Source organism: Ranitomeya imitator, chromosome 2 (assembly GCF_032444005.1).
Source record: "Ranitomeya imitator isolate aRanImi1 chromosome 2, aRanImi1.pri, whole genome shotgun sequence".
Lineage (NCBI taxonomy): Eukaryota > Metazoa > Chordata > Amphibia > Anura > Dendrobatidae > Ranitomeya > Ranitomeya imitator.
In genome coordinates this window covers 243,460,840-243,605,018 of record NC_091283.1, presented here as the reverse complement: position 1 = coordinate 243,605,018, position 144,179 = coordinate 243,460,840, and the positions used below count along the sequence as shown (strand labels likewise).

The window sequence follows — 144,179 nt, the reverse complement described above, 5'->3', positions numbered from 1 at the left end:
TACTAAGCACAGGGCCGCACTTAGTAACCCGATGTTTACCCTGGTTACCAGCGTAAATGTAAAAAAAAAAAAACAGTACATACTTACATTCCAGTGTCCGTCAGGTCCCTTGCCGTCTGCTTCCCGCACTCACTGACTGCCGGCCGTAAAGTGAAAGCAGAGCACAGCGGTGACGTCACCGCTGTGCTGTGCTTTCACTTTACGGCCGGCAGTCAGTGAGTGCGGGAAGCAGACGGCAAGGGACAGACACCGGAATGTAAGTATGTACTGTTTGGTTTTTTTTTACGCTGGTAACCAGGGTAAACATCGGGTTACTAAGCGCGGTCCTGCGCTTAGTAACCCGATGTTTACCCTGGTTACCCGGGGACCTCGGCATCGTTGGTCGCTGGAGAGCTGTCTGTGTGACAGCTCTCCAGCGACCACACTACGACTTACCAACGATCACGGCCAGGTCGTATCGCTGGTCGTGATCGTTGGTAAATCGTATAGTGTGACGGTACCCTTACTCCGAGACAGCGGATTTTGGGGACAGGGGAAAGTGTGATTTAATTTATTTTGATAGATTGATCAGGTAGGGAAGATATGCGTGATGGAGGAAAGATAATGAGTTCAGATTTGTCCACATTGAGCTTGAGGAAGTGAGAGGAGAAGGAGGATATGGCCGATAGACACTCTGGGATTCTGGAGAGCAGAGAGGTGACATCTGGGCCAGAGAGGTAGATCTGAGTGTCATCGGCATATAGATGGTACTGAAATCCATATGATCTTATAAGTTATCCCAGGCCGAGTGTATAGATTGAGAAGAGTAAGGGTCCTAGGACAGAGCCTTGGAGGACTCCAACAGAGAGGGGGCGAGATGAAGAGGTAGTATGGGAGTAGGAAACACTAAATGTGCGGTTGGCAAGGTATGAGGAGATCCAAGATAGAGCAACATCTTTGATACCAAAGGAAGAGAGGATCTGTAGTAGGAGGCAGTGGTCAACTGTGTTGAAGGCAGAGGACAGGTTTAGGAGGAGTATAGAGAATTGTCTGTTAGCTTTGGCTGTAAGTAAGTCATTAGTAATTTCATTAACTTCAGATAAAGCATTATCTGAATTAACTTCAGATAAAGTATTAAACAAATGGACTCCTTGGATAGTGTTTAGAGAGACCGAAGAGCTAATTACTTGGCTTGGCTAATGGACTGAATATACTAATGGTACCCTCATGCATATGTATTCTAGGTGGTGGAAGTGGAACAAATGTGTTTTATAATCAACTAACAGCTGAGTTGGACGAGAAACCAGACACCATACCCTCCTTCCCCATCCTCTTTGTCTACTTTCTATTTCTCCTCTATTAATCATAAAGTTGGTTTAAACTATATTAAGGTACTGTATAATGAAACAATTTGGATACTCTTACTTCAGCATTATATTCAACTCTAGTTAACAGAACGGGACTCGGAGAATCGGACTTTTAATAACCACAAATCCTATTGCGAATAGTAATAGATTCTTTCATAGTTAATGCGTAGAACATTCATAAGTTCGAACTCTAGAACTTAGTTAATGATCCCCGATTCTCTTTTGAAAAGTTAAATAGAATAGCATTCTCTATCCTAAAGGAGACAAAGAAACTACTATACAGGTTTATATTATTATTATTTATTTATATACCACCATTGATTCCATGGTGCTTTACATGAGAAGGAGTTACATACAAGTTACAGATATTACTTACAGTAAACAAACTAACAATGACAGACTGATACAGAGGGGTGAGGACCCTGCCCTTGCGGGCTTACATTCTACAGGATTATGGGGAAGGAGACAGTAGGTTGAGGGTTGCAGGAGCTCCGGTGTTGGTGAGGCGGTAGCTTCGGTAGTGATGAGGCGGCAGCGGGGTCAGTGCAGGCTGTAGGCTTTCCTGAAGAGATGGGTTTTCAGGTTCCGTCTGAAGGATCCGAATGTGGTTGATAGTCGGACGTGTTGGGGCAAAGAATTCCAGAGGATGGGGGATATTCGGGAGAAGTTTTGGAGGCGATTGGATGAGGAACGAATAAGTGTGGAGGAGAAAAGGAGGTCTTGGGAGGACCGGAGATCACGTATTGAAAACATTATATTTTTCCCTGATTTACAGTCCTTGGAAGTGCCAATCGTTATTTTGATTTGTACCTGTTTGTTATTATTCTAATTTGCAATGTATCTTTATATGCAACTTCATTTAATAAACCTGATTTACACGAAAACTATTCCAACATTATGAACATAAAAAAGGCTTCTCTCCTATGTGACGGCTCTGATGTTTATTAACAGTTGATTTCCAAGTAAAATATTTCCCACATTAAGAAAATGAAAAAGGCTTCTCCCCTGTGTGACTGCTCTGATGTTTAACAAGAAGTGCTTTCCATTTAAAACATTTCCCACATTCTAAACAGGAAAAAGGCTTCTCCCCTGTGTGAGTTCTCTGGTGAGTAACCAAATATGATTTCTGGTTAAAACATTTGCCACATTCTGAACAGGAAAAAGGCTTCTCCCCTGTGTGAGTTCTCTGGTGACTATCAAGATGCCATTTCCAGTTAAAACATTTCCCACATTCTGAACAGGAAAAAGGCTTCTCCCCTGTGTGAGTTCTCTGGTGCTTAAAAAGATGCCATTTCTGTTTAAAACATTTCCCACATTCTGAGCAGGAAAAAGGCTTCTCCCCCGAGTGGGTTCTTTGATGACGATCAAGATCTAATTTCCTTTTAAAACATTTCCCACATTCTGAACATGAATATGGCTTCTCTGCTGTGTGCATTATTTGGTGCCTAACAAGATGCCCTTTCAGGATAAAACATTTCCCACATTCCGAACATGAAAAAGGCTTCGCTCCTGTGTGAGTTCTTTGGTGTTCATCAAGATTCCATTTGCGGATAAAACATTTCCCACATTCTGAACAGGAAAAAGGCTTCTCTCCTGCGTGAGCTCTCTGGTGGTTAACAAATTTTGATTTATGTGCAAAACATTTCCCACATTCTGAACAGGAAAAAGGCTTCTCCCCTGTGTGAGTTCTATGGTGATTAACCAAATCTGATTTCCGGTTATAACATTTCCCACATTCTGAACAGGAAAAAGGCTTCTCTCCCGTGTGAGTTCTATGGTGAATAACCAAAGCTGCTTTCGAGTTACAAGATTTCCCACATTCTGAACATGAAAACGACTTATTTGCTTTAGCAGTTTGTTTTTTAATGCCTCTTTTGTGACTTTGATTTTCCTTAGTAGTCAGTAGTGAATCAGAAGATGGGACCTGTTTCATAGGATCAGATGACAGATCTTTGCTGTTAATGGATGATGATATATCTGGAGTAACAGCAATTACTTCAGTTGTATCTTGTAGGATCTCAAGATCATCAGATTTAAAAATTGAAGATGTCAGCTGTCCCTCTGATATCCTGGTACAGTCATCTGCGAAGATAAATATTTTTTTAAATAAAATATCCTTGAGTTTTACATTTTTGAACACTTGTACTTAAACTGTCTATAAAAATGGCAAGCTATCTAATAAACTTTAATTATTTACCAAGACAATGACAGTTGACAGTCTAATAGAAAACCTTGTTGGATGAACCAGTAGTGTGTGGTGTTCAACTGTTTGTTCATTCTGCCTCCCAAATATCGAATAAAAAGAAACCAATTTAATGTTATGTAGGCGAAAATAATACCAATTCTCATTTCACAAAAACAAGTCCCCACTCAGGTCCATCATCTGTCAGTGGAAAAACAGAGGCTCCCGCACTATAACTTCTATAAACCAATCCAGCAAAGTCTGCTCTCACTTCTGAGTCTTGCAGTGTGTTCAAACAACATTAAGGATTCCTGTATTTAGCAATATTATAGTGAGAAGAATCCACTTAATTTGCGGTGTGTGTCTCCTGGAGCACAATCTGAGCACTATGTGTTGGGTAATAAAATGGCAAATGTGTAATTTTCACTCTCCAATATCCACTGCGTGTTAATTTCTGGAAAGTGGCTGTGGAGTCAAAATATTCATTCCTCCTGCACACGTGGTCTAAATTGTTGGTACCCCTCGTTTAATGACTGAAAAACCCACAATAGTCATAAATAACTTGAATCTGACAAAAGTAATAAGAAATAAAAAATCTATAAAAATGAACAAATGAAAGACAGACATTGCTTTTCAACCATGCTTCCACAGAATTAGAAATTTAAAAAAAAACAAAAACCTCATGAAATAGGCCTGGACAGAAATTATGGTACCCTTAACTTAATACTTTGCTGCACATCCTTATGAGGCAATCACTGCAATCAAACGATTCCTGTAACTGTCAATGAGACTTCTGCACCTCTCGACAGGTATTTTGGCCACTCCTCAAGAGCAAACTGCTCCAGTTGTCTCGTGTTTGAAGGTTTCTTATCCAGACGGCATGTGTCAGCTCTTTCAAAAAATACTCAATAGGATTTAGGTCAGGGCTCATAGAAGGCCACTTCAAAAAAGTCCAATGTTTCCATCTTAGCCATTCTTGGGTGTTTTTAGCGGTGTGTTTTGGGTCATTATCCTTTTGCAAGACCTATGACCTGCGACTGAGACCAAGCTTTCTGACACTGGGCAGCACATTTCTCTCTAGAATCCCTTGATAGTCTTGAGATATCATTGTACCCTGCACAGATTCTAGACACCGTGTGCCACATGCAGCAAAGCAGCCCCAGAACAGAGCCTCCTCCATGTTTCACAGTAGGGACAGTGTTCTTTTCTTGATATGCTTCATTTTTCTGTCTGTGAACATAGAGCTGATGTGCCTTGCCAAAAAGTTACATTTTTGTCTCATATGTTCATAGGACACTCTCCCAGAAGCTTTGGGGCTTGTCAACATGTAGTTTGGCAAATTCCAGTTTGGCTTTTCTATGATTTTTTTTCAACAATGGTGTCCTTCTTGGTTGTCTCCCATGAAGTTGACTATGGCTCATACGACAGATTGTGTGATCTGACACTGATGTTCCTTGAGCTTGAAGTTCACATTTAATCTGTTTAGTTTTTCTGGGCTCTTTTGTTACCATTCGTATTATCCGTCTCTTTGATTTGTCATCAATTTTCCTCCTGCGGCCATGTCCACGGAGGTTGGCTACAGTCCCACGGATATTAAATTTCTGAATAATATGTGCAATTGTAGTCACAGGAACATCAAGCTGCTTGGAGATGGTCTTATAACTTTTACCTTTAACATGTTTGTCTATGATTTTCTTTCTAATCTCCTGAGACAACTCTTTCCTTCGCTTCCTCTGGTCTATGTCGAGTGTTATACACATCATGTCACAGCACAATGAGTATCTGAGAACAAAAACCACTGCTACATAATTAAACAGGTCCAAATACATACCTTTTATACCTATTTTAGACCTATATTATACCTTTTCAAGGGATTAGATCAACATGATCAAGGACACTCCAAACTAGATAATTCCTGCACAAACACACGGAGTAAATGTCCAAAAATAATTTCATTAAAAAAAGAAAGTTTATTGAAAACATGATATTACAAGAAAATCACAAAAAAAACGTGATAAAAACGTCTTATCAATGACAAGGCACATAGAGAGCTTCTGTGTGAAGGACACAAAAACAGTGGCACTGAGAAAAAGCAGGCTGGGCAAACAGAGGTCATAAATCTCCACCTTAGTAAACTTTAATGCAATAGCAAAAAAGTGCATAGTGCAAATAAGGTGCAAACATTATACCCATTACCGAAAAAGTAGAAGGCTTAATATGGCTTAATGTGGGAGAGTATACACCACTCTATAAACCCATTAGCCAAATATCACTACCCTAGGGGAAAAAGCAACACTCAAACAAAGCCCTGCTTACCCATGTTGCCTGTCAGAATTTGTCCAAGGCAGCCCCAATGCACTTTCAGGAGGCAGCCATCTGAAGACGACCACGCGAAACGCGCGTCAGGGCTACCCTGGACACACACTGACAGGCGACATGGGTAAGCAGGACTTTGTTTGAGTGTCGCTTTTATCCCGAGGGTAGTGATATTTGGCTAATGGGTTTATTTAGAGAGATGTATACTCTCCCACATTAAGCCACATTAAGCCCTCTACTTTTTCGGATAATTGGTATAATGTTTGCACCTTATTTGCACTATGCACTTTTTTGCTATTGAAGTTTATTGAGGTGGAGATTTATGACCTCTGCTTGCCCAGCCTGCTTTTTCTCAGTGCCACTGTTTTTGTGTCCTTCACACGGAAGCTCTCTATGTGCCTTGTCATTGATAAGACGTTTTTATCATGATTATTTTGTGATTTTTGTGTAACATCATGTTTTCAATAAACTGTTATTTTTATGAAATAACTCTTTTTGGACAGTAACTGTAGCCTTATATACAGGCCACTCACTGATTCCAAGATTGTGATGCTAGTTAGTGGTCACACCGCGATTTAACATGTCCCTTTTGTCACATTATTTTCAGGGGTCCCATCATTTCTGTCCAGGCCTATTTCATGAGTTTTATTTATTTATTTTAATTCTGTGGAAGCATGGTTGAAAAGCAATGTCTGACTTTAATTTGTTCATTTTCATAGATCTTTTCTCTCTTATTACTTTTGTCAGATTCAAGTTATTTCTGCATATGGTGTGTCCAATCTCATCTGGGATCTGTTCCTGCTGTCCAGCTGGAGTAATCTGCTCCCTACTTCAGCCAATTGGAAAGTACCACACCCTACTAAAGATCAAAGCACATGGCCGGAATCTGCCAGAAACAGCTTTGTCCTCCTCTGGTTCAATCCTCTGTGCGGAGCTTGTGGCTTGTGTATTTGTTTCCAGTTGTGACCATGGCCCATTTACTCACTACTCCTGTGTCTTCTGATTCTGTCCTTCCGGTTCTGACCCAGCTACCTGACTATTCTTCTTGCCATCTAACACCACAGAATAGCAGGTAACACCATGGTCCAAGCCCAGGGGTCCCAGTGTAAGTCCAGATCCATGTAATGGTGTTATAGGGCGATGAACAAGGCAATCCTTGGGATATGGAAAGCAGAGAAGATAGTGCCAAGCATGTTCATGGTGGAGATCTCTTGAGCTGCCAGCTGACCACGAACAGTGCTCCCAATACATTGTGTCTGCAAACTATTCCAGCTAGATCTGCATTCAAACAGCTAAATGGCGCTCCTTCCCTTCTGAACACGGCCATGTGCCCAGAGAGTAGTGTACAATCGTATGTAGGGTATTGTGAGAAGCTGGAAAATAATTTGTGAGATCCATTTGTTTTCTATTATCCTTTGTGAATAATTCCAAAGTTATCACCACATAAAGTGACACACGTCAGATTGTAAAAATGGGGCCTGATTAAGAACACAAAATTGGCTGCGGGAAGAGGTTAAATCAGAGGATTCTGGACACTACTGTAATCAAAAACTGACTATAGACAATAACATCTACTGAAATGCTCAAACTGAACAGTCTCCATCAGTAATAAATGAGCAGCTAGTGGTGAAACCTCTCTGGGGTAATTAGAGCACGGGGCTCGGTGACTTCACAATCTAAACTATCGGAAGATCCAATATTTTCTGTCAGATGAGTTTCAAGAAGAAATATTACACATTTAGGGTATGTGCACACGTCCGGATTTTTTCCTGACAAAATCCGGAGAATTCTGCCAGAAATCCGCGTGCTTTTTTCACGCGGATTTCTCGCGGAATTTGCGCGTTTGACGCGTTTTTTGCGCGGATTTTTTGCGGATTTTTCCGGAATGGCCATTTTGATAGGAAATCCGCAGAAAATCCGCAAAAAGATAGAACATGTCCGGATTTTTTGCGGTATGCGTTTTTTTTGCGGAAAAAAATGCTAACATATGCACAAAAAATGCGGAATGCATTATAAATGATAGGATGCATAATGTTAGCTTTTTTTAGCGGATTTATAGCGTTTTTATGGCGAAATTTCCGCAAAAAAAATGCTAAAAATCCGGACGTGTGCACATACCCTTAAAGAGAACTGTGTATAATAGTGCAGAGCGGAGATGTCCAAGGAAGGTGACGGGCACAAGGGGGCATTCTTTGCGTCTGGAGGAGAGAAGGTTTTTCCACCAACATAGAAGAGGATTCTTTACTGTTAGGGCAGTGAGAATCTGGAATTGCTTGCCTGAGGAGGTGGTGATGGCGAACTCAGTCGAGGGGTTCAAGAGAGGCCTGGATGTCTTCCTGGAGCAGAACAATATTGTATCATACAATTATTAGGTTCTGTAGAAGGACGTAGATCTGGGTATTTATTATGATGGAATATAGGCTGAACTGGATGGACAAATGTCTTTTTTCGGCCTTACTAACTATGTTACTATGTTACTATGTTACTATGTCTTAAAGGGAACCTGTCAGCAGGATTGTGCTCTGTGACTACAGACACTGTCAGGTCGGTGTCGTTATACGGATTACACCGATACCTGGTGATGAAATCCGTCTTGTGGTTGTTGTTTAATCTGTATTTGTAGTTTTCTGCTAATGAGATTCTTGTTCTTTGGGGCGGGGCTTTGTGGTGCTCTGGGGCGGGGATGTGGGCGGGGCTTTATGTGGTGCTCTGATTACATATGCATCTCTATTGGCTTATGACAGGTCACTGACCCTCACTACAGGGGCTGACAACCCCTCTGCTTTTGCATCCTAGACCCCGTGGAATGACGTGTGGTCCCGATCGCTGTCATGGAGACATCCGGGTCTCCAGACCTGAGAGGCTTCCTGTTATGCGCAGTGATGATCAGGAAGTCTCTCAGGTCAGTGTATAGAAGGAGAGTGTTGTGGTCTAGAGGCAAAATGGTGATCATGGTAATACGGCCGGACTACACCACCGATAAAGCAGCCACAGCCGGTGACTGAGAAGAATCTGTGACCTCTCTGCATTTAGTGGTTAGTACTCACCTGGGTAGCCATATGTGGGAATCTCCTCTTTACACCACTCATCCCCCCTCACATATGTCTCTGTAGTATTAATATGGGTCAGATCTTCACCCTGAAACAAATATTATAAAAGTCACCGACAGATGGAGAAGTCACATCTATGATCAGCTCTAATCCTGCCATCTCCACCGTTCTCATTACACAAGTATAAAACATATAATACTGGTGGATAAAACAAGACTGAGCACAAGACCTTCACCGGCGTCTACACATCATAGGGGAGATCTCCTGACACCTTCTCTCCATCTACCTGATGATCCTGAGGAGCATTGGGATCTTCTTGGTTACAGTCCTGTGGAAGAAGAGGACGGGGACATCTCTCTGGTGTTGTCCTCTTACTGGATAGATCTGGAGGAAACACATACAGGGACTGAATTCATTCTTTACATACAGATAATTATAGGCCGTGTGTATTTAGTCCTGTCTATTACCTGGAGATGTGAGGGGCTGGGGAACCTCCATTATGACGTTCTTGTACAGATCTCTGTGTCCTTCTAAATACTCCCACTCCTCCATGGAGAAATAGACAGCGACATCCTGACACCTTATAGGAACCTGACACATACAATGATACAGTCATCCCCCGATCCCTTCATAGTATTACTGTATAATGTCCCAGCAGTGTCACCTCTCCAGTCAGCAGCTCAATCATCTTGTAGGTGAGTTCTAGGATCTTCTGGTCATTGATGTCCTCATGGATCAGGGGGTGAGGTGGAGGCCCCGTGATTGGGCTCAGGGGTCTTCCCCATCCCTCAGACACAGGGTCCTGACAGCGATCGCTAGAGGTCTTCTTCACCACTGTGTAACCCTGGTAATGGAGAGACAATAATAAATCTCTCTACAGACATTTCCAGGGTCCTCACTTCTCCAGTTCTGTCCATCTGTTATTCCCATAGATAACAATGATGTAATGTGATGTCATCAGAATCTCTCACCTCTCCAGTAAGCCGGAAGAGGATCTCTAGGGTGAGGTGTAACATCCTCTCCGCCATCTTGTCTCTGTCCACATCCATCTTTGATGGGTAAATCAGGAAAATTCTCTTTTGTAGAAGATCTTCACTGAGAGGATCCCATATTGTAGAGACCTGAATGAGAAGATGAGCCGATGTAACATCATAAGAATCCTGTGTAATAATACAATTACTGGAGATAATAAGGGAAACATATGAGGAGATTTATTATTTTACAGTATTTAGTCTCCTTCTTTACATCTACTAATAAATCCTATATATTTAGGCCACAGACAACAAGCAGTTTCCTCCTCGGAGTCGGCAGCTGAATACGTTTCTCATAGACTCATCTTACATAATGCTAATTCTTGTCTCATTTACCGACCCTGGAATTGGCATTAGCAATAATGCACGAGATATTTATTACACGCGACATGAGAAATAACTACTTCATGATGAGGACGACATCTTCATCTTCTACTACGGCTCTAGAGACATATTTGGCCAGAGTCGGTCACTGACTCCATCACCACCGGCCGTCTATATCCCGTCTTTCCCACACTGTAATCTTCTATCACATTAGATCTCAGGTCTGATTCACACACATAAGTTTGTTTATAGCCTAGGAAGGGGGTAATACCCATGAAGCTTCCCAGGCTAGTAATATCAGCTCACAACTGTATACTTAACCTTTAGTGGCTATTAAAATGGGGGACCCACGAAGGGGGTCGTGGCCAGCAGTTGAGGGAGCAGGACGTGTTTCCTCTGAGCTCCTCTGCTGGCTGAAATAATCTTATTTAATCTATAGTTCTACTCACTCATCCAATAAGATAGGGGATTCCTATTATCTCCCTGAAGATCAAAGGGTCTTTTCTCATCATATCTGAACCTTATACAGTCGCCTATTTAAGCTTTCTTCACCGAGGCCTACAAGGAAATCTGAGGCCTGCGGGGAGACCCGGCCCCTCACGCCGGTCCTGAGTTGTGCCCGGCGGAAAGGCTACTTTGAACAAGCCTGCGGCGGATCTCCCCATCACAAACAGCCGTATCAGAAGATGGATCGTATACCGGGAGCGCTCTATAGGGTGTGAAAGAGGTAGGAAGATCTGAGGGGGAGGCGCACCCTGCGGCTCCGACGGAGGCACCTACCGCCAATCTCCTCTGACACCCGAACACATTGCGACCTTGGTGCAGACATCTCGGGGGACGCACGCCGCCCCTGCCCCGCTGGACAGGAAGCTCACCTGCTTGGGGAGCGATTGGGAGCTGTTGCGCCTTGTACCCGGCTGGAACCTGGCCATTCACCTGTTGCCACCGCTGCGGGCCGCGTGGTGAGTTCATCGCGAGACACCGCCATCTTGGGGAGTTCGCGGCCCTGAAGCGCGCCGCACCTGGGCGGCTTTGGAGAAGAGCGGGCTTCCTGCTTGCCTGAAGCGATACCTGCCCTGGCTCGTCACCTCCTCGGGCTGACGTCCCTTTGCTTGGACCCCTCCGCGGTCCGGTGTGCGCTACACAGTGTGACGCTGCAGCGCCGAATCCGAGACGCCCTCTCTGAATACCTGAGGGTTGGAACTTTCACTTCTGCCGGCTTCTGGGCTAGTGGGCTCATCGTCCATAGTGGCGCTCTAGGTTCCCCCCCTTCGGCCCAGCGGCTGTCTTGTACACGAGGGAGAGTCCGGGGTCCGGAGAGCGGTGAGTCAGACCGGGGGATCCCCCCTTCCCCCCCTCCTGAGGCGCCATCTTAGATTCCTTCTTGAGTACGGAGAGAGGCCCCTAGCGGCCAAGCAGGGTCTTATCAAGATCTAGATTACCTTTTTTGGCCACTCTGACCTGTTGTTGTGTGGGGATGCGGGGTGGTGGTCGCTGCTGTGCATATTAAATAAAGAATACCCACAAGTGAAGGTTTGGCACTGCTTCCCCTCGCCACATCTCTGTGTTCAGTGGGACTCAGGACGCCTACACAGCAAATTTACAATAGGAGGTCCTATGATATGCAGCTCCTGGTCTGAGGCACCTGCACCTAGATCTTCTACGAACATATTATTTTATTTTATTTAGTTTTTTCTTATTATTTTTCTCCTTTTATTCATTTTTTTACTGAAAAGCTGTGAGACACTTCACCTTGCACATCTGTGGTGTGGAGGGCCTCCTCTGGAGAGGAACCTTGGATAACCTACAACAACTTATGGACTCCATGATACTACTACGCCACCTACAGGTGAGATAAAAAGCTTCAATATACCTCTTTTCCTAACTGAATATCACAGACAGTCTGGTGACAACCATTTCCTTTATTAAACCCACGACAATGTTCATCTTACTTCAACCACACTCACAAATATGCTGATTTAAAAGTAATTCTGGCGCACAGGTGATGATTTTCCAAACAAGCGCTATATTTAGCTAGAATGGTGAAAAATCATAAAGAGCGCTGCAAATCTGCTCTACCAATTACAAAACAAGATAAACAAAGTGACATGGAGAAATTCCTAAAACACAAGACCTCGCTGGCCCGGTCGGCTCATAGGCCCCCTCGATCCAATACCAAATCAGATGACCCTGATCTAGATTCCAGTGATGAAGCTTCAGGCAGTGATACCACCCAGATAGACTCTGGAGGAATTTCAAAATCTTTCCTCAAAAAGGCATTAATTCAAGCAATGAAACCGCTAATTGCAGAGGTCTCTGGCCTAAGAGAAGATATACAACAAATCGGTAATAGGGTTGAATCCCTAGAAACCACCCAATCTTCTATTATAAAGCACTCCAACAAAATAAAAGACCATTTGGACTTCCACAAATCCCAATTAAACATGGCCTCCCTAGCTATAGAGGATCAGGAAAACAGGAGTCGCCGTAAAAACATCAGAATTAAAGGGATTCCTGAAAGCGTCTCCAACGAAATACTTGAGAAATCGACCAGAGAAATATTTGCCTCCCTACTGCCTCAGGAACGATGCGACCAAATGGTCATTGAAAGGATCCATCGCTCGCTCAGACCCAAACCCAAACCAACGGATCCCCCAAGGGATGTGATATGTGGTCTTCTAAATTATCTGGATACCGCTGCTATTTTAATCGCCTCTAGAGATAACAAACACTTATCCTACGAAGGTTCACCAATCCAGCTTTACCAGGATCTAGCACCGTCGACTCTCGCCAAACGTAGGGTCTTGAAACCTCTTCTTGACACATTACGAGCAAATAAGATACTTTATAAATGGCTATTTCCCTTCGGCCTAGCTGCTCATGGGGGTGGAAAGCAAGTCGTAATCCGTCATCCAGATGATCTCGCCAAAGTGTGGTCTACATTTGACATTGATGCAGTAGATGTCCCTTCGTGGTTGCCTTTGGATATGACGCTTAATGCCCCCTCCAGTCTTCACCCTTTGCCAGATCATGGTGAATGGTCCCCAGCCAAGAGGTCTGCATCTCCGAGACAGAGCAAGTCTGGAACTAAAAAGAAACCGCCTCCTGGAGTCGCTTTTGCGACGTTATTTCTTCTTGTTTTTTGATGGTCAGATAAACCTGAGCCCTTCAATGAGCTGTGTTCGGGTATTGTTTAAAACTTGTAAGCTTAACGGAATTATTTTCCTAACAGCGCTTTAATACAGACTTCTTTGGTAGTAAATGTTCATACCTTGCTTACCACTTGTGCGCCTACAATGGACTGTCCTGTCTGTTCGGGAGGATGTTTGTGGCCCCAGCCTCTGCTACAGATGGGATTTTTCTTTGTTTTATGTTACATTTTTCTCTCAAAAATGTTCTTATTGCATTTATAGTTATTATGTTTGTTCAGTACATGTACAAAGATGTTAATCTACTTCCTTTTGAAACCCATGGCCGGTAGCGTCTCAGATTCAGCCATGGTGATTGTGGCTTCCTATAATGTGAAGGGCATGCGCTCACCAAGGAAAAGAGGGCAATTGATGAGATTCCTGAAATCCAAAAATTCTAACATCGCTTTTTTCCAGGAAACCCACTTTAAAAAAGATAGGACCCCAGATATGTCAAGGACACAATTCCCTACCTGGTACCATAGCACAGGATCCACAGCTTCGAGAGGGGTCAGTATTGCTTTCAAAAGAAACACCCCTTTTACTTTGAAAGATACTCTATCAGATGCCGATGGGAGATACATAATGATAAAGGGATTGTTAGCTAACACGATGGTTACCTTTTGCAACATATATTCCCCAAACCAAAACCAAATTGGGTGGTTATGTCAAGTATTAAATACACTTAGACTATTTAAAGAAGGAATTTTAATATTGGGAGGGGACTTCAATGTCACTTTTAACCCAGCAATAGACTCTTCTTCAGGGAAATCTTCTATATCACAAAAAGCAATAAGAAAACTACATATCAATCTACAATCTTTAAATTTAATTGACCCATGGAGAACTCTATACCCAACAACTAAAGACTTTACTTTTTACTCCACACCCCATAATAACTATCATAGACTAGATTACCTTTTAATCCAATCTTGTCATCTTCAGCTAGTAAAATCTGCAAAAATAGACGTTATATCCCTCTCAGATCATGCCCCGATTTTCCTGGAGATGAACATTAAATCACTCCCTCCCACTTCCTTTACTTGGACACTAAATGAGACCCTTCTTGGTACTAGCTCTTATGTGACTAGATTCTCTACTTCCATTAATCTTTTCTTCAAGGAGAACTGCCTCCCGGGCTCCCCCGTGCCTCTGGTGTGGGAAACACACAAGGCGGTCATGAGAGGAGAATTTATATCCTTGGGCTCATATCTGAAAAAAGAACGGTCTAAAGAGGTGGGGGCTATTCTGCACCAGATCAATTATGTGGAAAAGATGCATAAACGCTCTCAGACAAATAAAGCTCAGACTGAACTCATTTCGCTCAGAAGATCCTTAAAGGATCTCTTGAACATACACTCCGCTAAGATATACATGAGAAGCCAACAGAAGTTTTACCTTCATGGAAATAGAGGGAGCAAACTCATGACTTCTCTTCTGAGAAAACGCAGTGAACGTACTTTTATCACACGGTTGAGGGGTGCGGATGGCCTTACTGTTTCTGAGACCAGAGACATTGCCAAGGAATTTAAGCAATTCTATGAGAACCTTTATAATCTGGAGGATCCGGAAGGCATGGGGGAGTCCGGGATAGCCTTAGATAAAATAGATACATTCCTCTCCTCTTTGAAACTCCCCTCATTATCGTTAGAAGACATCTCTAGCTTAACAGCCCCAATCACCCCGGAAGAGGTATTGGAGACTCTATCTAATATTCCCAATGGAAAGGCCCCATGTCCTGACGGCCTCCCCATTATCTACTATAAGAAATTAGCGAAACCCCTACTACCCCATATAGTTACACTATTTAATTCTTTTTTGACGGGACAATCCCCCCCGAAACAAGCTCTAGAAGCTTACATCACAGTTTTACCAAAAGAAGGCAAGGATCCCAACCTTTGCTCTAGCTATACGCCTATTTCCCTGCTCAATACTGATATGAAACTATGGGCTAAACTTTTGGCGACTAGACTAAGTAATATACTCCCTAGAATAATTCACTCGGACCAGGCGGGTTTTGTACGTGGGAGGGAGGGCAGAGATAATTCGACCAAGGCTCTTCAATCTATAATGTACGCTAGACGGCGAAATCTGCCATTGGCTCTCTTGTCTACGGATGCCGAGAAGGCATTTGATAGAGTAAGCTGGACATATATGGAGAGGGTATTACATAGATTTGGTTTTCCATCCCAGTTTATTACAGCGATCTTCTCCTTGTACTCCTTTCCCACTGCCAGAGTCCGGGTGAATGGAGTTTTATCCGACGGGTTTAATATTAACAATGGTACCAGGCAGGGATGTCCTATCCCCTTCCTTGTTCATATTGGTAATTGAAACTCTCATACAAAGAATTAGACAGGAGGCTCAGATTCAGGGACTACAGATAGGTAAAATAGAGATAAAAACATTAGCATTTGCGGATGATCTGCTCTTCCTGGTCTCTAATCCTCTCAATGCATTCCCAATTATCCTCAATATACTCAACCATTTTGGCAAACTCTCAAATTTCAAAATTAACAATACAAAATCGGAAGCTCTTAATATAACTTTATCAGCCACTCAACTTTTTACTCTACAAAAACTAGTCCCCTTCTCCTGGTCCACATCCTTTATTAAGTATTTGGATAACTAGGGACCCCACAGACCTATTCAGATCTAACTTCTCCCCCCTAATAAAAAACTAGAAACATTGATGAAATCATACAATCTTCCCACTTTGTCCTGGATGGGACGTATTAACGTGTTTAAAGCTTACATTATGCCTATCCTACTGTATTTCATGAGTATGGTGCCTATTCGTCTTCCCCTTACATTCTTTAAAACCATAAGGTCCTCAATAATCAAATTTGTATGGAAAAATAAACCATCCAGGCTACCTTTCAAATTGTTAACATGTCCCACTTCCTGTGGAGGTCTGGGATTACCAGACCCCTATATATTTTATAAAGCTACACATCTTAGTAGATGGCTGAGAATAGTAATCAACCTAGAGAGGGGCACGTCGGACATACTTGACGCGGCATTGCTGGACAATGGAGGGATACCTCTTCTGTGGTCACACTTGAAACCAACGACCTCACTGGGTCTAGATGAAATAACTCTAGCTACCCTACACATTAGACGGACAGTTTTGAAGGAACTTCCATCAGACTCATTCCCTTCATCCTTAACACCCATCGCAGTTATCCCCTATCTAGTTAATCCTGATTTTAAGGATTCATACAACTTATGGTCAAAACTCCCTAAGGACTCCCTCACTAGCTTCTATGAAGGTAGAATCCTTAACAACAACATTTGGCCTGGCAATGCCACGCAGTCTCCAAAAAATTTCCTGCAGGAACTCCACACTAAACGTATCCTCACAGAATTCAGAAAAAGGTTCCCTCAAAAATCGAATTGGTCGTGGCTAGACCTCATGCTCAAAACGGGTTCGGCTAGATATAAAATTATATCTCGCTCGTATTATCAACTTGTAGCCCCCTCTCAGCCCTTTAAACCATCTGTTATTTATTCCTGGGAATCCGAACTTAATTTCGGCTTCTCAGAGGACCAGATCTCCAAAATGTTGAGGTTTGCCAGGGGGTTCTCTCGATGCATCTTATTGCAGGAAAGTGCTTATAAGATACTAACTAGATGGCATTTGACACCGGTCAAACTCCATCATTTGGGTTTGGCGGACTCTGACTTGTGCTGGCGATGCCGGGCTGCCCAGGGAAACCATGCTCATATATTTTGGGGATGTGTGGGGATTAGGGACTTCTGGGAGGAAGTTAACCTAACGCTTAAGAAACTAAAGCTGATTAAAACGGACCTACTGGTGGTTGAAGCCGTTCTCTCGTGCCCCACAAATAATTTTAAACCCACTAAGCATGGTCTCTTACCCTTAATGCTTAGTGCGGCAAAACATTTAATAACCATCCACTGGAAAAGTACAGTCCCTCCAACACAGGGGGAGTGGTTCAACAAAATTGACCATATTCATAGGATGGAGGAATTATCGAGCTGGGAGACGCATGCCCATGATCGTTTTGTTAGGAACTGGCTTCCATGGAGAACATTTCGTTCAATCGCTCCTTAATATTGCTATATATGCTATTTTATACTGAGAATATATGCTACCGTAACGTTTGTTTTCAAGTACTACAACCACATGTACTGGTTTTGTTTTGTTTATGGTTCTTCTCCCCTCCCCCTCCCTCACTTCTCCTAATCTTTCCTCCTTTCCCCCATTCTTCCCCCTTCCCCCTATTCCCAACCCCCAAAGTTGGAGGATGGATTCGCTTGCTGCTATTGTTACGATTTGTTTGAATATCTTGACTCTTCATGCATGTAACGTTTCCGACCTTTATTCTAAATAAAGAATTTACAAAAAAAAAATGGGGGACCCACCCAAAAAGTGATGTAGGGTCCCCCTATATTTAATAACCAGCAAAGGCTATGCAGACAGTTGCGGGTTGATATTAATAGCCTAGGAAGGGGCCATGGACACTGTAACCCCAGGCTAAAAATATCAGCTCTCAGTCACCCGGAAAAGGCACATATCTAAAAATAACCAATTCAGGCACTTAGCATCTCTCTTCCCACTTGCCCTTTAGTGGATATCGCTGAAATTGTGATGATGGGAAGGAGAGGGTAACAGTACCACACCCCACCAAGCCCTGTCAATTCATAGGCATCATAGCAAACGAGTGGGCTATCGTCTTGGATGCAATGCTGCCTATCCAACTATCAAATGGTAAATATCTCATAGATTCTGGGTTTATTAGTAACTACACCAACAATGAGGCTAAGTGATTATTTATTAATTGTCAGTGGTCGGAGGTAGTCAGTGAGGTGGATGGTACCGTATTGTGCATGTAGGGGAAAGTACTGTGAGAACATTAAAAAGTGGGGGGATGGCAGTACTGTGGGGACATTATACTGTGAGTGGTGGGATGATGGTACTGGGGGAAATTTATACTGTGTGTAGGGGTATAGCGGTACTGGGGGAAATTTATACTGTGTGTGGGGGTATAGAGGTACTGTAGGAACATTACACTGTGTGTGGGGGTATAGCGGTACTATGAGAACATTATACTGTGTGTGGGGGTATAGCGGTACTATGAGAACATTATACTGTGTGTGGGGGTATGGCGGTACTATGAGAACATTATACTGTGTGTGGGGATATGGCGGTACTATGAGAACATTATACGGTGTGTGGGGGTATGGCGGTACTGTAGGAACATTATACTGTGTGTGGGGGTATGGCGGTACTATGAGAACATTAGACTGTGTGGTGGGATAGAGGTACTGTAGGAACATTATACTGTGTGTGGGGGTATGGCGGTACTATGAGAACATTATACTGTGTGTGGGGGTATGGTGGTACTATGAGATTATACTGTGTGTGGAGGGATGGAGGTACTGTAGGAACATTATACTGTGTGTGGGGGTATGGCGGTACTATGAGAACATTATACTGTGTGTGTGGGTATGGCGGTACTATGAGAACATTATACTGTGTGTGGGTATGGAGGTACTGTAGGAACATTATACTGTGTGTGGGGGTATGGCGGTACTATGAGAACATTATACTGTGTGTGGGGGTATGGCGGTACTATGAAAACATTATACTGTGTGTGGGGGTATGGCGGTACTATGAGAACATTTTACTGTGTGTTTGGGTATGGAGGTACTGTAGGAACATTATACTGTGTGTGTGGGGCAAATCACGAGAAAAGGTGACCGAAACACAGAGTACCAAATGAAATACAATAGTGGTAATATCAGTTAACTTACAAAGTAGCATGATCTGTTCCCGGTCTCCAGGATGGGCGCCCTCCCCAACGCGCGTTTTAGCACGCTGCCTTCGTATGATATTTCATTTACTGATCCCTGATGTTCAATCCTGGTCACTCAATACTCGATGTGGATACACTGACAGCTGCTGGTGGAACTTTCGCATTTGCACTTTATTATTATTTTATTCAGAGTATTGTGTTTACAGTGGACACGTTAACACACAATTGTGAATCTTTGCACTCTCTTGCACTTTACTATTTTATATGCAAAAAAATTTCTGGTGTAGTGCGCCCCCTTTTCCTTGTAGCATACAGATATGTATTGTATTTATCATTTTATGTATTTTTTTTTATTCTACATTATTTTTAACCTGGTATACCAATAAAAAAATACATTTATACTTCTGTACTTTGGACTTTTAGACAGCTTTTGTTCTTGTGTTTCTATGTGTGTATGTGTGGGGGTATAGCGGTACTGTAGGAACATTATAATGTGTGTGGGGGTATGGCGCTACTATGAGAACATTGTACTGTGTGTTGGGGTATGGCGGTACTGTAGGAACATTATACTGTGTGTGGGGGTATGGCGGTACTATGAGAACATTATACTGTGTGGGTGGGTATGACGGTAGTATGAGAACATTATACTGTGTGTGGGGATATGGCGGCACTATGAGAACATTATACTGTGTGTGGGGGTATGGCGGTACTGTAGGAACATTATACTGTGTGTGAGGGTATTACGGTACTATCAGAACATTATACTGTGTGTGGGTGTATGGCGGTACTATGAGAACATTATACTGTGGGTGTGGGGGTATGGCGGTACTGTGAGAAAATTATACTGTGTGTGGGGGTATGGCGGTACTGTAGGAACATTATACTGTGTGTGGGTGTATGGCGGTACTATGAGAACATTATACTGTGTGTGGGGGTATGGCGGTACTTTGAGAACATTATACTGTGTGTGGGGGTATGACGATTCTATGAGAAGATTTTACTGTGTGTGGGGGTATGATGGTACTGTAGGAACATTATACTGTGTGGGGGTATGGCGGTACTATGAGAACATTATACTGTGTGGGGTGGGATGGAGGTACTATGAGAACATTATACTGTGTGTGATGGTATGGCGGTACTATGAGATTATACTGTGTGTGGTGGGATGGAGGTACTGTGAGAACATTATACTGTGTGTGGGGATATGACGGTTTTGTGAGAACATTATACTGTGTGTGGGGGGGGTATGGCAGTACTATGAGAACATTATACTATGTGTGGGGGTATGGCGGTACTATGAGATTATACTGTGTGTGGTGGGATGGAGGTACTATGAGAACATTGTACTGTGTGTGGGGAGATGGCGGTACTATGAGAAAATTATACTGTGTGTGGGGGTATGGCAGTACCGTGAGAACATTATACTGTGTGTGGGTGTATGGCAGTACTATGAGAACATTATACTGTGTGTGGTGGTATGACGGTACTATGAAAACATTATACTGTGTGTAAGGGTATGGCGGTACTGTAGGAAAATTATACTGTGTGTGAGGGTATGGAGGTACTGTAGGAACATTATACTGTGTGGGTCCGGATGGCATACACCCACGAGTACTAAGAGAACTAAGTAATGTAATAGATAAACCATTATTTCTGATATTTAGTGACTCTATAGCGACGGGGTCTGTTCCGCAGGACTGGCGCAAAGCAAATGTGGTGCCAATATTCAAAAAGGGCTCTAAAAGTGAACCTGGAAATTATAGGCCAGTAAGTCTAACCTCTATTGTTGGTAAAATATTTAAAGGGTTTCTGAGGGATGTTATTCTGGATTATCTCAATGAGAATAACTTTTTAACTCCATATCAGCATGGGTTTATGAGAAATCGCTCCTGTCAAACCAATCTAATCAGTTTTTATGAAGAGGTAAGCTATAGGCTGGACCACGGTGAGTCATTGGACGTGGTATATCTCGATTTTTCCAAAGCGTTTGATACCGTGCCGCACAAGAGGTTGGTACACAAAATGAGAATGCTTGGTCTGGGGGAAAATGTTTGTAAATGGGTTAGTAACTGGCTTAGTGATAGAAAGCAGAGGGTGTTTATAAATGGTATAGTCTCTAACTTGGTCGCTGTGACCAGTGGGGTACCGCAGGGTCGGTATTGGGACCTGTTCTCTTCAACATATTCATTAATGATCTGGTAGAAGGTTTACACAGTAAAATATCGATATTTGCAGATGATACAAAACTATGTAAAGCAGTTAATACAAGAGAAGATAGTATTCTGCTACAGATGGATCTGGATAAGTTGGAAACTTGGGCTGAAAGGTGGCAGATGAGGATTAACAATGATAAATGTAAGGTTATACACATGGGAAGAAGGAATCAATATCACCATTACACACTGAACGGGAAACCACTGGGTAAATCTGACAGGGAGAAGGACGTGGGGATCCTAGTTAATGATAAACTTACCTGGAGCAGCCAGTGCCAGGCAGCAGATACCAAGGCAAACAGGATCATGGGGTGCATTAAAAGAGGTCTGGATACACATGATGAGAGCATTATACTGCCTCTGTACAAATCCCTAGTTAGACCGCACGTGGAGTACTGTGTCCAGTTTTGGGCACCAGTGCTCAGGAAGGATATAATGGAACTAGAGAGAGTACAAAGGAGGGCAAGAAAATTAATAAAGGGGATGGGAGAACTACAATACCCAGATAGATTAGCGAAATTAGGATTACTTAGTCTAGAAAAAAGACGACTGAGGGCCGATCTAATAACCATGTATAAGTATATAAGGGGACAATACAAATATCTCTCTGAGGATCTGTTTATACCAAGGAAGGTGACGGGCACAAGGGGACATTCTTTGCGTCTGGAGGAGAGAAGGTTTTTCCACCAACATAGAAGAGGATTCTTTACTGTTAGGGCAGTGAGAATCTGGAATTGCTTGCCTGAGGAGGTGGTGATGGCGAACTCAGTCGAGGGGGTCAAGTGAGGCCTGGATGTCTTCCTGGAGCAGAACAATATTGTAACATACAATTATTAGGTTCTGTAGAAGGACGTAGATCTGGGGATTTATTATGATGGAATATAGGCTGAACTGGATGGACAAATGTCTTTTCGGCCTTACTAATTATGTTACTATGGCTGTATGGCGGTACTATGAGAAGATTATACTGTGTGTGGTGGTATGGCAGTACTATGAGAACATTATACTGTGTGTGGTGGTATAGTGGTACTATGAGAACATTATACTGTGTGTGGGGGTATGGCGGTACTGTAGGAAAATTATACTATCTGTGGGGGTATGGAGGTACTGTAGGAACATTATACTGTGTGTGGGGGTATGGCGGTACTATGAGAACATTATACTGTGTGGGTGCGTATGACGGTAGTATGAGAATATTATACTGTGTGTGGGGATATGGCGGCACTATGAGAACATTATACTGTGTGTGGGGGTATGGTGGCACTATGAGAACATTATACTGTGTGTGGGGGTATGGCGGTACTATGAGAACATTATACTGTGTGTGGGGATATGTCGGTACTATGAGAAGATTATACTGTGTGTGGTGGGATGATGGTACTGTAGGAACATTATACTGTGTGGGGGTATGGCGGTACTATGAGAACATTATACTGTGTGTGGGGGTATGGCGGTACTGTAGGAACATCATACTGTGTGTGTGGTGTGATGGCGGTACTATGAGATTATACTGTGTGTGGTGGGATGGAGGTACTATGAGAACATTATACTGTGTGGGGGGGTATGGTGGTACTGTAGGAACATTATACTTATGGGAGTATGGCGGTACTATGAATACTCTATACTGTGTGGGGGTGTGGCGGTACTATGAGAACATTACACTGTGTGGGGGTATGGCAGTACTATGATAACATTATACTGTGTGTGGGGGTATGGCAGTACTATGAGAACATTGTACTGTGTGTGGGGAGAAGGCGGTACTATGAGAAAATTATACTGTGTGTGGGGGTATGGCAGTACTGTGAGAACATTATACTGTGTGTGGGTGTATGGCAGTACTATGAGAACATTATACTGTGTGTGGTGGTATGACGGTACTATGAGAACATTATACTGTGTGTAAGGGTATTGCGGTACTGTAGGAACATTATACTGTGTGTGAGGGTATGGAGGTACTGTAGGAACATTATACTGTGTGGGGGTATGGCGGTACTATGAGAACATTATACTGTGTGTGGGGGTATGGCGGTACTATGAGAACATTATACTGTGTATGGGGGTATGGCGGCACTATTAGAACATTATACTGTGTGTGGGGGTATGACGGTACTATGAGAACATTATACTGTGAGTGGGGATATGGCGGTACTATGAGAACATTATACTGTGTCTGGAGGTATGGCGGTACAATGAGAAAAATATACTGTGTGGAGGTATGGCGGTACTTTGAGAATATTACACTGTGTGTGGGGGTATGGCGGTACTGTGAGAACATTATACTGTGTGTGGGGGTATGGCAGCACTATGAGAACATTATACTGTATGTGGGGGTATGGCGGTACTGTAGGAACATAATACTGTGTGTGGGGGTATGGCGGTGCTATGATAACATTATACTGTGTGTGGTGGGATGGAGGTACTGTAGACACATTATACTATGTGTGGGGGTATGGCGGTACTATGAGAACATTATACTGTGTGTGGTGGGATGGCGGTACTATAAGAACATTATACTGTAAGGGGGGTATGGCGGTACTATGAGAACATTATACTGTGTGTGGTGGGATGGCGGTACTATAAGAACATTATACTGTGTGTGGGGGTATGGCGGTACTATGAGAACATTATACTGTGTGTGGGGGTATGGCGGTACTATGAGAACATTATACTGTGTGGGGGGTATGGCGGTACTATGAGAACATTATACTGTGTGTGGGGGTATAGCGGTACTATGAGAACATTATACTGTGTGTGGGGGTATGGTGGTACTGTAGGAACATCATACTGTGTGTGGGAGGTATGGCGGTCCTAGGAGAACATTATACTGTAAGGGGGATATGGCGGTACTATGAGAACATTATACTGTGTGTGGGGGTATGGTGGTACTATGAGAACATTATACTGTGTGGGGGTATAGCGGTACTATGAGAATATTATACTGTGTGTGGGGGTATGGTGGTACTATGAGAACATTATACTGTGTGGGGGTATAGCGGTACTATGAGAATATTATACTGTGTGTGGGGTATGGCAGTACTATGAGAACATTATACTGTGGGGGTGTGGCGGTACTATGAGAACATTATACTGTGTGGGGATATGGCGGTACTGTAGGAACATTATACTGTGTGTGGGGGTATGGCGGTACTATGAGAACATTATACTGTTTGTGGTGGTATGGCGGTACTATGAGAACATTATACTGTGTGAGGGGGGTATGGCGGTACTATGAGAACATTATACTGTGTGGGGGGGTATGACGGTACTATGAGAACATGGGTGGGATGGAGGTACTGTAGACACATTATACTATGTGTGGGGGTATGGCGGTACTATGAGAACATTATACTGTGTGTGGTGGGATGGCGGTACTATGAGAACATTATACTGTAAGGGGGGTATGGCGGTACTATGAGAACATTATACTTTGTGTGGGGGTATGGTGGTACTATGAGAACATTATACTGTGTGTGGTGGGATGGCGGTACTATAAGAACATTATACTGTGTGTGGGGGTATGGCGGTACTATGAGAACATTATACTGTGTGTGGGGGTATGGCGGTACTATGAGAACATTATACTGTGTGGGGGGTATGGCGGTACTATGAGAACATTATACTGTGTGTGGGGGTATAGCGGTACTATGAGAACATTATACTGTGTGTGGGGGTATGGTGGTACTGTAGGAACATCATACTGTGTGTGGGAGGTATGGCGGTCCTAGGAGAACATTATACTGTAAGGGGGGTATGGCGGTACTATGAGAACATTATACTGTGTGTGGTGGGATGGCGGTACTATGAGAACATTATACTGTAAGGGGGGTATGGCGGTACTATAAGAACATTATACTGTAAGGGGGGTATGGCGGTACTATGAGAACATTATACTGTGTGTGGTGGGATGGCGGTACTATAAGAACATTATACTGTGTGTGGGGGTATGGCGGTACTATGAGAACATTATACTGTGTGTGGGGGTATGGCGGTACTATGAGAACATTATACTGTGTGGGGGGTATGGCGGTACTATGAGAACATTATACTGTGTGTGGGGGTATAGCGGTACTATGAGAACATTATACTGTGTGTGGGGGTATGGTGGTACTGTAGGAACATCATACTGTGTGTGGGAGGTATGGCGGTCCTAGGAGAACATTATACTGTAAGGGGGGTATGGCGGTACTATGAGAACATTATACTGTGTGTGGGGGTATGGTGGTACTATGAGAACATTATACTGTGTGGGGGTATAGCGGTACTATGAGAATATTATACTGTGTGTGGGGGTATGGTGGTACTATGAGAACATTATACTGTGTGGGGGTATAGCGGTACTATGAGAATATTATACTGTGTGTGGGGTATGGCAGTACTATGAGAACATTATACTGTGGGGGTGTGGCGGTACTATGAGAACATTATACTGTGTGGGGATATGGCGGTACTGTAGGAACATTATACTGTGTGTGGGGGTATGGCGGTACTATGAGAACATTATACTGTGTGTGGTGGTATGGCGGTACTATGAGAACATTATACTGTGTGTGGGGGGTATGGCGGTACTATGAGAACATTATACTGTGTGGGGGGGTATGACGGTACTATGAGAACATGGGTGGGATGGAGGTACTGTAGACACATTATACTATGTGTGGGGGTATGGCGGTACTATGAGAACATTATACTGTGTGTGGTGGGATGGCGGTACTATGAGAACATTATACTGTAAGGGGGGTATGGCGGTACTATGAGAACATTATACTTTGTGTGGGGTTATGGTGGTACTATGAGAACATTATACTGTGTGTGGTGGGATGGCGGTACTATAAGAACATTATACTGTGTGTGGGGGTATGGCGGTACTATGAGAACATTATACTGTGTGTGGGGGTATGGCGGTACTATGAGAACATTATACTGTGTGGGGGGTATGGCGGTACTATGAGAACATTATACTGTGTGTGGGGGTATAGCGGTACTATGAGAACATTATACTGTGTGTGGGGGTATGGTGGTACTGTAGGAACATCATACTGTGTGTGGGAGGTATGGCGGTCCTAGGAGAACATTATACTGTAAGGGGGGTATGGTGGTACTATGAGAACATTATACTGTGTGTGGTGGGATGGCGGTACTATGAGAACATTATACTGTAAGGGGGGTATGGCGGTACTATAAGAACATTATACTGTAAGGGGGGTATGGCGGTACTATGAGAACATTATACTGTGTGTGGTGGGATGGCGGTACTATAAGAACATTATACTGTGTGTGGGGGTATGGCGGTACTATGAGAACATTATACTGTGTGTGGGGGTATGGCGGTACTATGAGAACATTATACTGTGTGGGGGGTATGGCGGTACTATGAGAACATTATACTGTGTGTGGGGGTATAGCGGTACTATGAGAACATTATACTGTGTGTGGGGGTATGGTGGTACTGTAGGAACATCATACTGTGTGTGGGAGGTATGGCGGTCCTAGGAGAACATTATACTGTAAGGGGGGTATGGCGGTACTATGAGAACATTATACTGTGTGTGGGGGTATGGTGGTACTATGAGAACATTATACTGTGTGGGGGTATAGCGGTACTATGAGAATATTATACTGTGTGTGGGGGTATGGTGGTACTATGAGAACATTATACTGTGTGGGGGTATAGCGGTACTATGAGAATATTATACTGTGTGTGGGTTATGGCAGTACTATGAGAACATTATACTGTGGGGGTGTGGCGGTACTATGAGAACATTATACTGTGTGGGGATATGGCGGTACTGTAGGAACATTATACTGTGTGTGGGGGTATGGCGGTACTATGAGAACATTATACTGTGTGTGGTGGTATGGCGGTACTATGAGAACATTATACTGTGTGTGGGGGGTATGGCGGTACTATGAGAACATTATACTGTGTGGGGGGGTATGACGGTACTATGAGAACATGGGTGGGATGGAGGTACTGTAGACACATTATACTATGTGTGGGGGTATGGCGGTACTATGAGAACATTATACTGTGTGTGGTGGGATGGCGGTACTATGAGAACATTATACTGTAAGGGGGGTATGGCGGTACTATGAGAACATTATACTTTGTGTGGGGGTATGGTGGTACTATGAGAACATTATACTGTGTGTGGGGGTATGGTGGTACTGTAGGAACATTATACTGTGTGTGGGAGGTATGGCGGTCCTATGAGAACATTATACTGTAAGGGGGGTATGGCGGTACTATGAGAACATTATACTGTGTGTGGGGGTATAGCGGTACTATGAGAATATTATACTGTGTGGGGGGGTATGGCGGTACTGTAGGAACATTATACTGTGTGTGGGGGTATGGCGGTACTATGAGAACATTATGCTGTGTGCAGGGGTATGGCGGTACTATGAGAACATTATACTGTGTGTGGGGGTATGGCGGTAGTGTGAAAATCCCTTTTTTACGAGAGATGCCAGTACTGTGGAAACATTATACTGTGTGAGCGCCATCATATATATTACATAAGGGGTGTAAAAAGGAGAGTCATAAAAAAGACTCCTCAGGGCTGTGCTGCATTTGTACAGACTGCTATCTGCCGTCCAGACGGGACCATGTGACATCAATGGGAAGAGGGAGAGTTTCCGGAGGGAAGAGTCTAGAGGGTGCACCTGGTCAGGAGACCTTGATGACGCAGTTACTGATATTATAAAGGCCGGAGCCCCAAAGGCAGAACAGATTTGGCGCCAACAAAGGAAAGGGGTGCGGGGAAGAATCTGAGGTACCAGCTCATGGTAAAGTGCCCGAGGCAGCTGGGTGTGGGGCAGAACCTGCTTACAGGGCATAATGGGGGCATTACACTGTGTGGGGCCAAGAAAGGGGCCCTGTACTAGGAGAACAATCCGCTCCCTCACTTCCTGTCCTCCATAGTTGGCTCGTATGTATCTATTACAGGAAACAGAACAACAACGTTATGATTCTTATAAAGAGTCTCGGTGCAGAAGGGGTTAATGTCCCCGCGCTCAGTAATGGGGAATCTCCACATACCTCCACCTGCAGAGCCGCACTCCACATATATGGCTGCTCTGTGCGCACAGGACCTGTGATGAGGTCACAGGAGGGAGGAGTCAGGGGTCACGTGATCCGCAGTGAAGACGCTACATGGAGACTTCTCCTCAGTCAGTGACATTTCCGCCATTATTCGCCCTCACTACTGGCACAATTACCTCGCGCCGCCTTTTCTACACAATGTTCTGTGTGGAATGTAACGTGTGATTTCTCTGGAGACAAATAGACCCCACACATGAGGGGATTATTACCGGTTACCGGACGTCTAGTATATGGCGGCATATGATTGTGCTATCGCCTCCACCAGGAGCTAAAATGCCGAAATCTCGCTTATTTACCCCCTTCCAGTGTCCGGCTGAGGGTAATATAACAATGGCTCTTCTTGTTCCTTCATGCTGGCATTAATATGGCACTTCAGGGGGCACGATGAGCGGTGTACAAACGTGCAGATACGAGGATTTCATCAGCTCACCCACCCAGACGTATTAGGCTATGTTCACACTTTGCGGATTTGACCGCTGCGGATCCGCAGCAGTTTCCCCTGAGTTTACAGTACAATGTAAACCTATGAAAAACAAAAAACGCTGTGCACATGCTGCGGAAAAAAACGCGCAGAAACGCCGCAGATTACATTCCGCAGCATGTCACTTCTTTTCTGCAGATTTTCACCTGCTCCAATAGGAAACTGCAGATGAAAATCCGCAGAAGAAACCACAGTAAAAACCGCAATAAATCCGCAGTAAAAACCGCGACGGGTTTTCACTGCGGATTTTGGAATTCTGCTGCGGAAAAATCCGCAGTGGAATCCGCAAAGTGTGAACATAGCCTAAGAGTCCAGTCCTCAGTAGACATGTGCAGAGTTCGGGTCACCACCAAGTTCCTGCCGGCCGACTCTCAGGTGTAAATGGAAATCACTCACTTGTCCGGCTCATGCAGATACTGAATGGAGATGAAGATAGAATAAAATCTTGTCCTTTATTGGTGCATCATAATACAAGCTGACGCGTTTCAGGCGATACTGCCCTCAGTCATAGTATAATAAAAACACATTATAACACAATATATAAAGACACATAACGAGGCTGCAGCCAATCACAACCATATATCACACACCCGAGTACCCACTGGACACAGTCACACAGCTGCCCAACCGGAGCGTTATACAAATGTTATAGCCACTAAGTCTATATACAAATTGTAAGAATCCGACAATACCCTTCGCCTATTCACTACAATCTGCGACATAAACACATTTATAAGAGGAATATTACTGTGAAAAGACATTTCGCACGATATCGATTGCTCATATGGACCGAATCTGCATAATAATTGTGATTTACTTTCAGTTTACATAAATGTGGAGTTCAGCAAAGAACATTCTCTGGATGAAATAGTTTCCATGGTTGCACTGGAGGAATTGCTTTCTGAATCATCACGGTTCAGTTTTGATATTGGTAATCTACAACAAAACAATGTTCCGAATGCATTGTTCTATCCTGTGCGATCCCGGTGTAAAGGTCTGGATATATTCCAACAATAGGTGATGGAAGAAATTACAGAGCTGTTAGATGTAAAAAAATAACGGGGAAAATAAAAATATAATGTGAGATATGATGAATCCCTTACCGACGTCCGCCGTACTAGTACTGCAGAGGCGGATCCCGTGGTTTGATGCCGGCTCCAGCGGTGACATGTCAGCCCGAATAGCCACAGATGGAATCACGATTCACCCACCGCTATTAACTAGTTAAATGCCGCTGTCAAACGCTGACAGCGGTATTTATCTACCGCTTCCGGCCATTAGGCCGGAAATGAGCGCATCGCCGACCCCGTCAGATGATCAGGGGTCAGCGATGCGTTGGCATGAAAACCAGAGGTCTCCTTGAGACCTCTATGGTTGCTGTTGCCGGACTGCTGTGAGCGCCACCTGTGGTCAGTGCTCACAGCAATGTAGTAAATCTACTACATAGGGGCGGTCTGACGATCGCTCCTATGAAGCAGAGCCGATCGACTTGTACCAGCTTCTAGTCTCCCATGGAGGCTATTGAAGCATGGCAAAAGTACAAAAAAAATGTTTTAAAAAATATGAAAAAAAATAAAAAATGGAAGTTTAACCCCTTAGCGACCGCCGATACGCCTTTTAACGGCGGCTGCTAAGGGTACTTAAACCACAGTGCCGTTAATTAACGGCGCTGTGGAAAAAGTAAATAGCGCCCCCCAGAGTTGGATTTTCTCCGGGGTCTCGGCTGCCGGGGGGTAGCCGAGACCCCAGAGAACATGATTCGGGGGGTTTTTAACCCACCCCGCATTTGCGATTGCCGGTAATTAACCGTTTACCGACGATCGCAAAAAAACGCGATCTCTTTTTAATTTCTCTATCCTCCGATGTAATCGCACATCGGAGGATAGAGAAAAGGGGTCCCAGGTAGCCCCCCAATACTTACCTATCTCCCCCGATGCTCCTCGTGGCTCCCGGTGGGCGCCGCCATCTTGAAAATGGCGGGCGCATGCGCAGTGCGCCCGCCGGCCGGCCCCGCGAGAATCTTTGGGGTCTCGGCTGCCGGGGGTAGCCGAGACCCCAAAGAGCATGATCGGGGGTCGGTTTTAGCGACCCCTGTTTTGCGATCGCCGGTAATTAACTGTTTACCGGCGACCGCTAAAAAAAAAAAAAGCTAAGTGTAATTCTCTGTCCTCTGATGTGATCGCACATCAGAGGACAGAGAAATAGGGGGATTCGGGGACCCTATCATACTCACCTGTGTCCCTGGATCCTCCTGCTGCTCCTCCTGGCCGCCGGCATCTTCTGGGCAAAAGAAAATGGCGGGCGCATGTGCAGTGCGCCCGCCATTTGTCTCCATCTGCCGGCCGGCAGGAGAAGAGCAGTTGGGGCTAAAATTAGGGTTAGGGGTAGGGGTAGGGTTAGGGGTAGGGTTGGGGTTAGGGCTAGGGTTAGGGCTAGGGTTAGGGCTAAATTTAGGGTTAGGGTTGGGGCTAAATTTAGAGTTAGGGTTGGCGCTAAATTTAGGGTTAGGCTTCTTTCACACTTACGTCGGTACGGGGCCGTCGCAATGCATCGGCCCGACATACCGACACACGTTGTGAAAATTGTGCACAACGTGGGCAGCGGATGTAGTTTTTCAACGCATCCGCTGCCCAATCTATGTCCTGGGGAGGAGGGGGCGGAGTTACGGCCACGCATGCGCGGTCAGAAATGGCGGATGCGACGTACAAAAAACCGTTACATTGAACTTTTTTTGTGCTGACGGTCCGCCAAAACACTGATCCAGTGCACTACGGACGCGACGTGTGGCCATCCGTCACGATCCGTCGGCAATACAAGTCTATGGGCAAAAAACGCATCCTGCGGGCACATTTGCAGGATCCGTTTCTTGTCCAAAATGACGGATTGCGACGGATGCCAAACGACGCAAGTGTGAAAGTAGCCTTAGGGTTAGGGTTGGGGCTAAAGTTAGGGTTAGAGTTGGGATTAGGGTTAGGGTTTGGATTAGGGTTGGTATTAGGGTTAGGGTTGGCATTAGGGTTACGCTTGGGATTAGGGTTAGGTTTGGGATTAGGGTTAAGGTTAGGGTTGTGATTAGGGGTGTATTGGGATTAGGGTTAGGTTTGAGGTTAGTGTTGAGATTAGGATTAGGGGTGTGTTGGATTTAGGGTTTTGATTAGGGTTATGGTTAGGGTTGACATTAGGGTTGTTTTTGGGTAAGGGTTGGGATTATCGTTAGGGTTAGTGATTAGGATTATGGATCGGGTTGGGATTAGGGTTAGGGGTGTGTTGGAGTTGGGTTGGAGCTAGAATTGGGGGGTTTCCACTGTTTAGGTACATCAGGGGGTCTCCAAACACGACAGCCAATTTTGCGCTCAAAAAGTCAAATGGTGCTCCCTCCCTTCTGAGCTCTGCCGTGCGCCCAAACAGTGGGTTACCCCCACATATTTGGCATCAGCATACTCGGGATAAATTGGACAACAACTTCTGGGGTCCAATTTCTCTTGTTACCCTTGTGAAAATAAAAACTTGGGGGCTACAAAATCCTTTTTGTGGAAAAATATATATATTTTTTTATGACTCTGCATTATAAACTTCTGTGAAGCACTTGGGCATTCAAAGTTCTCACCACACATCTATATAAGTTCCTTGGGGGGTCTAGTTTCCAAAACGGGGTCACTTGTGGGGGGTTACTACTGTTTAGGTACATCAGGGGCTCTGCAAACGCAACATAACGCCCACAGACCATTCTATCTAAGTCTGCATTCCAAAACGGCGCTCCTTCCTTTCTGAGCTCTGCCGTGCGCCCAAACAGTGGTTTACACACCCACATATGGGGCATCAGCATACTCAGGATAAATTGGACAACAACTTTAGTGGTCCAATTTCTCCTGTTACCCTTGTGAAAATAAAAACTTGGGGGCTAAAAAATCTTTTTTGTGGAAAAAAAAATATTTTTTATTTTCACGACTCTGCATTACAAACTTCTCTGAAGCACTTGGGCATTCAAAGTTCTCACCACATATCTAGATACGTTCCATGGGGGGTCTAGTTTCCAAAATAGGGTCACTTGTGGGGGATTTCTACTGTTTAGGCACATCAGGGGCTCTCCAAACGCGACATGTCGTCCAATTTCAATTCCAGCCAATTCTACATTGAAAAAGTAAAACGGCACTCCTTCTCTTCCAAGCTCTGCGGTGCGCCCAAACAGTGGTTTACCCCCACATATTGGGTATCAGCGTACTCAGGAGAAATTGCACAACAACTTTTGTGGTCTAATTTCTCCTGTTACCCTTGTGAAAATAAAAATTTGTGGGCAAAAAGATCATTTTTGTAGAAAAAATGCAATTTTTTTTTCACGCCTCTACATTATAAACTTCTGTGAAGCACATGGGGGTTCAAAGTGCTCACCACACATCTAGATAAGTTCCTTAAGGGGTCTAGTTTCCAAAATGGGGTCACTTGTGGGGGGTTTCTACTGTTTAGGCACATCAGGGGCTCTCCAAACACGACATGGCGTCCAATCTCAATTCCAGCCAATTCTACATTGAAAAAGTAAAACGGCACTCCTTCTCTTCCAAGCTCTGCGGTGCGCCCAAACAGTGGTTTACCCCCACATATTGGGTATCAGCGTACTCAGGAGAAATTGCACAACAACTTTTGTGGTCTAATTTCTCCTGTTACCCTTGTGAAAATAAAAATTTGTGGGCAAAAAGATCATTTTTGTAGAAAAAATGCAATTTTTTTTTTCACGCCTCTACATTATAAACTTCTGTGAAGCACATGGGGGTTCAAAGTGCTCACCACACATCTAGATAAGTTCCTTAAGGGGTCTAGTTTCCAAAATGGGGTCACTTGTGGGGGGTTTCTACTGTTTAGGCACATCAGGGGCTCTCCAAACACGACATGGCGTCCAATCTCAATTCCAGCCAATTCTACATTGAAAAAGTAAAACGGCGCTCCTTCACTTCCAAGCTCTGCGGTGCGCCCAAACAGTGGTTTACCCTCACATATGGGGTATCGACGTATTCAGGAGAAATCGCACAACTTTTGTGCTCTAATTTCTCCTGTTACCCTTGTGAAAATAAGAATTTGTGGGCGAAAAGATCATTTTTGTGTAAACAAAAGCGATTTTTTATTTTCACGGCTCTACGTTATAAACTTCTGTGAAGCACTTGGGGGTTCAAAGTGCTCACCACACATCTAGATAAGTTCCTTAAGGGGTCTAGTTTCCAAAATGGTGTCACTTGTGGGGGGGGTTCCACTGTTTAGGCACATCAGGGGCTCTCTAAACGTGACATGGTGTCCGATCTCAATTCCAGCCAATTCTGCATTGAAAAAGTCAAACGGTGCTCCTTCACTTCTAAGTTCTGCGGTGCGCCCAAAAAGTGGTTTACCCCCACATATGGGGTGTTGGCGTATTCAGGAGAAATTGCATAACAAAATTTATGGTTACATTTCTGTTTTTACACTTGTGAAAATAAAAAAAAATGGTTCTGAATTAAGATGTTTGCAAAAAAAAGTTAAATGTTCATTTTTTCCTTCCACATTGTTTCAGTTCCTGTGAAGCACGTAAAGGGTTAATAAACTTCTTGAATGTGGTTTTGAGAACCTTGAGGGGTGTAGTTTTTAGAATGGTGTCACACTTCATTATTTTCTATCATATAGACCCCTCAAAATAATTTCAAATGTGATGTGGTCCCTAAAAAAAAATGGTGTTGTAAAAATGAGAAATTGCTGGTCAACTTTTAACCCTTATAACTCCCTAACAAAAAAAAATTTTGTTTCCAAAATTGTGCTGATGTAAAGTAGACATGTGGGAAATGTTATTTATGAACTATTTTTCGTGACATATCTCTCTGATTTAAGGGCATAAAAATACAAAGTTTGAAAATTGCAAAACTTTAAAAATTTTCGCCATATTTCCATTTTTTCATAAATAATCGCAAGTAATATCGAAGAAATGTTACCACTAACATGAAGTACAATATGTCACGAAAAAACAATCTCAGAATCAGCGGGATCCATTGAAGCGTTCCAGAGTCATAACCTCATAAAGTGACAGTGGTCAGAATTGCAAAAATTGGCCCGGTCATTAAGTACCAAATTGGCTCTGTCACTAAGGGGTTAACCCCCTTACTCCCAAGGGTGGTTTGCACGCTTATGACGGGCCAATTTTTACAATTCTGACCACTGTCCCTTTATGAGGTTATAACTTTGGAACGCTTCAACGGATCCCGGTGATTCTGACATTGTTTTCTCGTGACATATTATATTTCATGATAATGGTAACATTTCTCTGATATTACCTGCGTTTATTTGTGAAAAAAAACCAAAATTGGCGAAAATTTTGAAAATTTCACAATTTTCCAAGTTTGAATTTTTATGCCCTTAAATCACAAAGGTATGTCACACAAAGTACTTAATAAGTAACATTTCCCACATGTCTACTTTACATCAGCACAATTTTGGAACCAAATTTTTTTTTTGTTAGGGAGTTATAAGGGTTAAAATTTGACCAACAATTTCTCATTTTTACAACACCATTTTTTTTAGGGATTACATCACATTTGAAGTCACTTTAAGGGGTCTATATGATAGAAAATACCCAAGTGTGACACCATTCTAAAAACTGCACCCCTCAAGGTGCTCAAAACCACATTCAAGAAGTTTATTAACCCTTCAGGTGTTTCACAGGAATTTTTTGAATGTTTAAAAAAAAATGAACATTTAACTTTTTTCACAAAAATTGATTCAGCTCCAATTTGCTTTATTTTACCAAGGGTAACAGGAGAAATTGGACCCAAAAAGTTGTAGTACAATTTGTCCTGAGTACGTCGATACCCCATATGTGGGGGTAAACCACTGTTTGGGCGCATGGCAGAGCTTGGAAGGGAAGGAGCGCCATTTGACTTTTCAATGCAAAGTTGACAGGAATTGGGATGGGACGCCATGTCGCGTTTGGAGAGCCCCTGATGTGCCTAAACATTGAAACCCCCACAAGTGACACCATTTTGGAAAGTAGACCACTAAGGAACTTATCTAGATGTGTGGTGAGCACTTTGACCCACCAAGTGCTTCACAGAAGTTTATAACGTAGAGCCGTAAAAATAAAAAATCATATTTTTTCACAAAAATGATCTTTTCACCCCAAATCTTTTATTTTATCAAAGGTAACAAAAGAAACTGGACCCCAAAGGTTGTTTTTCAATTTGTCCTGAGTACGCTGATACCCCATATGTGGGGGTAAACCACTGTTTGGGCGCATGGCATAGCTCGGAAGGGAAGGAGCACCATTTGACTTTTCAATGCAAAATTGACTGGAATTGAGATGGGACGCCATGTCGTATTTGGAGAGCCCTTGATGTGTGTAAACATTGAAACCTCCCAAAAGTGACACCATTTTGGAACTTATCTAGATGTGTTGTGAGAACTTTGAACCCCTAAGTGTTTCAGTACATTTTGTAACGCAGAGCCATGAAAATAAAAATTCTTTTTTTTCCACAAAAATGATTTTTTAGCCCCCAGTTTTGTATTTTCCCAAGGGTAACAGAAGAATTTTGACCCCAAAAGTTGTCCAATTTCTCCCGAGTATGCTGATACCCCATATGTTGGGGGGAACCACTGTTTGGGCGCATGGCAGCTCGGAAGGGAAGGAGTGCCGTTTGGAATGCAGACAAGGAACTTATTTAGATGTGTTGTGAGAACTTTGAACCCCCAAGTGTTTCACTACAGTTTATAACACAGAGCCATGAAAATAAGAAATCTTTTTTTTCCCACTAAAATTATTTTTTATCCCCTGATTTTGTATTTTCCCAAGGGTAACAGGAGAAATTGGACCCCAAAACTTGTTGTCCAATGTGTCCTGAGTACGCTGATACCCCGTATGTTGGGGTAAATGTTGTGAATTCTGTGGTCAAGCTCCCTCCTGTGGTCATGAGTGGTACTTCGGCTGGTTCTGTCCATGAGCTTCATCTGGTGGATGTGAGTGGGGCTGCGGCTTCTGAGTTTCCTTCCTCAGGTGACGAGGTTAGGTCGTTAGGTGCTGCTCTATTTAACTCCACCTAGTTCTTTGTTCCTGGCCTCCAGTCAATGTTCCAGTATTGGTCTTGCTCTCTCCTGGATCGTCTTGTGGCCTGTCTGCCCTGCATAAGCTAAGTTCTGCTTGTGTTACTTTTGTTTGCTATTTTTTCTGTCCAGCTTGCTATATTGGTTTTTCTTGCTTGCTGGAAGCTCTGGGACGCAGAGGAAGCACCTCCGTGCCGTTAGTCGGTACGGAGGGTCTTTTTGCACCCTCTGCGTGGTTGTTTGTAGGTTTTTGTGCTGACCGCAAAGCTATCTTTACTATCCTCGGTCTATTCAGTAAGTCGGGCCTCACTTTGCTAATACCTATTTCATCTCTGTGTTTGTATTTTCATCTTTGCTCACAGTCATTATATGTGGGGGGCTGCCTTTTCCTTTGGGGAATTTCTCTGAGGCAAGGTAGGCTTATTTTTCTATCTTCAGGGCTAGCTAGTTTCTCAGGCTGTGCCCGAGGCGCCTAGGTCTGGTCAGGAGCGCTCCACGGCTACCTCTAGTGTGGTGTGATAGGATTAGGGATTGCGGTCAGCAGAGTTCCCACGTCTCAGAGCTCGTCCTATGTTGCTAGTAACTATCAGGTCACTTTGTGTGCTCTTAACCACCAGGTCCATTGTGTTTCTGAATCACCAGTTCATAACAGGTAAACCCCTGTGTGGGCACACGGGAGAGCTCGGAAGGGAAGGAGCACTGTTTTACTTTTTCAACACAGAATTGGCTGGAATTGAGATCGGATGCCATGTCGCATTTGGAGAGTCCCTGATGTGCCTAAACAGTGGAAACCCCCCAATTATAACTGAATCCTTAATCCAAAACACACCCCTAACCCTAATCCCAACCACACCTCTAACCCAGACACACCCCTAACCCTAATCCCAACCATAACCCTAACCAGATTCCTAACCGTAATCCCAACCTTAAATGTAATCCAAACCCTAACCCTAACTTTAGCCCCAACCCTAACCCTAATGGGAAAATGGAAATAAATACATTTGTTTTAATTTATTCTTTTCCCAAACTAAGGGGGTGATGAAGGGGGGTTTGATTTACTTTTATAGCGGTTTTTTTTTAGCGGATTTTTATGATTGGCAGCCGTCACACACTGAAAGACGCTTTTTATTGCAAAAAATATTTTTCGCATTACCACATTTTGAGAGCTATAATTTTTCCATATTTTGGTCCACAGAGTCATGTGAGGTTTTGTTTTTTGCGGGACAAGATGACGTTTTTATTTGTATGGGCAGGTGACTTTTTTGATCGCTTTTTATTCCGATTTTTGGGAGGTAGAATGAACAAAAACCAGCTATTCATGAATTTCTTTTGGGGGAGGCGTTTATACCGTTCCGCATTTGGTAAAATTGATAAAGCAGTTTTATTCTTCAGGTCAGTACGATTACAGCGATACCTCATTTATATCTTTTTTTATGTTTTGGCGCTTTTACACGATAAAAACTATTTTATATAAAAAAAATAATCATTTTTGCGTCGCTTTATTCTGAGGGCTATAACTTTTTTATTTTTTCGCTGATGATGCTGTATGGCAGCTTGTTTCTTGCGGGACAAGATGACGTTTTCAGCGGTACCATGGATATTTATATCCTTCTTTTTGATCGCGTGTTATTCCACTTTTTGTTTGGCGGTATGATAATAAAGCGTTTTTTGCCTCGTTTTCTTTTTTTAGTGTTCACTGAAGGGGTTAACTAGTGGGACAGTTTTATAGATGGGGTCGTTACGGATGTGGCGATACTAAATATGTGTGCTTTTATTGTTTTTTTATTTACATAAAGAAATGTATTTATTGGAACAATATACTGTATATATATATATATATATATTTTTTTTCTTTATTTAGGATTTTTTTTTTTACACATGTAAATATTATTTTTTCTCCTTTTTTACATTGCCCCAGGGGGGACATCACATTATTGTGACAGGACGCTGATCTGACACTTTTCAGTGCACTGTGTCAGACCAGCGATCTGACAGGCACTGCAGGGAGGCTTCCCGGCGCCTGTTCTGAGCAGGCGCTGGTAAGCCACCTCCCTGCAGGACCCGGAAGGCCCCCCGTGGCCATTTTGGATTCGTGGCTGCAGGGAGGAGGTAAGAGACCCTCGGAGCAACGTAATCACATCACGATGCTCTGAGGGTCTCAGAGAAGCACGCAGGGAGCCCCCTCCCTGCGTGATGCTTCCCTATGCTGCCGGAACGTTGCTTGCGATCATGTTTGATCGCAGTGTTACGGGGCTTAATGTGCCAGGAGCGGTCCGTGGCCGCTCCTAGCACATAGTGCCGGATGTCAGCTGCAATAGTCAGCTGGCGATCGGCCGCGCTCCCCTTGTGAGCGTGGCTGTTCGCGCTGAACGTACTATCCCATCCCTGGGAATTAAGCCCCAGGTCACCTAGACGGGATAGTGCGTCCAATGGGATTAAGGGGTTAAATCACCCCCCTTTCACCCCATTCAAAATAAAGCAATAAAAAAATCTAACCTACACATATTTGGTATCGCCGCGTTCAGGGTCGCCCGATCTATCAATAAAAAAAAAGGATTAACCTGATAGCTAAACGGTGTAGGGAGAAAAAAATTAAAAATGCCAGAATTATGTTCTTTTTGTTGCCGCGACATTGCATTAACATACCAAAATGATACCATTAAAAACGTCAGCTCAGCTCGCAAAAAATAAGCCCTCACCTGACCCCAGATCACGAAAAAGGGAGACACTATTGGTATCGGAAAATTGCGCACATTTTGCTTTTTTTTTTAAGCAAAGTTTGGAATTTTTCCTTGCCACTCGTAATGACCTGGAGAATCATAATGGCAGGTCAGGTTTAGCATTTAGTGAACCTAACAAAACATGTGGGATTGCACTTTTTTTGCAATTTCATCGCACTTGCAATTTTGTTCCCGGTTTCTAGTACACGACATGGTAAAACCAATGATGTTGTTCAAAAGTACAACTCGTCCCGCAAAAAACAAGCCTTAGCATGGCGATATTGATGGAAAAATAAAAAAAGTTATGGCTCTGGGAGTGAGGGGAGCAAAAAATGAAAACACAAAACCTAAAAAGGGCAAGGTCTTGAAGGAATTAAAATCTCTTGAAGCTAGTGAGCACAATATAATTGGTCAGTCAGATAAAGATAAAGTGGTGGGGCTGGACAGGGCCTTATACGGTCGGGAGGTCACTGTAATGGTGAATTCGGATGACACATATCAAGTATTGAGCGGTGATCCAACTGCAAGATATCAGGCTGAACTGAAAAGTCTGCTGGTGGAATGCAAACATCATGTCGGCTAAAGAAAGATAACACGTGTGGGTACATGATCCTAAATACCAATGTTTCATTGTATTCCCAAAACACATAAAGAAACATTTCCCCCCAAATTCTGCCCTATAACTTCTGGCTTTGGATCTTTCTCTGCCTGGTAGATCGCTTCATTCAACCTTTGGTATCAGATGCCCCCACATATATCAGAGATACAGAAGCGTTTCTGAATATTATTAAAGAACTAAAATGGAAACCAGAATATGGATGGGTCACCGGCGATGTGGTTTATTCATCTATGCCGCATCATTATGGGCTGTATTCAGGGTGATGACAATGTTCACTATGGTGCCGGAGGGGATCGTAGTCAGGATTGTGAATGTGGCGGCCTCCATAAGAAGCATTTGCAAAGACAAGCAGAAAGTGCAATCATGCAAAAAGATGATGTTTTTAGGCCAGGGCCAACCACAAATAGTATTTAAATACATACACCACATATCATGGATTCAAGATCAAACAGTCGGCAAATTACTATACAAAAAAGGTATAGTAAATTGTCTATAGGGGGACTAGCTGCCGCAATGTATCATAATAGTACTGGTATGCGCCTCATCTATACATTCTGGTATCCCATTCTACAATCTAGCTATCTGGGAGGGGCATTGCCCAATATTGAGGGCGCTTACATCAATAATCTGATCATATGATCATTGTATTCATATCCCCATATGTAAAACATTCATATAATGCCACTATCAGAGATGTATCATGGGTTTTTACCCCACACAATCTATATAGTGAATATTCCATAGAGATAAAGGATAAGTATTACCTAGCTGCCGACAGGATGTGCGAGTCCAGGGTCTACACATCTGCCCGGCGCGCGTTTCAGAGACGCTCCTTCTAACACCATATTTGAAGATAACCTCATATGTCCACATTGAATGCACAGTAAATATGGCCACCATATGTGTCTTGCCATTAATCCTAATATATATAAATCACATGTTTATCCTGATGTCCATTGTCCTATTACCACCCATGTGGGAAAAACCTACCATCAATCAAAACTAAGATATGACAACCTCATATAGTTTAACACAATGGATAATATATATATGGTAATTATGCAATATAGATGACACATAATATTATATAGCATAGAATTATATGGCTGATGTATTTCAATCTTCATGGTGGAACAAAAAAGGGGGCGAAGAGGCAAGTTCCAATCCCAACACCAATACAAATATAGATGTGAATCTAAAATGATAAAAAAATAGTTAAAAACAAGCACAAGCATATAACTGCACATCACGTCAATGAGCTAGCGATCACAGGAACGGCACATAACTTATAGTCTCAGAGTCCATGAGGATGAACTGTATTTGGGGTCCAGATCCAGCGAGTCTCCTATTGCGCTAGGCGTTGTGAGATCTTGCCACCCCAAATCCCCATATCTATCACGTCAATGTCTTTGACATGTAGGGAACTGCTATCACGGTTGTGATGGAGTTTAAAATGCCTCGGTAATGTTCTGAGGGAAGAAGTGTCAACTTCTGTAGCAGCTGCCTGTATTCCCTGATCTTTAACTGTCTAGTGGTTAATCCTATGTATATCATTGAACAGGGACAGGATGCATAATGAATGACATTTTTGGACGTACAGGTGATGTGTTTCAGTATTTTAAATTCCTTTGTACCCGAAGAGTCCACAAATGTCTCATCTCTAACTATATTTGCGCGTGCCACGCAGTGACCACAGGCCTTACACCCTCCTCTCTTCTTATCCCTAAAATTGTCTAAAAATGTTTTAGGGGAATCACTCACATAGTGACTACACACCAAGTGGTCGCACAAATTTTTAGACCTTCAGTAAGTAATCAATGGTTTATCTGGTATTAGTTTGGCCAACACAGAGTCCGTTTTTAGAATGGACCAAGATTTCGCCAATATTTTCCATACCTGTTCTGCACGGGAATTAAAGTTCATCACGAACCTAACCACATCCGTTTTTTGCGTCACACTACCTGTCCAATATAATAAGGAATTTCTGTTGCTATGTTTAGCCTGCAGATAGGCTTTTTTAACACTGCGATGACTATATCCCCGGTCTTTAAAGTGATTCTTAAGATCCCAGCCTGAATCTCAAACTCCTCATCTGTTGAACAAATACGTCGTAGGCGTAAGAACTGGCCCACCCGGATCGACCGGACCATGTGGGTTGGATGGGAGGAGGACATATGTAGCAACATGTTTGTTGATGTTGGTTTCCTAAAAATTGTCTGGATAATACCCTCCATGTGTCTGGTAAGTGTCACGTCCAAAAATTCAATTTGGCCCTATCACATAAGGCCGTCAGATGTCTGTTTCGACTATTGTCATTAAGGCCCACCACAAATTCCTCAAATGACTTCGGGCTGCCCTGCCAAATCAGAAAAATGTCGTCTATGTAGCGCATCCATAAGAGGACGCGCTCCATAGACAATAGTTGATCAGACAATACGAGGTCCTTTTCCCACAGCCCCAGGAACGGGTTAGCATAGGAGGGCGCAAAGGCCGCTCCCATGGTTGTCCCCTGGAGCTGCAGGAAAAAGGACCCCCTAAAGATAAAGAAATTATGTGTTAATGTACTCCACTATAAGAGCTCTAAGACCAGGGGAGCAATTGGACATTGACAGAAAAAATTCCGTCGCTTGAAAGTCATCACTGTGTCTTATACTAGTGTATAATGACTCAACATCCATTGTTCCCATAATGGTGTCATCGTCAAGTATGAGGCTATCTTTGTTGCAAAGCATTTTATTGGTGTCTTTGAGGTGTAGGAGGGTGGTGTTGTTATGAACAGTAAGGAACACGCTGTTACTTTAAGAGACTGCACCCCTTGTCTGGCATGATGGAATGTTCTTCTCCTCCCCTGCAATAGACTGCATAATGGACTGGACTGTGCAGATGGCAGGGGTGGAGCCTGAACTGTGTGTGTAAGCTGAGGCTGCTGCAGAGAAAACTTTGTGCTAATAGTGGCAAGAGAGAAGTGTGTTCTGATATAGCTGCAAGAGAGGACCCCCTGTCTGTAACGGAGAGGACTTGTGAGATTTGACAGACTTTTCCGGGTGCAGAGAGGGTGGTTATTATTATTATTTATTATTATAGCGCTATTTATTCCATGGCGCTTTACATGTGAGGAGGGGTATACATAATAAAAACAGGTACAATAATCTTAATCGATACAAGTCATAACTGGTACAGGAGGAGAGAGGACCCTGCCCGCGAAGGCTCACAGTCTACAAGGGATGGGTGAGGATACAGTAGGTGATGGAGCTGGTCGTGCAGTGGTTTGGTCGATGGTTACTGCAGGTTATAGGCTTGTCGGAAGAGGTGGGTCTTCAGGTTCTTTTTGAAGGTTTCGATGGTAGGCGAGAGTCTGATAGGTTGGGGTAGAGAGTTCCAGAGTAGGGGTGATGCGCGACAGAAATCTTGTATATGATTGTGGTAAGAGGAGATAAGAGGGGAGTAGAGAAAGGGGATCTTGTGAGGATCGGAGGTTGCGTGCAGGAAAGTACCGGGAGAGGAGGTCACAGATGTATGGAGGACACAGGTTGTGGATGGCTTTGTATGTCATGGTTAGGGTTTTGTACTGGAGTCTCTGGGCAATGGGGAGCTAGTGAAGGCATTGACAGAAGGGACAAGCTGGGTAATAGTGGGGGGGACAGGTGGATTAGTCGGGCAGCTGAGTTTAGAATAGATTGGAGGGGTGCGAGAGTGTTAGAGGGGAGGCCACAGAGCAGGAGGTTACAGTAGTCGAGGTGGAAGATGATGAGGGCATGGACCAGGGTTTTTGCAGATTCTTGGTTTAGGAATGTACGGATCTGTGAAATATTTTTGAGTTGAAGGCGGCAGGAAGTAGAAAGGGCTTGGATATGCGGTTTGAAGGAGAGATCAGTGTCAAGGATTACCCCGAGGCAGCGAGCTTGTGGGACTGGGAAGAGTGGACAGCAGTTTACTGTAATGGATAGGTAAGTTTTAGAAATCTAGCGGAGAAGAAGGATGAAATAGCGGATAGACATTGAGGGATTCTGGTTAGTAGGGTGGTGATATCTGGTCCAGAGATGTAGATCTGTGTCATCAGCATAGAGGTGATACTGAAAACCGTGAGATTCTATGAGCTGTCCCAGGCCAAAAGTGTAAATGGAGAAGGTCAGGGGCCCTAGAACTGAACCTTGCGGGACTCCGACAGATAGGGGGTGAGGTGAGGAGGTGGTGTGTCAATGGGAGATGCTGAATGTCCGGTCAGTTAGGTATGACGAGATCCAGGATAGGGCCAAGTCTGTGATGCTAAGGGATGAGCAGGTCTTTAGTAATAGGGAATGGTCCACTGTGTCAAAGGCAGAGGACAGGTCCAGGAGGAGGATAGAGTAGTGTCACTTGCTCTTGGCGGTTAATAGGTCATTGGTGACCTTAGTTAGGGCAGTTTCAGTGGAGTGGTGTGATAGGAAGCCTGATTGTAAGCGGTCGAAGAAGCCGGATGAGAGATGGGAAGACAGTTCAAGATAGACGTGTTGTTCCAGTAGTTTGGAGGCATAGGGGAGAAGTGATATAGGGTGATAGCTAGATACAGAGGATGGGTCAAGAGGGGGCTTTTTGAGGATAGGTGTGATTGAGGCATGTTTAAAGCTTGAGGAGAAAACACCAGTTGTTAGTGATAGGTTGAAGAGATTGGTTAGAGTTGGGATGAAGACTGTGGTGAGGTTTGGGATGAAGTGGGAAGGGATTTTGGTCAAGTGCACAGGTGGTGAGATGCGATCTTGAGAGTAGAGTGGAGAGTCGATCTTCTGTAATGGTGGAGAAATTGGTTTTGGAGGTGGAGAGCTGGGCAGTTGGGAGGAAGGGCTCTTGGGGTTGTTGACCAAAACTGTCTCTGATGTTCTCAATCTGTTGTCCTGTGTTAGTTTGAGGAGCCACAAAGATACCGAGAAAGGGATTTACAGTTTCCAGGAGCACCTCCAGCACCCAGAAGCAAGGAGAAGACCGCATTTCACGGAGCTGGCAGAGAGCCGTGCGCACCACCATACTAGACTGCTGGGGGCCCCCCGGGACTGGATCTGAATCCCCAACATCATCGTGAGTTTGTTCCTGTTTTGTGCACGTCAGGGCCTAGTGTAGGCTACAATAGTCAGAACACGGCAGCCGTGTGGCCTGCTTATTAAAGGCCAGGGAGGTTATACGTAGACTAGCATGATTCTTTGTTTATTGTTTGCATTTACTTGTGTAACATATGTTGAGTCTGTAATAGTTGGAGCACCGTGCTATTTTACGGACAAGCTAAAGAATATAACTCTTGTAAATTATCTTCCTCATCCACTTCATTCCTTGCCTTCGTATAAATCTACCCTTTGTTGTTTGCACCTCATCTTGTGTACAGTAGTCTTCCTGCACCGTGGTGGTCGCCCGGCCATCGCTTCAGAGGAATAATGGTAATTCCTCTACAAGGGGTTGTAATATGGAATCAATCCATTTGTTTACGCATTCCAAATAGTTCCCCCGCCCAGAAATAATTGGGCGCCCCGGTGGAACCTGTAGATTTTTATGTGTTTTGGGGAGCAGATAGAATGTAGGTATGATTGGTTCCGTCACAATAATTGCTGTGAAAAGCTCCCTAGTAATGATATCGATTTCAGTGGCTCTAGTCAAAATCTCCTTGAGTTGTGCACAAAAGGCGGACAAGGGATTGTATGTAAGCTTGCTTCTTGTAACACGTTACATTTAGCAATTGGCGCATAGCTTCTTTTTCGTACATACTTTTAGGCCATATTACAATGTTCCCTCCCTTGTCTGCCGGTTTGATCACAACGTCAGGGAGACTGCACAAATGGCCGAGCCGTAACCTCTCTTCCCTAGTTAGATTATCAGAATATATGGATCGAGGGATTTGGGCAAGTTCATTACTTACTACTTTGACAAATAGATCAATGGCACTACAATTGGACAGAGGGGGGAACTTTTTGGAATGCACACGAATAGACTGAGTTATTCTACCTCCTTCTGTTGTTGAATGTTCGCTAGACAGTTCCTCTAGAATCCTCAAATCTGACTGTTCGGTTTCTGTAGGGAACAATTTGTGTAAGTCATCATAATGTTTAAATAGTAATGAACGAGCAAAAATATGGAGGTCCTTGACCTTGTTTTTAACTACTTTTTGATCATTTTAGATTCACATCTATATTTGGATTGGTGTTGGGATTGGACCTTGCCTCTTCGCCCCCTTTTTTGTTCCACCATGAAGATTGAAATACATCAGCCATATAATTCTATGCTATTTAATATTATGTGTCATCTATATTGCATAATTACCATATATATATATTATCCATTGTGTTAAACTGTATGAGGTTGTCATATCTTAGTTTTGAATGATGGTAGGTTTTTCCCACATGGGTGGTAATAGGACAATGGACATCAGGATAAACATGTGATTTATTTATATTAGGATTAATGGTAAGACACATATGGTGGCCATATTTACTGTGCATTCAATGTGGACATATGAGGTTATCTTCAAATATGGTGTTAGAAGGAGCACGTCTCTGAAACGCGCGTCGGGCAGAGGTTAGAGGTGGGTGGGTTGTTTTGTTTTATCTATCTATTTATATATGAGTTGATTTTCTATTTCTCTCACTGATTTTCTATGTCGTTTTATAACGTTCCCTTCCGGTAGTATCCTCACGGCAGAACTAGCGTGGGCACGACCATGTATACGCGCGCACCTGGTCCCGACACGCTGGGCGGCCTTTGGCTTCTACATGCTGAGGTGGTTGCCATGACTGTGGCGATGTCTCCGCATGACGCCGACGCTGCCTAGCATTGTGGGTTACCATGGTGAGGGGTGCATCACTTCCGCTACGCGTCACCGCTACTTCCGGTCTAGTGGTAATTTAAACCCGGCACTACATTTACTCACACATCCCCTGACGAAGCAGCATGTTTCCGAAACGCGCGTCGGGCAGATGTGTAGACCCTGGACTCCCACATCCCTTCGGCAGCTAGGTAATACTTATCCTTTGGAATATTCACTATATATATTGTGTGGGGTATAACACTTAAAACCCATGATACATCTCTGATAGTGGCATTATATGGATGCTTTGCATATGGGGATATGAATACAATGATCATGTGATCAGATTATTGATGTAAGCGCCCTCAATATTGGGCAATGCCCTTCCCAGATAGCTAGATTGTAGAATGGGATACCAGAATGTATAGATGAGGCGCATACCAGTACTATTATGATACACTAGATCGTGGCCCGATTCTAATGCATCGGGTATTCTAGAATATGCATGTCCCTGTAATATATGGACAATGATGATTCCAGAATTCGCGGCAGACTGTTCCCGTCGCTGATTGGTCGAGGCAACCTTTATGACATCATCGTCGCCAAGGCAACCATTATGACATCATCGTCGCTGTGCCCGTTGTCCATTGAGTATCCACAAATCATCAATATAATAAAACAGCATCTTCCAGATTTGAAGCAGGATGAAAAACGAACACCATCTTAGATAATGGAGTGCAATTTGTAGCCAAAAATCCAAGACTTTAGCCAACATGTTGTCACCCAGTTTATATGTGGGATCAAATAATTCAGGAAAAAGAGCTTATTCCTGGTTAGAAAGTGCGGGGAACTACAAATGTGGCAGAGTAGATGTGGATTGTGCCAATATATGCAAAAAACACCAACTTTCGAGCACAAGATGCACAGCACGAGTATACTATCACATTGTAACTCCAGATCTGTCATATATCTGGTTCTTGTCAGGCCTGTAATGGGCAATATGTGGGATCGACCACATGTAAATTACAGCAGAGGATATAAGAGCATGTATCAGGAGCCGCTACAGGTAATAGCCATGATAAGCGCTCCTTGTCAGGAGGGTCCAGACACCAAGGAGGTTCATGCTGGTGAGACGACGTCCATGAGAGTAACTGCCATCGTACAAGTACAGAGGTCGTCAGAGGAGGGTCCGGACACCAAGGAGGTTCATGCTGGTGACACGGCGTCCATGAGAGTAACTGCCATCGTACAAGTACAGAGGGGGTCAGAGAAGGGTCCAGACATCAAGGAGGTTCATGCTGGTGACACAGCGTCCATGAGAGTAACCTGTTATGAAAGGCAATTCAGCAACACAATGTACATAGCGATCAGAGCACATACAGTGATCTGACAATAACCCAAAATAATAGAACGAGCTCTGAGACGTGGGAACTCTGTAGACCGCAATTCCTGATCCTATCCAAACACAACTAGAGGCAGCCGTGGATTGCGCATAACGCTACCTATGCAACTCGGCACAGCCTGAGAAACTGACTAGCCTGAAGATAGAAAAATAAGCCTACCTTGCCTCAGAGAAATACCCCAAATGAAAAGGCAGCCCCCCACATATAATGACTGTGAGTAAGATGAAAAAACAAACGTAGGGATGAAATAGATTCAGCAAAGTGAGGCCCGATATTCTAGACAGAACGAGGATAGAAAGATAACTTTGCGGTCTACACAAAACCCTAAAGAAAACCACACAAAGGGGGCAAAAAGACCCTCCGTACCGAACTAACGGCACGGAGGTACACCCTTTGCGTCCCAGAGCTTCCAGCAAAACAAATAGACAAGCTGGACAGAAAAAATAGCAACAAATAGCAAAGAGGCACTTAGCTATGCAGAGCAGCAGGCCACAGGAAAGATCCAGAGATACACAAGTCCAACACTGGAACATTGAAAGGAAGCATGGATCAAAGCATCAGGTGGAGTTAAGTAGAGAAGCAGCTAACGAGCTCCCCAGATCACCTGAGGGAGGAAACTCAGAAGCTGCAGTACCACTTTCCTCCACAAACGGAAGCTCCCAGAGAGAATCAGCCGAAGTACCACTTGTGACCACAGGAGTGAACTCTGCCACAGAATTCACAACAGTACTCCCCCCTTGAGGAGGGGTCACCGAACCCTCACCAGAGCCCCCAGGCCGACCAGGATGAGCCACATGAAAGGCACAAACAAGATCGGGAGCATGGACATCAGAGGCAAAAACCCAGGAATTATCTTCCTGAGCATAACCCTTCCATTTAACCAGATACTGGAGTTTCCGTCTTGAAACACGAGAATCCAAAATCTTCTCCACAATATACTCCAATTCCCCCTCCACCAAAACCGGGGCAGGAGGCTCAACAGATGGAACCATAGGTGCCACGTATCTCCGCAACAATGACCTATGGAATATGTTATGTATGGAAAAAGAATCTGGGAGGGTCAGACGAAAAGACACAGGATTAAGAACCTCAGAAATCCTATACGGACCAATAAAACGAGGTTTAAACTTAGGAGAGGAAACCTTCATAGGAATATGATGAGAAGATAACCAAACCAGATCCCCAACACGAAGTCGGGGACCCACACGGCGTCTGCGATTAGCGAAACGTTGAGCCTTCTCCTGGGACAAGGTCAAATTGTCCACTACCTGAGTCCAAATCTGCTGCAACCTGTCCACCACAGTATCCACACCAGGACAGTCCGAAGACTCAACCTGTCCTGAAGAGAAACGAGGATGGAACCCAGAATTGCAGAAAAACGGCGAAACCAAGGTAGCCGAGCTGGCCCGATTATTAAGGGCGAACTCAGCCAAGGGCAAAAAGGACACCCAGTCATCCTGATCAGCAGAAACAAAGCATCTCAGATATGTTTCCAAGGTCTGATTGGTTCGTTCGGTCTGGCCATTAGTCTGAGGATGGAAAGCCGAGGAAAAAGACAAGTCAATGCCCATCCTACCACAAAAGGCTCGCCAAAACCTCAAAACAAACTGGGAACCTCTGTCAGAAACAATATTCTCTGGAATGCCATGCAAACGAACCACATGCTGGAAGAACAAAGGCACCAAATCAGAGGAGGAAGGCAACTTAGACAAGGGCACCAGATGGACCATCTTAGAAAAGCGATCACAGACCACCCAAATGACTGACATCTTTTGAGAAACGGGAAGGTCAGAAATAAAATCCATAGAGATATGTGTCCAAGGCCTCTTCGGGACCGGCAAGGGCAAAAGCAACCCACTGGCACGAGAACAGCAGGGCTTAGCCCGAGCACAAATCCCACAGGACTGCACAAAAGTACGCACATCCCGCGACAGAGACGGCCACCAAAAGGATCTAGCCACTAACTCTCTGGTACCAAAGATTCCAGGATGACCAGCCAACACCGAACAATGAAGTTCAGAAATAACTCTATTCGTCCACCTATCAGGGACAAACAGTTTCTCCGCTGGGCAACGATCAGGTTTATTAGCCTGAAATTTTTGCAGCACCCGCCGCAAATCAGGGGAGATGGCAGACACAATTACTCCTTCCTTGAGGATACCCGCCGGCTCAGATAAACCCGGAGAGTCGGGCACAAAACTCCTAGACAGAGCATCCGCCTTCACATTTTTAGAGCCCGGAAGGTACGAAATCACAAAGTCAAAACGGGCAAAAAACAACGACCAACGAGCTTGTCTAGGATTCAAGCTATTGGCAGACTCGAGATAAGTCAAGTTCTTATGATCAGTCAATACCACCACGCGATGCTTAGCTCCTTCAAGCCAATGACGCCACTCCTCGAATGCCCACTTCATGGCCAGCAACTCTCGGTTGCCCACATCGTAATTTCTCTCTGCAGGCGAAAACTTCCTGGAAAAGAAAGCGCATGGTTTCATCACTGAGCAACCAGAACCTCTCTGTGACAAAACAGCCCCTGCTCCAATCTCAGAAGCATCAACCTCGACCTGGAACGGAAGAGAAACATCTGGTTGACACAACACAGGGGCAGAAGAAAAACGACGCTTCAACTCTTGAAAAGCTTCCACAGCAGCAGAAGACCAATTGACCAAATCAGCACCCTTCTTGGTCAAATCGGTCAATGGTTTAGCAACACTAGAAAAATTGCAGATGAAGCGACGATAAAAATTAGCAAAGCCCAGGAACTGTTGCAGACTTTTCAGAGATGTCGGCTGAGTCCAATCATGGATGGCTTGGACCTTAACCGGATCCATCTCGATAGTAGAAGGGGAAAAGATGAACCCCAAAAATGAAACCTTCTGCACACCAAAGAGACACTTTGATCCCTTCACAAACAAAGAATTAGCATGCAGGACCTGAAAAAACGTTCTGACCTGCTTCACATGAGACTCCCAATCATCCGAGAAGATCAAAATGTCATCCAAGTACACAATCAGGAATTTATCCAGGTACTCACGGAAGATGTCATGCATAAAGGATTGAAACACTGATGGAGCATTGGCAAGCCCGAACGGCATCACTAGATACTCAAAATGACCCTCGGGCGTATTAAATGCAGTTTTCCATTCATCGCCTTGCCTGATTCTCACCAGATTATACGCACCACGAGGATCTATCTTAGTGAACCAACTAGCCCCCTTAATCCGAGCAAACAAATCAGATAACAAAGGCAAGGGGTACTGAAATTTAACAGTGATCTTATTAAGAAGGCGGTAATCTATACACGGTCTCAGCGAACCATCCTTCTTGGCTACAAAAAAAAAACCCTGCTCCCAATGGCGGCGATGACGGGCGAATATGCCCCTTCTCCAGGGATTCCTTCACATAACTGCGCATAGCGGTGTGCTCAGGCACGGATAAATTAAACAGTCGACCTTTTGGGAATTTACTACCAGGAATCAAATTGATAGCACAATCACAATCCCTATGCGGAGGTAGGGCATCGGACTTGGGCTCATCAAATACATCCCGGTAATCAGACAAGAACTCTGGAACCTCAGAAGGTGTGGATGACGAAATTGACAGAAATGGAACATCACCATGTACCCCCTGACAGCCCCAGCTGGACACCAACATGGAATTCCAATCCAATACTGGATTATGGGCTTGTAGCCATGGCAACCCCAACACGACCACATCATGCAGATTATGCAACACCAGAAAGCGAATAACTTCCTGATGTGCAGGAGCCATGCACATGGTCAGCTGGGTCCAGTATTGAGGCTTATTCTTGGCCAAAGGTGTAGCATCAATTCCTCTCAATGGAATAGGACATTGCAAGGGCTCCAAGAAAAACCCACAACGTTTAGCATAATCCAAGTCCATCAAATTCAGGGCAGCGCCTGAATCCACAAACGCCATGACAGAATACGATGACAAGGAGCATATCAAGGTAACGGACAGAAGAAATTTTGACTGTACAGTTCCAATGGCGGCAGACCTAGCGAACCGCTTAGTGCGCTTAGGACAATCAGAGATAGCATGAGTGGAATCACCACAGTAGAAACACAGCCCATTCAGACGTCTGTGTTCTTGCCGTTCAACTCTGGTCATAGTCCTATCGCACTGCATAGGCTCAGGTTTAATCTCCGGTAATACCGCCAAATGGTGCACAGATTTACGCTCACGCAAGCGTCGACCGATCTGAATGGCCAAAGACATAGACTCATTCAAGCCAGCGGGCATAGGAAATCCCACCATGACATCCTTAATGGCTTCAGAGAGACCCTTTCTGAAAATGGCTGCAAGCGCAGATTCATTCCATTGAGTGAGCACGGACCATTTTCTAAATTTCTGGCAATATAGCTCTATCTCATCCTGAGCCTGACAAAGAGCCAGCAAATTTTTTTCTGCCTGATCTACTGAATTAGGCTCATTGTACAGCAATCCAAGCGCCAGGAAAAACGCATCGATATCACCCAATGCAGGATCTCCTGACGCAAGAGAAAATGCCCAGTCCTGAGGGTCGCCACGCAAAAAAGAAATGACGATCCTAACCTGTTGCGCTGGGTCACCAGAAGAGCGAGGTTTCAAAGCCAGAAACAGTTTACAATTATTCTTGAAACTCAGAAACTTAGTTCTATCTCCAAAAAACAAATCTGGAATATGAATTCTCGGTTCTAACAAAGAATTCTGAACCACAAAATCCTGAATATCTTGAACTCTTGCCGTGAGCTGATCTACACATGAAGACAGACCTTTAATGTCCATTGTAACACCTGTGTCCAGAACCACCCAAATGTCTAGGGGAAAAAAAAGACAAATCACAGAGCAAAGGAAAAAAAATGGTCTCAGAACTTCTTTTTTCCCTCTATTGAGAATCATTAGTACTTTGGGCTTCCTGTACTGTTATGAAAGGCAATTCAGCAACACAATGTACATAGCGATCAGAGCACATACAGTGATCTGACAATAACCCAAAATAATAGAACGAGCTCTGAGACGTGGGAACTCTGTAGACCGCAATTCCTGATCCTATCCAAACACAACTAGAGGCAGCCGTGGATTGCGCATAACGCTACCTATGCAACTCTGCACAGCCTGAGAAACTGACTAGCCTGAAGATAGAAAAATAAGCCTACCTTGCCTCAGAGAAATACCCCAAAGGAAAAGGCAGCCCCCCACATATAATGACTGTGAGTAAGATGAAAAGACAAACGTAGGGATGAAATAGATTCAGCAAAGTGAGGCCCGATATTCTAGACAGAACGAGGATAGAAAGATAACTTTGCGGTCTACACAAAACCCTAAAGAAAACCACACAAAGGGGGCAAAAAGACCCTCCGTACCGAACTAACGGCACGGAGGTACACCCTTTGCGTCCCAGAGCTTCCAGCAAAACAAATAGACAAGCTGGACAGAAAAAATAGCAACAAATAGCAAAGAGGCACTTAGCTATGCAGAGCAGCAGGCCACAGGAAAGATCCAGAGATACACAAGTCCAACACTGGAACATTGAAAGGAAGCATGGATCAAAGCATCAGGTGGAGTTAAGTAGAGAAGCAGCTAACGAGCTCCCCAGATCACCTGAGGGAGGAAACTCAGAAGCTGCAGTACCACTTTCCTCCACAAACGGAAGTTCCCAGAGAGAATCAGCCGAAGTACCACTTGTGACCACAGGAGTGAACTCTGCCACAGAATTCACAACAGTAACCGCCATCGTACAAGTACAGAGGGCGTCAGAGAAGGGTCCAGACACCAAGGAGGTTCATGCTGGTGACACGACGTCATGAGAGTAACTGCCATCGTACAAGTACAGAGGGTGTCAGAGAAGGGTCCAGACACCAAGGAGGTTCATGCTGGTGACACAGCGTCCATGACAGTAACTGCCATCGAACAAGTACAGAGGACGTCAGAGAAGGGTCCAGACACCAAGGAGGTTCATGCTGTTGACACGGCGTCCATGAGAGTAACTGCCATCGTACAAGTACAGAGGACGTCAGAGGAGGGTCCAGACACCAAGGAGGTTCATGCTGGTGACACGACGTCCATGAGAGTAACCGCCATTGTACAAGTACAGAGGGCGTCAGAGGAAGGTCTGGACACCAAGGAGGTTCCTGCTGGTGACACGGCGTCTATGAGAGTAACTGCCATCATACAAGTACAGAGGGCATCAGAGAAGGGTCCAGACACCAAGGAGGTTCATGCTGGTGACACGGCGTCCATGAGAGGAACTGCCATCGAACAAGTACAGAGGACGTCAGAGGAGGGTCCGGACACCAAGGAGGTTCCTGCTGGTGACACGGCATCCATGAGAGTAACTGCCATCGTACAAGTACAGAGGGTGTCAGAGAAGGGTCCGGACACCAAGGAGGTTCATGCTGGTGACACGGCGTCCATGAGAGTAACTGCCATCGTACAAGTACAGAGGGCGTCAGAGAAGGGTCCGGACACCAAGGAGGTTCATGCTGGTGACACGGCGTCCATGAGAGTAACCGCCATCGTACAAGTACAGAGGGCGTCAGAGAAGGGTCCGGACACTAAGGAGGTTCATGCTGGTGACACAGCGTCCATGAGTGGAACTGCCATCGAACAAGTACAGAGGACATCAGAGGAGGGTCCGGACACCAAGGAGGTTTTATGTATTTACATATATCAGTGAAGGGTAGTGTTTACTGATGAGTGAATATACTATGTGGGGGTTGCCTGGTTGCTAGGGAACCCCCACATGTACTTATGCTGGCTAACAGATGTAAATCATCCAGCTGAGGTGATGAAAACTAAATCCCTGAGCGTGCTCAGGAAATCTCGAGTAACTAGTATATTCGCTCATCACTAGTAGTGTTGTATTCTTACAATGTTGTATATAGACTTAGTGGCTATAACATTTGTATAACACTCCGGTTGGGCATGTGGGTGTCTTCGTCTAATGGGTACTCAGGTGTGTGATATATGGTTGTGATTGGCTGCAGCCTCGTTAGGTGCCTTTATATATCGTGCTGTAATGTGTTTTTATTATACTATGACTGAGGGCAGTATCGCCTGAAACGCGTCAGCTTGTTTTTATGATGCACTAATAAAGGACAAGATTTTTATTCCATTTTCATCTCCATTCAATATTTGCATGAGCCGGACAAGTGAGGGATTTCCATTTTCTCCTAGGAGTCGGCCGGCAGGAACTTGGTGGTGATCAGAGCTCTGCACATGTCTGCTGAGGACTGGACCCTAATACGTCTGGATGGGTGAGCTGATGAAATCCTTGATTTGTACGTTTGTACACCACTCATGGTGCCTCCTGAAGGGCCATATTAATGCCAGCATGAAGGAACAAGAAGTGTCAGCGTTATATGGCCCTAAAGGTACCGTCACACTAGACGATATCGCTAGCGATCCGTGACGTTGCAGCGTCCTGGCTAGCGATATCGTCCAGTGTGACAGGCAGCAGCGACGCCCTGACGAAGCCGTTCCTGCAACGGCGATATGCGTTGGGCTTCCTCCCCACGCTCGCCCTGCCTTAGCGCCTTTTACCCTAATGTGGGTTTCTTTACGGCGCCTCTCTGTATTCTGTCTGGCCGGACCTGGGACCTGGATACACTCTCCTTATAGGTGGTAGCTATATTTTGGCACATGGGCATTACTGCGGATGCACATTTATTACTCTCATATTGTCTTATTTTTCTACCACCACATTATCTGGACCCAGTTGTCTAGGCGCCTCTTTGTTCTTATATGCCACATGGTCCTATATGGGCTCTCTCTCTATCTCTCAGTTGGCAGTATTTGTGCCTATTTGGTAGAGGTGCTTATTATACCCTTTATGTCATCAGGGCTTAGTTATACACATGCTGTGCCTCACGGGACACTGATGAGGTTGTTGTGTCATTTATTGCTATTTAGCAGTGTGATTATTGGCGCCTTTACCTGCTTGTATTGTATTGCTTTGGCGGGTGTACGTGGGGATGTCGGTATAATACCGTTTTAATTGTTTTTATCTGATGTGTCAATAAAAGTTTACCTTGTTATTTATCCTTATTGTGTGGTGTGCAATCATATGAAGTGGTTCTCTTTTTTTTATTTTCAAGGCAGCAGCGATCAGGCCCCTGCTGTGCTGTCGCTGGTCGGGGAAGAAAGTCCAGAACTTTATTTTGTTGCTGGACTCCCCGCAGACATCGCTGAATCGGCGTGTGTGACACCGATTCAGCGATGTCTTCGCTGGTAACCAGGGTAAACATCGGGTAACTAAGCGCAGGGCCGTGCTTAGTAACCCGATGTTTACCCTGGTTACCATCGTTAAAGTAAAAAAACAAACACTACATACAGTTAGGGCCAGAAATATTTGGACAGTGACACAATTTTCGCGAGTTGGGCTCTGCATGCCACCACATTGGATTTGAAATGAAACCTCTACAACAGAATTCAAGTGCAGATTGTAACGTTTAATTTGAAGGGTTGAACAAAAATATCTGATAGAAAATGTAGGAATTGTACACATTTCTTTACAAACACTCCACATTTTAGGAGGTCAAAAGTAATTGGACAAATAAACATAACCCAAACAAAATATTTTTATTTTCAATATTTTGTTGCAAATCCTTTGGAGGCAATCACTGCCTTAAGTCTGGAACCCATGGACATCACCAAACGCTGGGTTTCCTCCTTCTTAATGCTTTGCCAGGCCTTTACAGCCGCAGCCTTCAGGTCTTGCTTGTTTGTGGGTCTTTCCGTCTTAAGTCTGGATTTGAGCAAGTGAAATGCATGCTCAATTGGGTTTAGATCTGGAGATTGACTTGGCCATTGCAGAATGTTCCACTTTTTGGCACTCATGAACTCCTGGGTAGCTTTGGCTGTATGCTTGGGGTCATTGTCCATCTGTACTATGAAGCGCCGTCCAATCAACTTTGCAGCATTTGGCTGAATCTGGGCTGAAAGTATATCCCGGTACACTTCAGAATTCATCCGGCTACTCTTGTCTGCTCTTATGTCATCAATAAACACAAGTGACCCAGTGCCATTGAAAGCCATGCATGCCCATGCCATCACGTTGCCTCCACCATGTTTTACAGAGGATGTGGTGTGCCTTGGATCATGTGCCGTTCCCTTTCTTCTCCAAACTTTTTTCTTCCCATCATTCTGGTACAGGTTGATCTTTGTCTCATCTTTCTGCTTTCCGGCCGCTGTGCTCACAGCCAGACCAGAGAAGCAGAGCGCCGAGGGACAGACAGCGGTAGGTAAGTATGTAGTGTTTGTTTTTTTACTTTAACGATGGTAACCAGGGTAAACATCGGGTTACTAAGCGCGGCCCTGCGCTTAGTAACCTGATGTTTACCCTGGTTACCGGCATCGTTGGTCGCTGGAGAGCTGTCTGTGTGACAGCTCTCCAGCGACCAAACAGCGACGCTGCAGCGATCCGGATCGTTGTCGGTATCGCTGCAGCGTCGCTTAGTGTGACGGTACCTTTAGCCGGACACTGGAAGGGGGTAAATAAGCGAGATTTCGGCATTTTAGCTCCTGGTGTGGAGGCGACAGCACAATCATATGCCGCCATATACTAGACGTCCGGTAACTGGTAATAATTCCCTCATGTGTGGGGTCTATTTGTCTCCAGAGAAATCAAACGTTACATTCCACACATAACATTGTGTAGAAAAGGCGGCACGAGGCAATTGTGCCAGTAGTGAGGGCGAATAATGGCGGAAATGTCACTGACTGAGGAGAAGTCTCCATGTAGCGTCTTCACTGCGGATCACGTGACCCCTGACTCCTCCCCCTGTGACCTCATCACAGGTCCTGTGCGCACAGAGCAGCCATATATGTGGAGTGCGGCTCTGCAGGTGGAGGTATGTGGAGATTCCCCATTACTGAGCGCGGGGACATTAACCCCTTCTGCACTGAGACTCTTTTGGGGTTGTTGTTGCCTCTTTATAAGAATCATAACGTTGTTGTTCTGTTTCCTGTAATAGATACATACGAGCCAACTATGGAGGACAGGAAGTGAGGGGGCGGATTGTTCTCCTAGTACAGGGCCCCTTTCTTGGCCCCACACAGTGTAATGCCCCCATTATGCCCTGTAAGCAGGGTTCTGCCCACACCCAGCTGCCTCGTGCACTTTACCATCAGCTGGCAACTCAGATTCTTCCCCGCACCCCTTTCCTTTGCTTGGCCCCAAATCTGTTCTGCCTTTGGGGCTCCGGCCTTTATAATATCAGTAACTGCGTCATCAAGGTCTCCTGACCAGGTGCACCCTCTAGACTCTTCCCTCCGGAAACCCTCCCTCTTCCCATTGATGTCACATGGTCCCGTCTGGACGGCAAATAGCAGTCTTTCTCCTTCGCCTCATTGGGGGACACAGACCGTGGGTGTATGCTGCTGCCAATAGGAGGCTGACACTAAGTGATACAAAAAAAGTTAGCTCCTCCCCTGCAGTATACACCCTCCTGCTGGCTCTCAGCTAACCAGTTCTTGCTTAGTGTCTGTAGGAGGCACATGGGTCTGTTTCAGACCCCAACGTTTTTATTTTATTGTTTACTTTTCTGTAAATTTTTAATTTTTAATTAACGGAGTGAAGGGGGGCGACGGTTCCTTTCAAGGTTCCGATCTCCCCCGAACCATCAACAGGTGAGCATGGCGAGTATACCTCTCCGTACCCTCTCCTGCGACGTGGGAAGCCATGCCTGAGCTCACTTCAGGGGCGACGGTTCCTTCAGGTCCCGATCTCCCCACACCAGCAGCAGGCGACAACATGGAGTGTCGCCTCCATGTATCCTCTCCTGGAGCGAGGCCTAATGCCGGACAACTGGCCCTGTCCACCCGGACTGAACTCCGTGGATGTACAGAGGCCCCTCTCTATGGCGTCCGAGCAGCCCCCACTGTCCCACCACAGTGAAAGCAGATGGCACAAGGAGGCGGACGGTTCCTCTCCACCTCCCTAACAAACAGATGATGGATTGAGGCTTATCCCTGCACCGTCCACGCTGCACAGAACAGCGCTGAAACCCACATCCGCGGCGGCTCCATGCCGGGACGCGCATCAATGGTGAGTGGATCCATCTTCAGAGGGATATCCACATGCTGACAGGCAGCCTCAGCCACTTCCCTGTGGCCCACCTCTCTGAGGTAACGCTCTGGATGGCTGCAAAAATTTAGCCCCTGGCTTCGACCGATTTGTAGGCCGCATCCTGGAAGTCTTGCCTGGAACGACCCACTGATGACGTCCGCCGGCTACAGAAATTTAGGCCCCGACTTGGGCCTATTCAACATCGTGTCTGTGGCTCCGCCCCCCCAAATTGGCGCTTCTCGCTCTCTGCGAGATTTTATCAACTCTGCAACTCCCGGTGGCCATCTTGGCCAGCTCACACTGGGGTGACAGTATTTTTGCATTAAAGGGGCACATCGACTCTACATCAGTACCCGGGTAAGGAAGTACCTGGTCTTAAAGGCACATGACCAGTATTCCCTAGTCTTAAAGGCGCATGACCAGGATTCCCTGGTTTTAAAGGCACATGACCAGTATTCTCTGGTCTTAAAGGCGCATGACCAGTATTCTCTGGTCTTAAAGGCGCATGACCAGTATTCCCTGGTCTTAAAGGCGCATGACCAGTATTCCTTGGTCTTAAAGGCGCATGACCAGTATTCTCTGGTCTTAAAGGCGCATACTCTGGCGCCATGGGGGTGACTCAGTATATGCTCCAGGTACAGCATGTTTTTAATGTGGTCTTGCATTTAGTTCATTTAGGAGGCCTTTATGGCACAGCGAATACAAAAAACGTAGTGTAGGACTGCCCCAATATGAGATTGCCGTGAAGAGGCGGGGTGGCTCAAAGAATTGATCAATTGTTTGTTAAATGTCTAATTTTGAAAATACAGTTAGAAATTAATATGTGCATTTGCACTTTATGTGTTGCGTCTTAACCTTAGGCTGCGCTGGCTTCTCCCCTTTTTTTGCTCTTAAAGGCGCATGACCAGTATTCTCTGGTCTTAAAGGTGCATGACCAGTATTCTCTGGTCTTAAAGGCGCATGGCCAGTATTCCCCGGTCTTAAAGGCGCATGACCAGTATTCCCCGGTCTTAAAGGCGCATGACCAGTATTCTCTGTTCTTAAAGGTGCATGACCAGTATTCCCTGGTCTTAAAGGCGCTTGATCAGTCCGAGGAGCCCTCCGCCGCCGACCCCAGCTTTATCCTCTAGTTCCCCTCAGTGGACTTCTTCACTGACCAATCCATGGTTCTCTGACCAAGAGATTGAATCCCTCTGTGTACCCTCTGTGTTTGGAGTGCTCGCAGGACCAATATACATGGTCCCTATCCTACATGGGAGCCGTCGGCTAGCAGGGGCCGCAAGTATTCTAGAAACGTGCAGGCGTCTAGAAAACGGAAGTTTTTCGTTTCCTGCTCCCTCACCAATGATTTGATGACAACAAGGCTCTGAATATGGATTGGATATTGCCTGAGCTTGCCAGAGCTTCAGAGACTAAACTCCCTCGAGAGCATTTGCCATTCAATTCGGATAAGCGATTCACTGGACAGAAGCCTCTACGTGGGATGCCATGCCTGGCCTGTTTTTTAAGGGCAACGGGTCCTTTAAAGGGCACCGATCTCCCCACACCATCAACAGATGGACACACGGAGTGTCGTCTCCATGTTTCCTCTTCTGCATCCACGCCTAACGCCAGACAACCTGTCCTGTCCACCTGGAGACCTGAACTCTGTAGACATATAGAGGCACCCTTTTTGGCGTACGAGCTCCCCCCTCTGCATCACCACTATTTAGTGGATGATGCAAGAAGGCGGACAATTCCTCTCCACTTCCTGTTAAGAGGTTGATGGATCGAGGGTTCCTAATTTTTATCTCTGCACCGTGAAAAGAGGAGATGGCAAGAGACTATGACCTGCTGGATGCAGCCGCACATTCTGCCATGGGGCAGATTAACCGGGTAGAATCTCCTGTGGTATACCTACCAGTATCCCTACCTGATGGGTCATTGTTGTGAATTCTGTGGCAGAGTTCACTCCTGTGGTCACAAGTGGTACTTCGGCTGATTCTCTCTGGGAGCTTCCGTTTGTGGAGGAAAGTGGTACTGCAGCTTCTGAGTTTCCTCCCTCAGGTGATCTGGTGAGGTCGTTAGGTGCTTCTCTACTTAACTCCACCTAATGCTTTGATCCATGCTTCCTGTCAATGTTCCAGTGTTGGACTTGTTTTACCCTGGATCATTCCTGTGGCCTGCTGCTCTGCATAGCTAAGTTCTCCTTTGCTTTTTGTTTGCTATTTTTTCTGTCCAGCTTGTCTATTTGTTTTGCTGGAAGCTCTGGGACGCAAAGGGTGTACCTCCGTGCCGTTAGTTCGGTACGGAGGGTCTTTTTGCCCCTTTGCGTGGTTTTCTTTAGGGTTTTGTGTGGACCGCAAAGTTATCTTTCCTATCTTCGCTCTGTTAAGAAAGTCGGGCCTCACTTTGCTGAATCTATTTCATCTCTACGTTTGTCTTTTCATCTTAACTCACAGTCATATGTGGGGGGCTGCCTTTTCCTTTGGGGTATTTCTCTGAGGCAAGGTAGGCTTATTTTTCTATCTTCAGGCTAGTTAGTTTCTCAGGCTGTGTCGAGTTGCATAGGTAGCGTTAGGCGCAATCCACGGCTGCCTCTAGTGTGGTTTGTTAGGATCAGGGATTGCGGTCTACAGAGTTCCCACGTCTCAGAGCTCGTTCTATTATTTTGGGTTATTGTCAGATCACTGTATGTGCTCTGATCGCTATGTCCATTGTGATACTGAATTGCCTATCATAACAGTACAGGAAGCCAAAAGTACTAATGATTCTCAATAGAGGGAAAAAAGAAGTTCTGAGACCATTTTTTTTCCTTTGCACTGTGATTTGTCTTTTTTTTTCCCTAGACATTTGGGTGGTTCAGGACACAGGTGTTACAATGGACATTAAAGGTCTGTCTTCATGTGTAGATCAGCTCACGGCAAGAGTTCAAGATATTCAAAATTTTGTGGTTCAGTATTCTTTGTTCGAACCGAGAATTCCTATTCCAGATTTGTTTTTTGGAGATAGAACTAAATTTCTGAGTTTCAAGAATAATTGTAAACTGTTTCTGGCTTTGAAATCTCGCTCCTCTGGTGACCCAGCGCAACAGGTTAGGATCGTCATTTCTTTTTTGCGTGGCGACCCTCAGGACTGGGCATTTTCTCTTGCGTCAGGAGATCCTGCATTAAGTAATATCGATGGGTTTTTCCTGGCGCTTGGATTGCTATACGATGAGCCTAATTCAGTAGATCAGGCAGAAAAAAAAATTTGCTGGCTCTTTGTCAGGCTCAGGATGAGATAGAGCTATATTGCCAGAAATTTAGAAAATGGTCCGTGCTCACTCAATGGAATGAATCTGCGCTTGCAGCCATTTTCAGAAAGGGTCTCTCTGAAGCCATTAAGGATGTCATGGTGGGATTTCCTATGCCCGCTGGCTTGAATGAGTCTATGTCTTTGGCCATTCAGATCGGTCGACGCTTGCATGAGCGTAAATCTGTGCACCATTTGGCGGTATTACCTGAGATTAAACCTGAGTCTATGCAGTGCGATAGGACTTTGACCAGAGTTGAACGGCAAGAACACAGACGTCTGAATGGGCTGTGTTTCTACTGTGGTGATTCCACTCATGCTATCTCTGATTGTCCTAAGCGCACTAAGCGGTTCGCTAAGTCTGCCGCCATTGGTACTGTACAGTCTAAATTTCTTCTGTCCGTTACCTTGATATGCTCCTTGTCGTCGTATTCTGTCATGGCGTTTGTGGATTCAGGCGCTGCCCTGAATTTGATGGACTTGGATTATGCTAAGCGTTGTGGGTTTTTCTTGGAGCCCTTGCAGTGTCCTATTCCATTGAGAGGAATTGATGCTACGCCTTTGGCCAAGAATAAGCCTCAATACTGGACCCAGCTGACCATGTGCATGGCTCCTGCACATCAGAAGGTTATTCGCTTTCTGGTGTTGCATAATCTGCATGATGTGGTCGTGTTGGGGTTGCCATGGCTACAAGCCCATAATCCAGTATTGGATTGGAATTCCATGTTGGTGTCCAGCTGGGGTTGTCAGGGGGTACATGGTGATGTTCCATTTCTGTCAATTTCGTCATCCACCCCTTCTGAGGTTCCAGAGTTCTTGTCTGATTACCGGGATGTATTTGATGAGCCCAAGTCCGATGCCCTACATCCGCATAGGGATTGTGATTGTGCTATCAATTTGATTCCTGGTAGTAAATTCCCAAAAGGTCGACTGTTTAATTTATCCGTGCCTGAGCACACCGCTATGGCAGTTATGTGAAGGAATCCCTGGAGAAGGGGCATATTCGCCCGTCATCGTCGCCATTAGGAGCAGGGTTCTTTTTTGTAGCCAAGAAGGATGGTTCGCTGAGACCGTGTATAGATTACCGCCTTCTTAATAAGATCACTGTTAAATTTCAGTACCCCTTGCCATTGTTATCTGATTTGTTTGCTCGGATTAAGGGGGCTAGTTGGTTCACTAAGATAGATCTTCGTGGTGCGTATAATCTGGTGAGAATCAGGCAAGGCGATGAATGGAAAACTGCAGTTAATACGCCCGAGGGTCATTTTGAGTATCTAGTGATGCCGTTCGGACTTGCCAATGCTCCATCAGTGTTTCATTCCTTTATGCATGACATCTTCCGTGAGTACCTGGATAAATTCCTGATTGTGTACTTGGATGACATTTTGATCTTCTCGGATGATTGGGAGTCTCATGTGAAGCAGGTCAGAACGGTTTTTCAGGTCCTGCGTGCTAATTCTTTGTTTGTGAAGGGATCAAAGTGTCTCTTTGGTGTGCAGAAGGTTTCATTTTTGGGGTTCATCTTTTCCCCTTCTACTATCGAGATGGATCCGGTTAAGGTCCAAGCCATCCATGATTGGACTCAGCCGACATCTCTGAAAATTCTGCAAAAGTTCCTGGGCTTTGCTAATTTCTATCGTCGCTTCATCTGCAATTTTTCTAGTGTTGCCAAACCATTGACCGATTTGACCAAGAAGGGTGCTGATTTGGTCAATTGGTCTTCTGCTGCTGTGGAAGCTTTTCAAGAGTTGAAGCGTCGTTTTTCTTCTGCCCCTGTGTTGTGTCAACCAGATGTTTCTCTTCTGTTCCAGGTCGAGGTTGATGCTTCTGAGATTGGAGCAGGGGCTGTTTTGTCACAGAGAGGTTCTGGTTGCTCAGTGATGAAACCATGCGCTTTCTTTTCCAGGAAGTTTTCGCCTGCTGAGCAAAATTATGATGTGGGCAACCGAGAGTTGCTGGCCATGAAGTGGGCATTCGAGGAGTGGCGTCATTGGCTTGAAGGAGCTAAGCATCGCGTGGTGGTATTGACTGATCATAAGAACTTGACTTATCTCGAGTCTGCCAAGCGCTTGAATCCTAGACAAGCTCGTTGGTCGTTGTTTTTTGCCCATTTTGACTTTGTGATTTCATACCTTTCGGGCTCTAAAAATGTGAAGGCGGATGCTCTGTCTAGGAGTTTTGTGCCCGACTCTCCGGGTTTATCTGAGCCGGCGGGTATCCTCAAGGAAGGAGTAATTGTGTCTGCCATCTCCCCTGATTTGCGGCGGGTGCTGCAAAAATTTCAGGCTAATAAACCTGATCGTTGCCCAGCGGAGAAACTGTTTGTCCCTGATAGGTGGACTAATAGTTATCTCTGAACTTCATTGTTCGGTGTTGGCTGGTCATCCTGGAATCTTTGGTACCAGAGAGTTAGTGGCTAGATCCTTTTGGTGGCCGTCTCTGTCGCGGGATGTGCGTACTTTTGTGCAGTCCTGTGGGATTTGTGCTCGGGCTAAGCCCTGCTGTTCTCGTGCCAGTGGGTTGCTTTTGCCCTTGCCGGTCCCGAAGAGGCCTTGGACACATATCTCTATGGATTTTATTTCTGACCTTCCTGTTTCTCAAAAGATGTCAGTCATTTGGGTGGTCTGTGATCGCTTTTCTAAGATGGTCCATCTGGTACCCTTGTCTAAATTGCTTTCCTCCTCTGATTTGGTACCTTTGTTCTTCCAGCATGTGGTTCGTTTGCATGGCATTCCAGAGAATATTGTTTCTGACAGAGGTTCCCAGTTTGTTTCAAGGTTTTGGCGAGCCTTTTGTGGTAGGATGGGCATTGACTTGTCTTTTTCCTCGGCTTTCCATCCTCAGACTAATGGCCAGACCGAACGAACCAATCAGACCTTGGAAACATATCTGAGATGCTTTGTTTCTGCTGATCAGGATGACTGGGTGTCCTTTTTGCCTTTGGCTGAGTTCGCCCTTAATAATCGGGCCAGCTCGGCTACCTTGGTTTCGCCGTTTTTCTGCAATTCTGGGTTCCATCCTCGTTTCTCTTCAGGACAGGTTGAGTCTTCGGACTGTCCTGGTGTGGATACTGTGGTGGACAGGTTGCAGCAGATTTGGACTCAGGTAGTGGACAATTTGACCTTGTCCCAGGAGAAGGCTCAACGTTTCGCTAATCGCAGACGCCGTGTGGGTCCCCGACTTCGTGTTGGGGGATCTGGTTTGGTTGTATTCTCGTCATATTCCTATGAAGGTTTCCTCTCCTAAGTTTAAACCTCGTTTTATTGGTCCGTACAGGATTTCTGAGGTTCTTAATCCTGTGTCTTTTCGTCTGACCCTCCCAGATTCTTTTTCCATACATAACGTATTCCATAGGTCATTGTTGCGGAGATACGTGGCACCTATGGTTCCATCTGTTGAGCCTCCTGCCCCGGTTTTGGTGGAGGGGGAATTGGAGTATATTGTGGAGAAGATTTTGGATTCTTGTGTTTCAAGACGGAAACTCCAGTATCTGGTTAAATGGAAGGGTTATGCTCAGGAAGATAATTCCTGGGTTTTTGCCTCTGATGTCCATGCTCCCGATCTTTCCTATCTTCGCTCTGTTAAGAAAGTCGGGCCTCACTTTGCTGAATCTATTTCATCTCTACGTTTGTCTTTTCATCTTAACTCACAGTCATTATATGTGGGGGGCTGCCTTTTCCTTTGGGGTATTTCTCTGAGGCAAGGTAGGCTTATTTTTCTATCTTCAGGCTAGTTAGTTTCTCAGGCTGTGTCGAGTTGCATAGGTAGCGTTAGGCGCAATCCACGGCTGCCTCTAGTGTGGTTTGTTAGGATCAGGGATTGCGGTCTACAGAGTTCCCACGTCTCAGAGCTCATTCTATTATTTTGGGTTATTGTCAGATCACTGTATGTGCTCTGATCGCTATGTCCATTGTGATACTGAATTGCCTATCATAACAGGTCATCAATTAAAAATACCACGGACTGTCAGATAGCAAATCTGGTTTGTTCAGCGGGTCCAGCGCGCTCTCCTCCCTAGCAGCCGCATGGATTGCTAGAGCAATGGTCTCCTGGCTGGAGACCTTAACTACCTTGATTCACACCAGCAACAACTGGCCAATCAAATCCCTTGAGCGGGAGTCTGACAAAGGATTGTATAAGGATTGTCCAGCACAGTCTAGATCTAAGGGATCTTGGTTCCAAACAGGGGAACGAAAAGTAAGATCGACCCTGGACCTCAAACTTCTAACAAACTTTGACATGGTCCTCCTTCTTTGGATGGAGTTCCTCCGCTCAGCCATTACTTCAACAGAAAAAGGTGCAGTTTCCGGCATCCATCGACATTTGGGTTGCTTGCCCTCTGCAAAAATTCCTTCGCCTTTCCATTCGTCAACAGCATCTTCAAGTCACAACCTTGTCCTTTGGCCTTGCTTCCGCACCCAAAGTGTTCGCTCGGGTCATGGCGGATGTCATGTTTCTCTTGCACTCTAGAGGTGTGCTCGTCCTGCCCTGTTTGGTCTGTCTAGCCGCCCTTCCAGGACTACGCTGAGTCGTCTATATCTCTTGCGATACCTTCTCTCCTGGGCTGGCAGCTACACTTAGACAAGTTCTCCTCATTTCCAGCCCAGCAGATATCCTTTTTGAGGATGATCCTGCACACTTCTAGAAGGATGGTAATTCTTCCTCGAGACAAGGTCATGGCCCTTCAACAGGGAGCTCGCGCAAGGAGAGTTCTGAGGACTTGATTACTCACCCCCTCATTTCATTCGATTGCCTAAGAGAGTTCTGAGGAAAAATGGTGACGACAATGGAAGCGGTTTCCTTCGCTCCGCTCATTTTCAGCAAGTCAAACAGACTTTCAGACAATAGTCTCTGAGCTCCTTCTTCATCCAGGGCCTTTCTCCCGGTTCAATGGTTATTAGTAACTACCAATGCCAGTCTTCTTCTCCCCATCATTGTTCTGGAGATCCGAACGGTAGTCTTACAGCAGGTCCACTGCCTTCTGGCGGGTCTCCCTATCCGAATTCAATTGGATAATGCCACGGCGGTGCCTTACGTCAGTCATCTAGCAGGTACCCACGGTCAGGCGCCTTGACCGAGGTACCTCACTTTCTCTGACGGGCCAAAGTCTATTATTCGGTGATCTCGGCAGTATATATCCCAGAAGTAGAACTCTGAACGGCAAACAAATTCAGCCGTCAGGGTTTCGCCTCAAGTCAGTGGGAACTTCACTCCGAAGTCTTCCATCAGATCTGTCCTTACTGGAGCTCTCCAGTTGTAGGTGGGATGACATCCAGACTGAAGGCCAATGTACTCGAGTTCGTGGTTCGGCCTCGAGATCCAAGAGCCATCGCTCTCCATGCTCTGGTTCTGCCGCGGTACCAGTTTCCATAACTCCCCTTCCACTGCTTCCGAAAGCCTTTCGGAAGCAGAAAGGGGCCCCAGTGATCCTCAGAGATCCGCACTGACCACGTCCGTTTTTTGTTTGCGGAGCTAGTATCTTCTCGCCTTATCGCAGCACAACTGCAAGTAGGGACTTTCTCACAGGGAGTTTTCACACGTAGTTCTTCCCTATCGCATACCGTTAGATAATTGGGACCTTATTATTCCTAGGAGCCTTACAGTAGGCTCCTTTTTCATCCGGGCAGACTTTACTATCAGGGAAAGTCGTCCCGTTCTCCTCTGCGATATTCTCACTCTGACGAGTCTTCGGAGCTAGCTTCTCTGTTCTTTCAGACTTTTTTCCCTTATTACCTTCGAGGCAAGGTTGTCCTCAGGCCATCTCCATCCCTTGTTACCAAGGTGGTACTGTATTACCACTGTTATGAGGGCATAGTTCTTCCCTCATGTCTTTTGGCTCCAGTCCACAAAATGGAATAAGATCCCCCATATTCTGGACGAAGTGAGTGCTCTGAGTAGGTACGTCTTGAGGACGGCGTCCTTCTGAAGGCTGGACGTTTTATTTGGGCTTCCTGACGGTAGAGGAAGGCTTCCTGACATTTTCAGGAAGGGTTTAGCCGTTTCATCGACCATGATAACATGGTGAATTCTTTTCACCATCCAGGAGTCCTTCCGTGCTAGATGTCAGCCTATCTCCCTGTCTATCAAGGGTTCTAGGCACCAGGCGTCAGCAAGGCACGCCTGCAAGCTTGCGGATTCGTCCAGTCCGCATGCATTCTTGAAGCGCTATAATTCCCACACTTCCACAGATGTGAATCTGGGCAGGCCGACTCTGCAGGCCGCGGTGGCGCACTTGTAAGTAGCGGTTACACAGGGCCTGATCTATTGTTGTCCCCACCCAGGGACTGCTTTGGGACGTCCCACGATCTGTGTCCCCCAATGAGAAAGAGAAATAGGGATTTTTGTGTACTCACCGTAAAATCCTTTTCTCCGAGCCATTCATTGCGGGGACACAGCTCCCACCCTGTTATTAGCTTATGCTTGTTTTTTTAGAATATAACATGCTATACGCTCATATATTGTTATGGATCTCCTACTGCTTTTGCACCGAACTGGTTAGCTGAGAGCCAGCAGGAGGGTGTATACTGCAGGGGAGGAGCTAACTTTTTTTGTATCACTTAATGTCAGCCTCCTATTGGCAGCAGCATACACCCACGGTGTGTCCCCCAATGAATGGCTCGGAGAAAAGGATTTTACGGTGAGTACACAAAAATCCCTATTTTTGTACAAATGCAGCACAGCCCTGAGGAGTCTTTTTTATGACTCTCCTTATTACACCCCTTATGTAATATATATGATGCCGCTCACACAGTGTAATGTTTCCACAGTACTGGCATCTCTCGTAAAAAAGGTATTTTCACAATACCGCCATACCCCCACACAGTATAATGTTCTCATAGTACCTCCATACCCCCACACACAGTATAATGTTCTCATAGTACTGCCATACCCCCACACACAGTATAATGTTCTCATAGTACCGCCATACCCCCACACAGTATAATGTTCTCATAGTACCGCCATACCCCCACACACAGTATAATGTTCCTACAGTACCGCCATATCACCACACACAGTATAATGTTCTCATAGTACCGCCATACCCCCCACACACAGTATAATCTTCTCATAGTACCGCCATACCCCCCACACACAGTATAATGTTCTCATAGTACCGCCATACCCCCACACACAGTATAATGTTCTCATAGTACCGCCATACCCCCACACACAGTATAATGTTCCCACAGTACCGCCATACCCCCACACACAGTATAATGTTCTCACAGTACCTCCATTCCACCACACAGTATAATGTTCTCATAGTATCCCCATACCCCCACACACAGTATAATGTTCTCATAGTACCGCCATACCTCCACACAGTATAATGTTCTCACAGTACCGCCATACCCCCACACAGTATAATGTTCTCACAGTACCGCCATACCCCCACACACAGTATAATGTTCTCATAGTACCGCCATACCCCCCACACAGTATAATGTTCATAGTACCGCCATCCCCCCACACAGTATAATGTTCATAGTACCGCCATACCCCCACACACAGTATAATGTTCTCATAGTACTGCCATCCCACCACACACAGTATAATGTTCTCATAGTACTGCCATCCCACCACACACAGTATAATGTTCCTACAGTACCGCCATACCCCCACACACAGTATAATATCCTCATAGTACCGCCATACCCCCACAGTATAATGTTCTCATAGTACCGCCATACCCCCACACAGTATAATGTTCTCATAGTACCGCCATACCCCCACACACAGTATAATGTTCCTACAGTACCGCCATATCACCACACAGTATAATGTTCTCATAGTACCGCCATACCCCCCACACACAGTATAATCTTCTCATAGTACCGCCATACCCCCACACACAGTATAATGTTCTCATAGTACAGCTATACCCCCACACACAGTATAATATCCCCACAGTACAGTACAATGTTTCCACAGGACTGACATCCCCCTCACACACAGTATAATGTCCCCACAGTACAGTACAATGTTTCCACAGGACTGACATCCCCCTCACACACAGTATAATGTCCTCACAGTACTGCCATCCCCCCACTTTCTAATGCTCCCACATACACAATATGGTGCCATCCACGTCACTGACTACCTCCGACCACCGACAATTAATTAATAAATACTCACTTAGCCTCATTCTTGGTGCAAATACTAATGAACCCAGGATCTATGAGATATTTACCATACGATAGTTGGATAGGCAGGAGTGTATCCTCCATAAAGGTAGCCCACTCGGTTGCTATGATTCCTATGAATTGACAGGGCTCGGTGGGGTGTGGTATTGGTCACCCTCTCCTTCCCATCATCACAATGTCAGTGATATCCACATTCCCATGACGGTGATACCGCTGAATAGATTAGTGAATCAGGGAGTTGAAAGCTCCTGATCCACCATTCAGCCTTCACTTCTGAGTCTGAGACTCCGTGCACTGCAGGCACAATGACGTCACTACATCACACCTGTAGTACGGAGCCTCAGTACTCACACCGCACAGACCAGAGCAGCGCTCCTCAGGAACCGGGTTGGCTGAGTAGTGTGTGTTTTTATATCAGGAATTGTGGCGGCATCATATTAAGAGAAGAGCTGTTGGGACTCTCATACTGAATGTGTGGCTGGTAGGGGCCATTATACTGGGGTTGTGGTGGACTGTAAATGCCTCCATACTGAGTGGGGTTTTATTTTGTGTAGCAGGTTGTGGTGGACATAATTAGAGATGAGCGAATATGTTCAGAAAACGATCGATAAACGTAAATTCTGCACGAATATGGTACATTCGGATTCATGATCGATAACACGAGCATATTTCTTACAATCAGTAACATTCGGTAAAAGATATAATAGAAGCCGACAATACATGTGCCGCGTTTAGTAAAATCACAGCCACCAATGTGGGAGACTGGGGTTCAAATCCTGGCTCTGCCCTGTTGGACATTGTTAGAAAAAATAACCGTTCCTTATTTTTCAAGTAATACGGTGAGAATAGGAAAGAAAAGCAAAATTGAATTGTGTGGATAAAACAAGTCTTATTTAATGTCCATTCAAAAAGTGATTACAAAAATTTAGAAAAAGTAAGTTTTTAAGTTCATAGCACACAAATTATAAGAGAAAAATTAAGCATAGGTCTTACGTATGTCTTTGAGGCATGATGTGGTCCATGTGAAGAGTTCTCAAGGAATGAGAAAGTCTGCCCCCTACTGGTGCTGGGTCTGCCCTTATATACGCTTTTGACCCATAGACTTCCATTGGTTACTATCGTTTCCTACCTCCTAACCACATAAGGTGATCTACCTGGTGCTATATCCATAGCTCATACCATATTAGCAGAACCTAGTAATTTCCAAACATACATTGACTCTTTACATTACCTCATGGTACATTCTAAATATAATTTGTTTCAGTTACGAGTATCCTAAGCAATCCACATATAGACCAGCTTGACAACTCCTCTCTTTAGCTTTGACATACAAACAACAGATGCAGAAGCCAAGGTCTCCAGGATAGCTGATACACACACTTTTTACTCAGAGATTCTGGTTCAATAATTGATCTCTGTAAATATGTTGCATCATTATTTTTTATTATTTTACATTCCCCCGATTATGATTTGAGAAATATCATAATCAATCCTAAACTCTTTCTCTCACCATTCGTATCACATTCATTCGTTATTCTGAAAACCTTGTATCAACGTCTGTTTTGAATGTCATCTAAATTTGAGACTAAAATAAAATTAAATCAAAGATTCAAAGATTATATTTTTCTTTTTAGCATTTCTCTTAGAATATCATCTTCCTTTTTCATTTCTATCTTTATCTTTTTGTAAATATTCTTAATTTTACACATAACTATTTGATATATTATACACAGCAAAACTGTAATAAATATAATAACAATTGGATTAGATAATACATTTCCTGCTGCCATTTTCGCTGAAGACTGTGACCAACTAGTTACTGATTTTCCTAAATTTCTCCACCAAGATGCGCCTGACATACTTGTCCACTCATGTTCAATATCATTTAAATTCTCTTGCTCATGCCTGAATACAATTTCAGCTTCTTTTAGCTGTTTTGTTAACAAATCCTTGTCTTTCTTTATCTCATTTGTCCACATAGTCCAAGGAAAATTATTAATTTGGGACAAATTGAACTGTATTGGAAGGATTTTTAGATTTCTTGAACCTATTGACATAATATTAACACTTCCTTCCTTCTTTGAGAGAGTTTTCACATTTCCCTCGATACAATATAAACCTATTGTCAGATTTTCAGCATGTACACAGGATGAAAAGAATGCAGAAACGACTTCTTTTTCTGACATAACTTGGAAACCAATCTTATTAGCGCTTATTGGTGTCACCAAGTCATGGATCGTGTGCACATTCTCCACTCTGGCATGACATGAGGTATGATTATGGAAACATGAATGGTAAATGACTTTATCCTGTCCAGGTAAACACAATACCTTAGAAACAAAATTTAAGCATGAAGAAATGTCTAATTGTTCAGTGTTTATACCGTCAAATGCGAAATCTGTGTACTGTAGTTATTAATATACCAATTGTGTACGACTAACAGGGATTCCCAGAACAGTAATAGGAACCAGGGTTTCTTGGCTTTCCGACAATGGAATCAGTGATGTTCCTACACAAATGTTCTGTTCACATCCTAACCACTTATTTACCCACAAATCTGTATGATTTAATGCAAAATTATATTATGTAGGCAAATTCCTCATTAGTCCTAAAGGTGTAATTCCACTTTGTAAGACTTGTGCAATCATTTTCAGATTGGTGGAATATTCAATCTGAATTTCTAGACACGTTTTGGCCACTTGGGATTCCTGTTCACTTTCTATTAAAGCTAAAGTAGCATCTTGTAGATGTGACACGGAAGATCCCAATACAACAGCAGTGTTCAAAACCATCTTTTCAAGGACTTGATTCAAACTTTTCTGAATCTTTACCCCTTTACCTCCAATATACCCCACATTTTCCAAATCTGATTTAAGTGTATGTATGTCCATAGTGTTAGACTTCCTACTGTTCCTAATCCCCCCCAAAATACCTTCTAACACTCCCCTCTTACTTCTAACGTGTGCTGGGGTTCTTTTCCCATTGTTCTATTCCCATTTCCATGTTAATGAGATGTGATTGACACTGGGGATATCTAGAAGAGATTTTCCAATTAGACATGTTAAAAGTCCATATCATAGTCATAAACACTCCTTCTCGTAATAGGGGTCTAGATTGGAATTGGTTTATTTGGAAAGAAGTAGATGGTTGAAATCTTGTCTGTGTGCATACATTATCTACTGCTGACCATATATTCACATTTACATCTTTACATTGTTTGTAATTATTTTCTGTTAAAACGCAACATTGGTAAAGTCCGGAATCCTTAGGAGATGGATTATCTACAGAAAAAATAAAATTCTTATTTAACCATCTCACATTACCGGATTGACCTCTGTGTATAACATTTGTTGGACCATTTGAAAAACTTCCCCAAAATAATCTATCCTTGGTCCATGTTAACAGAGATTCTGAAGGTAACTCTAACCTTGTGTTGCATTTTAATGATAAGGGAGACATATTTTCTTGACTATGTACTGCTTGTGGGGTGACCCTTACTTCTGGAGCTATAGTATTTGTTACTGTAAAAATTACAGATACCTGTACTTGTACTGGTTCTCTAGTTATCTGGAAGTTCCATGTTTTTACCCAATCTTCATCTCCCTCTGTAATAGAAAGTAATGATCTAAAATTTTCCCCAGAAGTTGTGTCTTTAACCAAATATCTGTTTTGATGTTCCAACTTTCCCTTTTGCGATCACATCATTTGTAATATCACCTGAGCACACAGCTTTTTCTTCACCTCTTATCTCTATATTCCAGTATAACACATCTGTAGGATTACATTCCCATGTGCCTGTCTTATTATTGTGTACATAATCTCCTTGTAACTGTATAAACCCAGTCTTAGGTCCTGTGGTAGCATGTAATGTTATGTTAGTGTCATGTATGAAGTGTAACTCAATACAGTATTTACACCGTAACCCATGCAAATGTTTCCGGTAATATCTACTGAATTGTCCGGTATGTCTTCATCTATTACGTTTTGTAGACTTGATCCTCTTGGTTTCCTCGAATGTAGAGTTCTTTCGAAAGGTTCATTCACTTCACTAGTGTTGGTTCCACGATGCAAAATATCTTCTGCGTAGATCCCAGTTGACATAGTACATAGTAGCAGGAATGTAATACCCATCAGATAGTAGCTTTTCCTGGGAAATGTCGTCTTCTCCTGAAGGATTGGTGTTGATTCCCTTCCACCAAGGCCATGGTGTTTCGTATTCCAGCTCTTATTGGAATCCATTTCTTCCTAAAAGAAATGCAGTATCATTATTTTGCAATATACAATTTGCACTGATCGACATGTACCCACACTCTTTGTTGTCTGCAGGTATTTTTGACCGCATTAGATGCTCGTTGCACAAGAATCATCACTTGTCCCATGGTTTCAATAATCTCAAAGGGACCTTCTCAGTTACTTTCCCAAGGTCCATTCTTCCTGAAAGTTTTGATCATCACCTGAGCCCCTTTTTTGAATTTGGATTCATATGGTGGCTCCATTCTCTGCATTCTTGATGCAGCATCTGGAAGAATCGTTTTTAAATTTTCCTGCAACAATTGCAACCATTTGGACTTTGCAACAGCATCTTTTTGAGGTGTGGACAAAAATGGTTCATGTGGAAAAATCAATGGCATTTTTCTTCCTTTCATTAGTTCTAAAGGAGTAAACTGAGTTGTGGAAGAAGTTGTTCCTCTCACACTCAACAATGCAAAAGGTACGGCATCAACCCAAGTATTGCCTTTGTCCAATAGCATCTTGGCAATTCTGGATTTTATTGTTCTATTCATCCTTTCTACAATACCAGCAGACTGTGGATGGTAAGGTACATGGAACTGTTGTTGTACCCCTAGAATAGTACAAACGGCTTGCATGATTTTTCCTGTAAAGTGACTTCCTCGATCAGAGGAGATCATTCTTGGGATCCCCAAGTACAAAAGACATGATAAACTAATTCTCTAACTGTAGACAAAGCATCATCTTTCCTAACAGGTAATATTTCAACCCATTTAGAAAAAAACATTTACTACAACCAATGCATACCTGAGACCATTTTTACGTGATGGTAACGGTCCAATGTAGTCGATTTGTAATGTGGACCATGGACCATCTGCAGGTGCGGTTCGGAGTAGTGGCGGTTTCTGTCCTTTTGGTCTTGGATAAATTTGGGCACAAATGAGACATAATTGCACAATACTTTATACAGTCTCTTCCATCTTTTCCCAGTAAAATATCTCTCTGAGAATGCCTAACAATTTCTGTTGACCCATGATTATATTTTGTGAACTCAACCTGTAGAACTTTTGGTACAACAGGACGCAACTCCCTGTTTAAGTCATGGCACAAAACCCCGTTTTCACAAAGGGAGGTTTTGGATCAACCTGGGAAGCAACAAGAGATGTGTCTTTTTCTTGTTTTTCCACAAAAGAAGGGATATGCGTGTCTGTTCTTTAAACTGCTAAAATCTCTAAAGTTTCAGGGTGAAACAGTTCTTCTCCTGTCAGGGCTGCCTCTTTGGCTAACCTATCTGCAGTGGCATTTCCAACAGATAATTCATAAAATTTTTTATTGGCAGGGACTTTGACAATAGCAAAACCATTAGGGTTTTTGATGCCATCACAAAAATTGTTTTCAGTGTGTCACTATGTACAAGGGTCTTATTAGAAGAATCTACAGAGCCTCTTTTCCCCAAACTGGCAAATAATATGTCAGTGATCTCACAACATAGGAGCTATCACTGTAGATTACAATGGGACATTGATCATCAGCTTCGTTCAGCTGTAGTACCATTTTTATCACTTCTAGCTCTGCCCTTTGAGCTGAAAACTTACACAGTAATTTGTGTTTTACAACCTGTGATCTTTTGGGATAAATAATGGCATATCATGAATAGTAGTGTCCATCTCAATAAAATCTGGAACCATCTACAAAAATTGGTTCATCTGTTGCCTCTGGGTTCCGTCTGAAAAGCGATGGACTAGGATCATGAAAAGACTAAACAATCATGAGTTTGCCCTTCATATTGCATCAACTAAGTAAGAACATATTTGGCCTTATAATCTACCTCAATTTGTTTTGGAGACAATGACAATAACCACTGAGCAAAGCTCTGTGACACACCTGGGATATTGTTCTCAAAGAGAAGTTTTAGTGTAGAATGAGGAGTTTGCAAAGTGATTTTGTTGAACCCAACAATGTGTTCAGTTGCTTTGACTGCTAAGTACACCTCTACCAAGTGTCTTGCACAGGTCTCAAAACCTCTTTCAACAGGTGAGAGAAGCTTAGAAAAATAGCCCCAAATTCTCCACTCTTCTCACTACAACTGTAGCAGCACAGCAGACACAGATGTCTCTGATGTGTGTACTTGCAAAGCAAATGGAGCCGAAGGATCTACTGTGGACAAAGCAGGTGACTTTTGTAAATTCATTTTCAATTGTTCAAATGAAGTTTGTTGTTCATCACCCCAAGGCGTCAAAGTAAAAGAGATAAACAGTATGGAAATTCAAAAACCGTGTAACATATTGTCCCCTTAAAAATATATTTTTAATCAAATAATCTTTAAAAATACCACTTCCCAGTGAAAACAGAAAAAAATAAATATATATATGAATCTGCTAGTGCACCTATCCTCATACCGTAACCCTGCACTTACCTGCTGTCCCTTCCTAACAGTGGAGGTTGGCACCCTGATAGATTATTTGGCGCCCCCCACTCCGCGGCGGCTAACACCTGCTCACCCTGTTAAGTAACTAACAAACTATAGGAGGGAAAACAATGAGCCAATAAAAGAAATGAAAGAAAGCGTAGGGTAAGAAAAAACTAACGTGCATAAAAAATTATATCCACCTCCTCCATTAGGATCCCGTGTAGGACGTTTAAAACGCTAGAAAAACATTATAGCAAGGGGGCGTGGCTAGCAGCCGAAGGAGAAAGACGTGTGTCCCTGGGGCTCCTCAAATGGTGGCCTCTATCCGCTAAATTCCTGGCCCCACAAAGCCCATCCACGTCTCTACAGAGGGATATTCATCTCCCTAAAGATCAGAGACCTCGCTTTTGACTGGATTAGCCATCTATACAGTCGGTACCAGTGGCGAGGACCTGTGGCCTGCGGGCAGGCCTGAAGCCTGCGTGAGGTACTCCCTCCCGACCCCTGGTGGACGCACTGGGCTCGGTGCATCATCCCCCTGGAGCGAGGCGGCTATAAGCCGGGGGACGGGTTATCTGCCCCCCCCGTGAAGCGTCCAGCGACCCCAACGCTCCTTGGCGGAGGGACCGCAGACTGGTAACTGGTGGCCGCGGCCACATTGAGGTGCCTCTCGCCCGCCATATTCGGAGGGGTTTCCCGCCGCTGGCCTACCTATCTGGCGGTGGGTGCGCGGCAGACGAGGAGCCACCGCTGCTCGCCCATCCGGTCCTGCTCCAGAGTGGCCCCCTGAGGCAGTGCCCGTTCCTGCCTTCTGCTGTGCGGTCCATCGCTGCGGCGGCTGGCGGTGAGCGGTGAAGGGGGTTCCCTCTGGCTGACAGGGACGGCGGGAAGAGGACGCTCGCGGTGACCGCCGCTCCCCTGGACTGAGGCGGTGAGTGACGCTGACTGGTCTCCCGAAGTGTGCCCTGCCTGCCGACCGCTCCACGGGGCTGGTGTGCGGCTGCGGTCGTCCCCTGCCTCCCACCCCCTCTCCCCCTGAGGAGAAATAAAGAAACGCGGGCTGAAGGTCTGTGGGCCATTACACCTGCTATCTGGGGCTGAGAGGTGGTCCTTAGCTGTGCCAGAGGAAAACAGGAGAGAACAGAGGGGAAAAGAGGCTACTCCGCAAATAGATCAGGAGAGAACTGTATGAAGAGGAGGCACAATTATAACAATCTATTATCAGAGGTGCTGTCTGGGGACGGGTTTGGGCGTTAAGGAGGCAAACTGTCCCATTTGATACCCTTCTTTATGCCTCTCATATAAGACTCTGAGTTCTGCCATCCCCCTGGCGCTGTAAATGTTCCCTCTGGAACTGTGACTGCAGAAGCATACTTGTGGCCAATACTGAGCGCCTGTACAAGCCTGTTCACCAATTTGGTTCTTGGACTGGGGCCCCTACACCTAAGCCCTCTGGGAACACATTATTATTTTATTTTATTTAGTTTTTCTTTTTCTTTTTTCCTTTTATTCCTTTTTTATTAAGTACCGAGGGTGACACTTGATGCTCAATCTGTCACACATTCATAGTGAGGAAAACTTCCTCTAAGTGGGCTGCCTATGACAATCTGCAATAATATAGAGATTCAGTGGTTCTGATACGCCACCTGGTGGTGACATAAAAAACTTTGAATATATTTCTCTTCCTAATTGAACAACATAGTCAGACTGATGACAATCTTTTTCTTTACTAAAACTACGACAATGCTCTTCTTATCTCAACTATATTCACAGATATGCTGATCTAAAAGTAATACTGGCGCACAAGTGGTGATCTTCTAAGTAAGCGCTATAATTAGCTAGAATGGTCAAAACTCATAAAGAGCGCTGCAAAACTTCTCTACCTGCCGCAACACAAGACAAACAAGGTGATATGGAAAAATTCCTAAAACACAAGACTTCGCTGGCCCGACCTGCTCACAAGTCCTCTCGCTCCAACACCAAGTCTGACGATCATGCCGATGAATTGGATTCTAGCGAAGAGGCCTCAGGAAGTGACACCACTCAAATAGAATCGGGTGGAATCTCAAAATCCTTCCTCAAAAAGGCATTAATCCAAGCAATGAAACCATTAATTGCTGAGGTCTCTGGCCTACGAGAAGATATACAATACATAGGCAATAGGGTTGAATCCCTAGAAACCACTCAGTCTTCTCTTATAAGCCACTCTAACAAAATAAAAGACCACCTGGACTTTCACAAATCCCAACTAAACATGGCATCACTAGCTATAGAGGATCAAGAAAATCGGAGTCGCCGGAAAAACATAAGAATCAAGGGGATTCCCGAAAGCGTCTCCAATGAAATACTCGAAAAATCAACTAGAGAAATATTTGCTTTACTACTGCCTCAGGACCGATGTGTTCAGATGTCATCGAGAGGATACACCGCTCGCTCAGGCCCAAACCTAAACCCACGGATCCCCCAAGGGATGTGATATGTGGTCTCCTGAGTTACTTGGATACCTCTGCAATTCTAAATGCCTCCAGAGATAATAAAAACTTGACCTACGAGGGTTCATCAATCCAGATATACCAGGATCTAGCTCCGTCGACTCTCGCCAAACGCAGGGTCTTGAAACCTCTCCTTGATACGCTACGGGCAAATAAAATCCTATATAAATGGTTATTTCCTTTTGGTCTTGCCGTACATGGTGGAGGAAAACAAGCCATAATTCGTCATCCAGATGACCTCGCTAAAGTTTGGTCCACGTTTGACATTGATGCAGTAGATGTCCCTTCTTGGCTGCCTTTGGACATGACACCCAATGTCCCCTCGGATCTTTTCCCTTTGCCGGATCATGGCGAATGGTCCCCAGCCAAGAGGTCTGCTTCTCCGAGACAAGGCAAGTCTGGAACTAAAAAGAAACCACCCCCTTGAGTCACTTAGGTGACGCTACTCCTTGCCTTTGATAGTCAGATAAACCGGATCTTGTCGGTTTGACTGGTTCGGGTATTGCCTAAAACTCGTTAGGTCAACGGAATTTTTCTTTCTTTCACGTTGCCTTTATTACAAATGTTATTGGTAGCAAATGATTATATCTTGTTTACCATTTGTGCGCCTGCAATGGACTGTCCTGTCTGTTTGGGAGGATGTTTGTGGCCCCAGCCTCTGCCACGGACGGGATTTCTTTTTGTTTTGTGTTAAACTTTTTTCTCAAAAATGTTCTTATTGCATTTTTACTTATGATGTTTATTCAGTACATGTGCACAGATGTTATTTTAATTTCATTCATAACCTATGTCTGGTAGCGCCTCGGAATCAGCCACTGTGGTAGTGGTGTCTTATAATGTGAAGGGCATGCGCTCACCAAGGAAAAGAGGGCAATTGTTGAGATTCCTGAAATCTAAAAACTCTAGTATTGCATTCTTGCAGGAAACCCATTTCAAAAAAGATAGAACCCCGGATATGTCAAGAACACAATTCCCTACATGGTATCATAGCACTGGCACCACAGCCTCGAGAGGAGTCAGTATAGCCTTTAAAAGAAATGTCCCTTTTGTTTTAAAAGATGCCCTCTCAGATGCCGATGGGAGATACATAATGTTAAAAGGGCTATTAGCCAACACGAAGGTCACATTCTGTAATATTTATTCCCCAAACCAAAACCAAATTAGTTGGCTATGCCAGGTATTAAATACCCTTAGACTATTTAAAGAAGGGATTATAATATTAGGAGGGGATTTCAATGTCACTTTTAACCCAGCAATAGATTCTTCATCAGGGAAATCTTCTATACCTCAAAAAGCACTAAGAAAATTACATATCAATCTACAATCTTTAAATCTAGTTGACCCATGGAGAACATTATACCCAACAACCAAAGACTTCACCTTCTTCTCCTCACCTCATAATAATTATCACAGACTAGACTATCTCTTAACCCAATCTTGCCACCTTCAACTAGTGAAATCTGCAAAAATAGATGTTATTTCCCTCTCAGATCATGCCCCGATTTTCCTAGAGATGAACATTAAGTCACTCCCTCTTACTTCTTTTACATGGACACTAAATGAGACCCTTCTGGGCACTAGCTCTTATGTGACTAGATTCTCTACTTCCATCAACCTCTTTTTTAAGGAAAACTGTCTTCCGGGCTCTCCCATGCCTTTAGTCTGGGAGACACACAAAGCGGTCCTAAGAGGGGAGTTCATAGCCCTAGGCTCATATCTAAAAAAAGAACGGTCCAAAGAGGTATTGGCCATTCTGCACAAGATCAGTTCGGTGGAAAAGATGCATAAACGTTCACAAACAAATAAAGCTCAGACTGAACTCATCTCACTCAGAAGATCCTTAAAAGATCTCCTAAACATACATTCCGCTAAGATATACATGAGAAGCCAACAGAAGTTTTACCTTCATGGAAATAGAGGGAGCAAACTCATGACTTCTCTTCTGAGAAAACGTAACGGACGTACCTTTGTCACACAGTTGAGGGGTGCGAATGGTCCAACTATTTCTGAGACTAAGGACATTGCTAAAGAATTTAAACACTTTTACGAGAAACTTTATAATCTGGAGGTCACAGAGGACATGGGTGAGCCCGGGGCAGCCTTGGAAAAAATAGATACATTCCTTTCCTCTCTGAGACTCCCCTCACTTTCAGTAAATGACATCTCTTGCTTAACAGCCCCAATTACCCCTGAAGAGGTATTAGAGATTCTATCCAGTATCCCCAATGGAAAAGCTCCAGGTCCTGATGGCCTTCCCATCATCTACTACAAGAAATTAATAAAACCCCTGCTACCCCATATAGTTACCCTATTCAATTCTTTTTTGATGGGACAATCCCCCCCGAAACAAGCTCTAGAAGCTTTTATCACAGTTTTACCAAAAGAGGGTAAAGATCCCAATCTTTGCTCTAGCTATAGACCTATTTCTCTTCTCAATGCTGATATGAAATTATGGGCTAAACTTTTGGCGACTAGACTAGGCAACATACTCCCTAGAATAATTCACTCGGACCAGGCGGGTTTTGTACGTGGAAGGGAAGGCAGGGACAATTCGGCTAAAGCTCTTCAATCTATTATGTACGCTAGAAGGCGGAATTTGCCGCTTACTCTATTGTCTACCGATGCCGAGAAGGCATTTGGTAGGGTGAGCTGGAGATATATGGAGAGGACCCTACATAAGTTTGGCTTCCCCCTTAGTTTATCGCAGCAGTCTTCTCCCTGTACTCCTTTCCCACTGCCAGAGTCCGGGTGAATGGGGTTTTATCCGATATCTTTAATATTAACAACGGCACCAGGCAGGGATGCCCCCTATCCCCTTCTCTATTTGTATTAGTTATCGAAACTCTCATACAGAGAATTAGACAGGAAACTCAGATTCAGGGATTGAGGATAGGTAGATTGGAGATAAAAACATTGGCATTTGCGGATGACCTACTCTTCCTGGTTTCTAACCCTCTCGAAGCATTCCCTATTATACTTAATACACTAAATCACTTCGGCAAACTTTCTAACTTCAAAATTAATAATACCAAATCGGAAGCTCTTAATATCACCCTACCGGCCCCCCAACTTGCCACACTACGAAAACTAACCCCCTTCTCCTGGTCCACATCCTCTATAAAGTACTTGGGTATCTGGATCACTAGGGATCCTATGGACTTATTTAGATCTAATTTTTCCCCTCTAATAAAAAAACTAGAAGCACTAATGAAATCATATAATCTTCCCACTTTATCATGGATAGGTCGTATCAACATATTTAAAGCTTACATTATGCCTATCCTATTGTACTCTATGAGTATGGTGCCCATACTTCTTCCCCTTACATTCTTTAAAAATATAAGGTCCTTAACAATTAAATTTGTATGGAGAAATAAGCCAGCTAGGCTACCCTTTAAATTGTTAACATGTCCCACTTCTTATGGAGGTTTAGGTTTACCTGACCCCTATACATATTATAAAGCGATACATCTAAGTAGATGGCTGAGAATAGTAATTGGTATTGAGAGGGGTATGATGGACATGCTGGATGTGGCTTTGTTGGACAATGGGGGAATACCACTCTTATGGTCTCGCTCGAAACCAACGACTTCACTGGGTTTAGATGACATAACTCTAGCTACCCTCCATGTTAAACGGACAGTTTTAAATGATCTTCCACCGGATTCACTCCCATCATCCTTGACCCCTATTGCAGTCATTCCATATCTAGTTGATCCTGATTTCATAGACTCATATAATTTATGGTCAAAGCTCCCTAAGGATCCCCTCTCTAGCCTTTATGAAGGGAAAATTTTTAAGAACAATATTTGGCCTGGCAACGCCACGAAGTCTCCAAAAAATTTCTTGCAGGAACTCCACACTAAGCGTATTCTTACGGAATTCAGAGTGAGGTTCCCACAGAAGTCCAATTGGTCATGGTTGGACCTTATGCTCAAAACGGGTACAACTAGATATAAAACTATATCTCGCTCTTACCACCAACTTGTTACCCCCTCTCAACCCTTTAAACCATCATTTGTTTATTCCTGGGAATCTGAACTTAACTTTAACTTCTCAGATGACCAGATTTCAAAGATATTGAAGTCTGCCAGGGGGTTTTCTCGATGCATCCTGCTGCAGGAAAATGCATATAAAATATTAACCAGATGGCATTTGACGCCGGTCAAACTCCAACATTTAGGCCTGGCGGACTCCGACTTGTGCTGGCGTTGTCAGGCCGCCCAGGGGAACCATGCACACATATTCTGGGAGTGCGGAGGGATCAGAGATTTCTGGGGGGAGGTTAATTCGACACTTAAAAAGTTAAAATTAATTAAAACTGACCTACTGGCAGTTGAGGCCGTCCTATCGTGCCCGACAACCAACTTTAAACCCACTAGGCACGGCCTTCTATCCTTGATGCTCAGTGCCGCAAAACACTTAATAACCATCCACTGGAAGAGTGTATCCCCCCCAACACTAGGTGAATGGTTCAGCAAAATTGACCACATTTATAGAATGGAGGAACTATCGAGCTGGGAGACGCATGCCCATGATCGCTTTGCCCTGAACTGGCTTCCCTGGAGAAATTTCCGTTCCGTTGCTCCTTAACATTGCAACTTATGTTTTCTTAATACCGAGAATTCATGCTACCATACTGTTTGCTTTTTTAGTGCTATAACCATGTGTACTGAAACTGTTATGTTCACTGTTTCCCCTCCCCCTTTTTTCCTATTTCCCCTCTTCTAACCTCTTCTACGCAGGTCAACCCTCCTCCTCCTAACCCCTCCTTCCCTCCCCTTCCCTTCCCTCTCCTACCATTCCCCAAAGTTTGTGGTCCGGAGTCGTTTATAGCCATTGATATAGCTGTTACGAGTTATTTACTCGCCTTAACATTACTTGCATGTAACGTCTCTGTCCTTTATGTTAAATAAAGAATTTACAAAAAAAAAAGAAAAACATTATAGGAGCAGAAAAAGTCATGTGCTCATAGTGTTTTGATATAACGGTCCTACTGCACAGCTGTGTGCATAAATAATGGGATGATAGTAGGAGGGGACATATATAGTTAACAGATGACCTGGTTCAATCTTAAATAGACAATGTACATGGCAGCACCTCCCTGGTAAAAATTAACAGTAGTCAGTTAGTGCATTAGAAATATTCAATGATATTATATATCTTAGTACAGCTGCTAGTATCTATAAGCACACAGTGGTTTTCAAAATGCCACACCAGAATAGAAAAAATAATAATAAAAAAATACACTCGATTGCACACTAGATGGAATAGTATGCAGACAATAACCAGTGAGCACTGATAGCCAACGGTAGGTGCCGGTACACATGCACAATCGGGTAACCAGAAATAGATGGTTCAAAAGACAGCCAATAAAGAGGGTGTTAGCCCCCAAAAAAACAACACTTAGCTGTCAGCAAACGCCCTGACGCGTTTCCCCGTCATACGGTTCCTCAGGGGGCAAAAATGATGATGAACCGGAGGTCAAAGATACAGGTGCCCTGATGCCTAGGCAGACCTGATTAGATCCCAGGAGAGGGCGCTTATATAATGAAGTATAACACCTGCTGATCAATCAGAAAGGAGCCACCCCCCCCTCCCCAATTTCCGGAAAAACCGGGTATAGTAAACAAAAAACCATGGTCTATAGATACGGACCAGTGAATAGACGCATGTCCACACTATCATGGGGTTCCCACCCCCCAGACAGATAAAGGGATCATTAATCAAATAAAGGATAGAACACATACCGCACCGGACACCAATCCCGAAGTCCGTTCCCCGCCGTATGGTATGCGCTGGGCGCCGCCATCATGGATAGCGTGCGCCCAACTCACAGGCAGATCCAGGAAGCGGCGCGCGCGCACTAAGTACCATGTTTGCATGTTTTAGCGCTACAGTGTGCTGCCTTATTTATTTGATAGAATCAATTGATTCTGGAGGCAATTTATACTGACGTTGTGGTGGAAGATCTTGCCCTTCCACATTTACAACAACATCCTTCATTGTACCAACCTCATTCCTGAACAGAGCCCAAAGAAAAGGAAAAAGCTGTACAATTTCTGTCAATACCTCATCACCACCAGTTTCAGGCCACAAACGATCTGTTGACACAACATAATTTAAGCAAATACTTCCAACATGGCTATAATCACTAGGATGAATGACTTCAGGTTTACAACCATTAGAATCTTTCCAGATCACTTGATTTCCTAGATCGACTACCCAACCGAATTTCTGCATAAAATCTGTGCCAAGTATATTTTCAGAATCACGACCATAGCAAATGTCAATTCCTGTTTTGGAAGAACTAGGTATTTCCAACGCCACATTGGTAACCAAGGTTGCTGTAGTTCCACCTTTCCACTAAAACCAACAATAGTACAAACTGGTGAATCTGGTTGTAGCTTCAAATCAAGATTTGTAACACGTAATTGAGCTCCTGTATCAATAAGAAATACAACATTCTGTCCTGCTAAATTTCCATTGATAAATGGTCTTCCACAGTCATCCAATGCAACGAGTCACAAATTCCAATGAATGGGGTATAGGTGTAGTCTGTGATTGTCAGAAGATGGAGGAGTGTTGTGAGTTCTGTTTTTGGGCTCCCTCTGGTGGTTACTGATGGTACTGGGTGATTTGTGTTCTGCTGTCTCTGGTGTCCACCTGTTCTATCAGGATATGGGAGTTTCCTATTTAACCGGGCTTTCTTGTCATTTCCTGGCCGGCTATCAAGGTTATCAGAGTGTTTTGTTACCTCAGCTTCTGGCTTCAGTAATCTTCAGGACAAGCTAAGTTTTGATTTTTCTTGTTTCTCGTTTTGCTTTATTTTTGTCTTGTCCAGCTTGCAGATACGTGTTTCTTTGCTGCTGGTTGCTCTAGTGGGCTGTAATTGCTCCTCATGTTCCATGAGTTGGAACATGAGTTCAAGTAATTTCAGGATGGTTTTTTGAAGGGTTTTTTGCTGACCGCGCAGTTTACTTTTGTATCCTCTGCTATCTAGTTTTAGCGGGCCTCATTTTGCTGAATCTGTTTTCATACTGCGTATGTGCCTTCCTCTCATTTCACCGTCATTATATGTGGGGGGCTGCTATTTCTGTGGGGTATTTCTCTGGAGGCAAGAGAGGTCTGTGTTTCTTCTAATAGGGGAAGTTAGATCTTCGGCTGGTGCGAGACGTCTAGGATCAACGTAGGCACGTTCCCCGGCTATTATTATTTGTGTGTTTAGGTTTAGGGTCGCGGTCAGCTCAGGTTCCATCACCCTAGAGCTCGTTTGTGCTTGTCCTTTTGTGATTCCCTGCCATTGGGATCATGACAGTATAGCCGGCCCGAAAGTTTTGGCTGAAGTAGGAGGAAAAGTAGTCTGAGGAAGTGTTTTTTTTTTTTTTTTACTACTCCTCTGAGGTTGCTGCCTAGCCTTAATTGCAGCCTGGCTGATTTTTTCCTCCTCTTAATCCTTGAATGGCTCTGACCTTAGCTGTTTATCATGGACGTCCAGAGTTTAGCTTCGAGCCTGAATAATCTTGCTGCTAAGGTTCAAAATATACAAGATTTTGTTGTACATGCTCCTATGTCTGAACCTAGAATTCCTATCCCAGAGTTCTTTGCTGGAGATAGATCTAGTTTTCTGAATTTTAGGAACAATTGCAAGTTGTTCCTTTCCTTGAAATCTCGCTCTTCTGGAGACCCTGTTCAGCAGGTTAAGATTATTATATCTTTCCTGCGGGGTGACCCTCAAAATTGGGCATTTGATTTGGCACCAGGGGATCCTGCGTTGCTTAATGTGGATGCGTTTTTTCTGGCATTGGGTTTGCTCTATGAGGAACCTAACCAAGAGATTCAGGCTGAAAAAGCTTTATTAGCTCTCTCTCAGGGGCAAGATGAAGCAGAAATATATTGTCAGAAATTTCGGAAGTGGTCAGTGCTTACTCAGTGGAATGAGTGCGCCCTGGCTGCAAAGTTCAGAGATGGCCTTTCTGAGGCCATTAAAGATGTTATGGTGGGGTTCCCTGCGCCTATGGGTCTGAATGAGTCTATGACTATGGCTATTCAGATTGATCGGCGTTTACGGGAGCGCAAACCTGTGCACCATTTGGCGGTGTCTTCTGAACAGGCACTTGAGACAATGCAATGTGATAGAGTTCAGTCCAGAAGTGAACGGCAAAACTATAGGCGGAAAAATGGGTTGTGCTTTTATTGTGGTGATTCAGCTCATGTTATATCAGCATGCTCTAAACGCACAAAAAAGGTTGATAAGTCTGTTGCCATTAGTACGTTACAGTCTAAGTTCATTCTGTCTGTGACTCTGATTTGTTCATTATCATCCATTTCCGTCAATGCCTATGTAGATTCAGGCGCTGCCCTGAGTCTTATGGATTGGTCATTTGCCAAGCGCTGTGGGTTTAGTCTTGAGCCTCTGGAAGTCCCTATTCCTTTGAAGGGAATTGACTCTACACCTTTAGCTATGAATAAACCTCAGTACTGGACACAAGTGACCATGCGTATGACTCCCGTTCATCAGGAGGTGATTCGCTTCCTGGTATTGTATAATTTACATGATGTTCTAGTGCTTGGTCTGCCATGGTTACAAACTCATAATCCAGTCCTTGACTGGAAAACAATGTCTGTGTTAAGCTGGGGATGTCAGGGGGTTCATGATGATGCACCTCCGATTTCTATCGCTTCATCTACTCCTTCTGAGATTCCTGTATTTTTGTCTGATTATCGGGATGTTTTTGAGGAGTCTAAGCTCAGTTCGCTTCCTCCTCACAGGGATTGCGATTGTGCTATAGATTTAATTCCTGGTAGTAAATTTCCTAAAGGTCGTTTGTTCAATCTGTCAGTGCCAGAGCATACTGCTATGCGGGATTATGTTAGGGAGTCCTTGGAAAAGGGACATATCCGTCCATCTTCGTCCCCTTTGGGAGCAGGTTTTTTTTTCGTGGCCAAAAAAGATGGTTCCTTGAGGCCTTGTATAGATTATCGTCTTTTGAATAAGATTACCGTAAAATATCAGTATCCTTTGCCTTTGTTGACTGATTTGTTTGCTCGCATTAAGGGGGCTAAATGGTTCACTAAGATTGATCTTCGGGGTGCGTATAATCTTATACGAATAAAGCAAGGTGATGAGTGGAAAACCGCATTTAATACGCCTGAGGGCCATTTTGAGTATTTGGTAATGCCTTTCGGACTTTCTAATGCTCCTTCAGTCTTCCAGTCCTTTATGCACAATATTTTCCGTGAATATCTGGATAAATTTATGATTGTGTATTTGGATGATATTTTGGTTTTTTCTGATGACTGGGAGTCTCATGTTCAGCAGGTCAGGAAGGTGTTTCAGGTCCTGCGGGTCAATTCCTTGTTTGTAAAGGGCTCAAAGTGTCTCTTTGGAGTCCAGAAGATTTCTTTCTTGGGGTATATTTTTTCCCCTTCTACTATTGAGATGGATCCCGTCAAGGTTCAGGCTATTTGTGACTGGACGCAGCCTACATCTCTTAAGAGTCTACAGAAGTTCTTGGGCTTTGCTAATTTCTATCGTCGTTTCATAACTAATTTTTCTAGTGTTGTTAAGCCTTTGACGGATTTGACTAAGAAGGGTGCTGATGTTGCTGATTGGTCTCCTGCGGCTGTGGAGGCCTTTCAGGAACTTAAACGCCGGCTTTCTTCTGCTCCTGTGTTGCGTCAGCCAGATGTTTCGCTTCCTTTCCAGGTTGAGGTTGATGCTTCCGAGATTGGAGCGGGGGCGGTTTTGTCACAGAGAAGCTCCGATTGCTCGGTGATGAAGCCATGTGCGTTCTTTTCTAGAAAATTTTCGCCCGCTGAGCGGAATTATGATGTTGGTAATCGGGAACTTTTGGCCATGAAGTGGGCATTTGAGGAGTGGCGTCATTGGCTGGAGGGTGCTAGACATCGTGTGGTGGTCTTGACTGATCACAAAAATCTGATTTACCTTGAGTCTGCCAGGCGTCTGAATCCTAGACAGGCTCGTTGGTCACTGTTTTTCTCTCGTTTCAATTTTGTGGTTTCATACCTGCCAGGTTCAAAGAATGTGAAGGCGGATGCTCTTTCTAGGAGTTTTGTGCCTGACTCCCCTGGAAATTCTGAGCCCACTGGTATCCTTAGGGATGGGGTGATTTTGTCGGCTGTCTTCCCAGACTTGCGACGTGCTTTGCAGGAGTTTCAGGCGGGTAAACCTGATCGTTGTCCGCCTGAGAGACTGTTTGTTCCGGATAGTTGGACCAGTAGAGTCATCTCCGAGGTCCATTCTTCTGCGTTGGCAGGTCATCCTGGAATATTTGGTACTAGAGACTTGGTGGCCAGGTCTTTTTGGTGGCCTTCCTTGTCGAGGGATGTGCGTTCTTTTGTGCAGTCTTGTGAGGTTTGTGCTCGGGCTAAGCCTTGCTGTTCTCGAGCCAGTGGATTGTTGTCACCTTTGCCTATCCCGAAGAGGCCTTGGACGCACATTTCCATGGACTTTATTTCGGATCTCCCTGTCTCTCAAAAAATGTCCGTCATCTGGGTTGTGTGTGACCGCTTTTCTAAAATGGTTCATCTGGTACCCTTGCCTAAGTTACCTTCCTCCTCTGAGTTGGTCCCTCTGTTTTTCCAGAACGTGGTTCGTTTGCATGGGATTCCGGAGAACATCGTTTCTGACAGGGGATCCCAGTTTGTGTCTAGATTTTGGCGGACGTTCTGTGCTAAGATGGGCATTGATTTGTCCTTTTCGTCTGCATTCCACCCTCAGACGAATGGCCAGACGGAGCGAACTAATCAGACCTTGGAAACTTATTTGAGGTGTTTTGTTTCTGCTGATCAGGATGACTGGGTTACCTTTTTGCCGCTGGCCGAGTTTGCCCTTAATAATCGGGCTAGTTCTGCTACCTTGATTTCTCCTTTCTTTTGTAATTCGGGGTTTCATCCTCGTTTTTCCTCTGGTCAGGTGGAGCCTTCTGATTGTCCTGGAGTGGACATGGTGGTGGATAGGTTGCATCAGATTTGGAGTCATGTGGTGGACAATTTGAAGTTGTCCCAGGAGAAGGCTCAGCAGTTTGCTAATCGCCGTCGCCGCGTGGGTCCTCGACTTCGTGTTGGGGACTTGGTGTGGTTGTCTTCTCGTTTTGTTCCTATGAAGGTCTCTTCTCCTAAGTTCAAGCCTCGGTTCATCGGTCCCTATAGGATCTTGGAAATTCTTAACCCTGTGTCGTTTCATTTGGATCTCCCGGCATCGTTTGCTATTCATAATGTGTTCCATCGGTCGTTGTTGCGGAGGTATGAGGTACCTGTTGTTCCTTCGCTTGAGCCTCCTGCTCCGGTGCTGGTGGAGGGAGAATTGGAGTATGTTGTGGAGAAGATCTTGGATTCTCGTGTTTCCAGACGGAAACTCCAATATTTGGTCAAGTGGAAGGGTTATGGTCAGGAGGATAATTCTTGGGTGGTTGCCTCTGATGTTCATGCTGATGATTTGGTCCGCGCTTTTCATAGGGCTCATCCTGGTCGCCCTGGTGGTTCTCGTGAGGGTTCGGTGACCCCTCCTCAAGGGGGGGGTACTGTTGTGAGTTCTGTTTTTGGGCTCCCTCTGGTGGTTACTGATGGTACTGGGTGATTTGTGTTCTGCTGTCTCTGGTGTCCACCTGTTCTATCAGGATATGGGCGTTTCCTATTTAACCGGGCTTTCTTGTCATTTCCTGGCCGGCTATCAAGGTTATCAGAGTGTTTTGTTACCTCAGCTTCTGGCTTCAGTAATCTTCAGGACAAGCTAAGTTTTGATTTTTCTTGTTTCTCGTTTTGCTTTATTTTTGTCTTGTCCAGCTTGCAGATACGTGTTTCTTTGCTGCTGGTTGCTCTAGTGGGCTGTAATTGCTCCTCATGTTCCATGAGTTGGAACATGAGTTCAAGTAATTTCAGGATGGTTTTTTGAAGGGTTTTTTTGCTGACCGCGCAGTTTACTTTTGTATCCTCTGCTATCTAGTTTTAGCGGGCCTCATTTTGCTGAATCTGTTTTCATACTGCGTATGTGCCTTCCTCTCATTTCACCGTCATTATATGTGGGGGGCTGCTATTTCTGTGGGGTATTTCTCTGGAGGCAAGAGAGGTCTGTGTTTCTTCTAATAGGGGAAGTTAGATCTTCGGCTGGTGCGAGACGTCTAGGATCAACGTAGGCACGTTCCCCGGCTATTATTATTTGTGTGTTTAGGTTTAGGGTCGCGGTCAGCTCAGGTTCCATCACCCTAGAGCTCGTTTGTGCTTGTCCTTTTGTGATTCCCTGCCATTGGGATCATGACAGAGGAGATGGGAGAAGACCAATGTCCTTATTAAAAGCACTTGAAATTCTGTCCCTGGACTCAGTCTCTTTCACAGTCATCTCTCGGATCTGTCTGATTAATGGTGCATATGGTGACTGTGTTTGTCTGTTGTCAGTCTGAGTGAGTGCAGAAGAATGTAATGGAGGTGTTGAAGGTTTGGTGGATGATTTTGGCATGAGTCCATTTTCCCTTCCAAGCTTACCTGTTCCTTGTTTACCTGTCTCTGAGTCTGCTCTCAATAATTTTCTGCACTGCCATTTTAAGTGTCCAGGTATACCACAAAAATAACAATGGATATTGTTCCTTTGTGTAGTATTTTTACCTCTATGATCAATGTAATCTCTGTTCTTGGATGTTCCTGTGGGTCTAGGTTTCAGCTGACTTCTTTCTCATGAACTACAGCTATTTTAGTCAATAAAAACTGTTGCTTCTTGTAATTATGGCTGAGCACTAGCCAACTGCTCTGAGGCAGGATCTAAATATTTGAACTTTTTTACAAAAAAATCTGATCATGGACGTTGGCTCCGCATGAGGCCTAAGATCCATCACCATCCTAAAGGCCTGTTCAAATTTTACCAAAAATGCAAATGGGTCATCATTATTAGTTCGTACATTTTCCAGAACATCAATTGTAGGAGTGGCTTCGCCAGTTGTAAACAATATTGATTGTTCTTCAAAAAGAACCTGAAAACCCACCTCTTCCAACAAGCCTACAACCTGCAGCAACCACCAATCGACCAAACTGCTGCATGACCAGCTCTATCCTCATCTACTGTATTCTCACCCATCCCTTGTAGATTGTGAGCCTTCGCGGGCAGGGTCCTCACTCCTCCTGTACCAGTTATGACTTGTATTGTTTAAGATTATTGTACTTGTTTTTATTATGTATACCCCCCCTCACATGTAAAGCGCCATGGAATAAATGGCGCTATAACAATAAATAATAATAATAATCGTCTAAGTCTGTCTTCTTTTGTGCTATGCGTCAATTTATCATCATTTAATCTGGGTGTGGTCTATAACCTTTTTCCCATATGTGAGGGTAACCATACTTTGAATATCTTATATTTTTGTTCATCATCAAGATTGAACTTATCTGTGTTTGATTAAAAAATGTCCGCACTATAAAAGGCAGCCATCTTGTCATTGAAGTTTGGAATGTCTTTTACAATTTTCATTAACTGATCATGTATTTTCAGATTAATGCGTGCAGCTCTGTCATGGAATTTTTTCTGTTGGAGTTCATCTGCTTGTAAATCTACTAAAACAGCTGGATTTTGTGTGTCTGGTACAAATGATGCGGCGGCATTGTCTTCCTGTTTGTTTGATCGTGTAACAACAGAAGCCTTTTTTATCTTGGTGCAATTTGGACAATAATTCTGCTCGAGTATCAATTTGATCTTCCAATTGTTCAATATGTTCTGACAATATCAATTTGGACAATCGAAGTAAACCCCGTCAGACTCTTGTGTGTTACCTTGTGTGTCAGTATGACCAATGTCTTGTGTGATAGTACATGCTTTATGGATTTGTGTTTCAGTTTTCTCAAAAACTAAATTATTGTACACTCGGACCATGTGCATTCCATTTTGAAGCTTTCTCTGTAACTTGTTTTACTGAGAAAAACCTCTTATCAATTTTAAGATTCTCTGCTTCACATTGGCTATACAAACTAGACCATAATTGTGCATCTGTATGGCTATGAACAAACTTAAACTCTATATTACGTTTCTTAGAATAATCATGAATAAAATCCATTTTCTCACCTATGGAATGTCTTTTCCTCTATTGGATTGATCCAACCGTCAATGGATGGTCCTCTGTCTCTTTACTGAAATCCTCAGACCTCCGTCTGGATGGGACACATGTAGCTCTTTATGGTTGGGGACACAAATCTTCACTCCTCTGTAGGCTCTGTCTGATCCTTGTGACGTGAAATAGTGGAATTCCTGCACCTTGAACAACAGGTGTTTAGCAGAGCTCTCCGCCACCTGTGTGCAATCAAAAGGAATCCACCCAAAATAGCACAAAAATCAGATTTGGCTGGGCTCCCCAAAATTTTAGAAAAAATAACTTTCTTACTTTTTTTTTTAAACTAAGAGCACAGTGAGGATAGAAAGGAACACAATATTGAATTGTGTGGATAAAACAAATCTTGTGTAATGTTTATTCAAAAAGTAATTACAAAAATGAAGAAAAGTAAGTTCATAGCATCCAAAAATAAGTATTAGATTATAAAAGAGAAAACAAGCATTCAGTGGTTCTTACATATGGTCTTGAAGTTGATGTGGTCCGGGTTGGAGGTTCTTAAAGTATGAGAGATCTCCTGAACAAGAGTTAGGTCAGCTTATATACTATTTTGACCCATAGACTTACATTGGTTTCTATTTTTCCTGTCTCATAACAACATAAGATGATCTGCCGCTATGTTCATAGCCTCTACCATTTTAGAAGAACACTAGTAACTTGCGGAATATGCATATTAGTTATTTGTACATTACCTCATTTTGAAATGCTTAAGCATATAGCCTGTGACCTTTATGAACCATTTACTATCTCCAAATAGCCACATATTGACAGTTCTGACAAAAGCCCTATAGTTCTGACAAACAGAACTGACGTATCGGCCAAAATCCTCAGAATAACTCAGTCCCTCAATATACAGAGTATCTATTTGCTAGTTAGAACCTGCATATGTTAAGTAATCTATATTTTTTATTATTGAATTACTAATATTTTACAGTGTCTTATCCTCCTTCTGGAGTGTGTCAATGACTGCCTTCTAGACATCTGTCCAGTGAGCAGTCTTCCTCATGATTGTGGAGCCTACTGAAACAGACTAAGGGACCTTTTTTGAATGTTTAGGAAGCCACTGCAGGTGTTTTTATTCTAATTTACGGACATAATGACTTTTGGGTTTTCATTGGCTATAGGATATAGTCATCAACAGAAATAAACGCTTGAGATATATTAGTCATTACAGAGTGATCTAAGAGTTTAATTTTTTGCATTGAAGAACTGAAATAAATTAACTTTTTGATAATATTCTAATTTATTTAGAAGCACTTGTATGTGACTATGTAAAAACAATTAAGAACTTAAATAAAGCTTCTGCCCTGTGTGAATTCTTTGGTGGATAGAAAGAGATGGTTTCTTCACAAAACATTTCTCACATTCTGAACAGGAAAAAGGCTTCTCCCCTGTGTGGGTTTTCTGGTGGCTAACAAGATTCGATTTCTGGTTAAAACATTTCCCACATTCTGAACAGGAAAAAGGCTTCTCCCCTGTGTGGGTTTTCTGGTGGCTAACAAGATTAGTTTTGTGGTTAAAACATTTCCCACATTCGGGACAGGAAAAAGGCTTCTCCCCAGTGTGGGTTTTCTGGTGGCTAACAAGATTCGCTTTCTGGTTAAAACATTTCCCACATTCTGAACATGAAAAAGGCTTCTCCCCTGTGTGGGTTTTCTGGTGGATAACAAGATTTGCTTTCCTGGTAAAACATTTCCCACATTCTGAACAGGAAAAAGGCTTCTCCCCTGTGTGGGTTTTCTGGTGCCTAACAAGAATCGCTTGCTGGTTAAAACATTTTCCACATTCTGAACATGAAAAAGGCTTCTTCCCTGTGTGCCTTTTCTGGTGGATAACAAGATTTTCTTTCCTGGTAAAACATTTCCCACATTCTGAACAGGAAAAAGGCTTCTCCCCTGTGTGGGTTTTCTGGTGCCTAACAAGAATCGTTTTCTGGTTAAAACATTTCCCACATTCTGAACATGAAAAAGGCGCTTCCCCTGTGTGAGATCTATGATGTTTGATAAGACCTGATTTATCTAGAAAACATTTCCCACATTCTGAACAGGAAAAAGGCTTCTCTCCTGTGTGAGATCTATGATGTTTGATAAGACCTGATTTATCTAGAAAACATTTCCCACATTCTGAACAGGAAAAAGGCTTCTCCCCTGTGTGGGTTTTCTGGTGCATAACAAGATGCTCTTTCTGGTTAAAACATTTCCCACATTCTGAACATGAAAAAGGCTTCTCCCCTGTGTGAGATCTATGATGTTTGATAAGACCTGATTTATCTAGAAAACATTTCCCACATTCTGAACAGGAAAAAGGCTTCTCTCCTGTGTGAGATCTATGATGCCTGACAAGAAATGATTTATCTAGAAAACATTTCCCACATTCTGAACAGGAAAAAGGCTTCTCTCCTGTGTGCGTTCTTTGGTGGGTAACAAGCTGCGCTTTCCGAATAAAACATTTCCCACATTCTGAACAGGAAAAAGGCTTCTCCCCTGTGTGGGTTTTCTGGTGGCTAATTTTGTGACTTTGATTTTCCTTAGTAGTCGGTAATGAATCAGAAGACAGGACTTGTTCCAAATGATCAGATGACAGATCTTTGCTGTGAAGGGATGATGGTATATTTGGAGTAATGGCATTCAATTCAATTGTATCCTGTGGGTTCTCAAGATTATCTGATTTAAACATTGAAGATGTCAGCTGTCCTGCTGATTTCCTGCTATGGTCATCTGCCAAGAATAAAACCAATTATTTTAGAATAAAATATCCTTGAATTCTATATTCTTGAACATTTCTACTTAAACGGTCTGTAAAAATGGCAAGTTATGCAAAATTATTGAATTATTCACAAAGACAATGACAGTTTACTAGACTGTGCTCAAAACCACATTAAGCATCCATGCTTTTAGCATTACTATAGTGAGAAGAAACCACTTATTTTACGGCATGTGTATCTCCTGAAGCACAATCTGGGTACTCTGTGTTGGGTAATAACTTGGGATATTTGCAATTTTCACTTCCCAACATCTGGAAACTGCAGTGCAGTAAAAATAGTCACTATTTCTATAGATTAATTTATTGAGGGTTATCATTTACAAAATGGAGTCACTTTATAGGGATTTCATCAGATCTGGTTTTCTGCAATTTTGTCATATTAGAGATTCTGCAAATGGTGTTCCCCATCTCCTCTGCGATCTGCTCCTGCAATGTCTGCTTCGGACACCAGACGCGGCTTACTAATTCTGCAGGCGATGCTAGTAACAGAGGTGGGGTTGGAACCAGAAGCTCTTAGCGGTGCAGGCTCTTACCAGCCACTAAGATTAGGGTGCCTGGTATCTGTAGTACCATCCAGTCTGGCAGTATAGGTGTGTGTGTATTCAGCTGCAGTAATCTCTTCCCTGTTTTAGCCAATTGGAAAGCACCAAACATTTTTTTATCAGATAAATTTGTATTAACGATAACAAGATTTGTAACAGATAACATGTTCATTCATACTCATTTTATGTTTTACAGTAAATTAACCCCCCCGATGGAGACGATATCAGGAGCAAACAATTTGTCCATAGTTGACAATATCAAACAGAGTTCCAGTTTACCATAAGTTGTATTCTATAATACTATATACTGGTATAACATTAATCCTATCCAACCACGGCTGCCATAATTTATGGAAGAAATCTAGCTCGTCCCTCCTGGTGTAAATGCTTTTCTCAAGCTCAGTTATGTGGATCGTTTGAGCAATGAATTCGCGTCTGGACAGAGGCTCCTCTCTAACCCAATATTTTGCAATCAGTTTACTTGCAGCAAACGATAATCTTGCAATTACAATTTTAGTCGTATTGTCAGTTAATATTTCCTCCACATACCCTAATATACATATCAACGGATCCCTAGGCATAACGCACCCATACACCACTCCAATGCAGTTCAACACTACAATCCAATAGGAGGACAATCTGGGACAATGCCAAAGCATATGCAATATGTCTGTCTGAGATTGCCAACACCTTGGACAATCAGAGTTGGACTTCAAAAGCACCACACCTTACTACAGCTTGAAGCATATTGCCGGAATCTGCCAGATACAGCCTTGATCTCCTCTAGTTCAGTCCTCTGTGCTCAGCTCCTGGCTTGTGTATTTGTTTCCTGTTGTGACCCCAGCCTGTTTACTGACTACTCTTATGTCTCCTGAGTTTGGATTTTCACTGGCCTCTTGGTTCTGACACGGTTATCTGTCTATTCTTCTTCCCATCTTACTCCACAGAGCAGCAGGTAACACTGGGCTTCAAGCCTAGGGGTCTCTGTGTAAGTCCAAATCTGTCATGAACCCCACAGAGATTCCTGACCGCTGCCACCAATATGTCACGGATTCACACCGTGACCGTCACCCCTACGTCACGGATCGGGGTGACTTTAGGCCAACAGATGGCTATCACATGTGCAGGGGGCTTATCTTAGCTATCCCTCCACTGCTACAATGCAATGAACAAAAAAAAACACACACAAGGCTATTGACCTCTTAGTTTACAGCAGGGGCTTATTTTAGGTATCCCACTGCTCTTCAATATACCACGATCTGCAGGGATTTATGTGTATGCCGCTTACAGTTCCACTTAAACCTTGCAGCTCTCTGGCGCCCCCCTCTCTGTCAGGTCAGATTAGGTACTGCACCTAGGGTGATTAGTCGCCAGAAAGGCTGCCTGCTATGTACTAGCTATTGGGCACGCTGCAGCGACGTGATAAACTACTCCCGCTCAGGCAGGAACAATAATTATCAACGCCGCAGTCGCTACATTGACACCCAAACTTCAAATAGTAGACACGTCACTCCTCTTACGCTTCGGTGCCCGAAACAAGGGTTACCAAACCCATATAATATAATGAGAAAATATGTAACGGCACTCAAAATGTATATGCTTGAAAAAAAATTCTTTTATTGAAGATGCAAAATCCAGAATATCACTAACGTTTCGGTCATAACATTGACCTTCGTCAGACTGGAGTACATAAAACAAAAAATAAAGCAAACAATGACCATACAATAATATAAACAGAGTCCATAGAACAAAGTATAAACAAAAAAATGGAGTTTTTTAACACTTCGGACAAAAGAGCAAAGAAAAAAAGAAAAAATTATTTTATATAATATTTATCAAATGTGACGTATAGTAGGTGACAGACTGCAAAATTGTCATATGTAACATAATAAAGAAAAACCACAACTCATACAGGCTTAAACTACGGGTTTGAATCCAACTATCTATAATATAACGCTGGGAGCGTCACTCTGTCCGAAGCCTTTATAGACTGCGCTTCCAGCGCTGCGTGCGGCTCCGTCTCCCGGCTCCTCTGCTGTGACAGTTCAGAGGGCGCGATGACGCGCTTAATGCGCGCCGGCGCCGCCCTCTGACTTACCAGTCACAGGCAGAGGAGCCGGAGTGTGTCTTCAAGAAAATGCTGGAAGCCTGCCAGAAACTTATAACCTGCAGCCTGTGACATCACAGAAAGGGCTGAGTTAAGATCGCCCTCCTCTTTCTTCAGTCTTGGTAACTCTAACACAAGTTACTCTAATGGCTGTATCTCCGCTACAGAACATGTCATAATCATAACAAACACAGCATTCATATCGTATTAACGTGGGCATTCTAATGAGATTATATATGTCCTATTTGTGATGCATAATTACAGAGAAATCCAAACTTTTTTACCTGATGGAGTTAGAAGCTCATGTTTACAGCGGTTGACAGATCCACCGAGGGAGTTTCCAAATATGTATTTATTATTCTCCTATCTTAAACCGTTTGCCTAATATTTTACAATAACAGAACAAAGGACCCTCATGGATTCTAGAGTCTTCTAATCCAGTTCTAGCTGGCAAAGCTTTCCAATGCAGCTATGCCGGTCGTAAATTCCTCTCTTCAATAAAACTCCCCCACATACATTGGCAAGGCAAGGTGTTGCCTGAGTGAAAGGGAAGGGGTTTTTTTTAGCCCACATCCTGGGCTGACAAGAGAAACTAAACTTATATGATATTTCATACAATATCGTGACACCTCCCCCTTTTGGTGTGCGCTACGGAGGCAGAACCCCACGGTATGCCTCCAAGCGCACCTCAGTAGGTTCACCCTGGGGGGACAGTCCATCTGCATTTCCATGTTCCCTGCCCATTTTGTGTTCAATGGTGAAGTCAAGCTGCTGCAGGGCAAGGCTCCAGCGTAGCAACCTGCCGTTGGTTCCACACATGGCGTTTAGCCAGCGCAGAGGGTTGTGGTCGGTCACCACGGTGAAGGTGCGACCGTACAAGTAGGGCTGCAAGCGCTGCAGGGCCCAGACTATGGCCAGGCACTCCTTCTCAATGGTGGAGTTGGCTACTTCCCTCGGCAAAAGTTTCCGGCTCAGGTATAACACGGGGTGCTCTTGGTCCTCCGAGTCAACCTGGCTGAGCATAGCACCAAGGCCAAAGGCTGGCGTCAGTCTGTACCAAGAAAGGTCGACTGCTTTCAACACAGGGGCGTTGCACAGTGCGGTTTTCAACGCCTGGAAGGCCCCCTCACAGCCATCTGTCCAGTTGACGATGTGGGGTAGCTTCTTCCTGGTGAAGTCCGTCAAAGGTTTTGCTAGGCTACTATAGTGCTGTACGAAGTGCCTATAGTACCCTGCAGTGCCCAGGAAAAACATCACCTGTTTCTTGGTCGCAGGAGTGGGCCAGTTCACGATCGCGCCCACTTTCTCAGGCTCTGGGTTTAGGGTGCCTCCGCCTACCCGGTGACCCAGGTAGTGGACCTCCCTCATGCCCATCTGGCGCTTTCCGGGCTTGATAGTCAGTCCTGCTTGGTGAATTCGCCTGAGCACCTCCTCGAGATGCTGCAGGTGTTCCTCCCAGGAGGGACTGAAAATGGCAATGTCATCCAAGTACGCCACTGCGTACTTCTCCAGTCCCTGAAGCAGGAGGTTGACCATCCGCTGGAAAGTGGCAGGGGCATTCTTCATGCCGAATGGCATGACCGTGGACTCGTACAGTCCAAAGGGTGTGATAAAGGCGGACTTCTCCTGCGCCTTGGGGCTCAGGGGAATCTGCCAGTATCCTTGACTCAGATCCATTATTGTCAGGTATTTTGCATCAGCTAACTTCTCAAGCAGCTCCTCGATGCGCGGCATTGGGTGCGCGTCAGAGGTTGTAATGGCGTTGAGCCCCCTGTAGTCCACGCAGAACCGGGTGGTCCAGTCCTTCTTTGGCACGAGAACTACAGGTGAGGCCCACGCGCTCTTTGACCGTCGAATCACTCCCAGCTGTAACATCTCATCGATCTCCTGGCGCATAATCTGCTGCACCTGGTCAGAGATTCGATAGGGTGTTCGCCGTAGTGGGGCGTGATTCCCGGTGTCCACCTCGTGGACTGCTAACTCAGTCATCCCAGGTCGGTTGGAGAACACGACCCAGAAGGGTTCCAGTGTGGTTTGCAACTGCAACCGATGTGGTTCAGCTAGCAAGGCGCTTACCTCCACGTCCTCAATGGACCCACGGGCCTTGGCTTGGGCCAGCATGTCCAGGAGGGTGTCTTCCTCCCCGTCTTCGGGTAAGCTGCAGACCGGTTGGACGAAAGGTTCACATTCGTGATGAGCCTTCATGATGTTGACGTGAAAGGCCTTTCGCCTACCCTGAGCATGGTCAAGCGTGACCACGTAGGTGACCGGGGTGAGCTGTTGGTGTACGACGTACGGGCCCTCCCAGGCTGCCTGAAGCTTATCCGTTGGTACGGGGATCAGCACCCACACCTTTTGACCCACGTGATAAGTCCGCTCCTGGGTGATCTGGTCGTGCCAGTGCTACTGATCAGCCTGAGCCTGCGTCATGTTGTCATGCACCAACAGCGTCGAGGTCTGCATCTTGTCACGGAAGCGCATGACATACTCCACTATGGACACTTCAGAAGGGTTCGGCTCCTCTTCCCAGGATTCTCTTACCAACCCAAAGGGGTCCCCGGACTCGCCTTCCGTACAGGAGCTCGAAGGGGGAGAACCCCGTCGAGGCCTGCGGAACCTCTCTGTAAGCGAATAGCAGGTGTTGGAGGTACTGCTCCCAGTCATGCCCTTGTGTCTCAACCAGCATGTGTAGCATCTGTTTGAGGGTACCATTGAAGCGTTCACACAAGCCATTGGTCTGTGGGTGATACGCACTCGATACCAGGTGCTTCACCTGCATTCTCTTACAGAGAGCCTCCATTAGGCGAGACATGAATTGGGTCCCTTGATCAGTGAGCATCTCCCTGGGAAATCCTACACGAGCAAAGATAGCCAACATTGCATCTGCCACCTTATCTGCCCTAGTTGACGACAGAGCTACTGCCTCTGGGTACCAGGTAGCGTAGTCTACCACAGTAAGGATGTATCGCTTTCCAGAGCTGCTGGGGACGGCCAGCGGGCCCACAATGTCCACCGCGATCCTCTGGAAAGGCTCCTCTATCACTGGCAAAGGGATCAGGGGAGCCTTAAGAGCAGGCCCTGCCTTCCCCACTCTTTGACAGGTGACACAGGAGCGGCAGTAGTTTGACACATCTGTCCCCATCTTAGGCCAATAGAAGTCTTGAGACAGCCGGGCCTTTGTTTTGCTGATCCCCAAGTGTCCAGCTAGCGGGATCTCATGGGCAATCCGTAACAACTCACCCCAGAATTGCTGCGGGACGACCAGCTGTCTTTCCCTCAACCACTCCTTTTGCGATTTTCCGGGTACTGTCTCCCGGTACAACCTTCCTTGTTCCCAGAACACCTTCTCCTTATCAGTCTCAGAGGTGCGCGTCTCGGCGAGTTGTCTCAAACTCTCTAGGCTCACATCAGTATGCAGAGCGGCCTGAAACTCCTGGCTAGGGGAAGCCAGAAGCGATGTCAGGGTCCCTTCCCCACGGGAACCCTCTTGGACCTGTTCTGGGTCCACCTCTGGTTCAGTCACACTGATGACTGAGGAGGGTCCGGAAGGCAGATAGTTATCTGCGTTCCAGGCACTCTGACGGCGGGTGACAGCAGCTACGTAGGCTGTCTCCCAGGGGATTTCTACAGACCCATCAGCCGACGCTGCTATGGGCTCTACCTCCCCATCCACCCCCATTACCTCAGGAGCATTGCTACTTATGGGCCAGTTACCTTCCACGGTGGCACTGGTCAATTGCATGGCATCACCTTCCTCACGGTTCCCATGTATCTCCCCATTTCCTGTAGCACCGACACTTGTCCCTGCTAGGGGTTCCCCAGCCGTTTCACTCCGCAGAGCGACGTGGCTGAGCACTCCTGTACCTATGGACACATTAACCTTCACAGAAAAATCATTATCAGGTTCAGTTGGCACAGGTACAACATTTTCACCATCAATCCTAGGCAAAAAAAATGGTTATCACAGGCATCATTACTGGATAAAGCATGGTCAGGTAACACATGCGATTTCCCATCATCATCAGGGTTAACGTTACCCTTATTAGCAGATTGGGGAGGGGTGTCAGGGACGTAGTATGCAACCATCCTCCCCAAATCAGTCCCCAACAAAACATCAGTGGGCAAATTATCACAGCCCCACTTCCTTCACCCCGCTCCCAGCAGCCCAATCAATATAAACCCGGGCCATCGGTAAGGGACAACTGATGCCCCCAATCCCCCCAAGAGAACTGCTGCATTAGTCCCTGGGGCCTTGGATGAGGGGTTCTTCTGCTTGTCTGGACAGTAGGCACTGATATGACCAGGCCGCTTGCAGACGTAACACTGGCGAGGTTCGGTGGTAGGTCTGTTGCTGTTGGCTACGTGGACAGGACCTCTGGTGTGTTGGCTGGCAGGGGTACTGGCGTTGGATGCCGGCTTACCCCCTCTCCAGCTGGTGGTGACTGGCTTCCGCACTTCTGATCTACGGTTGGCCTCATAGGCATCGGCAATCTGCGCTGCTTTCGTCACGTCTTTGGGCTCTCTGTCCATCACGAACTGTCGCACCTCAGCTGGGCAAAGATGGAAGAACTGGTCTTTGATCATCAGGTCTCGCAGCTGTGCAAAGGTGGTCACTGACAGTCCTTGGGTCCACTGGTCAAAGTGGGTCCCCAGTCCATGCACCACATCACTGTAACTGTCGTGTGGGCCACGTTGGAGGGTCCGGAACTTTCTATGGTACACCTTGGGTGTAAGCTGGTACTTGGCTATCAGAGCCTGCTTGATGGCCTCATAGTCACCATCTTGTTCTTGAGGGAGGGCAGCAAACGCCTCCAGAGCTTTGCCTCTCAGCCCTGGTGTCAGGTATCGTGCCCATTCTTGTGTAGGCAGCTGGTACTGTCTGCAGGCTTTCTCAAAGGCCCGCAGAAAAGTGTCCAAGTCCCCGTCCTTTTCCATAACAGGGAAGTGATCGGGCCGGGGCTTCGGTGTCTGAGCGCTGCTTGGCTCACGGCTGGACTGGAACAACCCCTGCATTTGCAGTCGGGCCATCTGCAGCTGGTACTCCCGCTCCGCTTGGCCCTTTCGCTCGGCTCGCTGGACCTGGGCCTCTCGCTCGGCTCGCTCCTGGTATTGCTGGATCAGCTGCCGATGTCCCTCATGGTCGTCAGTGGGGAATTCTTTCAAGGCCGCCTGCAGGTGGGGGTCCAACTCACCCGGATTGCTAACAGAGCCAGCATTCAGTGGTTGGACCTCTGCTGCAGCACCATGTTCGCTTGTGCTGGCTTCTGCGGCCACTGGGCTCTGAGAGTGGTCTAGAGCAGCTTCCCATTGCACCAGAACTGCGACCAGTTGGCTTTTGTTTTTGCCTGCATAGTCAATGTGCTGTGACTTGCATAGGGCAATAAGGGTGTCTCTGGTCTGCTGCTCATAAAAGGTTTCTCCCAGCACAACCATGGTTGCCAAATAAAAGATAGGACAGAAAAATGAAGAGAAAGGGAAGGGATAATTACCAGTACACACAATTGTCTCAGGACTAATAAACACTGAGTTCGTTCTCCAAACTTATTTGCGCAGTCCTCGCAAGAACTTTCTACAAGTTTTTAGTGAGAGGAATGATTGCTCAAACCAAATCACTAATGCTCTAATATCCCACCGCCTTGCCACCACTTTGTCATGAACCCCACAGAGATTCCTGACCGCTGCCACCAATATGTCACGGATTTACACCGTGACCGTCACCCCTACGTCACGGATCGGGGTGACTTTAGGCCAACAGACGGCTATCACATGTGCAGGGGGCTTATCTTAGCTATCCCTCCACTGCTACAATGCGATGAACAAAAAAAACACACACAAGGCTATTGACCTCTTAGGTTTACAGCAGGGGCTTATTTTAGGTATCCCACTGCTCTTCAATATACCACGAACTGCAGGGATTTATGTGTATCCCGCTTACAGTTCCACTTAAACCTTGCAGCTCTCTGGCGCCCCCCTCTCTGTCAGGTCAGATTAGGTACTGCACCTAGGGTGATTAGTCGTCAGAAAGGCTGCCTGCTATGTACTGGCTATTGGGCATGATGCAGCGACGCGATAAACTACTCCCGCTCAGGCAGGAACAATAATTATCAACGCCGCAGTCGCTACATTGACACCCAAAGGCCTGCACACGGTATTGCTGCCACCAGCTTCGATTAAACGGGTCCGAAGCTAACCCAAAACAGTAGCGTAATTCCCTTCAGGAGACAGGGGTACGTTTTAGAACAGGAAGAACGAACTAGTATTAAATATTATACTCCGTAAAGTTTAGGCAGTGTTTATAGAAAAATATTACAAGGATGTTACAAAAGGAGACAATTGCAAAAATGTACAAGGTAATTATAAAAAAAAACAGGGAATAACATGAGAAATCAACACTTACATGTGTTCAGAGCATTGCAGGCAACCAGGCTAGTGGAGTTCCCATGTGTCGAGTGCATTAGGACTTGCAGTCAGGGCTCTTCAGGTAAAAAACAGACTGCTGGAAGCCTGCCAGAAACTTATAACCTGCAGCCTGTGACATCACAGAAAGGGCTGAGTTAAGATCGCCCTCCTCTTTCTTCAGTCTTGGTAACTCTAACACAAGTTACTCTAATGGCTGTATCTCCACTACAGAACATGTCATAATCATAACAAACACAGCATTCATATCGTATTAACGTGGGCATTCTAATGAGATCAAATATGTCCTATTTGTGATGCATAATTACAGAGAAATCCAAACTTTTTTTACCTGATGGAGTTAGAAGCTCATGTTTACAGCGGTTGACAGATCCACCGAGGGAGATTCCAAATATGCATATACACGCAGGTTATATATACAGGTATGCACATACCTGTATATATAACCTGCATATATATACATATTTATTTGTTTTGTATTCATTTTTTGACAAACTTAAAGGTGGAAGTTTTTTGGTATTGCTGCTGGAACTATTAATAGCGGTGACACTTTGCGCCACCATTTTTTATATATATTTTCTAGAGATTCCAAATATGTATTTATTATTCTCCCATCTTAAATAGTTTGTCTAATATCTTACAATAACAGAACAAAGGACTCTCATGGATTCTAGAGTCTTCTAATCCAGTTCTAGCTGGCAAAGCTTTCCAATGCAGCTATGCCGGTCGTAAATTCCTCTCTTCAATAAAACTCCCCCACATACATTGGCAAGGCAAGGTCTTGCCTGAGTGAAAGGGAAGGGGGGTTTTTTTGGCCAACATCCTGGGCTGACAATAGAAACTAAACTTATATGATATTTAATACAATATCGTGACAAAATCCATGTAGAGGGGTTAAAGAAGTTAAAGGGTAATGGGCAAAACTGTGACTATAGACAATTACACATCTACTGAAATGATCAAGCTGAACAATCATCCTCAGGAAAAAAAAATGAGTAGTGGTGAAACTTCTCTGGAGAAATTGGAGTATGGGACTCGGTGGCTCTAAGCAATATAAACTATCGGTATGGGACTTGGTGGCTCTAAGCAGTATAAACTATCGTAAGGACCAATATTTTCTGACAGATAAATGTCAAGAAGAAATATTAGACATTTAAATAGAACTTTTTATAATAGTGCAGAGCTGAGGGATCTTAAATTTAGATCTCAGGTATTTGGTAACTGAAACCTTTTTCTAAACACTTCCAGGGAGTTACAGACTCAGATAAGTGAGGCAGGCCGATCCCACCACAATCAAACTATCATGCAGAATGAACATGTATATAAAAAAAAAAGTTACATCCTCAACAACAACATATGTATAAGGGGAGAACTCCAACACTAAACCGGAGTTGCACTCATTCATGGTGGACTACTGGAGCTACTATGAGTCCTGACTAGTAGAGTAGAGAAAGTTAGCGCCCACATTTCAGGAGAGATTACTGCACAATCCGAATTAACGTATATACTCGAGTATAAGCCGACCCGAGTATAAGCCGAGACCCCTAATTTTGACACAAAAAACTGAGAAAACTTAATGACTCGAGTATAAGCCTAGGGTGGAAAATGCAGCAGATACCGGTAAATGTCAAAAATAAAAATAGATACCAATAAAAGTAAAATTAATTGAGACATCAGTAGGTTAAGTGTTTTTGAATATCCATATTGAATCAGGAGCCCCAGATAATGCTCCATACAGTTCATGATGGGCCCCATAAGATGCTCCATACAAAATACACCCCATATAATGCTGCACAAATGCTGATTATAGCCCCATAAGATGCTCCATACAGACATTTGCCCCATATAATGCTCCACAAATGCTGATTATGGCCCAGTAGCTTAGCTACTGGGGGGGCAGAGGGGGCCATTGCCCCGGGCCCAGTCATCTGAAGGGGCCCACCAGGAGATCCACAGCCGAGTCTGAGGTGTCAGGCAGAGAGCAGCACAATGCCGGCTGCAGAGCCCCCCTCCGTGCAGAGTGCGATGTGGTCTCACCCGAGGAGTCTCTTCCTGGTTGGCAGCAGCAGATGCAGTTACTTTCTGGCTGTGCACGCTTGGTTTGGCTGAGGCACGCTGGGTCCTAGTGCCCTCCTTGCATCTCTCTGGACACTTCCTGGTTCTCCTCACTGCCTGAAAACTTCATCAGTAAGTGGGGATGGAGTTTGTTAGCGTAATTCGGTTTAGGCATATCATGGTCACTGTGGGGGTGAATGTGAGAGGATTGTGTTATTGTAGGGGCTGAAGTGGGAGAGGACAGGGCACTGTGGGGTAAATGTGAAACGATGGGGGTTATTGTGGGTGCGCAGGGGGACAGGGCACTGTGGGGGTAAATGAGAGCGGGTGATGGTATAGTGGGAGGGAGACAAGGCACTGTGGAGGTGAATGGGAGAGTTTGAGGGTATTATGAGGGCTGACGTAGGTGAGGGGGCACTGGCGGACTGATGATTATTATACTGTTTAAAGGGCCACTGTCACCCCCTCCAGCCGTTATAAACTAAGAGAGCCACCTTGTGCAGCAGTAATGCTGCCTTCTAACAAGGTGGCTCTTTTAGTTTTGTGTTCATGTATTACTTAAATAAAGCGCTTTGAAACTTTTCAAAAATACCTGTCTTTGTACACGGAGGCAGGTCTGAAGCCTCCTCTGTGAAGCGCCCAACTGCCGTCACTCATCTCTTCTGGGGCGATGGTCGCCCCCTGTTCTTCTTAAATCCGGCGCCTGCGCTGCGCGTGCCTGCCTGGGGCAGGCGCATTGAGAATTGGCAGTCATAGCTCAGATGCCGGGTTCCTGACTGCGCCTGTGCGGGCAGTGCAGCCACCCTGTTATGCATTATGCACAGTGCGGGGCTGGGATTCCTGGGCATGCGCACTGCGCTTGTCAGACGCTCCCCCAGGTTCCCCGCCTTCCAGCGTCGGTCTGTGCAGGAATCTGCCCAGGAATCCCAGCCCCGCACTGTGCATAATGCATAACACAGTGCGGGGCGGGGATTCAGTAACAGGGTGGCCGCACTGTCTGCACAGGCGCCGTCAGGAACCCGGCATTGAGCTATGACTGCCAATTCTCAATGCGCCTGCCCCAGGCAGGCAAGCACAGCGCAGGCGCTGGATTTAAGAAGAACAGCGCACAGGGGGCGGCGACCATCGCCCCAGAAGAGATGAGTGACGGCAGTTGGGCACTTCACAGAGGAGGCTTCAGACCCGCCTCCGTGGACAAAGATAGGTATTTTTGAAAAGTTTCAAAGCGCTTTATTTTAGTAATACAGGTGGCTCTTATGTTTTTGTTCCCTAATAACGCTGAAATATTCACTTTTATAAATTGCGTGCCATACCTGTATTGAGTCTGGGGGGTACGTCTTTTGTCCCCAGACACAACCGCCTCCCACCCGTCCATCATCCCACCGGGCGCTGATGCCTGGGCTCTCATTTTTCGGGCATGCGCCGTGTGCGCTGCCCTGGAACTCCCATCAGCTGATGTACTGATATTGCGTGTAGCGGAGGCCCGAGATCCCGCCCCGCAGTGTGTTATGATTTATTCACACTGCGGGGCTGGGAATCTGGTGCTATGCGCAGGTGCGATCTACTTACATCACTTGATATAAGTTCCAGGGCAGCGCACCCTGCGCATGCCCGAGAAATAATTGCAGAGCGCCAGTGACGGCACAAGACAGAGAGGAGGCGGTGCTCGGTGGGATGATGAACGGCTGCGAGGCGGCTGAGTCAGGGGGAGAAAACGTACCTCCCAGACTCAATACAGGTATGGCGCACAATTTATAAAAGTGAATATTTCAGTGTTATTAAAGATCAAAAACATAAGAGCCACCTTCACAGAATGCAGCCTTAGTGCTGAAGAAGGTGGCTCTTTTACCTTAATAGGCCCTGGGGGGGTGACAGGTTCCCTTTAAGTTATTAAAGGCTTGGGATAATTTTCTGTCACTCTACAGACTGCCAAATCATGATGGGGTGCACCTGCCATCATGAGCCCCCAAGACCACTGGTGTGATCAGACTGTCATGCGACCACGTTTGCTATTTGCACGTGTTGACTAGACAAGTTTGACTTCTCTCAATAGAAGAAAATCGTCACACGACCTCCTGCTCTCATCAGCGATGCTGGGGCCATTATTACTGTACACAGGGGGACTCCTAAATATTAAGTAGACACTTACGTAGCATTAAAGCCTAACTACTGGTTGGCAGATAGTGCTGTACCGGCTGTCAGTCTGTCCCAGGGCATCAGTTACAGTCGCCGCTCTCTATACAGAGCGGTGACTGAAAAATGTTGAAGTAATAGTATACACAGATGGGAAAAGTGAATGGCTCCACCGGAAAGAACGTCCTCTGTAAGTCACCATCTACAACTGTACTGTGATCTCTCTATGTCATGCAGCACTGGTATCTACCACTATATGGTATTACTGTATGGCGGTATTATCAGTGCGGGTTATTGTATAGAGATTTATTTTGTCTGTGGACACAGACAGAAAAGGGCCTATGTGCAAGAACAATATATGGGCCCTTTGCAGCCCAAGAACTTCTAAAAATACAAAATTGCACCTTATTTAGAGGTAGAAAAGGCCCCCCTTAACTCTTGAGCCCATGTGCTGCCGCATAGTTTGCACTAATGATATGTCCGCTTGTTAGGGGCCCACTCACATGTTTCGCCCCCCCTGAGCTGAACCCCTAGCTACGCCTCTGTTATGGCCCCATAAGATGCTCCATAAAGTCATTTGCCCCATGTAATGCTCCATAAATGCTGATTATGGCCCCATAAGATGCTCCATAAAGTCATTTGCCCCATGTAATGCTCCATAAATGCTGATTATGGCCCCATAAGATGCTCCATAAAGTCATTTGCCCCATGTAATGCTCCATAAATGCTGATTATGGCCCCATAAGATGCTCCATAAAGTCATTTGCCCCATGTATTGCTCCATAAATGCTGATTATGGCCCCATAAGATGCTCCATAAAGTCATTTGCCCCATGTAATGCTCCATAAATGCTGATTATGGCCCCATAAGATGCTCCATAAAGTCATTTGCCCCATGTAATGCTCCATAAATGCTGATTATGGCCCCATAAGATGCTCCATAAAGTCATTTGCCCCATGTAATGCTCCATAAATGCTGATTATGGCCCCATAAGATGCTCCATAAAGTCATTTGCCCCATATGCTGTTACTGCGATTAAAAAAAAAAAAAAATCACATACTCACCTCTCGTCGCTCAGGCCCCCGGCACTTACTATATTCACCTGCTCCGCGTTCCACCGCTGCCAGTCGCCGCTACGTTCCACGTCCACTGCACTGACTGCTCAGGCAGAGGGCGGCGCGCACTAATAGCGTCACCGCGCCCTCTGACCTGAGCATCAGTGCAGTGGACGGGGAGCGTAGCAGCAGCTGGCGACAGTGGAACGGGGAGCAGGAGAATATCGCGCACTGCTTATACTCACCTGCTCCTGACGCGGTACCTGCACGTCTGTTTCCCGGCGCTGGCAGCTTCTTCCTGTAGTGAGCGGTCACATGGTACTGCCACTCCACCTCCCCTACGGACCCCTGGGTATGACTCGAGTATAAGCTGAGAGAGGCAATTTCAGCCTAAAAAAATGGGCTGAAATTGTCGGCTTATACTCGAGTATATACGGTATTTAGGATTGAAAACATAATGTAATTTATGAGGTGGAGTGAATCCATGAAACCAGGGCTGGAGCCAACACATCTCCTGCAGGCGGGCATAAATGTACAGTTTGTACAGAAAGTATTCAGAGTATTCAGTATTTTTCACTCTTTGTTTCATTGCAGCCATCCCATTGCATTACACCCCATCTTGACTGAAAACAAAACAGAAATGTAGAAATTTGTGCAAATTTAATATAAAAGAAAAACTGAAATATCACATGGTCATAAGTCTTCAGACCCTTTGCTTAGACACTCATATCAGTCACATACTGTCCATTTCCGTGTGATCCTCCTTGAGATGGTTCTACTCCTTCATTGGAGGCCAGCTGTGTTTAAATAACCCCCGAAGCCTTTTTCAGTTTAGCGTTTTCGTTTTTCACTCCCCTTCTTCTCAGAGAGATAACTTTTTTATTTTTCCATCAATATGGCCATGTGAGGACTTGTTTTTGCGGGACGAGTTGTACTTTTGAATGCCACCATTGATTTTACCATGTTGTGTACTAGAAAATGGGAAAAAATTACAAGTGCGGTGAAATTTAAAAAATAAAAGTGCAATCCCACACTTGTCATTTCTTTGGCTTTTTTGCTACGTTCACTAAACTGACCTGCCATTATGATTCTCCAGGTCATTACGAGTTCATACACAACAAACATGTCTAGGTTCTTTTTCATCTATGTGGTGAAAAAAAAAACAAAACAAAAAGACTTTGCTAAAAAATAAAATTTGCGCCATTTTCTGATACCCATAGTGTCTCTTTTTTCGTGATCTCGGGTTGGGTGAAGGCTTATTTTTTTGAGCGCTGAGCTGACGTTTTTAATGACACCATGTTGGTGCAGATACGATCTTTTGATCGCCCATTGTTGCATTTTAATGCAATCTCGCGGTGACCAAAAAAAACATAATTCTGGCGTTTTGACTTTTTTTCTCGCTATGTCATTTAGCAATCAGATTAATCTTTTTTTTATAGATCAGGCGATTCTGAACGCAGCGGCGCCAAATATGTGTATGTTTGATTTTATTTTTATTGTTTTATTTTGAATGGGCGAAAGGGGCTGATTTGAATTTTTAAAAACTTTTTTTTGTTTTACTTTTGGCATACTTCAATAGTCTCCATAGAAGACTATTGCTAAAAAACACATGAAGGACTCCCAGACTATGAGAAATAAGATTCTCTGGTCTGATGAGACAAAGATGGACCTTTTTAGTGATAATTCTAAGCGGTATGTGTGGAGAAAACCAGGCACTGCTCATCACCTGCCCAATACAATCCCAACAGTGAAGCATGGTGGTGGCAGCATCATGTTATGGGGGTGTTTTTCAGCTGTAGGGACAGGACGACTGGTTGTCATTGAAGGAAACATGAATGCGGCCAAGTACAGAGATATCCTGGATGAAAACCTCTTCCAGAGTGCTCTGGACCTCAGACTTGGCCGAAGGTTCACCTTCCAACAAGACATTGACCCCTAAGCACACAGCTAAAATAACAAAGGAGCGGCTTCAGAACAACTCTGTGACCATTCTTGACCGGCCCAGCTAGAGTCCTGACCTAAACCAAATTGAGCATCTCTGGAAAGACCTGAAAATGGCGTCCACCAACGTTCACCGTCCCACCTGACCATACTGGAGAGGATCTGCAAGGAAGAATGGCCGAGGATCCCCAAATCCAGGGGTGAAAAACTTGTTGCATCATTCCCAAGAAGACTCATGGCTGTACTAGCTAAAAAGGGGCTTCTCCTCAATACTGAGCAAAGGGGCTGAAGACTTATGACCATGGGATAGTTCAGTTTTTCTTTTTTAATAAATTTGCAAAAATTACTACATTCCTGTTTTTTTCAGTCAAGATGGGGTGCAGAATGTACATTAATGAGAAAAAAATGAACTTTTTTGAATTTACCAAATGGCTGCAATGAAACAGAGTGAAAAATGTAAAGGGTCTGAATACTTTCTGTACCCACCGTACATTTATTCCCGCCTGCAGGAGATGTGTTGGCTCCAGCCCTGGTTTCATGGATTCACTCCATGCCATAAATTACATTATGTTTTCAATCCTAAGGTATTCAGATTGTGCAGTAATCTCTCCTGAAATGGGGGCGCTAATACTTTCTCTACGCTACTTTCCGTGCCCACTGTATATTACAGCCATCAGCCACGCACAACTTAGAGATACATCATGGCGCAGGTGTACTAATTATTATGTAGTTTATCACAATCCTGTCTGAAGTTAGTCGGTTTTATAAGAAATTGTAAAATCAGGATAAAAGGAAACTCTGCTGTTATTGTCCAGAAATTCACACTTGGCCTCACTGCACATTTAATGTTGTCGCTCATAAAAGTGAAGTTTGGCCAGAAAGACTGGACCTGATCTTGTAGGGACCATATGATCACATTCAGCAGCACAGAAGGGAGAGAAGGGAGATTCATCCGATATCAGGGATCTAAAAACCACCCAAGCGATCCATAATAGGATGACCAGCCAGAGACATAATATTAGGAAAGGTGTAATCTGTCTATTTAGGCATTTTGTTTTAGAATATGAACGAGATCCCACCAGTTTAAGACTCAATATATCAGAACAAATATCAGAACATGTGTCTAATCGGTCCCAAAGACTTGTGAATAGAGAATCCTATTGGATTTTTACACTATCCACACTTAAACCGGAGGATTTTCCATGTACGTATATTGTTCGTTATATGGATTTTATTGTGCATCCAATATGCATTTTACATCTATTTGTATAGTTTTGTATACAAAGAAAGGTTTCTATACAAAAAACTGCCGCATAGGCGCGGTTTAATTAATGAATTAAGCAACTGGATCAGTGACGCCGTTCTGGAGGATATAAAACATCCACAATGTATCATTTGTATATGCCTGAGGAAGGAGATGGTTCACATCGGAAATGGGTAGAATGTTAAAATGAAAAGTTTTGGTGTTTTTTTTTACGTTCATTTGTTTTGATAGCCAACTTTCTGGCTCAGCACTTGGCAGCTCTTTTCAAAGCCCTGATTTTTTCCTTCTTCCCACATCAGGGATTTTGGAAGCCAACAACATCATTACCCTCCGTTTTCTCATCATAATATATTTCTATCTTGTCAGCACATTCTACGTACGCTGTCATTTGGCTTTATAGTTCACAGATCTGGGCAGGTAACAGCGTCTCCTAAACCCAGGGGGTAGGTGGATCTACCAGGTTGTAAGTTCTATAGAAAAGGGCTTTCAATGACCAAAGTCATTAGAACAGTTTTGGGTGGAGGAGAATGTTGTGGTCTAGAGGCAAAATGGTGATCATGGTAATACGGCCGGACTACACCACCGATAAAGCAGCCACAGCCGGTGATGAGAAGAATCTGTGACCTCTCTGCATTTAATGGTTACTACTCACCTGAGTAGCCATATGTGGGAATCTCCTCTTTACACCGCTCATCCCCCCTCACATATGTCTCTGTAGTATTAATATGGGTCAGATCTTCACCCTGAAACAAATATTGTAAAAGTCACCGACAGATGGAGAAGTCACATCTATGATCAGCTCTAATCCTGCCATCTCCACCGTTCTCATTACACAAGTATAAAACATATAATACTGGTGGATAAAGGAACACTGAACACAAGACGTTCACAGCCATCTACACAATGTGACAGGGTCACTGGTAAGGTGATAGAGGTGATACCGTATGTGTCACTGCGCTTAACGGCGTCAGTGATGTGAAACCAGAGCATTTTTCTCCAGCACACTACGTGTTGTGAGGGTTAAGTTGTATAAACAGGGCTGGATTTATGTGGACCTTCACAGAGCGGGTGGGAGAAGGTCCACATCTCCCCTGGCAGACCTGCCAGGACCTGCGTGAGGACATGATCATGTGATCAATGACATGATGGGGAAGTTACAGGCTTGGGTTGACATAACCGAGCTCTACAGTCTGGGTTCAGCTAGCCTGGAGAGAGGACTCCAGAGGCTTTGTGGCTCATCAAGTACAGACTGAACCTGTCCTGCTCCAGAGCGGGGTGCCACCCACAACATATGGACTGTGCTGCAGAATTTTGTTTTCTTTTATCGTTTTGTTTTTGTTTTAGCCAAGAAGGCTGAGTTTGTTTTCCCCACAAGTTGGATTATGCTGCCTTACAATACATCAACGATGATTTAAATAGACGGTGTTCACATTTTTCCTACCTCAGTGTGCCACCACGTGAGTGAACTACCACAACATCATAAAACCTCTTTCACACGTTCATGTCTCCGGTATGTGAGGTGACAGTTTTCACACGTACCGGAGACAGGTACACATACACCCATTCAAATGAATGGGTCTGTGCACGTCAGTGTGTCATGTCCGTTTTTTACCGTCCGCACGGACGGCAAAACGTACTGCACACGTGCAGATGGAGAACACACGTGCAGATGGAGAACACACATTGATGTCCTCCGTGCGACACGCATCAGCACCGCGGAAGAAGAGCTACAGTAAGAGCCATTTCCCGGCGGCAGGTGCTGAAGACAGCTCTCATTATTCTCCCCTGCTCTACCGGCGGTCAGCGCTGCTAATAACAGTGACAGCAGGAGCGGATTATCAGGGTATTCATCACCCGCCGCCTGCAATATATCGAAATAAATGAATGAAAACCCCGGTGTGGGTTCCCCCCTATTTTCTTGAACCAACCAGGAAAACCTCACAGCTGGGGGCTGCAACCCTCAGCTGTTAGCTTCAGCAAGGCTGGCTATCAAGAATAGAGGGGTACCCACGCTATTTTTTAAAATTATTTAAATATATAATTTTAAAAAATGGTGTGGGGTCCCCCCATTTTTGACAACCAGCCTTGCTAAAGCTCACAGCTTGGGGCTGGTTTTCTCAGGCTAGTAAGGGGTCATGGATATTGACCCCCCAGCCTAAAAACAGCAGCCTGCAGCTGCCTAGAAAAGGTGCATCTATTAGATGTGTCAATTTTGGCGCTTTGCCCGACTCTTCCCACTTGCCCTGTAGCAGTGGCAAGTGGGGTTAATATTTGAGGGGTTGATTTCATCTTTGTATTGTCAGGTGACATCAAGCCCAAAGCATAGTAATTGAGAAGTGTCTAAGACATCTCTCCATTACTAATCCTATAGTTATATGGTAAATAAAGACACAGCCAGAATAAAATCCTTTAATTAAAAAAAATGACTGACTCCTTTAATATTCTCAATTAAACCATACTTACAACCTCGCTTAATTCCACTGAAGCCATCGATCTCCTGTAATAAAAATAAAATAACAAAACAATATTCCATACCTGTCTGTAATTCTGTCCCATGCATGCGTAATCCGTGTCTGGGGGATAATTCGTTTTTAACCTGGACGGTGCCAAGATGCGACCGTCCAGACTGAGAACCACTGGTGAATGAGCTGATGAAAGCGCAGCATCATTTACCATCGATGACATCATCGAGGCCGGGCTGAACTGCGGTGACCTCAGTACCGTGGGAAAATGCTAGTGATGATGTCACCGCTTGTCACTGAGGCTGCGCTCGCAGCAGCTCATTCACCAGTGGTTTTCAGCCTGGACGGTCGCATCTTGGCACCCTTCAGGCTGAAAACTATTTAGCCCCCAGACATGGATTACAGCGTGGGACAGAACGAGGGACAGGTATGGTATACTGTTGTTTTTTTATTTCACTTTTATTATAGACCGAGGGCTTCGGTGGAATTAGACGATGCAGTAACTATGGTTTAATTGAGATTAATAAAGGAGTGGGACGTGTCTTAGCACTGAGGGGAGAAACCCCACAGAGTTTATTGAAAGCTGGCTGCTGGAGAAAATTGGGGCACAGTGCTGACAAAAGTTTTTGCTGTTGAGAGAGCTCATAGGGCCCCGCCGCAGCCCCCTGCCCCAGGAGCGAATCCTCGTACCATGCTTGCCAAAATACTGAATTACAGGGACAGAGACATTATCCTCAGGAAGGCTAGAGAAATGGAGGATTTGACGGCTGGAGGTCAAAAGATTGCTATTTACCCGGATTATTCTGCAGGGGTTCAGAAACAACGGATGAAGTTCACTGGAGTCAAGAGACAACCGAGGGAGCTGGGAGTGCAATACTCTATGCTGTTTCCTGCAAAGTTGAAAGAGGTGGCTTTAGATAAAACCCATTTTTTCCTGACTCCAGAGGACGCTACTCAGTGGATTGATACTAATGCTAAAAAACTTAAGGAAAAAGGCGATTGACATGTCGGGGAGATCTGGATGGGAGTTATTTCTCTGTCGCTGGAGGAGGGATCTGCGTTTAATAGAATAATTGCCAAAGGGATGAGCAACTGTTGAGGGCTGAGCTGGGCCATATTGAGTGATTGGCCGGAGGGGGCAGTAACGGTTAATAAGTATAGGGGAGGAGGGTTACGCAGGGTACTGCAAGTTTGTTTTGTAGTTTCTCTACATGTTTATATAAGTTGGAATGTTCTGTTGTGTTTTTTTTTTGTTTTTTTTAAAACGTGTGGGAAATTCTGATCGTCACGGTAGCGGGAGGCGAGTGGAGAGGGCAAAGCAAGGGAGAGTGTTCGCAATGGGCGGTGGAGCCCCACTCTTGATGAGAGGTAGAATGTGTTGTATTGGGTGGGTTAGGGGGGCAAGTTGGGAGGGATTAGACAGCACATACTTGGGAATGAGGATACTATGAAGGATGATGAGTCACATGATGGGGGGCCGCATTAAAATATTGAGTTGGAACGCGAGAGGCCTTGCGGATAAGTCTCGGCGGGCGGAGAGTCTGCAGTATGTTCGAGAACAGAGAGTCTCAATGATATGTCTGCTGGAGACGCACTTAGGCTACGTTCACATTTGCGTTGTGCGGTGCTGCGTCGGGGGGACCTCAGTGTGAGGATATGGCCGCTTACTAAAGACTATAGGCCAAATGGACGTGGAGCGGAGTCCACAGCTCTAAGGGTGTGTGCACACGTCAGGATTTCTTGCAGAAATTTCCTGAAGAAAACCAGAAATTTTCCGCATGCTTCTTTTCGCAATTTTTTCCGCGTTTTTTTTTTTTTTTTTTTTTAGCATTTTGCAAGCGTAATTAGCTTGCAGAATGCTAAAGTTTTCCAAGCGATCTGTAGCATCGCTTGGAAAACTGATTGACAGGTTGGTCACACTTGTCAAACATAGTGTTTGACAAGTGTGACCAACTTTTTACTATAGATGCTGCCTGTGCTGCATCAATAGTAAAAAGATATAATGTTATAAATAATTAAAAAATTTAAAAAAAAAAGGTTAGACTCACCCTCTGATGGCCCCCGATCTCCTCAGCGGTTGCTTTGTGTGTAGGACCTGCGATGACGTCACGGTCACATGACTGCGATGACGTCACGGTCACATGACTGCGATGACGTCACGGTCACATGACCGTGACGTCATCGAATGTCCTTCACACAGAGCATCTATAGGAACGGAAGCAGCCACATGCACCGCTGAGAGATGGGAAGACTCCGGGGGTGAGTATATCACGATTTTTTATTTTAATTCTTTTTTTTTTTAATTATATGGTGCCCAGTCCGTGGAGGAGAGTCTCCTCTCCTCCACCCTGGGTACCAACCGCATTCCCGCATGGTGGGCAGATCAATGCATTCCTAGGTGTGCGGAATCCCCGCGATTCCGCAAATTAATGAAGATGTTGCTTTTTTTCTGCGATGCGATTTTTTTCGCGGAAAAAAATGCAACATTTGCACAAGATATACGGAATACACTGAAAATAATGGGAGGCATATGTAAGCGGTTTTTTCACGTTTTTTTCTCGTTTTTATCGTGAAGAAACGTGAAAAAACGCAAAAAATCCTAAACGTGTGCACCCCCCCTAAGACATAAAGACTTTTTCCAGCACGGAGCACCGGTGACATCATTATCATTGTACTTTAATAGTTAATTTGCTTGATGTGTTTTATTAGTGATTTTATTGCTGTTTTATTAGTGGTTTTCTTGCTCATCAGTTCATGCTCAGGAATCAATGTCTCTATTCAGTGGCAGTCAGCAGAGGAAGACGAGCAGGCTAGAGTTTATGTGAACCTAAGGCCAGACTCTATAAATCTCATTTGTATCAAGGTCTTGCTCCCCATTGTACTCCCAAACCTGGCCCATTGTGTGGCTGGGGATAGTAGACTCAGGGGAGCAATCACCACGGGAGGTCTCACATACAGTCCCAGCTGATGGAATATGCCTTGTCCTGTGAGATAAAGGAAAATGTTTAAAGGGGCGGGAGAAAAAGACATAGGGTTGAATCAGGCAGTTGTTTGAGGGATTTCGATGGAAGAGGATCCAAGCTGGAATGGATGGATGATCTATGGAGCTTTGGAGATTGTTGGCTGGAGGGGTATCCATGTGCTATGGTCTGGATATCCATTGTCTGGAGGAACATAGGCTGTGACTGAACAATCTGTGGGCCAACCAAAAGTTGGGAGACAGTGGGCATCGCCTGGTATGGAGCCAGTGGAACTACCGATCTCAGATTGGGAACTTGTGGACTGAAGACATTGTACGTTGGCAATCTACCTGGATTTTTTAACCCCTTTCTGCCAATGGACGTACTATTCCGTCCATGTGGGGTGGGCCCTACTTCCCAAGGACGGAATAGTACGTCATAGCGATCGGCCGCGCTCACGAGGGGAGAGCGGCCGATCGCGGCCGGGTGTCAGCTGCCTATCGCAGCTGACATCCGGAACTATGTGCCAGGAGCGGTCACGGACAGCCCCCGGCACATTAACCCCCGGCACACCGCGATCAAACATGCCGGCGGTACAGGGAAGCATCGCGCAGGGAGGGGGCTGCCCTACCTCCCTCCATGCTCCAGACCCGGATCCAAGATGGCCGCGGCATCCGGGTCCTGCAGGGAGGGAGGTGGCTTTACAGAGCCTGCTCAGATCAGGCACTGTGAAGCCTGCAGTGCTGCAAGTCAGATCGGTGATCTGACAGAGTGCTGTGCACACTGTCAGATCACCGATCTGTGATGTCCCCACCTGGGACAAAGTAAAAAAGTTTAAAAAAAAATTTCCACACATGCAAAAAAAAAAAAAAAAAATTCCTAAATAATGAAAAAAAAATATATATATATTATTCCCATAAATTCATTTCTTTATCTAAATAATAAAAAAAAACAATAAAAGTACGCATATTTAGTATCGCCGCGTCCATAACAACCCAACCTATAAAACTATATCACTAGTTAACCCCTTCAGTAAAGACCGTAAGAAAAAAAAAAAAAAACGAGGCAAAAAACAACGCTTTATTATCATACCGCCGAACAAAAAGTGGAATAACACGCGATCAAAAAGACAGATATAAATAACCATGGTACCGCTGAAAACGTCATCTTGTCCCGCAAAAACGAGCCACCATACAGCATCATCAGCAAAAAAAAAAAAAGTTATAGTCCTTAGAATAAAGCGATGCAAAAATAATTATTTTTTCTATAAAATAGTTTTTATCGTATAAAAGCGCCAAAACATAAAAAAATGATATAAATGAGGTATCGCTGTAATCGTACTGACCCGAAGAATAAAACTGCTTTATCCATTTTACCAAACGCGGAACGGTATAAACGCCTCCCCCCAAAAAAATTCATGAATAGCTGGTTTTTGGTCATTCTGCCTAACAAAAATCGGAATAAAAAGCGATCAAAAAATGTCACGTGCCCGAAACTGTTACCAATAAAAACGTCAACTCGTCCCACAAAAAACAAGACCTCACATGACACTGTGGACCAAAATATGGAAAAATTATAGCTCTCAAAATGTGGTAACGCCAAAAATATTTTTTGCAATAAAAAGCGTCTTTTAGTGTGTGACGGCTGCCAATCGTAAAAATCCGCTAAAAAACCCGCTATAAAAGTAAATCAAACCCCCCTTCATCACCCCCTTAGTTAGGGAAAAATTAAAAAAATGTATTTATTTCCATTCTCCCATTAGGGCTAGGGTTAGGGCTAGGGTTAGGGTTAGGGCTAGGGCTAAGGCTACAGTTAGGGTTGGGGCTACAGTTAGGGTTAGGGTTTGGATTACATTTAAGGTTGGAAATAGGGTTGGGATTAGGGTTTGGGGTGTGTCTGGGTTAGAGGTGTGGTTAGGGTTACCATTGGGATTAGGGATACGGGTGTGTTTGTATTAGGGTTTCAGTTATAATTGGGGGGTTTCCACTGTTTAGGCACATCAAGGGCTCTCCAAACGCGACATGGCGTCCGATCTCAATTCCAGCCAATTCTGCGTTGAAAAAGTAAAACAGTGCTCCTTCCCTTCCGAGCCCTCCCATGCGCCCAAACAGGGGTTTACCCCAACATATGGGGTATCAGCGTACTCAGGACAAACTGGACAACAACTTTTGGGGTCCAATTTCTCTTGTTACCCTTGGGTAAATACAAAACTGGGGGTAAAAAATAATTTTTGTGGGAAAAAAAAGGATTTTTAGTTTCACGGCTCTGCGATATAAACTGTAGTGAAACACTTGGGGGCTCAAAGTTCTCACAACACATCTAGATAAGTTCCTTGGGGGGTCTAGTTTCCAATATGGGGTCACTTGTGGGGGGTTTCTACTGTTTAGGTACATACGGGGCTCTGCAAACGCAATGTGACGCCTGCAGACCAATCCATCTAAGTCTGCATTCCAAATGATGCTCCTTCCCTTCCGAGCTCTGCCATGCGCTCAAACGGTGGTTCCCCCCCACATATCGGGTATCAGCGTACTCAGGACAAATTGGACAACAATATTTAGGGTCCAATTTCTCCTGTTTCCCTTGGAAAAATACAAAACTGGGGGCTAAAAAGTAATTTTTGTGGAAAAAAAAATATTTTTTATTTGCACGGCTCTGCGTTATAAACTGTAGTGAAACACTTGGGGGTTCAAAGCGCTCACATATCTAGATGAGTTCCTTAGGGGGTCTACTTTCCAAACTGGTGTCAATTGTGGGGGGTTTAAATGTTTAGGCACATCAGTGGCTCTCCAAACGCAACATGGTGTCCCATCTCAATTCCTGTCAATTTTGCATTGAAAAGTCAAACGGCGCTCCTTCCCTTCCGAGCTCTCCCATGTGCCCAAACAGTGGTTTACTCCCACACAAGGGGTATCAGCGTACTCAGGACAAATTGTACAACAACTTTTGGGGTCCAATTTCTTCTCTTACCCTTGGGAAAATAAAAAATTGGGGGCGAAAATATAATTTTTGTGAAAAAAATGATTTTTTATCTTTACGGTTCTGCATTATAAACTTCTGTGAAGCACTTGGTGGGTCAAAGTGCTCACCACACCTCTAGATAAGTTCCTTAGGGGGTCTAGTTTCCAAAATGGTGTCACTTGTGGGGGGTTTCAATGTTTAGGCACATCAGTGGCTCTCCAAACGCAACATGGCGCCCCATCGCAATTCCAGTCAATTTTGCATTGAAAAGTCAAATGGCGCTCCTTCGCTTCCGAGCTCTGTCATGCGCCCAAACAGTGGTTTACCCCCACGTCAGGTATCGGCGTACTCAGGACAAATTGCACAACAAGGTTTGGGGTCCATTTTCTCCTGTTACCCTTGGTAAAATAAAACAAATTGGAGCTGAAGTAAATTTTTTGTGAAAAAAAGTTAAATGTTTATTTTTATTTAAACATTCCAAAAATTCCTGTGAAACACCTGAAGGGTTAATAAAATTCTTGAATGTGGTTTTGAGCACCTTGAGGGGTGCAGTTTTTAGAATGGTGTATTTTCTATCATGTAGACCCCTCAAAATGACTTCAAATGAGATGTGGTCCCTAAAAAAAAATGGTGTTGTAAAAATGAGAAATTGCTTGTCAACTTTTAACCCTTATAACTGCCTAACAAAAAAAATTTTGGGTTCCAAAATTGTGCTGATGTAAAGTAGACATGTGGGAAATGTTACTTATTAACTATTTTGTGTGACATATATCTGTGATTTAATTGCATAAAAATTCAAATTGCGAAATTTTCAAACATTTTTGCCAAATTTCCGTTTTTTTCACAAATAAACGCAGGTAATATCAAAGAAATTTTACCACTATCATGAAGTACAATATGTCCCGAGAAAACAGTGTCAGAATCACTGGGATCTGTTGAAGCGTTCCAGAGTTATAACCTCATAAAGGGACAGTGGTCAGAATTGTAAAAATTGGCCTGGTCCATAACGTGCAAACCACCCTTGGGGGTAAAGGGGTTAAACAACCATGGATGTATGGAATAAAAAAATTAGTTACATCGTTAACCTGCTTAGGTGATTTTTATAACCCACAACCTCAGATCTTCACACCATCTATTCTTGGTAACCAGCCTTGCTGAAGCTGACAGCTGAGGGTTGCAGCCCCCAGCTGTGAGTTTTGCCTGGTTGATTCAAGAAAATAGGGGGGGAACCTACACCGGGTTTTTCATTAATTTATTTAATTATATCGCAAGTGGCGGCTGAGGAATACCCCGATCATCCGCTCCTGCTGTCACTGTTATTAGCGGCAGCATGTGACGGATGATGGGAGTAGAAGTCTCAAAAGCCCCCACCTGCTATCATCGTTCAGACTTAATTATAACTCATCATTCTCTTCTGCTCCTGACGATCGCCGGCAGAGCAGGGGAGAACGATGAGAGCCGTCTTCAGCACCCGACACCTGGGAACAGCGCTTACAATAGCGCTTCTTCCCCGGCGGCAGTCTGTGTGGTACTGAGGCGGTACACGGTTGCCACATGTGTGTCGCAAGTATTACAGACACATATCTCCGGTATTGGTTTTTCCGGGATCGGAAATAAACGGAAGTGTGAAATTGGCCTAAGGGAGATCTCATGACACCTTCTCTCCATCTACCTGATCCTGAGGAACATTGGGATCTTCTTGGTTACAGTCCTGTGGAAGAAGAAGAGGACGGGGACATCTCTCTGGTGTTGTCCTCTTACTGGATAGATCTGGAGGAAACACATACAGGGAGTGAATTCATTCTTTACATACATATAATTATAGGCCGTGTGTATTTAGTCCTGTCTATTACCTGGAGATGTGAGGGGCTGGGGAACCTCCATTATGACCTTCTTGTACAGATCTCTGTGTCCTTCTAAATACTCCCACTCCTCCATGGAGAAATAGACAGCGACATCCTGACACCTTATAGGAACCTGACACATACAATGATACCGTCATCCCCCGATCCCTTCATAGTGTTACTGTATAATGTCCCAGCATTCCCAGCAGTGTCACCTCTCCAGTCAGCAGCTCAATCATCTTGTAGATGAGTTCTAGGATCTTCTGGTCATTGATGTCCTCATGGATCAGGGGGTGAGGTGGAGGCCCCGTGATTGGGCTCAGGGGTCTTCCCCATCCTTCAGACACAGGGTCCTGACAGCGCTCACTAGAGGTCTTCTTCACCACTGTGTAATCCTGGTAATGGAGAGACGCATTAATAAATCTCACTACAGACATTTCCAGAGTCCTCACCTCTCCAGTTCTGTCCATCTGTTATTCCCATAGATAAGAATGATGTAATGTGACGTCATCAGAATCTCTCACCTCTCCAGTAAGCCGGAAGAGGATCTCTAGGGTGAGGTGTAATATCCTCTCCGCCATCTTGTCTCTGTCCATATCCATCTGTGATGGGTAAATCAGGAAAGTTTTCTTCTGTAGAAGATCTTCACTGAGAGAATCAGATATTGTAGAGACCTGAATGAGAAGATGAGCCGATGTAACATCATAAGAATCCTGTAATAATACAATTACTGGAGATAATAAGGGAAACATATGAGGAGATTTATTATTTTACAGTATTTAGTTTCCTTCTTTACATCTACTAATAAATCCTATATATTTAGGTCACAGACAACAAGCAGTTTCTTCCTCGGAGTCGGCAGCTGAATACGTTTCTCATAGACTCATCTTCCATAACGCTAATTCTCGTCTCATTTACCGACCCTGGAATCGGCATTAGCAATACTGCAGGAGATATTCATTACACACGACATGAGAAATAACTACTTCATGGTGAGGACGACATCTTCATCTTCTACTACGACTCTAGAAACATATTTGGCCAGAGTCGGTAACTGACTCCATCACCACCGGCCTCTATATGAAGGTTTCCCATTTTCCCCGCACTGTAATCTTCTATCACATTAGATATCAGGTCTGATTCACACACAGAAGTTTGTTTATAGCCTAGGAATGGGGTAATACCGATGGAGCTCTCCAGGCTAGTAATATCAGCTGATAACTGTATACTTAGCCTTTAGTGGCTATTAAAATGGGGGACCCACCAAAATAGTGATGTAGGGTCCCCTGTTGTGAATTCTGTGGCAGAGCTCCCTCCTGTGGTCACAAGTGGTACTTCGGCTGGTTCTCTCTGTGAGCTTCCGTTGGAGGAGGAAAGTGGTACTGCGGCTTCTGAGTTTCCTTCCTCAGGTGATGTGGTGAGGTCGTTAGGTGTTTCCCTATTTAACTCCACCCAGTGCTTTGATCCTGGCCTCCAGTCAATGTTCTAGTGTTGGACCTGTTTCCTCCTGGATCGTTCCTGTGGCTTGCTGCTCTGCATAGCTAAGTTCCTCTTTGCTATTTGTTTGCTGTTTTTTTCTGTCCAGCTTGTCAATTTGTTTTTTTCTGCTTGCTGGAAGCTCTGGGACGCAGAGGGTGTACCTCCGTGCCGTTAGTTCGGTACGGAGGGTCTTTTTGCCCCCTTTGCGTGGTTTTTGAAGGGTTTTGTGTTGACCGCAAAGTTACCTTACCTATCCTCGCTCTGTTCAGAAAGTTGGGCCTCACTTTGCTAAATCTATTTCATCTCTACGTTTGTCTCTTCATCTTTACTCACAGTCATTATATGTGGGGGCTGCCTTTTCCTTTGGGGTATTTCTCTGAGGCAAGTGTGAAGAGCAGAACAAAAATGATTACCTCAATGAACAAAAATAAAAAAAAAGAATTTGTGATAAATATTGACCTGTCCATTCAAGGACATTTTAGCTATAGTATGAAATCCTGTTTTTCTTGTCTGTGGAATTGCCTTTGTACTGTTTGTTGTGAAACTGCCGCCCACGAAACTGTTTTCTTTTCTTTTCTTTCTTTCCTGTTTTGTCTCTTTGTTTAAACATGCAAAACTTGTATAACCACTAAACCTACTGAAACAACTATATAAAGAAGGGATAGCACCATGAAGGCAGGCGTGCTTCAGAGACTTCCCAGTGATACACTATACAAGACGTGTCTTGTGTATTATTTCTGGTGATTCCCCGATCCGATTCCGATCACTGGCTCGCTCTTCTTACCTGCATCTCAAAAACATTTCTAGAATTCGCCCTTTTCTTACTTTCGACTCTGCAAAAACTCTTACTGTTTCACTTATTCATTCTCGTCTGGACTATTGTAACTCTCTACTAATCGGCCTCCCTCTTACCAAACTCTCCCCGCTCCAATCTGTCCTGAATGCTGCTGCCAGGATCATATTCCTCACCAACCGTTACACCGATGCCTCTACCTTGTGCCAGTCATTACACTGGTTACCCATCCACTCAAGAATCCAGTACAAAACTACTACCCTCATCCACAAAGCACTCCATGGCTCAGCACCACCCTACATCTCCTCTCTGGTCTCAGTCTACCACCCTACCCGTGCCCTCCGCTCCACTGATGACCTCAGGTTAGCATCCTCAATAATCAGAACCTCCCACTCCCGTCTCCAAGACTTTACACGTGCTGCGCCGATTCTTTGGAATGCACTACCTAGGATAATACGATTAATCCCCAATCCCCACAGTTTTAAGCGTGCCCTAAAAACTCATTTGTTCAGACTGGCCTACCGCCTCAATGCATTAACCTAACGATCCCTGTGTGGCCTATATTAAAAAAAAAAAAAAATTAATTAACTGGTTCATGCAGCTTTACATGAACACCCAAGCCTTACACTATGGCTGGTCCGAATAACTATAGCAATTGTTACCATCCACCTCTCGTGTCTCCCCTTTTCCTCATAGTTTGTAAGCTTACGAGCAGGGCCCTCACTCCTCTTGGTATCTGTTTTGAACTGTATTTCTGTTATGCTGTAATGTCTATTGTATGTACAAGTCCCCTCTATAATTTGTAAAGCGCTGCGGAATATGTTGGCGCTATATAAATAAAAATTATTATTATTATTATTCCCCACTTCCAAAGGCTGCTCCGACTGAGTGTGACCCCGACATTTCCTGGCGCCTGAACAGGGACCCGAGGTCTGTGTATTCCTTCAAGAACACCGGCAGAATACGAACGAAAAGAGAATCTGGGATAATGGACGGCAGATGAACAAAAACCTGGCCAGGTAAGAGACACTGTTAGATCTCTTATATCTGCCCTGCACTGTCCGTAAGATTTTCTGTGTCGTGTTCTTTAGCGGGTAGTTCTAGTAGAGGAGGATACCTATAGCTCGGGTTCTTGAACTATTTAGGAATTGATCACCTCACGGAGTACGGCATTGAATGAGAGTGAATGTGAATAGAAGGTGTGTGGAAGTTGGGAATAGCCCTATAAGCCGCCCAGGGGGTTGAAACAGAAGAAGTGACTGTCCCACTGGGCAACGTGGTTGCGTCCTTTCGGGGAGACCTCCGCGCCTATGTTCAATCTCTGATCCTGTCTTTGACAAAAACCTGGTGACGGATAAGTGTATGATAGTATGAGCCCAGGACAGATAAATTAGCCTGGGACAAGAATACGTTGTATGTGATAGTATAAGCCCAGGACAGATAAATTAGCCTGGGACAAGATACGTTGTATGTTCTTTTTCTGTCTGGTTGCATTTGTGTTGTTTGCTATAGGTGTAGGAATCAGGATTTTCTTACATCAACACAGTTTAAACATCCTAGCTCCTTAGGAAGAAGGTAACGAGGTATTCTCATATCCAAACGCCACCTAGGGCAAGAAAAAGACATCCTAGCTCCTTAGGAAGAAGGTAACGAGGTATTCTCATACCCAAACGCCACCTAGGGCAAGAAAGCTCAGGATAAGAAAATGGGGAATAAGCAAACAAAGTCGGAACCAGAAGAATTAGATATCTATACTATCATAAAGGAGAGAAGTGGTGAAGATGCCACTAAGGGGCTGAAAAAGATTTTTAGTAAGTTTGGAGTTACTAGGGCAGAAGCTTTTAGTAGAAAACTATGGGAAGGAATTCAGGAAAGGAAAAAAGGCATAATCAGAGACAAGAAATGGATAGATCAGATCCAAGCATTGATTGATGTCTCTAGGGTAGCAGAAAATGAGGGATGGACATATAATCAACAGAGTAAAAAGTGGTGTATTAGACCCACAGGCTGTGGAGAAAAACAAAATGTGGAATCTAAAAATACCCCACCCCCATACCTTAACCCACATGCCCCATCTTTTCTCCAAACACCACCTCAAAGTTTAGCCGGACCAGGAAAATGGGTATGTCCGCACTGTGGACAACAAAATCCAGACTGGAGAAATGATTGCCTAGCCTGTGGTACACCTAGACATGGCGCTGTACTTGCCCCTGTTAGGGTAGTACCAAGACCCTTTAGGGAACCTCGTGCTGACGGAGTAATGGGAACTAGATATCACCAAACTCGACAATATTTCCCTTGGTCCCCCGCTAAAGGCATGTCTCTCTTGCATAACGCACCAGATCCCACCCAGTGTCCAGTTAGATTTGCACAATATATACAGCAAATTATGCAGACTCACGCTGGAGTTTGGGCAGATGGAGAAGAATTATGTAGAATGAAAATGACTCCTGGACTCTTCCAGGAGCTATTAGCAAATCTACAGGTACATAGGCCCCAAGCAGGAGATGGTGCCTTACAAACGATAGAATCAGGTACACAATTTGTAGATCACTTAATGGTTTTCATGAGGGAGAGACAGAGGCAGAGCGGAACAACGGGAGTGGTGGCTCAGAAATCTGGACAATCAGTAGACGAATATTATCTAAGTGTAGAAAATAATTTCAGAGATGAAGGCATGGATCTAACCGCTCCAGGAATGATGAGGTTAGTTACAAAAACCTTTATAGATGGATTGTCTCCAAAAGTGAAGGAAAAGCTTAAGGCCGCAACCCCTGATTGGAGAACCTTGGAAGACCCACACCTGGCTAGACAGAAAGCTGTAGGGATAGAAATGGACTTAAGAGAAAATTCTAAGCCAGTAAGAATTGCACAGGCTAATACTGGCTCTGCTAATCAAAAGTTTACTTGTCATTACTGTAAGAAGCCAGGACATTTCCAAAGGGAATGTAGGAAGAGAAAAGCAGATATAGATTCAGGAACCTTTGTACCCAAAAATAGGATAAATAACCCAGTGCCTGATCAAACAGACAGCTCAGAATGACTGAAAGTTATGCAGGTCTCTCTTCCTTCTAGAAGACCAATAATACAAGTTCAAGTTGAGGGTAAAAATGTACCTTTTCTGATAGATACGGGAGCAACATCCTCCATTTTAAATCAGGACTTTTTACCATATCCTGACAATATATCCTCAAAGGTTACATATGCAGAAGGGTATGATGGTAAAATTCAGGCGTTGCCCTTTACAAAACCTTTAAATGTGAGCTTTGGCCCTAAAACTTTTGTATCCAAATTTTTATTTGCTAAAGGTGCACCTACCTGCTTGTTGGGTACTGATGTCTTAAGTAAAATGCATGCAAACATCCATTTTAGAGAAGATGGCACAGTTATGCTGACCATCCCTGAAGATGCAGAAACTCTGGAACCATATGTTAGAATACAGGCAATGGAGGATTTTCCCGAAATTTACACTCAACAAGCAAAAATTGACTTGTCTCGGGTTCCTGACAGCCTATGGGCAAAAGGAGACACTGATGTAGGATTTTTATCAGTAGCTCCTATACTGTTAGAAACTGCCCCGGGAACCATATTACCTCAGCTTAGGCAATACCCCATCAGCGCCCAGCAAGAACAGGCGATATCTCAACAAATTCAGGATTATGTGTTACAAGGTGTTTTGGTAGAAATCAGGTCACCCGCCAATACACCCTTATATCCTGTTAAAAAGAAAGTGTCCTCCAAAGAAACTATGGTGAAATATCGCATGGTGCACGACTTACGGGAAATCAATAAGGTTTTGGCACCGGTCACCCCTGTGGTACCGAATCCTCATACCTTACTGTCTCAAATTCCCAGCACTGCTGCATATTTTACGGTAATTGACTTATCAAACGCATTTTTTTCTGTGCCACTACATAAGAACTGTTGGCATTTGTTTGCCTTTACATTCAAGGGTAAACAATTAGCATGGACAAGATTGCCACAAGGTATGGTACACTCACCAACTTTGTACTCTGAAGCAATGCAGACCGTGCTAAAAAATTTCATCCCAGAACCAGGAGTAGTCATTCTACAGTATGTAGATGACTTACTTATTTGTTGCCCTGATGAGCAGACGGCAGTTACCTCAACTGTTAATTTCTTAATTTTCCTAGCGCAAGAAGGCTGTAAAGTAAATAGACAGAAACTCCAGGCTTGTCAACAAACAGTCGTGTTTTTAGGTCACTGCATATCACAGGGCATCAGACACCTCACACCTCAACGTACGGAAGCCATACGTAACATGCTTGAACCCAGGAATCACAAACAGCTGCGTGCTTTCCTAGGTATTGTTTCACACTGTAGACAGTGGATCATACATGCAAGTCAACTCATGCAGCCTTTATATGACTGTATTGCCAACACACCATATTCACTCAGTGAAGAGGCTAAACAGTCATTTTCCTCTTTGAAAACAGCACTGGTATCAGCTCCGGCTTTGGGACTCCCAGACTACACTAAACCTTTTCAATTGATGGCAGCTGAGATATCCTCACATGCTACAGGGGTGCTCACACAAAAACATGGAAACAAACAGAGACCTGTGGCATACATATCAGCTCATCTGGACCCTGTAGCTAGAGCCGCACCTTCTTGTGTAAGAGTAGTAGCCGCAATTTCACTGTTATTAGATAAAGCTTCTGAGATTGTTCTTGATCACCCACTTCTAGTTCAGACCACTCATGATGTACATGGCATTCTTAACCAGGTCCAACCTAAACATATTTCAATGATCAGACACCTCCGTCTCCAATGTTCCCTACTACTGCCGCCCAACATTTCCTTTGCCAGGATTCAGACTCTTAATCTCGCGTCTTTGCTCCCTTTAGAGTCTGAGGGGGGTACCATACCTGAGGAAACTGCAACTGCACTCTCCAACTCCTTTGACCCATCAAAGTCAATGCATGATTGTGTACAATTAATGGAACAAGAGACTCAGGGCTTATGTAATGTACGTGACAAGCCACTCTGTAATGCTACATTTGAACTTTTCATAGATGGCAGTAGATATGCAGATATGAATGGACAATTTCATACAGGTTATGCGGTAGTAACTCAGCATGAAGTGCTGAAAGCAGAACCTCTCCCTGCTAATCAGTCTGCACAAGAAGCAGAACTTACGGCATTAGTTGAAGCTCTAAAAATAGCCAAAGATCAGACAGCAAACATATACACTGATTCTAGATATGCACATGGCATTATTTTCGATTTTGGCGTAATATGGAGAGCCAGAGGTTATATGACTGCTTCAGGCCAACCTGTTAAACATGCCTCCCTCATTAGACAGATTCTGGAGGCAGCACAAGAAACTAAAGAAATAGCGGTGATAAAGGTAGCTGCACATGTGAGACTCGACACCGAGGAAGCCAGGGGTAACGATAAAGCCGATAAGGCAGCAAAACAGGCAGCACGTAAACCCTTACATCATGCCCACACACTAGATAGCTCTGAAGATGATGAGGAAAGATTGAAGGAAGCTCAGAAACAGGTAGACGATGAAGAACGAGGGCAGTGGCAGAAAAAAGGGGCAGAAGATCAGCAAGGATTATGGAAAAAAGGAACTTTGTTGTGTTTACCCAGAGCCTGGTACCCCGCAGTGGCAAGTGACCTCCACCTACCCACGCATGTGTCGGCAAATGGTATGACGCTCAAGGTAAAAGAAAGGTGGTTGGCTCCAGGCTTTGGTAATTTTGCTCGGAACATGTGTGCTGCATGCGCTATATGCCTGGCACACAATCCAGGTCAGGCCATTAAAACCCCAACCAAGCATCATGTAAGACCACTGTATCCCTTTCAAAGACTCCAGATCGACTACATCCAACTTCCTAGGTACAATGGATACGAATATGTGCTTGTGTGTGTGGACATGTTCTCAGGGTGGCTTATCCAGTTCGTAAAGCCTCAGCAAAAACTACTGCCATTAAAATAGCACATGAACTGATACCCCGTTACGGCATGCCTGAGGTGATCGAGTCAGATAGGGGTACCCATTTTACTGGGGAAATATTCCAGAATGTTATGAAAATGTTGGGAGTAGAAAACCAGTTTCACACTCCATATCATCCACAGAGTTCAGGTAAAGTGGAAAGATTAAATGGGACAATAAAATTAAAAATCCAGAAGGCCATGGCAGAAACAGGAAAGCCTTGGACCGAGTGTCTACCACTTGCCCTGTATTCCATCCGAAACACCCCAAGGGGGAAGGCTAAGCTGTCACCACATGAGATTCTTTTTGGTAGAGCAGCAAATTTGGGTTGTTATTTTCCACAACAACTGATGTTGAATACTGAGACTTTAACTGCTTATGTACAAGAATTACAAAAACGTTTAACTAAAGTGCATTCGCAAGTTTTTGCTTCCCTTCCAGATCCAGAAAATCTCGAAGGAGGCCACAAGTTGGAACCTGGTGATCAAGTCTACGTGAAAAGACACACCAGAAAGACTCTGGAACCGAGATTTGACGGACCTTTCCAAGTCCTGTTAACAACTCCAACAGCAGTCAAGCTTGAAGGAAAGGCATCATGGATACATGCAAGCCATTGCAAAAAAGCAGTATAAGACTCATGATGTTGATGTTAATAATGTTAACCTCAACGGAGGCATGGGAAAGACTGAATTCTCTAGCCCCTTTGAACAATAGATTCGTACAACATCATAGAAAATTAGTACATGACTTGTTAAATAATACGCAACCCCTGGCAGATTGTTGGATCTGTACCCATTCACCAGTATCAGCCACAAGTATACCTTTTCTAGCAGTTCCCGTGTCAGCTGAAGAAATATTCGCTTGGCCTAATTGTTCAGACAACCTGGCCAACAACCAACCTGGCAATACTAGACTATGGAATACTACAATCGCCATACCAATTGTGGGATGGGTAGAATTTCCTTGGTGGCAGGGCAATCTTACAGGAAAAATAGACAACTTACAATATTTAGCATTCAAGGGAGGAAAATGGGTACCTAGGAATAAGACTGGATTAACTGATTTAGGACAGGTCCCCACTGAAAATCTACAGCTCAGTTTCAGTACAACCACCCCTTCCTCTGATGCTTTCAAACCTACAGTATTGGAAAGATACATACATAATAGAAAATGGGAACATTCTGAGTTGTTCCCCCAAGGTGATGCAAACAGTTGTACAAGTAAGCCGGGGAACCTGGTTTGTAATGAATCCAATGAGTATGTCAACGGAATGCATGTATGTGGGAATCCCGCAGCCGGGTACTGTAGCCCCTTGGGACAAAAACCCTCTTGGTGTATGCTTCAGAATGTATCTAGTTTTGTGGATTTGGCTCACAGATTGGTATTGCAGCACTCAGCTTTGTGGGATCTGCCTGAGGGTACATTTTGGATATGCGGAGAAGGAGCATATAAATGGCTTCCCGTAGGTATAAAGGGTACTAGTACATTAGGACGCCTAACCCCGGCTACTTTCATAATTTCAAATAAACAAGTGAATATGCAAGCCGTGCCCAAACACACACTGTATAAAAGAGCTGCAGATAACTCACCACGTCCCTCGGGGAGGCCGCATATAGTACAAATGGGAATTCCCAACAAAATTGCTAGTACCATTTTTATTTATCCTATGTTAACACAGATGTGGGATAAATTAGTTAGAGCCACGGATTATCTAGATGATCAGATTTGGGATATATTGGACATATTAAATACTAGTATAGCTGTACAGAATCAGCTTATAATAGTCACTAACCAACATACCCTGGTATTGGATTACCTAACTGCCTCACAAGGGGGTATGTGTCAAATCATCGGACCCACCTGCTGTCATTATATAGACCCGAATAGTACTATGAGTATGAGATTTAAATTAAAAGACGTACAACGACTCAGGGATCAGTATGACAAAGACAATGACCAAAATAAGGATAGCTGGTGGTCAGATACCTTTTCTTTTCTTAACCCGGCCAATTGGTTCAGAGGGATCGGTGGGTGGGTTACCGGGATTATGCAAAGCCTAATACATACAGTTATGGTTATTGTAATTATATATGTATTATTCAAGGTTGTACTCAAGGGTATCTCGGTATGCACAAATAAATTTTGTGTAATGGATGCGAGAATATAAAGTTTTTTTTTTGTAATATCACAAAAAGAATGACTAAAATGATCGACAAGGTTTTGAATGGAATATGTCAAAGGGGGGATTGTGAAGAGCAGAACAAAAATGATTACCTCAATGAACAAAAATAAAAAAAAAAGAATTTGTGATAAATATTGACCTGTCCATTCAAGGACATTTTAGCTATAGTATGAAATCCTGTTTTTCTTGTCTGTGGAATTGCCTTTGTACTGTTTGTTGTGAAACTGCCGCCCACGAAACTGTTTTCTTTTCTTTTCTTTCTTTCCTGTTTTGTCTCTTTGTTTAAACATGCAAAACTTGTATAACCACTAAACCTACTGAAACAACTATATAAAGAAGGGATAGCACCATGAAGGCAGGCGTGCTTCAGAGACTTCCCAGTGATACACTATACAAGACGTGTCTTGTGTATTATTTCTGGTGATTCCCCACTTCCAAAGGCTGCTCCGACTGAGTGTGACCCCGACACAAGGTAGGCTTATTTTCTATCTTCAGGCTAGCTAGTTTCTCAGGCCGTGCGGAGTTGCATAGGCAGCGTTAGGCGCAATCCACGGCTGCCTCTAGTGTGGTTTGTTAGGATCAGGGATTGCGGTCAACAGAGTTCCCACGTCTCAGAGCTCGTTCACGTTTTTTGGGTTATTGTCAGGTCACTGTATGTGCGCTGACCTCTATGTCCATTGTGGTTCTGAATTATCTTTCATAACAGTCCCCCTATAATTAATAACCAGCAAAGGTTATGCAGACAGTTGCGGGTTGATATTAATAGCCTAGGAAGGGGCCATGGATACGGTGGCCCCAGGCTTAAAAAAAGATCAGCTCTCAGCCACCCAGAAAAGGCACATCTCTAAGATGCTCCAATTCTGGCACGTAGCATCTCTCTTCCCACTTGACCTTTAGTGGATATCGCTGAAATTGTGATGATGGGAAGGAGAGGGTGACCAATACCACACCCCACTGAGCCCTGTCAATTCATAGCCATCATAGCAACCGAGTGGGCTACCGTTTTGGATGATGCACTCCTGCCTATCTAACTATCGTATGGTAAATATCTCATAGATCCTGGGTTCATTAGTATTTGCGCCAAGAATGAGGCTGAGTATTTATTAATTGTCGGTGGTCGGAGGTAGTCAGTGAAGTGGATGGTACCATATTGTGCATGTAGGGGGCAGTACTGTGGGAACATTAAAAAGTGGGGGGATGGCAGTACTGTGGGGAAATTATAGTGTGTCTGAGGGGGATGCCAGTCCTGTGGAAACATTTTCCGGTGTCTGTGGGAAGCCACTATTGTAGGAACAAAATACGGTGTGTGCTGGGATGATGGTACTGTGGGAACTTTATACTGTGGGGGGGGTATAGCGGTACAGTGAGAACTTTATACTGTGTGTGGTGGGGGTATGGCCTTACTATGAGAAGATTATACTGTATGTGGTGGGATGGAGGTACTGTAGGAACACTACATTGTGTGTGGGGTTATGGCGGTACTATGAGAGGATTATACTGTATGTGGTGGGATGGAGGTACTGTAGGAACATTACATTGTGTGTGGGGGTATGGCGGTACTATGAGAAGATTATACTGTGTGTGGTGGGATGGCGGTACTGTAGGAACATTATACTGTGTGTGGGGGGTATGGTGGTACTGTGAGAACTGTTGTGAATTCTGCTTTTGGGCTCCCTCCGGTGGTTTGTGAAAGGGTCCAAGTGTCTTTTTGGGGTGCAGAAGGTTTCCTTTTTGGGCTTTATTTTTTCTCCCTCGTCTATAGAGATGGATCCGGTTAAGGTTCAGGCCATTCATGATTGGATTCAGGCCACATCCGTGAAGAGCCTTCAGAAATTTTTGGGTTTTGCAAATTTTTATCGCCGTTTCATTGCTAATTTTTCCAGCGTGGTAAAACCCTTGACCGATTTGACGAAGAAAGGCGCTGATGTGGCAAATTGGTCCTCTGCGGCTGTCTCTGCCTTTCAGAAGCTTAAACGTCGATTTACTTCTGCTCTGGTGTTGCGCCAACCGGATGTTTCTCTTCCGTTTCAGGTTGAGGTTGACGCTTCTGAGATTGGGGCAGGGGCCATTTTGTCTCAGAGGGATCCTGTTGGTTCCTTAATGAAACCGTGTGCCTTCTTTTCCCGTAAGTTTTCGCCTGCTGAACGCAATTATGATGTCGGCAATCGGGAGTTGTTGGCTATGAAGTGGGCGTTTGAGGTTGGCGACATTGGCTTGAGGGAGCTAAGCACCGTATTGTGGTCTTGACCAATCATAAGAATTTGATTTACCTCGAGTCTGCCAAACGGCTGAATCCTAGACAGGCTCGATGGTCCTTGCTTTTTTCCCGTTTTGATTTCGTGGTCTCGTACCTTCCGGGTTCTAAGAACATTAAGGCTGATGCCCTCTCTAGGAGTGTTTTGCCCGATTCTCCTGAGGTCTTAGAACCGGTCGGTATTCTGAAAGAAGGGGTGGTCCTTTCTGCCATTTCCCCTGATTTATGACGGGTTCTTCATAAATTTCAGGCTGACAAACCTGACCGCTGTCCTGTGGGGAAACTGTTTGTTCCTGACAGATGGACTAGTAGAGTGATTTCTGAGGTTCACTGTTCCGTGTTGGCTGGTCATCCTGGCATTTTTGGTACCAGAGACTTGGTTGGTATATCCTTTTGGTGGACTTCTTTGTCGCGTGATGTGCGTTCTTTTGTGCAGTCCTGTGGGACTTGTGCGCGGGCCAAGCCTTGTTGTTCCCGTGCTAGTGGGTTGCTTTTGCCATTGCCGGTCCCTGAGAGGCCCTGGACGCATATTTCTATGGATTTTATTTACGATCTTCCGGTTTCCCAGAGGATGTCGGTTATCTGGGTTGTTTGTGACCGGTTCTCTAAGATGGTTCATTTGGTGCCTTTGCCTAAATTGCCTTCCTCTTTGGATTTGGTTCCGTTGTTTTTTCAGCATGTGGTCCGTTTGCATGGTATTCCGGAGAATATTGTGTCCGACAGAGGTTCCCAGTTTGTTTCTAGGTTTTGACAGGCCTTTTGTGCTAGGCTGGGCATTGATTTGTCTTTTTCTTCTGCGTTTCATGCTCAGACAAATGGTCAGACCGAGCGAACTAATCAGACCCTGGAGACTTATTTGAGATGCTTTGTGTCTGCTGATCAGGATGATTGGGTGGCTTTCTTGCCATTGGCCGAGTTTGCCCTTAATAATCGGGCTAGTTCGGCTACTTTGGTTTCGCCTTTCTTTTGTAATTTTGGGTTTCATCCTCGTTTTTCTTCTGGGCAGGTTGAGCCTTCTGACTGTCCTGGTGTGGATTCTGTGGTTGACAGGTTGCAGCAGATTTGGGCTCATGTGGTGGACAATTTGGTGTTGTCTCAGGAGGAGGCTCAACATTTTGCTAACCGTCGTCGGTGTGTTGGTTCCCGGCTTCGGGATGGGGATCTGGTCTGGTTGTCTTCCCGTCATGTTCCTATGAAGGTTTCTTCTCCTAAGTTTAAGCCTCGGTTTATTGGTCCTTATAGGATTTCTGAGATTATTAATCCGGTGTCTTTTCGACTGGCGCTTCCGGCCTCTTTTGCAATCCATAATGTCTTCCATAGATCTTCATTGTGGAAATATGTGGAGCCCGTTGTTCCCTCTGTTGATCCTCCGGCCCCTGTGTTGGTTGATGGGGAGTTGGAATATGTTGTTGAGAAGATTTTGGATTCCCGTTTTTCGAGGCGGAAGCTTCAGTACCTTGTCAAATGGAAGGGTTATGGCCAGGAGGATAATTCTTGGGTTTTTGCCTCTGATGTCCATGCCGCTGATTTGGTTCGTGCCTTTCATGTGGCTCATCCTGATCGGCCTGGGGGCTCTGGTGAGGGTTGGGTGGCCCCTCCTCAAGGGGGGGTACTGTTGTGAATTCTGCTTTTGGGCTCCCTCCGGTGGTTGTAGGTGGTAATGCAGTTGTCCCTGGCCTGCAGTCCTGGACAGGTGTATCTGCTGATTGCAATTTTGACTGGGGTATTTAGGTTTGCAGGACTCATTAGTCCTTGCCAGTTGTCGATGTTTCTTGGGAAGTGTTGGATCTCTGTCTGGCTTCTCCTGCTTAGCTGCCAATTCAGCAAAGATAAGTATCCGTTTCTTTTTCTTTGGCACACAAGCTGTGTGCTTTTTTTTTAATTGTATTCCTGCTCTGTGTGTAGGAGTCCCTGGAGTTGCAGATATACGTTCCACGTCTTTAGTTAGATGGAGGAATTTTTGTATAATCTGCTGTGGATATTTTTGGAAGGGTATTAATACTGACCGCACAGGACTCTGTTCTATCCTTTCCTATTTTAGCTAGAGTGGCCTCTTGTGCTAAATCCTGTTTTCTGCCTGTGTTTGTCTTTCCTCTCCTACTCACAGCCAATATTTGTGGGGGGCTGCCTACCCTTTGGGGTTCTGCTCTGGGGCAAGGTAGTATTCCTATTTCCATCTATAGGGGTATCTAGTCCTCCGGCTGTGACGAGGTGTCTAGGGTTTGTTAGGTACACTCCACAGCTACTTCTAGTTGCGGTGTTAAGATCAGGATTTGCGGTCAGTATAGTTACCACCTACTCCAATGAAAGTTTTCATGCTGCTCCAAGGTCACCGGATCATAACAGAGAACATTATACTGTGTGTGGTGGGATGGAGGTACTGTAGGAACATTATACTGTGTGTGGTAGGATGGTGGTACTATGAGAAGATTATATTGTGTGTGGGGGTATGGCGGTACTATGAGAACATTATACTGTGTGTGGGGGTATGATGGTACTGTAGGAACATTATACTGTGTGGGGGGGATGGAGGTACTATGGGAATATTATACTGTGTGTGGTGGGATGGAGGTACTATGAGAACATTATACTGTGTGTAGGTGGGATGGAGGTACTGTAGGAATATTATACTGTGTGTGGGGGTATGGCGGTACTATGAGAAGATTATACTGTGTGTGGGGGGTATGGAGGTGTAATGACCAGAGGTCCGAATAAGATCCAGTGAGTCACAAACCAAGACCAAGGCAGAAATCTCCAACGGTATTTACTCAAAGGCAGAATAATCAAGGTAATATGGAGAATATTAAGGCAGATGCACCCCAAAGATACACTAATTCAGCAGCAGCTGAAATCACTGTGCCACTCAAAGGTCTCCTGAGAACTGTATACTACAACAGACTAGTAAGAAATTTACCGAACAGGCAACTAAAACAGGAACAAGTGTAAATTGAATGTAGTGTTATTAAGGGAGCCCCTGGAATGGCACATTGAGTATAACTTACACAACTCTAATATAAGATACACCTCTAAAGTAACAATTTAACACTCTGAGCAGAGATACCCGGGTATCTATAACTATGGTACCGTATCCTGAGATGGATTTCCTCTCAGGCAGGAATCCGCACAGGCTGCAGCCAGTCCTTATCTTCAGCGCCAATAAGTTACAGCAAGCTCCTCTTGTCGGCCGATGCCGAGCCCAAACGCCGGGGACTTAGTTAGTGGTCTCACGATGTAGTCTCTGCTTCTGTAGCTCCTAGGAATGGTTCCACGACAATCCGTCCGTCTCTGTATCAGCAGTCTGTCCAGACTTGTTCCTCCACTCAATGCACAGGGAATCCACAGACTTCCAAATTCGTACTGGGTTCTTAGCAAAGTCTCCGTCTTTTCTTAGATAAAGGGTTAGCTCCTCTCCAGGAAACGTTAGCAACACAAGTCTCTCACAGAGTTAAACAAAAGGTTAGCTCTTCTCCAGGGGAACGTTAGCAACAAAAAGTCTCTCAAAAGCTTCTTTTCCTCCAAAAACACTTGCAGTAAATCCACACAGTCTCTTTTTAAGATCTCACAGCAGCTTCTCCTTTTCTTCCCGCCTTTTCTCTCTCAGCTCTCACTTCCTACTTTCACTTTACACTCGAGACACTAGACCCCACCCCGCAGCACACATTGTCTCTGGGAGGTCTGTCCTCTGCTGCAACAGGCAAAAACCACAGGGTCCTAGTGCCCTCTCAGTGGGACTACAGTTCACCCTCTTACATGCCACCCCACTAGAGGTTGGCGTCCTCGACATACCTTCCCACTCAAATTCATCTTGAGCATATCGCTGAGGCGGTATTCCTGCCGTAGATCGTGTAGTTCTCCTGAGTCCTACATCAACAGGTGCGACCTTAGAGGGAGCTAGAGTCTCTTCCGTGGTCGTGTTAGTGGGCGTAAGTGGAGTTGTCTCCTCCTGCGGCTCGATGTCCTGTGATACAGCGTCAGGACCAAGCAGTTGACCTGATGCACTCTCCTCAACAACATCCTCCATATCCCCAACATTCTCATCACCCGAGGCCAGATCGGTCACAGGGGGCAAATAAGCAGGCGCAGGAGTAAGCACACCATCAAACTCAAGATCATTCAGAGCTTCCGCCCCTTGGAACATGGCCTCTGGCTCTAGGGGGGTAGGCGCCGAATCTTCAAACCAGCACCGTTGTAACATGTTACGATGCAAATTACGGGTTGGCCCCCCTGTCCCCACCGGTTCGACCTCGTACACTGGAATCTCAGGGTTCACCTGTTTTTTTATCAGATACGGTATCGCCTCCCATCGGTCACTCAGCTTTCCTGACCGTCGTTTTGTCCTCACCAACACTCTGTCCCCCGGAGAGAACAGCTCTGTTTGTACAGGTCGCGTGTCCTTATGGACCACCTGTCGAAGGCGGTCGCCCACCACCTGATGCACCACCCTCAACCGCCGCCGATGCTCTCGTACCCACTCGGATGCAGTCCGAAGGGGGGCGGAGGAGGGATCTGGCATGTTCAAATCCTCAATGTCTCGGCCAGGTCTACCAAACATCAACATGTGTGGTGAGTAACCAGTAGTACTGTGCACCCTGTTATTGTAAGCCCACATCAATTCGGGGAGATACTCAGGCCAGCATGTCTGTTGCTGACTCTCTAAGGACCTCAACATTTGCAACAGGGTCCGATTAAAACGCTCACACGCCCCGTTACCCTGAGGGTGGTAAGGCGTTGTTCTCGACTGCTCGATACCATAGAGCTGGTGCAACTCTTTCATCAGCGTCCCCTGAAAGCAGGCCCCTTGATCTGAATGTATTCTCTGCGGACACCCGAACACTTGGAAGAAATGTCGGCACACTGCCTCAGCCGCCGACTTGGCCGTCTGATCTCTTGTCGGCACCGCTACAGCATACTTGGTAAAGTGATCTGTCATCACCAGGCAATAGGAGTACCCTGACGTAGAGTACCCTATCAACACGTAGTCAATCATGAGTAGCTCCAGTGGAGCTGAAGTCTTAATAGACTGTGTGGGAGCCCGCTGCTCAGGGCTTTTGTTGAGCCCACAAATTCGGCACTGCCGACACGCGTCGGCCACCATCCCTCCCAACTCAGGGCAGTAGAGGACTCGCTGCAACCACTGAAGTGTCTTTTCACTTCCAAAATGGGCCCCCTTCTCATGCGCCAAACGAGCGACCACTGGCCCCATCCCCACAGGAATTATCAGTTGGTACCGATGCTGCAGCTCCGATGGCAGGTACACCTTACGATACAAAAGACCTTGCTCCACACACAATTTATCCCATTGTCGAAGGAGTTTCATTCCTTCCATGGACAACTGAGCCTTGTCCTCTGCACTGGGCCAGGCCTTGTTTTGTACCCAACGGCGCACAAGTGCAATGTCCGGACACTCATCCTGGACTCTTGTCCAATCTGAGGGTGTTTTACCCAGGACACAGGGCATCCCGGTGGCCACCCCACTTGAGTGTACCACACTTTGGAAGATAGGTATCTGCCCCAAAGCTGGAGTTTCAGTATCCTCAAGTTGTTCGTCAACATCTTCCCCGGATAACCCAAGGGGCACCCTTGACAATGCATCTGCATTGCCGTTCTCTCGACCAGAGCGAAATTTAATGCGGTAATTGAACTTGGCCAGTCTGGCGACCCACCGCTGCTCCAACGCCCCCAGTTTTGCATTCTCTAAGTGAGCTAGCGGGTTGTTATCTGTCATGACTAGCACCTCAGCCCCTGTTAGATACTCGGCGAAGCGTTCCGTCATTGCCCACACCAGGGCCAGCAATTCCAGCCGGAATGAGCTGTAGTTAGCCGGATTTCGCTCGGAGTCTCTTAAAGATCTGCTGCCATAAGAAATCACTCGTTCTCGGCCGTCCTGCACCTGTGCTAGTACTGCCCCCAACCCATGAAGACTACCATCGGTATACAACAAAAAAGGGGTGTCAAACCGGGCGTAGGCCAGTAATGGGGCACTCGTTAGGGCGGTTTTCACTCCATCAAATGCCTTTTTCTGTAGGGGCCCCCATGGAATGGGGCGATTTCGAGGACCCAGCGCTGTCCCTCTCAAAAGTTCATTCAAGGGACTCACCACTTGTGAGAATTTAGGCACAAACCGCCGATAGTATCCTGCTAGGCCCAGGAAGGCCCGCACTTCTCGCAGGTCACAAGGAGGTGGCCACTCTTGTACCGCCTTAATCTTACTGGCTAAAGGTAGTACCCCGTCCGGGGTCACCAGATGCCCCAAATATTCAATCTGGTTTCGTAACAGTTGACATTTTTTTGGCTTTATTTTCAGGCCGTAGCTCTTGAGCCGCCGGAGAACTTGACGCAGCTTCTCCAGATGATCTTCAAATGAGGTTCCGAACACCACAATGCCGTCTAGATACATCAGGACTGATTCAAAATTTAGATCGCCCAAGCAATGTTCCATCAGGCGTTGGAAGGTTCCTGGGGCGGTAGCGAGGCCAAAGGGCATCCGGTTGAACTCAAAGAGCCCCATTGGCAAGACAAACGCCGTCTTGGCCCGATCTTTTTCAGCCATTGGGACCTGCCAGTACCCGCTTGCCAAATCCAACGTTGAGAAATACTTGGCCCGACCCAGGGCCGACAGGGATTCTTCAATACGGGGTAAAGGATATGCGTCCCGTAGGGTGTGGGCATTCAATTTCCGATAGTCCACACAAAATCGGAGTGTC

General features: G+C 44.6%; 2 protein-coding genes across 2 annotated transcripts; both read right to left on the bottom strand.

Annotated features, from left to right (window-relative positions):
- Positions 1-1,605: 1,605 nt before the first annotated feature.
- On the bottom strand, positions 1,606-28,532 carry LOC138662872 (oocyte zinc finger protein XlCOF22-like). The gene is made up of 7 exons (XM_069748861.1): positions 28,473-28,532; positions 9,866-10,015; positions 9,559-9,738; positions 9,362-9,485; positions 9,181-9,278; positions 8,892-8,982; positions 1,606-3,428 (listed from the first exon to the last, which is right to left on the bottom strand). Exons 1-7 carry the CDS (start codon positions 28,497-28,499, stop codon positions 2,326-2,328), a joined length of 1,773 nt encoding a protein of 590 aa, XP_069604962.1. The 5' UTR covers positions 28,500-28,532; the 3' UTR covers positions 1,606-2,325.
- Positions 28,533-72,717: 44,185 nt separating this feature from the next.
- LOC138662868 (oocyte zinc finger protein XlCOF6-like) lies at positions 72,718-125,472 on the bottom strand. The gene is made up of 7 exons (XM_069748854.1): positions 125,327-125,472; positions 125,018-125,197; positions 124,812-124,935; positions 124,631-124,728; positions 115,231-115,321; positions 94,259-97,018; positions 72,718-75,303 (listed from the first exon to the last, which is right to left on the bottom strand). The coding sequence occupies exons 1-6, from the start codon at positions 125,402-125,404 to the stop codon at positions 95,583-95,585; spliced, it is 2,007 nt and encodes a 668-aa protein (XP_069604955.1). The 5' UTR covers positions 125,405-125,472; the 3' UTR covers positions 72,718-75,303; positions 94,259-95,582.
- Positions 125,473-144,179: the final 18,707 nt, after the last annotated feature.

Excerpts from the sequence above, each read along its gene's own strand:
- LOC138662872 (XM_069748861.1), bottom strand. The coding sequence starts at position 28,499 with ATGTGGAGTGCGGCTCTGCAGGTGGAG. Across the intron at positions 10,016-28,472 it reads GTGCGGCTCTGCAGGTGGAG|GTCTCTACAATATGGGATCC; the intron begins GTATGTGGAGAT and ends CTTCTCATTCAG. Across the intron at positions 9,739-9,865 it reads TCTTCCGGCTTACTGGAGAG|GGTTACACAGTGGTGAAGAA; the intron begins GTGAGAGATTCT and ends CTCCATTACCAG.
- LOC138662868 (XM_069748854.1), bottom strand. The coding sequence starts at position 125,404 with ATGGATATGGACAGAGACAAGATGGCGGAGAGGATATTACACCTCACC. Across the intron at positions 125,198-125,326 it reads TCTTCCGGCTTACTGGAGAG|GATTACACAGTGGTGAAGAA; the intron begins GTGAGAGATTCT and ends CTCCATTACCAG. Across the intron at positions 124,936-125,017 it reads TTGAGCTGCTGACTGGAGAG|GTTCCTATAAGGTGTCAGGA; the intron begins GTGACACTGCTG and ends TGTATGTGTCAG.